At 35.3% G+C, this 144,179-nt stretch overlaps 2 protein-coding genes across 2 annotated transcripts; both read right to left on the reverse strand.

Annotated features, from left to right (window-relative positions):
- Positions 1-28,029: 28,029 nt before the first annotated feature.
- On the reverse strand, positions 28,030-68,091 carry LOC129003612 (tRNA dimethylallyltransferase-like). The gene is made up of 4 exons (XM_054431910.1): positions 67,948-68,091; positions 40,248-40,385; positions 29,640-29,944; positions 28,030-28,135 (listed from the first exon to the last, which is right to left on the reverse strand). Exons 1-4 carry the CDS (start codon positions 68,089-68,091, stop codon positions 28,030-28,032), a joined length of 693 nt encoding a protein of 230 aa, XP_054287885.1.
- Positions 68,092-96,861: 28,770 nt separating this feature from the next.
- Positions 96,862-110,912, reverse strand: LOC129003789 (transcriptional regulator Myc-2-like). The gene is made up of 3 exons (XM_054432091.1): positions 110,597-110,912; positions 107,504-108,300; positions 96,862-99,207 (listed from the first exon to the last, which is right to left on the reverse strand). The coding sequence occupies exons 2-3, from the start codon at positions 108,285-108,287 to the stop codon at positions 98,564-98,566; spliced, it is 1,428 nt and encodes a 475-aa protein (XP_054288066.1). The 5' UTR covers positions 108,288-108,300; positions 110,597-110,912; the 3' UTR covers positions 96,862-98,563.
- Between the last annotated feature and the right edge of the window lie 33,267 nt (positions 110,913-144,179).

Raw genomic sequence — 144,179 nt, forward strand, 5'->3', positions numbered from 1 at the left:
AGTTATTTTTGGTGCATTTCATTTGAATTACGGTTTTGCAATGATTATGATGATAAGGAGTTAGTTAACGAATGTTCAAATTTCATAGATATTACTTTGCTGAATTTAATTTAAAATATTATTGTTAACGTAAAAATGTTATAAGTCATTTGGTCCATGTATTGTTTAAACTTCATAGAAACTGAAAACAAGTTCCTATTAAACTGTCATAATTAGCTTAGTTGATGAAAATTTACAGTATTTTTGGTTTCATACTAAGATATTAACATTTCACTAAAATCACTCTATTACCTACCTTGTAGCAGCAAAGGTAAGAACTCCTTACACCTACTGTTATTTAAGTATGGGGAATATATACAAAGTGTTTAATTACTTTTTTTTTTAGTTCCAATCAAACAAATGATAATTCAAACTCATGTTTGTTTTTACAAGTGATATACACAAGTTATTTACATGAGTTATTTATATGAGGGTAAAGAATTAGTTAACGAGTATTCGTATTCTGTATGGGAAAACATGTATTTCGTGGCTAAGTTACGTTAAATTTAAATTTAATTAGGCATAATACACCATTTCAAGTTAAAAAATACATAAAATCCGAAAGTGTATTCGAACCCTATAAACTATAATATAAACTAAATACTAGTTACTGATAAACCGTTTCTATAGATTACTTTGTTGGTTGTTTTAGCATATATAATATATAATATAATATAACATAATAGTGTTACAATTGTCCAATACTAGTTGTCAGAGAAGTCTTATCTATAAGGGAATATCGATTCGTACTGTTAATCGACAGTATATTATTATCGACGAAGCCAATACTTAACTGTTCAGTCAGATGATCAGTACAAAATGGATGCATTGTACTTAACCATCAAGTGATCTTACGTACTGCAATGTAACAATAAACAAAACCGTACAAACTGTACCTGTAACATACAGTTGATTATGTGTCAATTTGCATAGTTAATTAGCAAAAAAATTAATTAGGAATTCCTATTATTTACGTTGGTTTATTTGTAATAGTAATCTTTCATATTTTTGAGGCCAACGAAAAGTAACAGATAAACGTAAGCTATTCTTACTTAGACTTTGTAGTAGTTTTATTTTTGATTAGTTTTAGGGTATTTTTGTTTTTACATTCCCATAACCAAAAACCTTCAAGGTATGTCTCTTGTGGAATTTAAACCTTGTCATGTAAAAATTACTGTAAGGTGTCAATAACAATACTTAATTCTGGTGATCTATTTTCTTCAAAAGGGGGCTTTGTATTTAAAAACTTTGAGCTGCCACCAAAATACTTCATTTTGGGGTCCCGGACAAAATTGTCATACTAACCAAAAATTAGTTTTTACTGTCTCGTTACAATAATAATGAGTTTAATTTCCCTGGTATAGCACGTTAAAACACTACTAGGAGATATTGGTGTATATGTTTACATGGGCTCCCTCAGGCTAATGCCGCCATTCTGTAATAGGAGATAAAGAGAGACCTCTGGCTTTCACCGATATTCTTTCTAATGACCCTTAAAATTATGTGCTACTTGATAGGGGTTGCTGTTTAAAAAATTTAAGTTACCCCAGCAACCCCTATTTGGGGGTAAGGGTGAATTTCAAAATGCCCCCTAAAGTACTTTACATTACCCTAGTAACGTGTATCGAAGCTCGTTTGAATATAATATGCAGCCGTTTGGAAATTAACCAGGGTAGGACTATTATGGGACACCCGGTATAGACATTAAGAAGGTTTTCACATAACCATACGACATAGTTACAATACGGATACGACATAGTTGTCGTATCGTTATGTGAAAACCTTCTTAATGTCTATACCGGGTGTCCCATAATAGTCCTACCCTGGTTATTAAACGGCTACATTATCGTTATAGTCAACGACAGTTGCTACGATTTGGCATAGTTTATACACGTTTAAAACGTGTCTTCCATTTCGTCAACAAAGGAGACTGGTCGCTATGATTTAAAGTACACTTATATTTTTGTACATTTCACAACCTTTAATCCCCCCCCCCCCAAAAAAAAGCGCAGCAAATTCTGCGTTGCGCAATCCGAGAACGCAACGCTATGTCGTTCAGTTTCATCGCACTTGCCACAGTGGACGATTGTAACAACCAATGACAATATTGCTAAGTAATCCATGCATCACGGAAACATACGACTTAAAATACTCACAAATCGCGGAAGTCGCGTACAAGATACAAGGCGGAAATTGCATGAGTCACTATAGACAATCGTGTAGTGTGGGGAACTTGCAAACTTTGATTGTAACCCGAGACACGACAGCAATACTGACAATTCACTTGTAAAGCGGCGTTTGGAACACAATTCCCCCTATTGATTATAATACAATAGGGGATAATAATAGGCAATAATTTCATACGTCTTCAACGCAGCAAAGTGCCTTAGGATTCGATATCAATATCAGTATATGATGAACTTTTAGAACACACTTTGAACGTAACATCAAACCATCGCATCCATTAAGCAACCTGAACGTCCTTTTTTGGATTGTCAGTTGATAATATGTAAGGTATAAGCAAGGTAAGGTATATGTAAGGTATGTAAGGTAAATGTAAGGCATGTAAGGTATATGTAAGGTGAATAAGCCTATAGTTATTCAATTAAATAAAAGTAGTTGTTAGTTTACGTCTTACTAAGGTAGGAGACAAAATTACCAATAAGTGAATGGGGTGCCTAAGATTGCTCCCAGTTCACAATGAACCAATTACATTACAACATTAGTGCCCTGAGGTAAGGTTTGTTGTATCAGCGTGGTGTTATATAAGGTCAGTTGCACGGTGTGGTGCAATATTATGTCTCGCCTGACCCCACAGAACCCCAGACACCGCCCTACGACAACCTATTGCACTTCAATATTTTCTACTTAGGTCTACTTCGTTTGCAAATATTGATCGAAACAGAGCTATTTCTCTCGAACCTACATAATTAACTTGCACCTATTCAATTATAATCAACTTATATCTGTTTTACCGATAGAACCGTCTATACCTTTACCTGTAAAGCTTTATTTCGCCTTTTTAATCTACTAAAAATATTGATTGCATGTGTTGAACAAAGAGGCATTTTTAAACATATTGAGCAAATCACACTTGAACTTAGCCACCAAATAAAAATATTCCACTTGGATATGTTCCGCCATTGGCTTGTATATACTGAAGAATACACCCCATCTATATAGGCCACATCTTTCTGTCACACATATCTGTCACATTTTTTTATTTTTAAAAACAAAGTTGCATTAGCCAGTCACGAGTGCGCTAGGGTCTAAAATTATTTTCTACCTTATATTATGTTGCTGAGGCAGTTGGTATGACATAAAATATGACATAGCTTGCAAGGTTAAAAGCCCCACGACGAAAATCTATAATTTGAATCAGCGCAATATGTCGTTCAATTATTGGGCCTATTCCATTTCAACTTAATGAGCCAATTGTATTTGTTGAGCCTATTCTAGTAGTACAGTACCTATTAAAAATATTGTACTCCAACCCTGACTCCAACCTCATGTCATTTTAACCAATTTTAACCTCATGTCAATCATGTTATTTTAACCCATCTGTTACAATTCGTTTACATATTTTAAGACATAACAGTATAAAAGGTTTTACGCGAAATTCTGTGCAGTTAGTATACGTTTGTTTTACTATACAATGCAACGATAATGCACTTTCCCTTTAGATTAGATACGGCTGTTTACAACTTCGGAGAGCTGTTTACAAAACACATTGTAAACGATATCCAGGAAATGTGTATTGCGAATTACTGCAAACAGTGATATACAGTTATCAGGCTGTAAATGAATTGCAGTGTTGTTGTTTGTACGGTAACAATTTTGGTAAACTTCGGTTTATTCATGCCAAAGATTTGTGGCAGAAGCATAACTAAATAATTTTTATTAGATTATTGTATTTGTAATGCATAAACTTTGAATCATAATAACATTTAGAGCCATTGATAGTGACTAACTTTGTTCAAAGCAAGTCATTATTTAAACATTCTGTTACATTGCATTGTTGGGCTATCGATCGAAAAACACTGTTACTGATATTATCAATGCAATTTATAATCCAGTTTTATCTTCTATATAATTTGTACTTTTTGTTATCTATTGTTTTTAAACTGTTACCTAACGATAGTCAACACTGTATTATCATCTAATGTATGTGATTATTAGCGAATTTCTCATAGGGAATAAGCCATTACCGTAGTACGCATGGTAAGACCTGGAGTTGGGACCGATTTACTTTTTCGTTTTGAGGTCCCTGTAGGCCAAAAACACCATCCGTTCAAATTCATATATATATATATATATAATTTATATATAATACATATAGAGTTTATGATCGATAACTCGAGCAAAAATGGTCTGATTTTGATAAAATTTGGTATAAACGTGTAAATCTTTTATTCAAAATATTTTTTTCCTATTCATTCGAACGAGTTCGCGAAGCAGCATGATCGTAGTATAGGAACAGGGTTTGTTGGGGGTTTTATGGGGTAAAAATTGGGTTTTCCCATTTTTCACCCAAAAAACATAAAATTTAGAAATTTTTTCCAAACGATTTTGTAGAGCTTGAAAAAAATAATTTAGTATATTGAAGCGTTGTTATGTGCCTAATGGTTACGGAGAAAATTCCTAAAAATTGTAAATTTAAAATTCTTATGTTATTCTTATGGAGAATAAATCAAGTGTTTGTAGTTTGCTTGTTTATGAACATATTTTGATTAAATTTGGAAAATGCATCTATTTTCTACTAAACTATTAAAATTTTACAAAAAAATTTCCCTCCCTGTCGCAGCAAACCTAAGTATTCTTTAAAATAATTCTATTTAAATAGGGAATAAATCTGATATTTTTAAAGAGTCATTATAGTGTAAATCCAATCAGGCAAATGGAAATTCGCTTAGTCTGCAGGTTTGCTGCGGCGGGGGTATTTTATTTTATTGTGGTAACTTTGTATTTAGTAGCTGTCTATCATTGATTCAAATAAATCTGTTATTCGGTAAAACATAAACTAATAAAATCAATTTTCAACGTACCGGTACATAAATATTCGAAATTTGAAATTTAGATTCCTCAATTCCAATTAATAGAAAGATAACATTTACACATCATGACGACTAGAAAAGGGTAGTTATTAAAAATATTGCGTAATATCTAGAATGATTTGAACTCAGTAATTCATAAGACGTTGTGCAATCGAGTTGCGACGAGACGGTAAACTAAAATTACATAATTAAGCACTCAAAGTTTGGGCGGCGACACTGAGCCAGCTTACTCCCGCTCTCACCTCCTCCTTGGTAAAACACTTCACTTATCACTGCCAAAACTGTTATGTAAGTGTCTCCGTTCTTGTCACTTGGTAATCATAATGTGAAAATTAGTGTCTGCCGTATGGGCAAACCAATGGTTGTTAGACCCTCGGTAGCAAGTGAGTCGCAACAAATAATTTTCAATTCCCTGTTTTGGCTGTCAAAAAACTGATAAACTAATAAATAAGGGAATATTTTTGATCAACGAAACAAGCTTGCAAAATATTGACGTTATGGTTGCAAAGCAACGACAAGTGCTGGTTGCTAAGCTACGCATCTGACGGTGATAACAACTGTTGTATGTTTACATGTTGAAAGTTGATGATTTTATTGGTAAATTTACGGCTAATTTCGCAAAACTCTGTAATGATTTGTCTAGTCTTCGAAACTTTTAATGTGTTATTTTAAGTTCCAAAAACACATATTCTGGCGTGGTGAAAATGTATGTACGAGAAAAAAACTGTAACCGCACCATAAAAACCGCTTTAGCCACAGTCTTAAAAAAAGACAAGATCGTCAACACATATATCAAAATTGCCCTTTTAATACCTAGCTATTATCATAATGTGTAAGAAGTGAATAAATGGAAGAATGCCAAATCTGTCTCTTTATGACCAGATGAACATACACAGCTTCAAAACTTAATTTTATCGAGGCCCTAATTTATTAATGAAAAAACATGAAAAAATTACAGTCTTGCTAAATTATTCTTAAAAATCAAACAGATAGCTGATCTTTTAACAATATAGTTTCTTTACCAACGATAAAGAAATCAATTAGAGGGCAATTTTGTTTCCAACAATACAATGATAACAAAATAAATAAATACGCAAACATATTAACAACATTATTTAAGCCTTGCTCTTTATTACCAATTGTTAAGACAATGAACGAATACAAGTTAGTTGATTAAGCAATTAGGTAGTTATTCGTCTTCAAGTAGAATGAATGAAGTGCAAGTCATCACTGTTGCACAACACTTCCACCAGATTTAGATTGTTACAATGTTCCCTAGCTTGGCCCCACTTACATAATAATTGGAATGCCACAAGTCTGTGAAACTAACTAAACTGTAACTGTCTAAAATCTACGTGTTACTGGTCGTCAGGAAAAATTAGTAAAATGGAATAAAAACTAGTGAAAGGATGCTAACTGGAGTATGGGACTTAAGAAACAGTGGACACGTTTTGCCTCATTTGAAAAAAAACGTTTTGCAAAATTGAATAAATTTAAATTTGAATGTTAAACTAGTTAATTCACTATTTAAACATTTTAAGAGAAGATTTCCCCTTTTACATATTTTAAAATCTTTTTAAAGTTGTTTTGTAGGATCACAGTGAAATTTGTTTAAAATTAATTGTGCTAAAACTATTTAATATTATAGTCAAATACTAAAAGATTGCATTTAACAGACTAAAATATCTATGGCCATTATCGTTAGTAAAATATTAGACATACACAATCCAGTTTTCTGAATCATGACAGATGTTTTGCAAAAATGTAGGTGTCAAATACAGTGCAATTTCGTAATATTGGGGCAGTATTTAACAAAATGACCCATACAACTAAACAGTATTACGTATTGTTTAGTATATTTATACCTACTTGGGATTTTTAAACCTCCTCACGCCAAATCACACAAAACACAATTTTCAATTTTTTTTATGACATGAAATATGAAAATTTTGTGTACTAATCGAGACGAAAAATGTATGCAATCCCTCATATCAAATAACTTGTAGCATATTGTTGCGGTATCCAGGTCAGTATACAGTGTTTGTAATCTTAATTACCGACTGCCCTCGCACACAGAGGCGCCATATGTAATCTGTTGCTAGTCTAGCGACCTTACTTAGTGTAGGCCTACACGTGTATGCGATCTTTGTAGGACACAGTGGAGAATAATACAACACAAAATATGCTAGTCAAAATATGGCTGTCAAAATATGCTAGATTAATAATATTAAAGGTGGTTATATTTTGTAGAGTCAGTGTAAAGCGTGGACAGAGAGTTGTATATAAGTTTATGATAGTCTATAAGTCTAAATCTGAATATTTTCATTGTGATGATTCTATTAATGGATTATTTTCATTCCTTTCTTTAAGAGATTGTTTTAAAAAATGTCCACAACATGTTTTCAAAATAATATACCATGACTTACCCATTAAAATAATACAGCACATATGATATTCGTACCTGAAACCAAAACAAAGAATTAATATTACTGCATGACGGACGGAGTATTTTTACTACTAACATACAGAGTGTTAGCTAATTATATACAGCTCCAGATAGTGTTAAAAATTCAAGACGTAGTTGAAATCAACGCGAGTATGCCGGCATGCCCGAGGAGAGAACGAGAACACATTTTTCATCAAAAAGTAAAATAATAAACCGATAAGAAACTACACATTGTTTCAATGTAAGGACATGGTTGCTGGGCATCGGAAACAATGCAGATAAGAAGCTTACCAAACTTCCTGTGGTTTAAACCTATTGAATATGAGTTACTTGATAATGTTTTAATTAAAATAACCCTAATTCAAAGAACCAGAAGAAATGTACTAAATTTTTTTCAAACAAAACATTATTATTTTAATCAGTAGAGAATAAATAGACTCTCTTCAGTACGATCACTTGTAGCGACCAAGGCAAAACTTGGATTGGAATAAAAGCGGGGTAACAGCATGTCTTCATCATACTCAGCGTTATGCCTATTACTGTACATGTATTACTTTTTACTTATTTGAACTGATTCGATGGTTTAAAAAAAGGTTAGATAAATCACATCTACAAACGCCCATACAGGCCCACTAACGCTACAAGATAATCAAAACCAATTTATCGAATATTTTAGCAATCGCGTAGGTCTAAATATCGTTAATGAGGTAATGGATAACACAATGATGATCACAAACTAACTCGAATAACGATACTATATTTTAATTCAGTCTTAAATGGCAACTATCTAGTATCCTAAATCAGCGGTTTGAGTTTACAAAGGGGGAATATATTACATTGTAATCTCAATACCAGTAGATTCGTTTCCACTTTAAAGTTAAATCTAAGTACAGTACTTACACCCCGCAACACATTAATGGAAACAGCCAAAAAAGTGTGACAAAAAATTACATGCAGAACCACGGAGTAAAGGGTATACTTTACCATGTAGCATTGCCGTCAATGTGAACCAATGTCTAAGACTATACGAAGGTGCTCATTTTTAAAAGGAAGTGACACATCAATAAAGGAAAAGGAAACACCACCACTTCCAGCTGATTTCGACCATCCAGCGACGACGGGCCGGAGGTGATAAGGTTTATCAGTCACCTTGGAATGAATGGGCTGCTATCAGGGTCCAGTGGGAACCAGACTCTTATCAACCGATAACTCGGGAGAGGAAGGTCAGCTGTTATCAAACTTGAGGCTCTGTTTGAATTGTTTGTAACTCCGTGAAAAAGGTTATATTTAAATATTTAATCATCGGTGATACTAAAAAAGTTAAGGTAAACTTTTAATGATAAAACATAAGTTGGCAGCTAATCTAATAAAATTAACTCTTTTTTAGGAATGAACGTATGAACATCGTTGAAGGCTGATGTATTTTATTTTGTAATTGTATTGATTTTATTTGACGACACTGATACATTGTGATGCGTACTTTAAGGCTGTGATCGGTGAATGATAAGTGATGCATGATTAAGATGACAGCTGTGTTACCGACTCTGATCATCCTGAAGTTTCTTCAGCCAGGACACGATATAAAACCGATGGGTCTAGTTTCAAACCATCAAAACTCACTTTTCACTTTTCACTTTTCAGGATTGAACCGGCGAGTTTCTGCTTACTAGGGAAGCACTGTAACTAGGCCAACTCGTTTGCCCATATATTTCATGTTTATTTTCAGGAACCGTTCTACGATTGATTTTTAATATTTACCTGGACTTTATATAAATTTCTTTCTCAGAAATGAAAAAGTTCAATAAGCCTTCCACAAGGTAGCTTGTGTGTCACTATTAATGTGTTTTCCATTTATTTCTCACCCCTCGGTTATTAAGGGGGTAAGAAATATCTAAATGTACACAATAATTAATTATTCCTTATAATTTGAGTTGAGTAGATCTTTCCGATAAGAAGTATAGAAGGAATTTTCACTATTAATTCATTCATTTTGGATCAATCTACGTTCTCGACGTTTACTCAACATAACATTTAAAACACTTTTAACATTTTTTCCGCACATTTTAACACATTGACGTCACTGCTATTTAACATATAAAGAAATATTTCCAAATTTGATACAGTATCGCGGTCGCCGATGCCCCCGCGCCCCGGTTTTTTGATTTGGGACTCAGATTGGGAAAGGTCAACCAGTTTAGATTTTGGATTAGGAGTTTTTCTTCCGTGGACTTTAGTCACAGCGAATTTGACATTTACGATGTTTTATACCATTTGATAGATTATTAATGTATTTGCAAAGATTGCTTTGTTGAAGTTGCATTATAAAGTTCATTTTGCATTTTTGTACATATTTAATTGGTAAAGACATAACTACTACATTGCATTTAAATACAGGTGGATCACTTCTTGAATATGCGTTTATCACCGAAGAACTATTCCATTACAGTAGGTACTTTTAAACTTTCAGTAGTCTAAAAAAATGAAGGAAAATCTATTGTAAATATCTAATGGTTTTATTTTTATTTAAATTTAATTAAATGATAATAGCAAATTTTGGCATTTACACGATTAAAGAGGTAACAGATAAGAAATTATGAAATTCGCGGGTACTGGCTTAAATAATCTTAGAACATAGATTACAGCCACACTCCCGTAAACTATACAATATATGTCAATGTTAATGTACTAACCCTGTTTGACATCAAACATGGTTTCTTGGGTCACCAACAGTGTGCTCATATAAATTACCTTTTACTTTGTTAATCACAAACTATTTAATCGTGCTAAGCTCTATGATAAAGTAAACTGTATCCGTCATGTCTCTGTCAACCATCATACTATGTAACATTGGAAGAGGAAGTTCTGAATGTTATTAAATTTGGTACAAACGTGTAATGATTGCTATGGGAACTGGGGTTTATGGGGGTTTTAGGGACTAAAAGTGGGTTTTTCCATTTTGATCCTTAAAAATATAAAAATTCGCATTTTTGCAAACTATTTAGTAGTTTTCAGAAAAATAAATCATTTACTAATTGAAGCTTTGTTGTACTTCAAACGGTTGTGGAGATAACTCAAATTTTTATTTTTTAAACCACAGGTTATTCTTTAGAAGAATAAATTAACTAATGTAATTTGTTTGTTTTCATATATTTTTATCATATTTGGCAACTTTGTGTATTTTATACTAAGCTATCAACATTTCAATCAAAAACACACCTCATTACCTTCCCTATAAGCAGCAAAATCGTTAAAATTAATGTTATTTAAATTGAAAAAATCTTACTATTTTAAAGGAATATTTTAGTAGAAATACTGCTAGATGGATTGGAAATTCGCTTGGTCTGCATGTTTGCTGCGGCGCGGGTATTATAACTACTTACAGCTATAGGTACTAATAGTTCTGATGACAAAATACAGTGGCCTCCTTCTTATTCGAACTCCTCCTGACCACACTCGACATAAGTGACATTTCTTTAGTCGGACAATTTTTGTCATTACATTGGTTCATCAAGAGGGAGCCTACCGTAGTTTTTAATATCAGTTTTAGTTCTCAAGAATACCAAAATGGCAGAATCTTAACGTGGCTGTACCACCTTGGTAAATCCGCCAACATACAAATCTAATTTATGATAATTTCTAATCAATTTGATAATGATTCAAAATCTCGAGGCACCACCTTCACCTTTACAAGGCGCCTCAGTGAGGGGCTCTTATCACAAGGTCATTGCGCCGCGGCCCCCGCTGATAACAGACGTACTTTGCCGCCAATTCTCGTCGCCTTTCTTATCACATATTGCGACGTTACGGTAGCATATGCTAAATACATGACACCGTTGAGATCGTTAAGCGATTAAAATAGTTGATAAAATAACATATGCGACAAAAAACCTGTAGACGAATTTAGATTATGGCGAATAAGTATGATATGTATAAGTTGCCATGAAGATTCAATAGCCCATGTGTTTGTAGTGTAATGATTTATATATGGTGAAAATATTCATCGCTTCATAGATAACATTTTTTTACTAGATAGATAAAAATATCTTACTGAATATTTTTCAAACTTCAATTGTATTTTAGGACGGCATGAAGAAGCTGTATGCCTTCTTTCAAAAATAGTATCGCACTAGTAAAGCCCCTAATAGTCGTGAGATTCGGACGATACTAACGAGTATTACTACCGAAATGAAATGGAAGGTGAGTGTAAAATGAGTGAGATACCTTGTTCAACTTTTTCAGCTGGTTCATTAGTCAGGACCATTTATATATTTTACCCAAGACAGCTCCAGTTTCAAAACCATAAAAGCCTACTAAGGGAGTATGTTTAATCTATGAGCCTACTTTACAGGGTAAACTAATACCCCCTACTTTTTTAGTATCCAAAGTTCTGCAGATCTCATCCAGCGACGCCAGAATTTCCGCTGCAGACGACGCCATTAGTACACAAACAATGACAATGACGTCAGTTGCACTTATGTCGCACATTGGTAGTGATAAGAGCTCGACCACCCATGTTATCACCATGTGATAGCACGTCCCCAGGCTGTCGGCGCCATCGCCATCGCCAGCTGCCAGAAGCACATGGGATAACCCTGGTTGTGCAATGCGCGACTTGGAGGGCGGTGGTACACAACGGGTAAAGTTTTTGTTGTTGTCGTAGGCATTTTAAAAGTCTTCAAAAAAGGATATATAATCAAAGGTTGGCACAAATAAGCATGATTAAACGTACAAACGAGGAATTTCGTGCAAATATGTATTCGGCACCCCATTTATATATAATGAAGTTAATTTAATATATTTGAATGTTAAGGTCATCAACAACATAGGAAAGTGAAAATGTTCAATCATAAGGGTCTACGGATCGATCCTGAAAAGTCATAGTCTATTGGTTATAAACTGGACCCAGATGAACTTGATCCTTGGGCTAAATCTTTACAAGATCCCTAAAACCCAAACATCCATTCAAATGCCCACAATTCGTCACAGAAAAGTACCTCATCCGATAACACTTGCGCTATCAACGCTCGTAGATGGGACGAGACGGTACGCGCTCCGGAGCTGCGCAGTTTATTGTATAATGCATGAGATGCTCATGTCATATGATCACGTGACCCGGGAATGCGGGAGTGCCAAAATCAGCTGTTGAAGGCCGGGTCGGCGACCGAGCAAGGTTGAGGACATAGCCATACCTGGCAACTAGCAACTGGGAAACCGGCGACCGCCAACCGCCAACCGGCTCTGAGCGAGGGGAAGGCTACAGTTCTCATAGTCCACCTGTCTGAGTATGGCAGTTTAGAATTTATTTACTAATTCATCTATAGAAACTAGAAGGTTTCTAAACCCATCTGATTGTTTTCGAGTGAACCCGGAAAAGTGCCTTCTTTTGTTCCGGGTCAACTTTATAAACTGTACGGCTGGCTAGCTAGATGAAGGATTTTTTAGATAACATATGTCTACCTGTCTGTGTGTGGCGATTTACAATAAACTAAATCTAAAATTTTTTTTACAACAGATTGTTTCAAAGCCCATTTTAATTTAAGATAAACCCGGAAACAGTGCCAAAATTGTACCCGGAAACAAAACCAAATATTATGCCTAAACGACTACAAGAAGGTGATCTGTGATGGAAACCGGGGAATAAATAATAATAATAATTAATATTATTTCTTAACCACTACGTTGGTGTAAATTACTGAATGTAAAGTACTGTACAGTTATAAATATACCCAATGTAGGTAACTGGTGTAACCCATGTAATGAAAAGGTGGTTTCGTCTAAGTCTGTGTGCAAGTTTTCTTCACAAAAACTACAAAATCGACGGGAAGGGATTTGACACAAAAGTAACTCATGAACACTAGCCAACATACTGTATATGTTTCTCCAATTACGACCAATTAAGAAAGGGACACTTTTCGGCGTATTTTTACCCAAATAATTTGGTTAGGAAAATATCCTTGAAATAAAAATATGTACCCATAACTGTTGCAAATCCCCCAAAACCCCAAAACCCCAAATGTCAAATCAAATATATCCATAATTCATAAAGGAATTTACCTAACCCGCCATGTTAAACTTCCCTATCCTAAGCGTGATGTATACAACTTCCTTACTTCTCGAGTGATGTAAAGTATCAAAAAACTCACTCGGTGATGTAATGAAACCCATTTAAATAACATTGAGTGGATAACTTAAAAATTATACCTCTATGGAGCCAACGACGTTCAACGCTAGAAATCAGCTGTGCGTTTGAATGTTATTGTTATGCTTTAAAGTATGTTCCTAACCTAGCTTTTGTTTGTAAAAGAACGTTACTCTTAGAAGATGAGTGAAATGGATAGTGAAAAATATTGTACGTAGCCCCGTGTATATTGTCGGGTCAGGTAAAATCTTGTACGTTACACGTTACGCAAGAGCGTGTTTACATCACTTAGGTGAATTATGCAACTCGCTTACGCTCGTTGCACAACATTCACTTGCGTGATGTAAAAACGCTCTTACTACACTTGTAATGTAAATAGCTATTACGTATCAAGAGTGCAAAGTACGTCATTGCCGCTCGATAACTGTAGATGGCCGCAAGAACCAGCTGAGTGCGGCCATACATTTCGAGTGCGGCAAATGACTGTTGTTTTTTTATAATCGTAATACCAATACAAACAATATTTTTCCTGAAGATGATTGTAGTATGGACCCCGTAGTACCTAGTAAGTCCCGTGACGATCTCAAAACAGATCTTCTGGGTGTATAGGAAGTAAAATATTCATTGAGATTCATGACAATCAAATGACAAAATTGGAAATCTTAATAAAGAATGTTTCTTTAGGTACAAAATTCCCCGATAAAAGGCCAACATAAGGCTATTTTTGGTCTATATAAAACAAAGGCTTGAACAATATAACTTACATTTGTATATTATTAAAATAAGAAATTGAACACCTGCGTAAATCTATTTAATTGATTACTTGATTTAAAGGATTAAACGGCACATACGGAGAAGATGTCCTGCATATCTTGTGTCAGATTTGTCCGATTGCATCGAGACTTGCAAAGCCATTAGTCAGATATCTCAGAGATTTCAGACTATCACAACAAATCTGGCTGTGATTTGTCATGGAGGCTTGTCACAATATTCCATGGAGAGATAACCGCCGAGCTCTACAAGGAATCGTCCACTCTAGCCGCTTGTTGAAAGATTCCATTAGTCAAAATAGACTCGTCTTGTCTACTATCTGCTAGCTCTGGCGGAGTCATTTGTTCTTATGCTGAATCATTTGTTCTCCTGGATTGTTTATAGCGTCTGGGAAATGGTTAGTTGTTCAAGTCTTGTAAAAAATAGGTCCGGATTTCTCTTGCTGCGGCGGATAGGATAGGTAAGTTTAGTTTATGATCATTATCTGTGGCTATTTCTCAAACCACACTAGGTCAGTTGCATGTACAAAGTTGTAAATAAACTAAAACTATTTAATTACTAAAACGGCACATTTTAAAGTTGAATAGTAAAGTTTGGAGTTTTGGAATGAAGTGAGATGATTACATATCAATAATAACAATCTCATGAGTCACCACAATCGTGAAAAGTTCTTAACTTGAGTTTCATAACACTTACATTTGGCTCCAGACGGCACATCTTCAGAATTGATTAGACATGAGCTTATGAGTGGCTTTCCCAGACTACAGTTTTATGTACTACTCAGAACCTTAATGATAAGCAGTAGGAAATCCCTTATCTCTTTCAGCAAACTATAATCTACTTTTAGATTCCAGTACTGAAAAATTCACACAAATTTTAGATGTTCAGCTTTATAATACGAATTTAATTACATTGGTCGGTTGAATAATATTTTGTGATCTTGCGGCAATTATACTTAACACCTTTTATCCATTATTGCAAGTTTATAAGAACCCCCCTTTTACTAACGAGCTTCTTTGCAGTCAATACTGGTTTTGAACAAATGTTGCTTTAGGTTTGAGTAATTAAATTATAAGCAGTGTACCAGGTATGTAACAGCCATTAATTTGTTACGTTTGCAGCTTCAAAACATGACTAAAAATATAGTATGAAAAACGTAAACTTTAAAATTTATAAGTAATGTTGGATTTTGAGTTAGACAAGTATTTTAACATTATAGCCATCAAACATAACATTACAACATGGTATCCCATGAAAATAACTAATCCAGTAAAATGACCAAATATTGCTTGGCCCCGGCCACACGAGGCGGTTTAACCGCGCGAAGATAAGCCGCGCGAAGTTAAGGGCTTCGACAACACATTGAATCAAATGAGAGTGGCCACACGAGGCGAAGTTTAGCCGCATGTGCGGTTGAGCCGCAACATGTCATCCCCCGACCGCGCGAAGTTAAGCCGCGTTGGAGGGGATGACACACGTAGTCTTATGAGAGTGGCCACACGATACGGTTCGACCGCGCGGCAGCCGCGCTTATTGGAGATATTCTTCGGACATTTCCAGTGGTTTTTGAGTTTGTTTTGTGTATTTTTTACCGGTTGTGTGGTGTTCAAACAATGTTTGATACATATGAACTCCGAACTATGGTTCCGCATGTGCTCGTAAAAGGTTTGGAACACAAAAAATTGTTTTCCGTTATGAAGGGATGGACTCAATGATTTATGTTAACGTTCCAGATCACCACACGCTTTTAATGCACAAACTAACATAGTGTTTCGCCCATGACTAAAAAGAGTGAACTGAACTATGTTTTAATAGAGTACTGATACTGTGAAAACCCAACAGGAAGCGGTTCATCCGCCCCGTGTGGCCAGGCACTTCGCGCGGCTTATCTTCGCGCGAAGATAAGCCGCGCGGCTTAAATTCGCCTCGTGTGGCCGGGGCCTGCTTAAGGTTAGTTAAAATAATTAATTCCAAAACTTATTGTTATAGATTCCATACCATGTTAACTGCACAATTAGCATGATGAACAATTAATGAGTAGGTTACAAAATATACTTGGTATTTACTTACTACTATTTGTAGTTACTTTGAAGTTATTTGTAAAATATATTAATGAAAGTTAATAATACAGTTTACAGAATACTCTTGAAGATTAGAGAGTCACTATTACTTGTTCTACTCTTAAGATTCACACACAAAATACTCGTAAAAGTTGTTTACACAAATTACAGAAGAGTTAAAAATAACATGCTGAAAGCTCTCGAGTAAAATTGTACAACAGGTCAACAGCTTTAGCGCCTGTCTTAACTATGTTGCTAGTGCTTGTAATTAACTAAGCCACGCGACTGACCAATGTGATTGTGTCAATGTAATTATTTCAATGACAAGAGAGGCAGTGGCTAAACCGTGAACTTATTGTGAAAATCCTTGATCCACTTAATTGCTAATTAGAGACCAATTGTTTGTCTCTTTAGGCCTATCATTTATTCAGCCGTTAATTCGTCGAATTCAAGTGCTTAAACGTATTCTATGGATCGAAATACCTGCCAAAAATTTGTTTCTGCAAATGCTGCAAATTTTAAAATAACTTAAATAATAATTTTTCTATCGTTTCGTTGAATATTTTAATCATTCGTTTGCATTCAAGTTCTATCAAAAACCCATCTGTGGTTGTATTCAGAAAAATGATTCTAAGCTCAATTCAATGTAGGCCTATGAATAAGTTTTGTGTCAATAATCAGCGTTTAATTTGGCAGGGTGAGATATTTAGAGTAGAGTATGCATCAAACATTATGACTTGTTATCTAGGTTTTGAACCACACCATCTAGGTTATGATCTATGAGTTAAAAAGAGGATCACTGCTGTAAGGAAATATACTGAAGATTCCTTTATTTTACACCTCAGTTGTTCATGTAAACCCCCATTATTTCCAAGCATAAAAGATTGTTCTTAACAACAAATAATGGTGATTTTATAGCATAATCTGATGTGATTGAGCCCTCTATATTGGCTGGAACCTGGAACTGCTCAACCACTGGGGCTTTATTGTTTGATAAATTAAATGCAATGTTCGATGTATTTCGAGATTTTTCACAACGGTCGGATATTAAGAACTTGGAATTCAAAAGCACCTAATCGACGTCATACATACATGTCTAATGTGACAATGTGTATGCACTTGCTATCGAGGTCCTGCTACACACCAGATATGTCTCGTGACCTGTATGTGTGGCTACTTCTGTACTCTGTGATGTCGCCGTCTGAGAGATGACGTATGTTTAGGACACGTGCCAGAGTGTATGTAGAGCGTAACGTCTGGCCAGCGCAGACACATCCGCACACGCACACGCGCACACGCTGTTTGAGGAGATTTAACACCCACCTGTATCCGTGAGTAGTGTTGATGATAAAAAAAGTAGGCCTAAATGGTCTAAAATTTAAGAGTGTTAACGACATATATTATCCATTAAACTAGATATATTGACTACTGTACTTCACACCAACTAGCCATTAAAAAGTTCAACAATAATTCTGCAGTATTTTGATTTATAAAGCTGCAACTGAGCAGCTAATGAATCCGACAAGACGGTTTACATTTCAAGCTAGACCATTTAAGGAAAATATATATTTTTATGCCTTTCGTTTTCAATCTTATCTCTGATTCAAATGGGTCAAAATGGATGTTTTAAGGGTAGGAATTGGTCTTGAAAATGATTTTTCATGTCCCGGTTTTAATAAAAAAGATAAAAAGGTAGAAAGGTTAAATCCTAGTTTAGATTTACACTAGAACCACCAGATACCCATTTACAAAGAACAAAAATTTAACACTTAGTAAAAACATTGCTTCAAAATATTAATACTGTAAAACAATGTTGTAATAGTATGCAAAACATGTTTCATCCAGGACTAAACTTTTGGAAATATTAAAGAAATTCAGGAACATACTATTTCAAAATGTATTGCTGATTTCGATTATATTATTTACGAACGACTTATTAAATTTTTGTGTTTTCAACGACATATTTAATTAAATAGGCCTACTTATTTAATTAATGAAGTAAAAAAAAGGATTGCAGCGTTTTCAAAAAATGCCTAAAAGAAAAAATTACGAAATGGTGTTTAATGTAGGTAGGTTTAAATTTTTATATTACAATTGCCATTTGAACTGTTAAAACTTACTAACGAAATGAGTCTTTGGCAAACAACTACAAGCAAATTCCTCAAGAAAATACTTTCAATTCCGAAGGTTGGCGATGTATCAAGGTTTGAGCCAGTGAACCACACGCCACGGGGTTAGGTCATCCAAAATAGTTATTGTCATTGAACAGTTAACTTTTACACTTTTTGTTTAAAAACTCAACAAATTGCCAAGAAGTACTAGAAGATAATAAATAGGATTAATTTTCTAATGTCCCGTGGATGACTGGATACTTGTGGTAGAGCTTTAGAAATTTAAAACTATTTGTGTTTATATTGTCATCATATAAATTTACTTTATTAAAACTAGGATGGAGGTATTAATTTTTTCTGCCACACAGCTAATTTAATTAAACCATAGGAAATTCAACAAATAAAAAAAAATTAATAAATTCTCACTATTTTGAAACACAATTTTCGATCAATTGAAGACATTGTAACGGTGCGATTTGTGATACGTGGCTGATAAGATTAACGTGTGATAAGCGACGACCTTGACCTGATAACGTAAGCACCAGTTGCGACCTTGGGTGACAAAGTTGCATTTATACATTCAACCACCATTGTTTGGAAACTCCATCATACTAAGGATTGTCTTTTACTATTGATACAACTGTTGACTATTGATTCAGTATCCAATAGTCAATGGTAGTATATAGTAAAGATCATATTGAGTTGCACTTGTTAAGCAAATTTGAAAATGTTTGTTTTACAGGAATATATACAGGAAAATGGCTTACAATGGGGCCAATGTGTTGCTGAATCTTAAAATATGGGGAAGTTTTTATACTATTGACAGTTTTCACCAGGAAGTATAGTAAAAAAAAAAAAACGCTTAAGCAAGTTGTGGCACCCTTTTTATTGATTTTTCTAAAAAAATTGTCAAGTCAAATTTACAAAGAAATAGATTTTACTGTAAAAACTATACTTTATTAAATAAAATATTTAGGCTAATGTAGATTCTTAAAAAGCCATCGCAAATTTCATGATGTTGGCCAAAAACCGAAAAAATAATATATTTATAGGAAATGTCGAGAAGATTTGAATAATGTAAAAATGGTTGATTCCAGAAGAAGTGACATGTAACTATCAACTGTGACTTTTAACGCAATTAGAGAGTTCATAATATGCCTTAAAATCTTTGACACTGACTACCAAACACTCGGTTATAGGAATTCAATTCACACTATATACCTTGAAAACTATCAATACATATACAGGGTGTCCGGTCATAAGTGTTAAATAAAATTTTGTATCAAACTACATGGTAATGGCGACATAATTACGCACATTTGAGGTTCCCAACCTCAACCGTTAGGGAATAACAAATAAAATAAGATTTTTCAAAAATTATTGTAGTTGTTATGAAAAAGGTTGTATTACTCTGTTAAAAATGCAATAATTGTTAGTTTAAATGTCATTTTCAGAATCCTCACAAACTTTTAAATAGATATAACACATAATCGCTAGGGTACGGAAAAATATTCTACTTAAATTTCTAAGTTAAACAATTATTTTTAATACCGACGAAAATTTAAATAACATTCAGCGATTTATTTCTCGGTTACCGAGATCCGCTGAGTTTAACAAATATCACTAAAAACTTCCTTATTTAAAGGGCTTTCCAATGGTGTATAATAGTTTTTACCAAGCTTAAAATTTCCTAATGTAATTAAATCATTGTTGTGAAAAAACATGGTAGGGCAAAGAAAAGCTATTGTGAAGAATAATACATTCAACTGCAGGCAACGAATAATTTGATATTTTACGTGAAAATAAGTAGAATATTTTTCCGTACCCCAGTGATTATGTGTTATATCTATTTAAAATTTTGTGAGGATTCTGAAAATGATATTTAAACTAACAATTATTGCATTTTTAACAGAGTAATATAACCTTTTTCATAACAACTACAATTTTTTTTGAAAAATCTTAATTTATTTGTTATTCCCTAACGGTTGAGGTTGGGAACCTCAAATGTGCGTCATTATGTCGCCATTACCATGTAGTTTGATGCAAAATTTTATTTAACACTTATGACCGGACACCCTGTATATGAAGACAATAATGAAACATAGTCAAATGTTTTCCACTACTAAGATTTCTTTAACTCGTGACCTTTAACTTCCAATAAAAAACAGTAAATTTTACATTCCATTTCCATGTTTCCATTAAATAAATCCTAAATAACTTATTTCCAGTACGATGTCGTAAAATTACATTTCCTTTCTTTTACAGCGACCGTTTAATCCCGCCAAATTAAAAAAAATATATTTCAGTCATATCCTATGGTAGAATGAAAGGTCACATGAAAAAAAAACATTTATCTACAGTAAAAAACCTGACTCTGCGATTAAAATCTACTAGGCTACAGTATCCACATCATTCGTCTGTAGACGGTACACAATACATTTAAACGATAGAGGAAAATGCATCATACAACGACATATATATCTAGAGTGTGAAGTGATACACGACCATATCATTTCTAAGTACACTCCCACCCAGTCCATATTAATGACCTTCGCAACAACTTGCACAGCATACAGGGCGGGGCGTTATGTATGATTGCAGGTCAAATACCTGTCAAGAAAGCTGATCTTAATTTTGCAACTGCATTCCCTTTACTTTCTCCCACACCGGCCGCTGAGTTCCATTCACCGATATCTCCGAAACTTTGAGAGAAATCTCCTACGACCCCACACGAACTAGCTGTTATCGGCGTAATTTGGGTAGGGAAAAGAGGGAAAGATGTTCTCCCAACTTTTGTAAGAGGTATTTACATTTTTGGGGAGATTTGCGGTCAAAAATTACAAAATCATGAATTTTAGAATTTTCCTTTTCCCAAATCAAATGCTCAAATTACGCTCGTAGTGGTAGACTGCTGTGCATCCACAATGGGAACACCAAACAATCTACCAGTTTGAAAAATTGATAACAGAAGAGATCTCGTTTGTGAGCAGTATTTAGTGTTACCATTGACTATGGACACTGCAAGTATACTTTTCACTCTATATCATCTGAGGTTTTAACGTACAGTATATCGTGATTCAAAATTTCCTCTCTCATTTTAGGGTAATTATAAGGTTGCACGTACTTCAAGTCATAAGCAAAAACAAATCTACAAATACCGAATATTTAAAGAATACTTTCATGAAAATCAAATAAATCAATTATATCAATTATTTAAGATAGGGACGTCACTACTAGGTGCATATTTTAATCCTAATATGTGTGAAGGATGAGTGTAGGATGAGTGGCGCGATCTTGTCGTCTTGTGAGTGACTAGGTGTATGTTCCCTAGACACATGAATTAATAGCCCATACAGCCAATGGCGACTAAGGGACCTTAAGTTTACATTGGAATCCGAACCACATTTTTGCTTTGTAATTAACGAACTGGTCTAATTATCAGGATAGTACTGCGGGTAATCGTAGTATTCACTAGTGCGGGCTTTGGCTTTAATCCACACCAAGAGTATCACATCCACAGTGCATGTCCATTAATATCCACAATTCATGACCTCCTAGTACAGTAGATGGATTACAGGACGACGTCACCGTCCCGGTCAATCCTATAAGGATTAGTATTGAATAGCCTACACACACTTAACCTGATTTAACCTAATTGGACTGCTTTTGCAAGAGGAGCGTGATTCCTATAGAGCCCAAATGTATACGGTTTATTTTCAGACAATAGTTAAACGTTATATTTTAAATTAGCTGCTTATTACTGAAAATTCAATACAGTAACAACCACATGATATACTTCTGTTCTAGGTTTGGTATCAAGAAACTTCTGCGCAAGTCAAAAAGGAGCCGCTTCACCAAACCTTGGAGTCTGTCGTAGTAATAACTCTACTGAGTCAAAGCGGACAATGCTGAATTGATTTCAAATATACCGCCAACGCAATTTGAATGCACCTACTGAAATTAAAATGTTTCCAATGTTTCCAGCAGTAATTAAGACACATCACTATTCAACTCCATTCATTAACAATTATGAATCACTCTAGCGCTGCGGGCGTGGATGATATAGTGTAACGCCTCTTTCACACGACGCGGCGCGCGCCGTGCGGCGCCCGCCGGATCCGGCGTAGGGCTATGGGAGTATATGAGTCCTTTCACACTATGTCCGGCGCGCGCCGCGCGGCGAATTCGCCGCACGGCGCGCGAGTTACCGCCGGATGCACCTTGAGCCGGACGACCGCGCCGCGCGGCGTCCACGCCGGACAACTCGGTGAAGGTGCATTGGTTCTTATGGGAGCTTTCACACGGTGCGGCGCGCGCCGCACGGCCCAACCCCTACGCTGCCTCATTTTAGGCAAACTACCTGACCAAGAGGGTACAACAGTTAATTAAGAAATTATATATCGTTGTATCGGAAAATAATATATTTAAAGTTATTACAAAACATACATTTTTATGTTAATCCCATGCAAATCGACCAACTTAAAGTATTAAAACAAAAATTTTCCTTTAATAACTAGAGGAGAATATTTAGTATTAAATTAATAATTTAGTAATTTATAAGTAATGAATCATTTTTTTAACTTCTAGAATACAATATTTTCAGATATGACGAATACTTATATATAATACGTGAAGGTGATTTCTACGAAATACTACTCCTCCGTTAATAATGAACCGATTTTTACAAACGATGTGTCAAAATTAAGTATTTGTTGTGTACACGCCCCCTTTCATCAATTCCTGTAGTAAAAGTCCTCGGGCTTTGCCCCTCAGGCCATCAAAATCCCAATGTATATCTTATGAAGACAAGATTTTGTTTAGTTAAACGGACGAATAATTTGTATTAATTACAGCTGTTCATAGTACACACATGATACACACAAGAGTTTTCGTTTTCAGTTTCGATAGATGGAGTGGAGTGATCGTTCGTTTTCAGAGTGAGTTCGTTTCCAGTTTCGATAACTGGAGTGGAGTGATTGGTTACATTATCTTTGAGTTGACTCTCACACGTCAACGGAAATAGTGACAGTTATTCGTAAAAAAAACTCCTTTAATATTTTGCAATTGCTCAAATTCGAGCAACAGGTGCACTAGTTTATTATATTTAAAATTATCCTATTCATTTAATTTGAACTTTTAAGTGGAGTATTCATTTAAAAGCCATAACTGAACAGAAAATAATAAATATTTAGGAGTGCCGTACGGCGCTCGCCGCACGAAACCGTACTAGTGTGAAGACACACGCTTGTCCGGCGCAGCGCCGCGCGACGGACGCCGTACGGCGCGCGCCGCTTCGTGTGAAAGAGGCGTAAGTTGGAGTCAGTGGCGCGGCAAGTAGCGCAACAGTTGTGCATACACATGTGTCGCTGTGTTGCGCACCTGAACATACATCCGTGGCGCCAGCGACATCTATTAACCGCCAAACTGTAACTGTCACGGAGCAATCAACCGTGCTCCTGATCGGCTCGTTTAGACGACTCTATTGAGAATTAATTAACAAACGTCAGTAGAGAAATGACAAGTATATAAGTGGTAAATGATCCTTCGCGAGTTTACCGAGTCAACATTGACAAGTCTTCGATGAGCTATAGGCGAGTGTTGTATGGGAAACTAATGAAAAGTCTGTCAAGAATATTCATTCGTCGAAAATCAATAGTTAATTAACATATGTCAGTAAAAAGACTTGACAGGTATATCAATTGAAGTGGTAAATAATCCGTTGGCGAGTTCTTAAAGTCTACATTGACAAGTCTATTAAGGAACTATAGTCGAGTGCATGGAGAACCGATGATAAAGCTTCAAGAACAATTGTTTGTTAAAAATCTATTAGGAAGTGACGGAATGGTTTTTTTGGAAACACTATGGTACATCTAGGAATTACAACGGACTCTAATCTTAAAACTGAAACATTTTGTCGATTAAGCTTTTGTGCGACGATATCGTGCCATTTTGAAATCAAATGACTTTGATTTTTATTAAGTTCATTAATTGATTGGACTCCCGCCCACTCAGAAGTTTTGGTTTTCTTGGGTTTTATTTATTCACAATTTAAAAGCAAATTGTTTTCGTTGATTAACAAATGTGATATAAGTCTTTATGTTCATTGTTTTAACTTGGAGATAATTTATATTTTAGAGTATGGTACATTGTGATTGATTGTATAACTTGTGGTGGGATAAAGATTTATTATTATTATTTATTTCATAATATACCATGTATCAGATCTCTGTTTTCATTCAATCAATCAATTTTCATTTACAAATTACTCCATTACTTCTTCTTAAAATACCTAATGAAATGTTGTTTTTTTAACGCATGCATCCACCATACCATTTTACCTTAAGAAAAAATTTTCAGTTGGTAATGAGAAGATAAGCTAAGACATGGTACATAAGAATCAGCAAGTGTAATCCAAAGTGAAGATATTTAGCGCAAAAAGTACATAGGAAAAACAATGACGTAAGAGGAACTCCAAGATTTGCATTTCTCACCCATCACACCTCTTTTGCGACGTCACTTAAGAAAATAAATATGAAACCACGATCGGATCTTCTACGGTTATGATAAGATATAAATTATACTCACGTTCACGAACGATGTTATGCTAATGCCAATATGTTCCACCAAATAGCCTATTGTTTGCAAAGGTTACTTTGGCAGATTTGATGTTTCAATCATGAAAACGAGCGAGAAGTTGACGAATCGCAAAAGAAATTAAGTGAAGTATTGGGGGGAGAGGGGAAAATTACGATTTTGTAAACCATTGTGTAGTTTGAGTTAAATATGAAAAACATACAAACCTTTCAACCGCTTAACGTATTTTTCCTGCTTGACTCTTTAGGCAACCTCCTACCATATATTGTTTAAGTATTTATGACCGTAGCCGTTTATCTTGTAAGTTGCGTGGACACTATCGTCAAACGCATTCCAGACTTACACATTCAGTTCCTAAATAAGCCACAAGACCTTGTCCCAGAGTACTTGTTGTAAAGCCTACCGTAAAGTGCACACGAGCAGTCAGGCCTTGTTGCCAGGAATAAATCAAACAAACTGCCGACCCATTTCACTACTGTCGCCGATCTGGAATATTTTCAAAGCGAAGCTAATGATCGTTTTTTAAACATCTAATGAAAACAAGAGTAGTATGTGGCTTGATTATCTGTGTTTCCTTGTTCTTGACATTACTGAAATTGTCTACAAGCTGTGATTGGATGAACACAAAGTCGACAATCAGATATAATTTGATTTTTTCAGCAGTAAATACAATAACTCAGTTGTGCGGCTCATAAGCCAGATGATGGTTCAAGATTGACCACCTCCACTAAAAGCCACTGCAGTTACCAGTCACCAATAGCCCCGCCCATATGCGGGTAATCGCTGTTTAGGTCACCGGGGATAGATCAGTGGCGATGGGTGGTTATGGTTAAAAAAAACATAATGAAAAAGTTGAAGGTTGTAAGCAACTGCAACAAGAGTAGGCTTCGAGAATGGTAATGAGTAGATTTTAAACTCATAGATTTGTATATCAAACTTCAATGGCCCTAAGTAAAATACAGTTCTCAGTGTTACCAATTTGCCCCAGATTGAACTACCAAAAAAAGCTGTACCGCTTCGAAGATAAAAATTGTTTACTTAAATTGTTTTCAGTTATTAAAAATATACATACAATTTATATTAGGAACGCCAACTGATTTAAATACTGAACGAATTGAGAATTGGATTTGAATATACATCCCCCTTAATATTTTTTAGCATACAGCCCTGTTTTAGGTCAAAATTGTTAACCATTTCCTTCTCCCGAGTTCTCCAAACTGACGATAGAGTAACATGAAACACGTGTAGTACGGATATTCATATCACTTTGACGCTTCCTCTTATTAACTGGTGTTGATCGTTCTAAGAGAAAATTATTAATTTCAGTGTGCTAATGACCGCCAAAAATGATTACGGGGGTTTAGAATGGCACACACAAGAGCAATGATTAACATAGGCTTTCACTGACTTTTCAGGCGAAACGAATCAAAAATTGTATTTCGTCGCCATGGCTAACTTTTTTTATACTTTTCTTATCTTTAAGAGCAGTTAATCCAATTATTCATATTTGGACACAGGAACCTCTTGACAATTTACTAATATGAATAAGCATGATATCAAATGCCGTTTAGCGTTTCCCCCACAAGTTTAGAAATATTTCCTCATTTTTAAACCTAGTTGAGGCCGCAGTATGTAAAATACATTAGAAAATGTTAAATGCGCATACAAGTATTGTTTCCTATCACTCGTTGGACTAAATCGTCAAAGTCATAAAACATTTAACAATACCATATAATTAATTTATTTTTATTTACTCATCGACACCCTTTCCACCTTTATATCTACAAGGTATATTGTGTTGGCGCAGTAGTTTATAATACTCCAAAAATGAAACGTATGCATAATCAGAGTTGAAATAGATCAAGATTAAAAATTCACAAACTGTTTCTGATGACTAAGCATTTCCAATCGTAAATTTAAGGGGAACCCCCCACACAATACAAATACCGTAAGTAGTGGATAAAATAAACTACTCATCATGAGATCACAAATCTAGTTCAAGACGCTAAGTACTCTTTGTTGAGCATAGCCAATTCCCACTTACGAACTACAACATGCAAAATGTGCATCTTTGACGGCGCGCCGACGATGAGGAATGAGACTCCACGTCTCGTTTTACGAGCCACAAGAACCGTCGTTAACGACGCCGCCTTCCAACGGCTCCTTGACTAACGAGCGGGTGGTGGTAGTTCCCAAGGGGTGATACCCTTATCTCACCCCTCGACCTCGCTATCAGTGACCTTGGCGGGTGTATCACTCTGGTGATAATCCCTGACAAAAACTGACCGCGGTTCTTGGAACGGTGGGAACTGAAGCGGGTAGCGGAAATGCGATTCATTAGGTTGCTGTGTGAATAGACAGGCACGAGCTGGGGTTTCGTAATTTTAAGGGTTGGAAAAGGGTTTGTTGATTAAAAGCACGCAAGTTGACTACGTCTTCAACCAAGTGAGGATCCAATCCAATCTCGGACGGCCTTAGTTCAGGAAGGTTAAGTTTCTTAATTTGACCTGAGGCTAAATCAGGACTGGGGTTTTTGTAGTCAAAAAATTTGCCAGCACATATTCGTGGGATAGCAAGGGTAGACAAAATGTCTTCAAATTTGTGTCCACAAATGAGAAAGGATTCGTAATTTATGATACAGCCGTTACCTTGCCATGCTATTATATCTGTTTGGCTTAAAAATGGAGCTACAACGTGAAGCAATTTCATCAAGAACAATCAAACTTTAGCAAGAATAATGAAAAGCTTTCATTCTTCTAAGGTTAGTTTACAGTAATGAATTCGTGGCTAAATGCTCCCAGTTCAAGTCGTGATGCTAAGGTGGAGCATCCAAGTTTCCCGAAAATTTATCTTTATAAGCAACCCAGTTCTTGTGACCTAAAGAGAGTTTGACTTCGTGTGACTGAAGCACACAGAAACCTCTGCGTTACCAATTGGATCACCTAACTCAACAAAATGCTCCAAACACTTTTGTAGAAGACACGATGATTCAAAGAAACCATCCAGGAAATTTCACCGTGTGCTCCCGCTATCTCCGCGTTCCGCCCCCTCCGAACCCAAATCTGTCCCGCCACCTCCGAATTCTTGAGTGCCCCTTATAATCCCGTCACTGCCTGCGTTGGTAGCTGTCATTGCATCCACGGCTGCGAAGCCCCGTGGATGGGAGGAAAATTTAACCCGTGGGTTAGGTTAGGTTAGGTGGGGTTGGGTTAGGTTAGGTTAGGTTAGGTTAGGTTAGGTTAGGACGGAAAGTCTTAACGCAGGTAGTAACCAAGGGGTCACTCTGAAATTCGGAGATGGCGGGACACGGAGGTGGCGGGACGCGGAGATAGCGGGAGGTAACCAAATTTCACAATCTCAACCCATTTTCCTAAATCAGCGTTGAAGAATATCCATACTTCCGAAAACAAATAAAGAACATACAATTATACAAATTCGACTATCAACCCAAACATTTCTCCAACCAAGTCCTTTCTGTAATCAGTGCGATACAATGTAACGAGAGCATGCAAAGTATCGCGCGATTAGTACAACCAGACGGGTTACTGGGGCGCCTCTTGGTTCATAGACCTGATAAGACTGATAACAACACCAAGGTCACGAGGGCAGCCGCCACCCGCTTATCACCAACATATGTAGTAACATTAATGTTATTACAGGCCACTCTTCAACTATTATTTACTTGTCTTATCGTAAGTTGTAAATTATGCTGTCTTACAACCAGTGGAATCTTTGGAACATTCTTTCAATTGATAGTTAAGTGGTTCTAGTCTCGGTTGGAAATGAAGTTTAGAATGTTCACTGGTGGATACAAGAGTAAATCAATATATTGTGAAATTAAATGTTTAAACAAACTTTTGAATTTAATATTTTATTTATATACTTCCACTTCCCAACCACATGAAGGTAACACTTGTGATCAAGAGACCACAAGAATTAACAATGAGACCGAAAATATTTGCTAAATCATCAGTCCGCTTTCTCAATGTAGGCCTAGGTTTACACTTTCGCTATTTGATTTGAGTTAATTATTCTTCAAAGAGATTGTGGGATTGAGCTTACCCAGTAGCAACGGTGATAGGCAACAACACTGCATGACTTTTAGTCTTGAGTTCTGCCCACATACATGTCTGATCGAGGCCTCTGAATCTCCAAGAGTACTATTTAAACCAAGGAAGGAGTCGCTTACATTTCTTAAATCTAAGACTGATCAAATGTTTCTGTTGTGATGTTTCTTCAATCAGAACGAAGACGTGGAAAGCAAAACAGAAGACATATTGGTACGGCAAAGCTGTTGAAGAGCAAGTTCTAACACCCTCAGTGAGCTCATCTACTAAAACGTTGCGGCAAAATAACGACACGTACAACAGACCCAACAGAAAGTTCCAAATTTACAATCCACCTCTGCTATTTTCTGATTCTTACCTGATAACTTTCCTGACGTTGTTCGGGTGCAACTCATTTGCTCTTGCAGGATCCACACTCTGCAGAGCTTGGTGGAGTTTCTCCTTGTCTCCTGCAGCCAGTTTCTCCACTGGGTCCACCATCACATTGTCCATTGTGTCGGCGATCAGGTAGCTCAGGTTCCCCAGACCGCTCACATCCAGGCGCGGCCGCTTCTGAGGAGGAGGAGACGCATCCATGAGGAAGTTCCACAGCAGGGACTCCACATAGTAGTAAGTTCCCCCGGCGATCACCGGAACTTTGCGGCGTTGTTGGAGATCGTCTATCTGGGAATGGTCAAGGAAAATTTCAACTTGATTTTGACAAAAGAAAAAAACATAATGAATTTGGCGATTTGAGAGCAATAGTCGGGTGTAACTGTAAAAGCATTTGGATTTACAAACTAAAAAGAATTTCAAACACATAGGAAGGATCACTGAAGAGGTGATGGAAAGCATTTGAAAATCCTTTCTAAAAAAAAAGGTTAAACATATTTTAATTATGGTATAACTGAAAGAGTCTTTAACATGTTTGATGGAGGCGAATTGAAGAAGAGGTATGCGAATTTTATAAACCCTTCGAGGCTGAGGTTAACTAATTAGTGGGTTTAAAGTAGCTCCAGGTCAAGGTATATTTCAAAATATTATACCAAACATTTTGATGTTGGTATGATTACTGATTGGGATATTTGGGAAAAGTATTTTGGTTAAAGAGCTAACTCAAGATGTAGTAAGAAAATGTTGGGGAAGGTAAAACTAAATAAAGGCGTAGAAAGTATTGTGATTGAAAGTCCCAACGAAAACATTTTGACACAAGGAATGGATCAACAGGTTGTTAAACTAGTTTAGGGTGTAAAACACAACCTAGAGGTCATTAAGGATATTTTGTTGCAAAGCCTAACTGATGAAGATGTAATGAGTTTTGATGGAAGTCCTGCTCAAGATATGTTGAGTAGTTTTGTTAATGCAATGTTAATAGATGCGGCTACAAACCCATAACTAACAGCCTCGATTCCTTAGTTTGGATAAAAATGCATATGCTTACAAAAATAACTAAAGCCTAAATTGCCTTTTCTCGTACTTATCAAGAGATTATCTCTGAGTCAATATTTCTTACCATCAATACTAGACTGATGTTTGCAATGCAATCTGGATCGATCAGATTTCAAGAGCGGGATTTCAAGTAGTTCAAAGGATGTTACAATCTCTCTCGCAAATGTCTCCGCGGAACAGTCATGGCCGCATGACTGATAACACAGACGTCATATCCTGGAGCTGTTATCACTAGGTCACACAGAAGGGAGTTGGGAGTTCCTGGACCATTGATAACGCTTCCGGCGGGAATGGTAGTAGCAATCTTGTGAAAGAGACGAATATCATTTTTAGATAGCTGTGCACAGTTTTTCAACGGGTTTAATATTTATTTTATTTGATACTATTCAGCGAACTCGGGTTTGTCGCGTTACATCGGAGAATGTTACATTACAGTAGTTTAATTTAAATTGAACAATCAAAATCCTAGTTTCTTGTTTAACGTTTTGTATCATTTGCTATACAGATATGTTGATTGTCAAAAGACAAACAAGAAAGACTATGAGACATTGACTATTGAAAGAACCAGACATCTCATCCCCATGGAGTTGTTGACATTTGTTTCGTCATAAAGGAAGTAGATGAATTGAGCCACAGACAGATTTGTGCTGAGATGTAAATTACTGCTTTCTGTACAATACCTATGCGATTATATTAGCCGAATGGAACTGATAGGACAACCTATTGCAAGCTATAGCATCGTTTGTGTCACGCCAAATAACCCAATTAAAAAATAGAAAAAATAGTTTATATACACCAGTGTAATAGTGTATGGTTGACTCATTTAAAAAAAAACTGGGAACGGCTGATCCATGGATGGAATGCCAACTTTAGTATCCAAAAGTAAATGGTAAACCATCACCATGTAAAATCAAAGTACCTATAACCTTGAGCGAAGGAACCAGGAAATAATTTTGTTTTTCATTTGATTTCGATTTTGGAAGATACCATTATCCAAACTTATATCTTAATTTAAGTGGAAGGTATTCCTCTACGGTATATTTTATAATCTTGATCTTCAATTGGCAACCAGGTCGACGAAATGGTCAATATTTTGATCGAAGTTTTAGATACGGTGCCGGAATCCTTCTTTGGAATAAGCTACAATTAACGTCCTTGCAAACAACCTGGATTGTTACACTCTTGATTAAGTTATCAAGTAACAACCAACGGTAAACAATAAAGAAAAGTAAAACATCTGATAATGTTTAACCAGATGTTTATGCAACCAGGTTGAGAAGCACTATTAAAATTGTAACTTAATGCCATGGATCTTGTAGAAACAGCTGTGGCGTAAATAAACAACACTCATTCATTACAAGGTGTGGAGGGAGAAGAAAGACATGTACATTATACATTTTTTGTATATAAAGAAGGCATTCTTAACAAGTGTTGAAAAAATATTATACAGTCAGGATCTTTTACAATCCGTCTGTTTAAAATATAGATGTCAGCCATTTTATTAGTTTAATTAAGAAAAGAACAATTTCATGTTAAAGGTAGAATTTTGAAATGCACTCCCCCCCCCCTATTTATAAATTGTGACTACAACCCAACTTTAACACTTTTTAAGAACGTTTTCAGCCAGTCTAGTACATAAATATATAACATAGCAGAAATCCAGTGGTTCAAAGAACACCTTGTACAGTAGACTCCCATACAGAGAGGGCAAGTTTCTGTATTAAAAACCCCCATACATTTTAAATCCTTACAACAATATGCATATTTTAAATCCAAGGAATGGATTAATTGACACCAAATACCATAAAACTCCTTGATTCCATAACCACTATCCCGGTTTGGATACTGCATAAAAACTATCCCACAGCCAAAACCCCCAAAAGTTCGAAGCCCATCACCAGCTGTATGTCAAAGTTACAAGTTAAATCCCTAATTTAGAGGAGAACTTCAAACTATACTACAGTACTACAGTAGAGTTTCGTTAAACCGCTCTATGGTTATCCGAGCTTCTGTGCTCTTATAATATAAGCAAGAGAGAAACTTAAATTCAATAACTTGCATGATGTTAAAGTTTTGCATATAATTTCCAGTTAATCAGATGTTTTCCGCTTATCCGACATTGCCGCAGCCAAAGACGGACAATCGATACTACTGCACTTTCAAATGGGGGTAGACCGGGATTGCACCAGTTATGTGAGGGTTCAAAAGGGTCAGCCTGGCACGCACCGGGATTGCGCCAACGCTACCTTGTAGTTCTATGACGATTCCCCAGGTAGTCTGGTAGCCGGAATAATCGGGCGGAAGATGGAATGTAACCTAAACCGATAATGAAGGGAGAAACTAATGTTGAACTTTAAGTATTTTCTAAACTTGAAGAAATGCCACATTGGCGCAAAGACGATGCGTTTTGGGGAGGGTTAGATTTGGCAGTGGCGCTTTGCCGGTGTCTACCTGACCCTAGTGGCGCAATCCCGGTGGACCGTCAAATGACATTTAACACCCACACTACACCAAGGCACGGTCCAGCTGCGACGCTAGGTATTCTCGCCTAGTGACGTCACAGTTGCGGAGACGCGCCGTGCTGTGTGGTGGGAAGATGAGGAGATAGACTGCACCAGAGATGCACCATGCACGGTCCGTGACTCATCAAGGCTAATTCCGTCACTGTGTCACCTAACACCAGCTGGAGCACGGCTACATGGCGGGGGAGATATTTAAACATACAGCTCTACAGGACATCCGTACTTCACATACATCGACGGTGTTTAGTATAGTAGCATAGAATCTTAACACACAAAGTATGCTGGATCTCCCTCACCACTGTTTCTGTTTGTTCCATTCACTTCAAAGTGTTTTATAATATAAACATACACTAGTTTGAAAAACATCAGTATGCCATTTTTAATACACCCCTACTACCTTAAGGAGTTAGTAAAAGTCAGAATCACAAATTTGTATCGATATTCATGTCATCATCTAAAAGATAGTCGCCCAAATGTTAAGTATTTTAAAGCTAGATATGAAATGAACGGTGAGTGAAGAATTGAGATGTGTGTATAACATTGACTCACTGTTTAAATATCAGCTTTTCTCTAGTCACGACCATTATTTATTAAAGACCAATGGTGACGGTCAGCTAGTCCTATGTCTAGTTGCAAACCATAAAAAAATACTGACTTCCCAGTATCGATTAACGCCTTTTGACTGTCGTGCGACACAACGAATATTAGAACAGAAACGGTATGGATTAACATTAAAAAATTACATCACTGGCCCGAATATCTAAACTAGTAGCCGCAGCTGGTTTGTTCCATAACATTTGTTGACAGTTCCAATTAAATATTAATAAAAACATGTTTATTTTCAAGTCCGTGACGTAATCTGTTTTTGTTTATGGTCAATACTGTTTCTGTTCTTAATATTCGCAGCGACTACTTCATTCACACAGCTATCCCCTGCCTTGTTCACAACTTGAACATTTTCATGGTTGAACAAAATATTTCATTATTCAAAAACTGGCAACAAAATCACGATCCCTTTATTTATAGTCAAAAGTATTAGCCATTTCGCTTTAGTGTTCAAAGTGATTTTGCGAAAGTTATTCAACACAAATATCTCTAGATAATATTTTTTGTAATCAATCAGCTGTCGTCACGTCCCAAGTCACCCTCCACTTAGAAGACGTCTACTGAAAACAGACTTAAGTAATTTTGAAATGACTAAGTGCCGTCATTCACTCACAATCTGTTAACACTGAATTCGTTTTACTCCCAGACACTCGCCCGTCAAAACACAACGGCGACTGGGAAATTAGAGACGAAGCTAGGTCGAATACACAACAAAGTACATACATTGTTTTATTAGCGAATTTCCCTATAGGGAAGTAGCTATTACCGTAGGTCTCATGGTAAGACCTAAGCCCGGGACCGATTTACTTTTTCATTTTGATGTCCCCAGAGGCCAAAAACACCATTCGTTCAAATTTTTATATATCTATATATAGAGATATATATATATATATATATATATATATATATATATATATATATATATATGTGTCCATCCGCACGATAACTTGAGTAATTTTTGTCCGATTTTCATAAAATTTGGTTTAAAGGTGTAAGGCGGGATAAACTTGAATGAGTTCGCGAACCAGCATGATCGGACTATGGGAACGGGTGTTTATGGGGGGTTTTATGGGGTAAAAATAGGTTTTTCCCATTTTTGACCATAAAAACACAAAATTTCACAATTTCTTTTTAAACCATTTTGTAGAGCTTAAAAAAACAAATAATTTAGTATATTGAAGCGTTATAATGCGCCTAACTGTTACGGAGAAAATTCAAAAAAATTGTAATTTTAAATTCCCATGTTATTCTTATGGAGAATAAGTCAACTGTTGTAGTTTGCTTGTTTATGAACATATTTTGATCAAATTTGGAAAATACATTTTGTACTAAACCACAGTACTTTTTAACATTTTACATTAAAAAAATTTTTTACCCTCCCTGTTGCAGCAAACCTAAGTACTCACTAAACTAATTCTGTTTAAATAGGGAATAAGTGTGATATTTTTAAGGAGACATTTTAGTTTAAATCCAATCAGGCAAATGGAAATTCGCTAAGTCTGCAGGTTTGCTGCGGCGGGGTATTTTATTTTTTATTTTTACTATCATAACCAGTGCACCGAATTTTAGAATAGTTATGTGTTTCAGTCAATAAAGAGCTAAAACATCTTCAATAAATTTTGGCCATGAAATATTCTTAAGAGTAGTTTTAGCGAATTTCCCATATAGGGAATAAGCTATTACCGTAGTACTCACGGTAAGACCTGGACCCGGGACCGATTTTTTTTTCCGTTTTGATGTCCCTAGAGGTCAAAAACACCATCCGTTCAAATTCATATATATATATATATATATGTGTGTGTCCGTTAGCGCGATAACTCGAGCAAAAATGATCCGATTTTGATGAAATTTTGTACAAACGTGTAAACCTACGTTCATTCGAACGAGTTCGCGAACCAGCATGATCGGACCATGGGAATGGGGGTTTTTATGGGGTAAAAATGGGTTTTTCCCATTTTTGACCCAAAAAACATAAAATTTTGCAATTTCTTTCAAAACTATTTTGTAGAGCTTAAAAAACAAATAATTTAGTATATTGAAGCGTTATAATGCGCCTAATGGTTACGGAGAAAATTCCAAAAAATTGTAAATTTAAAATTCCCATGTTATTCTTATGGAGAATAAGTAAACTGTTGTAGTTTGCTTGTTTATAAACATATTTTGCCAAAATTTGGAAAATGTTTTTATTTCTTACTAACTATTAACATTTTACATAAAAAACACTTTTACCCTCCCTGTTGCAGCAAACCTAAGTATGTTTTAAACTGATTCTATTTAAATAGGGAATAAATGTGATATTTTCAAGGAGACATTTTAGTGTAAATCCATTCAGGGAAATGGAAATTCGCTTAGTCTGCAGGTTTGCTGCGGCGGGGGTATTTATTTAATTACTAAGGAATCTTGCATTTTAAAAACCATAAATTTATCACTAGCCAAATTATGAGATGAATGATGGTAACAACGTATTGTAAAGTACACTTTTATCAATAAAACTACAGCTATTACATGGAATTGTGCAATTCAAGAGGACAATTCAAGAGTCAGATCCAATACGTTATCTAATATTTCACGATAAACCCAAAAATATATTTTTTGACATTATTGGACGATCAAACGGTTAATTACACCAAACATTTCAGTCACCACACAAATTACTAATGTAGTGCATTGTGTTCGTCGTTAGGATGGAATTACAAATTAAGTGACACAACTTAAGAAAGTGAGTTTTAAATAACCTAATACACGAATATTAAAAATCAATGCCTTTCTCGAAGATTTACAGAAATTTACAGTCAAATATATAAAACATTATTGTGTCAACCACTCAAACTACCCTTCCAGCTGCAAACCTGCCCTAATGGTGCATTACGTTAGCATAATATGGCTCCATAGAATTACAAATCAACTGACACCGCTAAATTCAAATAAGCAAATATTTAAAAAAAACTTCCAAAAATCATTTCCTTCCATAGTGTAAAGATGAATTACATCATTCAAACGCTTTTGTAAGTTCCTTAACCCTTTCAGCAGCAAACCTACACATCTCGACCAAAGTAAAACAGCTCGTATATCCACCGTTGTATCTGGGCACAAGAATAGACAAAGTTATAAGTTCCCTGTATCACAGCGGGGGGATTCCGTTCAGGCCATTTGTCGGAATTAACACTCCAAAAATAAAACCCACAAACTTCCGACTTAACGACAACTGTTAAAAAATGTCGCCTAGTCAAACAAAAGCGCGTTTTGGTGGGATACTTTAGGAACATACAGGGTGTAAATTTAGAGTGAAAGTAATAAGCTACGTCAAATTACGATATTTTATATAAACACGCTTTTATGTACTTGGAGGAATAATAAGTATTTGTTTTTTTTTTTCTTAAAAAAATATAAGAATGTGTCTATAACTTTCCAAGAGATAAATTTACTTTTAATTTCTACAATTAACTATATAAACCTTTCATGTTTCGGAAAGGCATGCACAACCTTGACTACATATTGCTGCTTTATGATAGAAAACAAAGAATTTCATATGTATTTGTTTTTAATCTATTCTATTATATTATTAAAGTGATACAATCAAATTTTATGTAAACGGTTAAGGTCATTTACCAAATAAAAATATAGGCATATGGCACATCAAAATGAAGCTTAGAGTGTGTAGATTTGCCGAAAAGTATTGATATGGACGAATTTCCTAAGGGCTCTGCCCCACAGGCTAATTTCCAAAGGGCTACCCCTGGCATATTTCCAAAGTTCAAAATGATATAATTCAATTTAGTTCATGAAACAGCTGGTCAGTGCAATGAATTGGTATTTGTTTATTTACTAGAAAAATGAAGATTGAGGAGGGTTATGTTTGGTTTTAAAGAAAGGTTGTATAAGTTTTGTTTAAGTATTGCTCAAAGTTTTCATTTTGTAATTTATATAGTAAGCTACATGGAAAGAGGCTTGACTAAAATTAAAGAATTATGGTAAAACATGTCATTCATGAAGCAGCAATATGAAGAAATTGAAGCTAAGGTATGTGTCCGTATGGAGGTATGTTCTTTTGGATCTATTAACATCAAAAGTAGGGGTTTGAAAGTAGGATTACACTTTTAAATCAGTTTATATTTTCAAACTAAATCATAGAGTTGCTGTATTTTAAAACACACATCAGCACCACTTGAATAGCTCTCTAGGTCACATTTTCTTCCCGTTGCAAAGCACGGGTATAGCAGCTTGTAAAGCATAAATAGCTATAACTGTTTATCGAGAGTAAACATGTTATTGGTAAAAGAAATCTTCTAAACCACTCAAACGTTGTTAAACTACGTAATAAATTTAGCAGTTTGTATGAATATCATAAGGATATTTCGTTTTATAAGATTTCAGGAGTGAGAAGAGAACACATCGTTTTTACGCTATCTAACCAATACCATTAGATTTATCATCCTCATGGATCAGCTAAAGACAAAAGTCTGTTTACCAAATGAACATTTTTCATAAACCGTTTCCGCCAAGGGGGCCTAAACATTAATATTAAATCTATCTTTCTCATATAACAATTTTGATAAAAACAAAATTTGACTATTTTATATTTTATATATATAATTTTTTATATAATATTTTATAATTTTATATTTTATCTTTCTCATATAAATATCCTCCATACAAATCATATACAAATCACATTCAATTTTTGAAAATTAACTATGTATTTTTTTATGTTTGTATTGTGATATTGTAATATTGCATAAGTAAATCTTAGCTCATTAGCAATGTAAAATTTTTAATCCGAGTAGAGATATCTACATTCTTTTTTTAATATGGCGTATTCAAAATACTGTACTGCAGTACCAATATTGTCACCTCATAACGATCCGCTATTTGTAAACAAAGAAATAGTCAAATTTTGAAACATTCACAAGAGCTTTAATATTATTTCTATTACTGCATAACATATGTGTGTATTTGACAATTGTGCGTTTATAAAAGGCGATTCTCTTGTTTTGGTACAACCTGTATTTAATAACAATTTAAATATTCGTAAGTTATTTTTTAGGGTTGGTTTAAAAGGGAAAATTCTTATATTTAATCATTGTGGGACGAACGGTTTGTCTTAAATCAATAGTGGACACCTTACGTGATTCACCCTGTATATACCACACAGTAAGGTAGGTGTATGTATTCAGTATGTAGAACACAAATGTGTCTACAGGTGATACAACACTATTATTTCAAGGCGACATTCAGCATTCCACTCCACGTGACTCGACTTCTTCACGTGGATCTGATACTACCGATACAGATATTGGCGGGAGAATATTCAATATTGCCGCGCAATTGTGTCTCCATCTCCATTCAATGTCGGTCGTTAGATGCCGAGTAAAAACGTATTGTTCGTAATCTAACACATAAGCCAATAGGACCACGTTATTTGACTATACATATGTATTTTGTCAAGTAGGCCTACTTGTATACATAGTGAACCTTAAAACTCTCGTTTAAAGTTAACTTTCCAATGATGTGCTTAAGAGCAGTACGTTTTCTGTGTTAAGATGTATCAATATTTTAAGAATAAAGTGGGAGTAGGCCTAACCTCTCAATTGTGCTACCCACAGAAAGTTACTCTAAAACGCAGAAATATAACGGTGAACAGTAACTAGGCCTATTCAACAATGTCACACTGAAAGAGCTACCTGTTGTTTCATATATATGTTTTTTTTTACGTATCCATTAGCCATAGTATAAAAAACTAAAATATAAAAGTAGAAATTATGTAGTAGCATACTATAGGAAAGATTCATTAGACTAGAGTATGGTTTTTAGAGTCAAAATGTATCTACTCCTTTTTGAATTTCAAAATCAATGGTTGGTCAAATCCAAATCGAATTCAAACGTAAACATAATATGGATTAATAAAATTCCATATGGATACCATCATAGATAAAACATAGTGACTATGTGACTATGATCTGTGATACTATTTACAGCTAAAACCTTCGAATAAGTATTTTTTAATCAAAAGAAACGCATAGGGGCTCATACTTTACCTACTAGACTAATATTCTTAGCATAAGTTAAAAAAACTTGTGCATTTTTAGTTATAAGTCAAATATAAAATTCATCCTTATGCATAGCTGGTAATTATTAAGACTAAGTGTAATTAAAGTCTTCACCTAATAATTAGGCCACCAATTGCATTCTTAAAAAAGTCACTGCTTTTTGGTGTATCATAATTGGGCCAAGCGGCTTTTAATCGATAATTGGCCCTGTTAAAGAAAAATAGTTTAGTATCAATGCTACACAAGTCCCTGCACTCCATTCTCACTCACTCCAAACTCACATTTGCTGTAATTTAAGCTTATAAGTAGGCCTACACAAAGTGCTTACTTAAGTGAAGCACGTACTATGTTTATAAAGGATACCACACGAAGCGCCTTATCCCTGAAGTCCACCACCTTTATAGGTTCCCCAGGCCCGAGGTAGTCTATCATATGGTGGGGAACCTCCTTCTGTTCCTCCTTTGTCACTTTGTTGGTCACTATATCCAATCCCTTGTACACCTGCAACAGAAGAAAAAAAGGTTCAGAAGTTGGAAGAGAAGCAAGTTTGGAAAGAAATTTATGTTTAAAGATATAGAAGAGGAAGAAATGCACTTTTGCCCAATAAAAACCTCGCTGGTCCGATCGTGCTGGTTTGCGAACTCGTTTATATAAACAACAGGTTTGTACCAAATTACTTAAAACTTGGATCATTCTTACTCGAGTTTTCGTGATAACGGATGTATATATAAATCCGGTTCATTGTATATGTACTGAACTAGTATAGTTGTAGAAAGGTTGTAGTATTTAGAGCTTTGAGTTTGCCACACAAGAAATCAACTTAATTTTTAAACATTACGGATAAAAAGAGTAACGACAATTTAAATAGAAAGATTTTGTAAATTTCTAACATATTCTGTAATTTTCGAAATAATCATAACGAACGATTTCAAGACTAAGTTTGTATCTTAAACCTACACTTTGGTTTTATTACGTAAAATCGGATAATATCCGATATGTAACATCAGATAAGTATTGGATGTTTGTAACAAGAAAATATTTTATCATTGAATTGCATAGTAGTACAGACATGTCATCAATAGCAAAAACTACAGCTAATAATCTGACCACATCAATATTTAACACTGACGCAAATTTATAAACAAATCTTCAACTCATAGTCTATTATTCAACCAATAACACAATTTTTAAACATCCCGCGTAAGATGCACGTTTTTCTACTGCAAGTTACAATGCAACATATGGTTGTAGGCGAGTAAACGTGCGTCGACATGCCACAGTTATGCAAGATGCATACACGTGAAGTCCGTAACAATCTGCAGGTGACAATCCATACCATGTGACCAGCTTCTTATATCAACACTTTTAAATTGCATTTTTTCAAAACGTGACTCATCTCGGGGTTTACTTATGTAAATTGAGTGATTGGATAGATTTTGTTTGAATTAAAGCCTTCCACCACACCACCTGTGAATAAAATAGGGAAATTCGCTTTAAACGATCTTTGCTATCATTACAGTACAGTATTTATCCAATATGTTGGACCATATTAGTTACAAACAACAGGTCAAATGAATACACTTTTACAGGCTGCTCATGTTATCAAGTACTTTTTAAACACCCTGTATTGTTAAAGCATTGACTAAGGAATCACTATATCGAAAAGGACAAGGAAAGGAAACGTGACAGAACGTTTCTGGGAAAGTAGGTATATAGGATACATGATGTTTCTAGATTGCCTTGTTCCAAACATGATGATTGAAACTAGTGTATCTTTTAACAACCATCCTCAAAATTTACTTCTAAACTAAGATTCCGATTGAATTTTATACATCCTCATCAACAAATTTATTTGAAAATCAAGTTTTTATATTCAACCATGAGGATGTATCAAACAACAATTTACATAAAAGAGTACAAGTACATCATTGTGGTTCAGAAAATAATCCTAGCAAACAAGGAGCATCTAAGAACTCAATATGTCGAACCATTGGATACACTCGAATTCCACGAAGTTAGTTGAATCATTTAATGCACTTTCCTAGGTATCGTAGCGCGTAAACATAGATACGAGTTCTACGAGAGTGTTTGCTTCAACAGCCATTATCAGCTATCAATGGGAGGAGCGGTGAGCGGTGCAGGCGCCGTATTTATACTGATATCTGTTATCACTATTTGCATTACTCGCCACTACCGAGAATTGGCGCTGATATCGTCCAATGATTCGCACCCACTTGTTGATTTTCGTATCGGTTGTGGGATGATGCGGGATTTTTCTTCACATTTTCAACCAAGATAGGAAATATGTAGTTTCGGGTTCGATAGTGTAAATTTGCCTGATTTCTGGTTACAAAATATATGACAAGAGATACCTCCCCTTTTAGTGTTTTTGAATGGTTGAACCAACACTGACCCCCCCCCCCCCCCCCCACCGATACATTTACAATTGTCTTTAGCAGGATTACAAATTATGTTTTCTAGGACATAGGTCCTGCGTTATAATCACTATACTAGCCACGCTCCAAAACTAATTGTTAAATAATAAAATAAGGAATGGTTTCTCGAGTGAGGCAATTGTACTTTAAACTCGAGTTGCACATTATACTTTTCCTACAGTTACCATAAAACAAATAAATTGGTGAAGAAACATAACCTATTTTTACACAGAAGTGATCTTTTAATGTAACATTTAATGTGAAGTGACAAATACAACAGTACAACAGTTAACCAGCTGATTTACAGCCAGTGCTGCCAACGTACTTCGCGCGCATATGACGTTGCCTGCATGTTACGCGCTCACTATTTCGTGCCTTCACGTTGCAAATCTGGAGTGAGACAAAGTAATTAGAGTGAGACAATGTTAACATTGTCTCACTGATGAGCGAATTGGCCACTTTGCTTTCTCAAATCAGCGAGAGAACATGTACATTGTTAGGTAACTGTAGGAAAAGGCATTTTACCACAGTGACATACATTAGATATAGCTCAGTAAATGATGAAATAATAAATATTTAAAAACATGTAGGCCTAAAGGTTTTTTGTCCCAGGACGCTTGACTCTAACAAAGGTCGTTTTTCGCGTAACTTCAGACACTTAGGGTTGCAGCATCACGGCTTCGATCAAATCCATTGATGTTATTAGGGATTTGAACCCTTGTCTTCAAAGACCAAAGTGTCGTACTCAACCATCAGCTTGCTCCCCCACGTAGGGTTAAAATGTATAAATTCACGTTGCATACTTTTATACTTTTGTTCACAATTGAGCACCTCTAAAAATTATCTCTACAAACACTTCACATTAAAAAATCTTTCAAAAGTACGATACAACATTTAACAATACTGTATGCAAATCGGGATTTCTCACCAGCTTTAGGGATAAACAGGGTATTTTTTCTCTTCGCGCGGGATACGATTTGAACGCTATGCAAACACAAAGTCTCGCCTATTTGCACAGACAGCGGCCGTCACAGGCGCCTGTCAACGATTGCAAACACTTGGAGTCAAGAGCAAACCATTTAGTTGACAACTCTACTAAGATGGCTGGAAAAACCTGAGTGATTGAAAATGTATACGAAGAATAAGAGTAGAGAAGAGAAGTAAATTATTACTAGTGTTATTTGCATGTGTTCATGTGTCTATTATTAACTGTAGGTTAGTAATGATGTCTGGAAAAGTTTCATTTTTCAATGTGTAATACGAATAATATTACTTTGATCGATTTAATTAATTGTTGCTTTGTTATAATTTTTTATTTACTTACTTTATATTCTATTATTTATTTTTTTTAGACAGGTAACTTAGGGAAAAACATTGATTGACAAACAATCTTAGATAAAACTTAAGATTTTTCGGTTGTATAGTAATTTTCAAATGCGTACAAGAACAGATTTTTTCGCAAATATCCATAAGTTTTCAGAGGGAAGCCATAATTTCCCAAACCCCCTCCCCTGGATTTTTGGCTGCACATAATTATTCAATCAACCTAACAACAATACATTGTCATTGATAAAGTTGAAAGGGGATATTGCAAGCAGTTTAAACATGTTCTCCCATTACAAAGGCCTACAGAACAGATCAATGGAATAATAAAACCACATCAATTTTGAAACAATAGAACTTATTGTTCTAGAAACCTGCATTCAACAATTATATTTCTACCTTCCAATTCTGAACCAGCAATAATCCAACCAAAACGTCAACTACGCAAAACACAAATAACAGAATAACCAATAAAAACACCACGACGCAAACAGGTTATGTTACAATAGCAAAGACGCTGCACCAGCCAGAATTTCACCAAAACGCAATTGCAGAAAGAGCAAATGCAGAGTCAATAATTACGAAAGAATTCGCCTCATTTGACCTCCGCCAGCCGATGAACCTTCGGGATACAAAGTTGGAGTTTGGCACAAAAATGCGCGCGCGGCAGCCAGGTCAGAGGTCGCTGGATTAAATTACACGCTGTCAGCGAATCAACTAACTTTGTGTTAATGGAAGTTGATTTCATTAATAAAAATGCCACGCGAACGTCTGGGTTTCAAGTGCACAGTGTATCTGTTGGGAAATCGTGTTTACTAACATTTAAGTGCTTTTGTGCCAGATACAATGTACCAAATTACAAAGGTGCATTGCATTACGCAAACTAGATTGAAATAATGACAGTCAAGTTTATAAATCTACACAATTCTTAGGAGTAAATGTCTCCAATAAAACATGATAAATACAAAGCAGGGTTTAACGAGAAGAGCTGTATTTCACAAAAAATGGCTCCATCGTTGAACAGGGAGCAATAGAAAAATGTTAGTGCAAATGTTATATATTCAATTTTGTATTTTATAAGATACCGGATGTTTGACTAGTGTTCAGAAGGACACTCGACCATCAAACAAAATGATAGGCTTTTGTTTTTTTTTCAATCTGAGAACTTTTTTTATTATCCTCGATAAAGAAACAGCTACTCTTAAATGCAGGAACAAAACCATCACATCATTCATTTGTCGGCTACCCTTACTCGAATTAGATTTTTTTTAACGGGGATACATTATTTTTAGTAGTAGTGGTGAATCTCATTTTTGTATATACATCAAAAGGGCATATGAATTTTGTGAACAACAAAATTAAATCGTGCGCCTTAGAAAATAAAGCGTAGTATTTTTTCAACCAGAACAAAAAATAGAAAAGTTATTTTAGGGATGTAAAACGTTCCATAATGATCCCTATCCTATGATCAAGATATCCGGGTCGCAAACTAGTTTAAATACATATATGTACACGTTTAACCCAAATTTCGCAAAAAATATGAGAGCAAATATACCTTAGATTGACAATCTTTTGGTTTCTAGAAAACCCTAAAGATGGAATACTGTATATGGTTTTCTGTACTCAGTGCTTCCCTTGAAGTGATAACCCTATAATAGACCAATTCGCTAAAGCAATATTTCTTAAACATATCAATTTCAATAAAAAATTCAATCACAACATCTGCGTCGTTACAAAACAATAATATATTTCGACGCAATAAAAACTCACAACACTATCCAAGCAACGTCAGCAACAGCGTAAAAACATGACATTAACCGTTTGAACTTTTTACGCTAAGATAACTTTGTATAAAAAGTTTGCAGAAAAATTGTCACGAGCAACACGTGCAGTGAAAACAGCAAACTCATCAAAACTACTTGACGTAATGCACTTGATAAGAACGTATGCAGTTATTGGAAATTCTTCAAGAAAAATGGCCACGCGCGGCTACAAAGTGTTCAAAGTGTTAGTAACGGGGCGAACTCTGAGATAACCTAGATAGCCCGGGATGTTGTATTGCAAATGACGCTAGAGCACCACGTAGCGACCGTGTGAACTGGGAAACAAAGTAAAACAATATGTTTACGCCATACTACATTATTTTGACGAACTTCCCACGCAAGGATTTAGTCCAGAAAACAGCTGTTTGCCGCCAGCTTATTCAAATGGGGTTTCATTGCGTACTACTGTACTGCAATGAGTTTTACCGGACACCAATCAGCTGATTATACTGTATTTAGGTGGCAATGAGTGGTTATAAACAAAAACATAACCCCTAAGAGAGGTTATGACTAGTGATTTTTAGTCCTTTAGTTGGTAGAAATATATAAGGATTTGTACGGATTTAGTAGTATGGCGTAAACTATCGTACGTAACTCGTCCAAAATGTGTGTACCGGACTCGTATGGTAATCCCGTACTCGACTTCGTCTCGCACGGGAACGACCATACTCGTCCGGTAAACACTTATTTTCAGGACTAGTAACGTAATATACTATTACGCCACACTACACTATTTTGACGAACTTCCCACGCAAGGATTTAGTCCAGAAAACAGCTGTTTGCCGCCAGCTTATTCAAATGGGGTTTCATTGCGTGGTAATACTGTTCTGCAATGAGTTTTACCGGACACCAATCAGCTGATTATACTGTATTTGCGTGGCAATGATTGGTTATAAACAAAAACATAACCTCTCTTGGAGGTTATGACTGGTGATGTTTAGTCCTTTAGTTGGTGGAAATATATAAGGATCTGGACGAATTAAGTAGTATGGCGTAAACTATCGTACGTAACTCGTCCAAAATGTGTGTACCGGACTCGTATGGTAATCCCGTACTCGACTTCGTCTCGCACGGGAACGACCACACTCGTCCGGTAAACATTTATTTTCAGGACTAGTAACGTAATATACTATTACAATAGTAAATTGGAAATATAAGCGGAATAACATACTTGCTTACCACCATTTCATACAAAGTCAAACCTTGTTAATATTTTCTTCACCAATTCACATATTGTAACTCTAGCTGTGAATGATATGATAAATGATGTCTACAACGCTCAAAGAAGTATTTCTTTGGGATTTTGATATTTTTTGTCATATTAAGTGTTTTATAACGAATCAAAAATATAACAACTGAGTACAATGTCTGATATTACAAATTCAAGATTACGTTGTTAAGTGATAGAAAATCGGTTGCCAAAAAAAATTTAAGTTGGCTTCAGCTCTATAGCAGAATATATTTTGAGGAGCAGTGCATCTTTCACCGTGCATGTCACATCGGAGTACCTACACCATATATTACAAGGCTTTTTTTTGGTGCATTGCATTTCGCGTGATTGTCGTCTCCGATAGTCGTATTGGGATAGTAACATAAAATGATAATACTGTTCGTGTTAAAAAGGTATTGGTTGAATTGTAGTGAAGTAGTAGTTTTTTCATTAGTGACAGAATAGACTAATAGTGCTCTAGAATTTCAGTCGCAGTAGTGGTAGTAATGGTAATTAAGAATTGTAGTCGCATTAGTGTAAGCGATGAAATAGTACTAAAGAGTCATAGTAGTTTATAGTAATGACTATCTGTGTACCCGTTCTACGCACGGGGATCTTATAGTATTCAGTTTAAAGCAGTTGGATTGCATATTTTCAGATATGCTGGCCAAGCTATTATACATAACTTTGTTTTAGCCTATGTTGTTTGTTGTTGTTCCGGATCGGTATGACAATCAATAAAAGGTTAAATTACCTGTGTCCGCCGGTCGATCCTAATGTATCCTATTACAGGAGATGCATTTCGGCGAAATTATATCGCCATCAGTCCTAATATAAGGTCTTAAGCTTCCCCATTAGGTGCGTCTAGAAGTTTTTGAAACACATACACGAACTGTACACTTATACACATGACGAATAAAACATAAATACACGGTGGGCCTGCTTTTATTTTTATGGACATGGGGCGCGTCGGTCGTGTGCCGAGTCTCAACTGAAAACGCTCATTTAAAAAATTTAAGTTTTTCAGCCATATACAACACTGATTCAAGGTCTTTTCCCCGGTTATCAAAACTCAACAACAATTTTATACACAAAGAATCTCTATTTTCATTTACGGTTACCCTACAAATTATTGCACTTGCGATTAATTAAATCAGTTATGTAAGGGAAAACGTGTTTAATCTTACATGGTTTGGATTTGCTTTAAAAACGTGGTCGGAATGGGTTACTGTATTTGTAAACAACATTCAATGTAAACATATCCGTGACAGCTAGAATAAATAATCTTGATTCGAACAGCTGTTCTTTATTTCATCCTACTATCTTACTAATCCTACTAATAATATTATAAATGAGAAAGTTTGGATGTATGGATGTATGGATGTATGGATGTATGTTTGTGACAAGTGAACGCGAAAAATACTGGTCGGATTGGGCTGAAATTTGGCATGATGATAGCTCACATTCCCGATTAACATATAGGCATATTCTTATTTCAAAAATCCTTTCGGGCTCCGCCCCAGTGGCTCTGGAGTTTCCCATGTTAACCTTATGAGAAATGGAATTATTGAATCTTAACAGCTGTTTCAATTAAACAAGTTGGTTCTGTTCTATGATGTTCAATAGCATTAAAGTTACAAGGATTACCAACAGGTTGCAGCACTATTATTTCTTTTACATTTATGACAACAGCTAATTTGCAACCAAAAGGTGAGTGAGTGTAGCGAACAAGCTCCAACCTAAAGGTGAGTGAGCGTAGCGAACAAACTTCAACCAGGACGTGATTGAGCCATGCGAACGAGATAATCTTGAAAATTAAGAAGTTAAACGGGGCAAAGCCCGCGGGTTTCAGCTAGTAATATTATAAATCTGAAAGTTTGTGAGTTTGTGTGTGTGTTTGTGTGTGTGTTTGTTGCTCAATCACGCATAAACTACTGGACGGATTGGGCTGAAATTTGGCATGATGATAGCTCACATTCCCGATTAACATTAAAGCATATTCTTATCCCAAAAATCCTTTCGGGCTCCGCCCCAGTGGCTCTGTAGTTCCCCATGTTAACCTTATGATTTTTCATATTTAAAAGGAATTAATGAATCTTAACAGTTGTTTCAATTAAACAAGTTGGTTCTGTTCTATGATGTTCAATAGCATAAAAGTTACAAGGATTACCAACAGGGTGCAGCACTATTATTTTTTTTAAATTTATGACAACAGCTAATTTCTAACCTAAAGGTGAGTGAGCGTAGCGAACGAACTTCAACCTGGAGGTGAGTTAGCGTAGCGAACGAGCTAACCTGAAGGCAAGTGAGCGCAGCGAACGAGCTCCAACCTAAAGGTGAGTGAGCGTAGCGAACGAACTTCAACCAGGACGTGAATGAGCCATGCGAATACTTATGAAGTTAAACGGGGCAAAGCCCGCGGGTACAGCTAGTAATATTATAAATGAGAAAGTTTGGATGTATGTATGGATGTATGTTTGTGACAAGTGAACGCGAAAAATACTGGTCGGATTGGGCTGAAATTTGGCATGATGATAGCTCACATTCCTGATTAACATATAGGCATATTCTTATTTCAAAAATCCTTTCGGGCTCCGCCCAAGCGGCTCTGGAGTTCCCCATGTTAACCTTATGAGAAATGGAATTATTGAATCTTAACAAATGTTTTATTACTCTCTGCAATCGTAGTATTGGTAGTAGTGGAATTGGCTCAAAGGAGTTAAGTCGTAGTAGTTGTATTTAATGGAATACTACTTGCAGTGATTGTATTGATAGTACTATACTCTATCGACCTTGAGGTGTTATTGCAGCTGATGCGATGCACCGCAAAGATAATGATGCATTCTACTGATGTTGATACAGCCACAGCCTGCATTTGTCCTCAACTGATTGCAATTGCCTCGTTTTATATTCATTATTCACTTCTTCATTTACATCTCTCAACTTCCTAGTGCATCAATGAATTGCTAGTGTGATTCATTTTCGTATTTGCAAATAAGATATTGTCTATTGTGTTTTTTTAATAACTATGTACATGGTCGATTTGTCAAATTTTAATTTTACAGAGCGTGCAAAATATGTTTATTGATTTTCTTTCTATACTTTAGATGATTTCGTCATTGATCTGAAATTTAAAGTTTAAATATAATATATTTTGATGGTATATGATTTAACAGCGCACTTTCATAGGCGATGAAGACTGTGTATCATCAAACTCCTACCTAAGTAAGAACCTTTCTACGTAAGTAACCCTGTCAGTGTGGATGGTTCGTCTGAATATTTTTATTGCTTTAAACGCAATTTATATAGTTCTTATGTTAACCACCAAACTGGAAAAACTATACGGACTTAAATGTTGCAACCACTTGTTCCTAGCTTGGATTCTGTTGGATTTTACGTGTTACGTAAACAGTGTTGTATATACATCGATGGTAAAAAATATTTTATACCTAAATATATATATTTATTTCATGCATCTTTTCTGAACAGTACAATTATTACACGATATTGCACTAAACCTATAATTGTCGTGTTCCTTTTTTCACAAAAAACTGGATGAGATTCAAAATCCAAAAACTACTTGAAACTTCTGATTTACAAGTGAACGATTGTCCACAACCATCCTTTAAACATACAATTACACTCACTCATAATTAATTGTTTGAATATACAGATAAAACATACAAGTTTTACGCCCTATACTGTATCGACAACCTGTATTTCTAGTTTTATAACCATCACTATCTAACGATCGCTACATAGGACTTATCACCATCAGGTGTAAGATTCACGATGCGGAAGTGTTGTTCAAGGCCATTTTAACTGCGCGAGTATCACAATAAAATTGCAATACTGATAACCAAGCTGTGATAACAAGTGCTGCCGATAAAGATATTAGTTTAACGCCGTGTTAAGTGCTGCTAACGAAGTAAAAAGTTGTCGTATTTGTTAAACACAGCTGCATGTGTTAACTGTGTTTTTAAATTAAGACAACTTGTTAAGATTTAACATGCTTCTCATTGTGTTTTGAGTTTTTCAAAAATAAAAACTTAAAAAATAGCGTGGCAAAATTTACTGTGGAAAGATATTGATTTACTTTGGTAAATTATTGATGCACATGTTATGGACGTTAAAGTTTTACCATCGCAAACGTAATGTTTATATTATGAGGGTTTAACATAATTCTTGTGAATATTCGAAAGTGCTGTTATAAGAACCTCATGTGCATATTTTAGTGAAATGCATTTACTTAATCAATGCATTAGGCCTATAATAATAATCATTCATTCTAAAACAATATTTAATGAAGTAATACCAATATTCGAATTATTTTTGTAATTTATTTAACTAATTCTGGGGCCAAGCTAGACCTACTTGTGTGGATTAATAACAACACACTTTCGTTAAAAATTGATTTATTATTAATTACATTCCAGTAGACTTATGATGTATTAAACCATCTAAATGTTCGAAAACGTTCATCAGCTTCGGATTTTAAACGAAAATTCATCAATTTCAGTGTAAATTGTACACACTCAAATTAAAGTTGATAAATAATCTTGTAGAAATATTCTCTACCTAATGCAATCAAAATAGCTGAAACTGTATTCAGGTCACACGTGAAGCACCTTTGAATCCACACAATAAACGCCAACTGTGTCGAGATACAATAATAGCAATGTGGATTAAATGTAATTAGCCACGGGAGATACACACGAGTCGATATCAAACACTAACGCTTTATAAATCCAGTTATCGGAATTATATAGGTATTACTTTATCAATTTCCGTTCTTTGATCTTGCCGTGTGATAATGGTTTTGTATTTTTGAGTAGTACTAAATAGGAACTTTTCTTGAAAAACAGAATTGATCTAACTGTTGATGGTGATTTTTATGTTAAGTCAGGTTGGATGCAAAGAAGTAAAAATCCTAACTTTTATTGTGAAGATGTGACTAATCTACTGAGCAAACAATTCTAAAATTTTAGAAACATTTAAAGTTTATAATGAACGTATGTAAGTTATGATGTACTGGTTAGTAGTGTGTAATTTGAAAGTTTTTTTTTTTAAAATTTCAAATAGACTTTTACAGCAAGAGTGGATTTTTACAGCAATTGAAATTTCAAAGATAATACAATTTATAAAACATTTGTTGGCAGAATAATACGATTTTATGTTTGACATTCTAGGTTTGGACGAATAAACTTTAATATGATTAGGTACATTAACTTCTAAATTTATCCATGTTTTGCCTCCTGGATTGATAAAGAGTATTAACAATAATAGGTTAAATACCTTATTTACGTCTTCAATCCAAGTCGTCGTATTTGATCAAATAAGACGACTTGGATTGAAGGAAGACGTAAATAAGGTATTTAACTTATTATTCTTATAAGTTCTAAAATGTTGAACACTAACACTGTAAAAATTCTTATTCTTAAACGTTAAAACACAATTTACAATCCATTTACAAAGCATTGTTAGGTTTAGAAACAGCCGAGACAGCAAAGTATCAAGGATAGTTTCTTTTTATAGTAATCTTTCATAAGAGGTCAAAATCGTCCAAAAAGTTGCAGGTCAAAGGTCACTTATCTCGCGAGATACGCTGCACTTGACCTCGTTGGACGGTCTGCTGAGCTCAGCCACAGGCGAATGTGATAACTTTGGACCCATAGCGCTACTATCGTGTGACTCAAAAATTTTGAAAAAACTCAAAACGCGCAGTAAGTTGTAGTACAAAATGGTGATTTATGGCGATACTTAAACTAGCAGCTAGTTTGTTTGGTATTTGTTGACAGTTAATTTTGGAGCTTGATGCTATGTTTCAACTCATACAATTGTTTTGCAAATTTGAAATTTAGAAGTGACTGAAAAAAAGGGGTGATATTTAACAACGTCGACTAAAAGTTTTGGTATAGAACACAAAATTACGATTCGGGTACATACTCAAGTACACAGAAGTACTTTAAAGGTTTACAATTATTTTAAACAAATTTTTAATGTGGGTAAGCTAGGTGAAAGTAGACCAAATTTATTTTTGAAATTCTTTCAATTTCTTTTAAAATTTGTGAAACTGAAACCAAATAAACAAACTTGTGTGGTTATACAGAAAAGTTAACAAATAGATTAAAAAGGGAGAAATTTTTGGGTAATGCTAACTTTATATTTTCTGAATATATCTGTTTCATGGAGGGCGGACTTTCATAGATGTGTTTATACACATGTTGTATCACATGCAAATACGAGTTGCTGTATTTCAGTTACGAATAACAAATTTTGGGGTTCAGGTGCAAGAAATATGTTTTGTACCTAGTGTAATGTTTACTGTAAATATGTCATCTTCCTTAGGATTATGAATGAATAATAGATATAAGTTTAATATTTCTAATTGACAATCCAAATCAGCAAACTGTATGACTTTGGGTGTCATATAAAGAATTAGTCAGTCGATAAAAAATCTTACATGTTCACTATTAATACATTTTAATCCATATCAACTGCGGCGCTTCACGAAAACATTGATTCCAGTCAGGCAAAAAGCGCGTGACCAAATACTCAAACAGGCCACTGGGAACCGCCAAAACGAAATTGGCGAACCATAGCAACTTTCCCAACTGTGCAGACACTAGCTTCCTCAAGCGCTGTTATGGATGTGGGAAAGTGAACTCAATAAGGTCGATTGTCGCCCGCCACTTTCCCCCAATTCTGGGACCGGTCCGGCCTGTTTCCGCGACAGGTGGCAAGCGATACTGAACCTTTTCGGCGCCCCCGCAGACAAGGTCGGCGATTATTCGCCCATATCTAGCCTCAGATTAGATACCGACCGTGGGAAGACGAGGTCAAGGATCCAGAGGATGCAGCCCTTTAAACCTCCGGTGTAGGGTTAGCAGTTTTGAATGGGCTGGGTATCAGAGTTTTTTACTGGCGTACCGTGAAGAGATGATTATTTGTGTTTTGATCAATTGAAAAGGTCTTTGAAATTGGATCGGTTTGATCGTCTTCAAATCTGCTAGGATTCAAGATTCCCATTACCTTTACACGTTTAGATGGTTTACAGTGTTTTATGTATGGAAGCATGTTCCTCGTAAGACTGCAATTTCTGGCGTAAGGAAGCTCCCCGTCTTTACGACTCCAGTATGTTCTCACATCAGAAACTAATCATATAAAGTAAATTAATTCACAGTCAATACAATGACACACAATTAAAAAAATAAGACTAAGCATCTTAGGTATTAAAAGGCAAAGTAAGCTCCTAACCTAGGCTTTGCTAACAAACATTATCAGAATAAACGCGAAAACAAATCTTAAAACCAATTTCATTGAAACGGTTCTACTCAATAGTTAGCCAACTCAACTTTGCCATTCATAATTAAAAGATCTGTTGGTCGTGAAATCCGTTTATTCGGTTACATTTCGACTCTATGGAGCTTCGCTTTGTCCCGCTCAATTATACAGATTATTTTAACGTTTCCGAATTCTGACCTTTGGCTGGTTGCAAGATGGTTGCATGTGCTTTAATACAATTGTACCTAAAATAGCTAAAACGACTCATTCAATGAAGGAATATCGAGTCTACAACACACCACTTGAAGCCGATTGAGCACTTGGAAAACAGCACTCAAGGGGTAGTACGGGGGTAAGTTGTTCGGAGGGCTTCACGGAACTTCAAAGTTGTTGAGACGTCTCAATTAAAGATTCCGTTAAATTATCGCACAACTCTGGGAACTACTACTGTGACATCATTCAATTTATCCAATTTACCTTCGACTTTGAATACTGAAGAGGACATCCTATGTATATCGATAAACAAGCTAAAGTATAACCAGTTAGGACACAGTTCAAGGAATCTTTGAAAGTATTTAGCCTTGCTGAAATTCAAATTCTTTCAATTTTCAACTAGGTCTGTACAAGTTGATGGGTACCTAATTATTTATCTGACGAAAAAAATGCTCCTTATCAACAACGTGACTCGGTATACCGCTTTTGAAGACTAATGTACCGAACTTGCTTTCCACAGTTGAGGTGACTCTGTTGCAGTTCGGCTCGGCATTGACCTAGGCACGTGCCAATACAAGGCTACACATACAGTCACCTGGTACCGGATGTTTACTGTTTACACTAATGTCATGGCGGAAATGGCGAACAACACAACAAACAAATAGCGAAAGTGAAAATAGCGTTTCGAACAACGTAACGGAAGTAACACATGAAAGAAGAGTTTTCGCATTATGGCTTAAACAAGCACTTGTGAGAACATGTAACATAACATATAATATGTTACATGTTCTCACAGTGTTTGTTATGTAGTTTTCAAAGAGGCACATGCATATAATAGTGCAAACGCACCACTTGGCTTGGTTGGGAATTTCTTAAAAATATTGTCAACTATTTTCATCCCTTGACATTCATCCCAAAAAACTTCCAGTTGTTTCCCACATGTCTGTAGCTTTATTAGTTAGTTTAAACCTAGTCCAAGGAACCCCCCAAAGAGTGTACTTCTATGAAATTTCCATTTCTCTTTTGCTTGGTTAAAAGTGTAGTGTAACAAACTGTAGGCCTATAAATAAACGAAACGTTTTTTAGTTGCATTTAGTTGTAAATAAATGTTTTTGTAAAACTGGTTAAAACGTCAACATGGAAATATTACTTCACTGTATCTTTACTGTATGTAGTAAAATTGCAATGGTAACTTATTAAATCCATGGTTCTACATAAATGCAATTAGTGTTATTTCTTTGATTTAAAAATTATACAAATAAACGAGTAATCAAAACTGCCATAACTCGGAGCAATAGGCAAAACTGTGCGTGCTATAGAGTTATTTACCATTCATTACTGTGTTAGGGGTTTTAAGAAGCTCAAATTCGATCGACACGTAGGGAATCAGTTTGATTATTTACTTAAAATAAATGAAACTACTGAAGTAAAAAACGTTACTTGGTAGGAAAACCGACTAGAAAGAAAGTAAAGACAACAGTCGCTCCATCAATTTTACTTTGCTTAGTAAAGACGAGTACACATTCAATACAGTACAAAAAATAAATAAATAAACTATTCTCCAAAAATTACAGTTAAACTCATATACTTATTTCATCAAATAAAATGACAATTTATAACACAGTTATTTTTAATTTTAAAATGAGCAGCCTTAATATTCTTAGTTTTCAATTTTATGGAATTTACATAAGTAGATCGTCCTCTCATAATTGACGATTATTAAGTAAAATTTTAAAATCACTGTGTAAGTTTGGCTACAAATTATTGAAATGAATCTCAAGAGAGTTGTTTTATCAGCACAAAAAGTTAATCACTAGCTATTTTGAGACAGCTCAAATGGCAAACCAGGATATGAAATCAAATAGGTTAAAAGGCCCCCGATAACAACCTTGTTAATGAGCTGGAAATATAAAAGTTCCCCTAAATAACAAAATTAAAATGTTTATTTTATACTGTATGTTATTTAGTATAGCTAGTTTGTGATATCGGATCGAACACAACTTAAGCTCATCAATAACCACTTTCAATACATCATCACAGGTGGCTATGACGAAATCGAAGCTGAAATTAACATCTGACACATTTGTATAATAATGACCTTGTACTAACTCGCAGTTTCAATTTTCTGTTTAATATCATTTAATCTTTCAAACGAACAACCATATATTCAAAAACTCATTTTCTGATTCGTTGTAAATAAGTTTTGGCAAACGTACCAGTGGGAAATCTATATTGAACCCAATAAAAATAAACGCAAGAGGTGATGAATTAAGTGAAAGATCAAGAAAATGTCAAGCGATCCAAGGTAGGCCAGCGACCTTTTTCTACAAAAGACGTGTAACAGATAACTCTCATTGTATTACAGTATCGTAAAACACAAACCCGTTTCATCCCTTGACGGACATTTATATACAACACTTTCACAGGCGGGAAAAAGATATTTTCAGCGTGTTTTCAAGAAGTGGGGCATGTCAAACATGCCACGGTTACTTCTAAAATAATGCTTAAGGGTGCTGAATAGTGGTTATAGGATTTCATGTGATTTCACAAATAAACCCAAGATAAAATTTATTAGAACGTACTACGACATACGAGTTAACAAAAATTAACAACTAAAAAGGTAACTCAAGAAATAAAGTTCTTCCCACTGGGAAAATGAGAATAACCAGGTTACATCCCACATCCTTTAAGGTATAAATTTGAGTTGTACTACTGGCTAAAAAGTTCTATCGTACCTTTTGACTATTGCTAGTAGGCCTACTAGAAATTCAATCTTCAGGTTAAAGTTGTCGCCAGTTTTAGAATCAAAATGGACTTGGTTGAATTGAGCTACCGACAGACGTAAATTACATCTGTTGAATATGCGGCATAAAAAACCAACTGAAACTGATACGACGACTTATTGTAAGATATAGCATCTTTTATGTCACATCAACTATCTTAGTAACAAAATCTAAGGCAGAAAGTAGTATTTTAGACAGTAGCATGTTGTGTGAGTGGCTCAACTATGACCTTTTTTTAACAAAACATTGGCTACAGCTGGTCCATATAGATGGGGCTACCAATGCGTGTACCATGTTCGGATGGTCGTACAAGTAGTGTTTGGTCGGAATGTTGGTGTGTTTGCCATCCACGTGTGAACAACTGAACGAGAAGTGACAGACGAACAGACAGACCGACATGTTTGTCTGGAGATCCCGTGTGTCGTCGTTATCAGGCAAACACTCGGTGATAACGATTATCTGCTTGATTTACCACCGGCAGTCGCACCTCTCGTCAGCTGATTTAAATACGGCCCGCATCCGGCGCGGAGGACCACTATTTAAATATGGTTGGTGAGATTTGGTGTTGGTGTTCAACCACCAGTGAAGTACATACCTATTGGTAATGAGAACCGGGTAAATACCTATTGGGTAGGGTATATTCCCTAGTCCTGGGTAAGGACACATTGGGTTAGGTATTTTGGGTATATTCCTTTGGCCTGGGTAAAGACCCATTGTGTAGGGTATTTAGAGCCGGTTTCCGAGCCCGGGATTTACCTTAAGTTCTAGACTTAAACCACCTTAGAGTATATTAGTCAATGATTTTACCTAGGCCTGGGTTAAGAGAGACCCATCAGTTAAGGTATATTCAAAAGGTCTCTGTAAATACCCAAAAATGTGGGTATAGAAAGTAATAACATTATAGTATTTTATTTGAGTGGTTAATTGAAGTACACAACATACAACATGTTAATATTGCATATTCAGTGTGTCATTGATTTAGGTATAGGTCCTTACTTTAGGAATAGGTGTGGGTTTACATTCTAAATCACTAACTTTTTCAAAACATAATGTAAGGTGACTTAAGATTGATCTCGTTGTCTTCAGTTTGTTAAACCAGCACTAACATCCATGCACACTAAGTAAGTTTCACTAGAATATAGGATGCAAATGATTTATATGTATTCTATTACATACTGCAAAAAATATTATACAAAATAAAGTTCCCTTGTATATAGGAAAGATAAAATCAAAAACATACCCTATGGTAAAATAGCTCCTCCCCATCAAAACTGCAGACTAAGCAAATTTCCATTTGTCTCAATGGGTTTTGATCTAGGAGGATTAAACATTAAGGAGAGGACACGCTGTAGTTTCGTTGAAGCCATTATACTGGGGAGGGGGGGGGGGAGGCAGCGCTACTCTCCCGCCCCCTCTCATACTGCGTTGTATGCGTTACTGGAAGATTTCGTAACAGAAATATAATTATTTAAAAATTAGACTTCATCATGCTACGAAAATTAAAAAGTTAAATTCTAACCGTAATATTAGGAACCTGTTAAGAGGAAAGTCATATTTATGAACCAATAGTACGTTCAAAGGTGAGTAATTTACACAAGGATGACTTATTTTTTGGAATTCGTTGTCCTTGTTTTTATTTTTTGCCATACTTGTATTGTGCATTATTTATAATACTCTAACCAGAGCGCGGGACTCCGGTACAAGGGGTCCCGGATTCAAATCCCGCCATATCACCAATGGATTTCACTGTTCATAAATTAAAACTGAAATAATGAGTAGTACTGTATGTGTATTTGAACATTTTCTTAAAGAGAAATAAAATAAGTTTTAATCCTTTAAAAGAATGATAAACGCACTTTGGCGGTCAGAAGACGCGATGATTGTTGAACATTTACACTTTTTACTCGAAGTTTCTTTAGGTAAACAGATCAAATATAGTTCAATATGATAATTAAAAAATCAAGAATTTGATTGCCAAGAAATTGTTTTACTTTTTATGATTGTAATTTAATAGTAACGGCTGTTGGTGTAAAAAAGTTAGAGCGGCTTTGCATTTTTTCTTAACTTCGGCTATTTAAATTCACCTGCCTAGCAGATAAATGACTTAAAACTAGTAAAAAATGATATTAACAAATCGAGAAAACTATGAAAAATGCAAATTTAAAATGTATTTCATCACCCGAATTAAAATTTTCATTTTAACCTATTATTAGTAAGATTGTTTTATAAACTGGAAAAATTAAAAAAAAACGTTATTGTAATTATTTTTCTAAATACCACTTTTAAATATAGGTAAATATATATTTTTTATTTCAAGAAACTCTTAAGGAACACGAATAAATTGTTAATTTGTGTAGATACATAATATTTTTTTCAAAAAGGTAATTAAAGTAATCGTATGTTCAAAGTCCAGGTCAATTCTTTCAACTTTGATCTTCAATAATAAATAATAAATAATATTTTTTATAGGAATGATTGACACTGTTCGATAGGAAATTTAATTTACTTTAAGAATGCCATCGGTGAATAACACAGGTGTTTTAGTCTAGCGGCAATTTTAATTCGAAACAGCGCGCGTCGCGTTTTTCCCTATCTCTCCCATGTTATAGCCGAGGCTTTTTGCCACTCTACGGCTCCGCGTGCCCCTCTAGTGTTCTGCTAAAGCTGGCTTCACCGCAACACGTGTATTCCTATTTGCGTGCCCTCTCCTTAATGTTTAATCCTCCTAGGTTTTGATCAATTTATTTTCTTTAAGATTAACATGTAAGATTAATTCCCGATTCAAACAATATTTTGTTTAATGATTTCTCAGGTCTGCTGCTACCGAAGCTCCCAAAGTCCGTTTAGGTTGGTTCGCGAACTCGTTCGAATAATGTAGGCTTAAAATTTCATTAAACTCTGATTTTTCACTCGAATTATAGTGCTAATGGACACATGTCATGTAGTCTACATCAGCCTACACGAATTTGAACGGATGGTATTTTTGGCCTCTTACATAAAAAAAAGGAAACTGGAGCTGTATCCAAGCGAGACCTACAGTAATAGCATATTACCTATGGGAAATTAGCTAAACAAGTTAAGCCTACTGAAAGGTACTAGAACTGTGTTGCCAAATGAACAAGTGTAAAAAGATTACCAAAAATACAACAAAAAAACTGACTTTGCCATCCAGTACTTCTACGTTAAGTGAGGTTAAGGTCCAATTCCTATCCTGCGACTGTTACGACTCTAGTCGCGCGGCCGCAGCCGCGTGTCTAGGGCCGTACGGCTCGAACACACCTCATACACCGTATATATAAACTTTAAATATGTTCCAGTCGCAATCCTACCTGTAGACGCTCGATAGGAATGGTTTGCATTTACTTTGCATTGGAGCAGTCAATTTTTTCAGCCGCAGCTAGAGCCGCGTGACTAGAGTCATAACAGTCGCAGAATAGGAATTGGACCTTTAGGCTTCAATGATGATATCAATACACAAGCAATCGATTCCATGTATGACCATGAATGGTAGAAACAAAACTCTGAAGGTACAAAATCATGCAGTCTTTCGAGCAGAGGAACACCAAAATGTTTTTGTTGACTACGGTACTGATTTAATGGTTAAATTTCACTCTTTTTGACTGTACCTGTCACATAACATTATTAATATGCTCAGAGAGTTTCTTACAAGGCCATAGGATGTGGAGACACCCAAAAATCTAATGCTTGTTTGAGGTTTTTTAACTTTTTCAAACAAATCTACTTCATCATAAAAAATAACTATTACAGATTACTAAGTGTTTTGGTATGTAGGCTAAGTTTTGAGTTACAGTACCTATTTATTACAACATAAAACCAAATTGCTCTGTGTGAAACTCCTGACCTCCAGTTCCCTGTCCCAGTCATCAGTTTTGGTTTATTTTGCTTTGCAAGCTTTTTCTGTATATATACTATGTAAAATGGTGCATGCCGTGTAACAAATAAATAAATAGATCAGATAGAATTCCCTTTTCTTCAACGGCTGCAATGCCCTTGTCCACCATCATGGCACCCTTTTTCATATCATTCACCCTCCATGCCAGAGTCCCAGAGGGTCTGCAATCAACCCTCTCCTCTACATCTTTAACATCCGGGACCTTCCGTCCATCCCAAACATCCCTATAACACATTCTGTGGTCTCGCTCGGTTCATTGGCGACACTGCATTCTGGACCTCTAACCGACGTTATGACACCTTCATCTGCCTAACAAAAATTATCCTCTAAAACTACCTTTCCTACTGCCTCTGGTGTCGTATCACCTTTAAGGCTGCAAATACCCAACTCTTTTATTTTTAATTTCAACTCCAGAATATTCCGCAGAACAAAATCAGATTCCATCCATTTCAACATAGTCCGTCACACCCTAAAGTCCTGCACCTACCTCGGAGACAAGCTTGACTTCAAACTTTCCTTTGGTCCCCACCATAGACTCCAAGAAAAGAGCCACCACCCGCCTCCGTGCAACATCCTCAACGACAGTCGCTGTCCGTGTTCCTTCTCATCCCGTGATTCGTGACCCTTGAACATCTTAAACTCCTCGGTAAAACATCCCGTCCTCACCTACGCCCTGTCTTTACCTACGCCCCGCCCCGTCCTCACCTACGTCCTCACCTGTCTTCACCTATGCCCGTCCTCACCTACACCCATCCCCTCTTATCGACAGCCCCTAAACCGCATCTCCAGCCTGCAATAGAGAGAGCAACAGAGGAGAGCCTTGAGGTTGGCATCTCACCTGGGCCCTGGACTGTGCCCACCATTCCGAGATGCTTCAGCAATTCTACCAACCCTACTTTACCAAGCGCCTAAGCATCAATAATGTTCCATACCAACACCCAATCAACAACAACCATGGGTGGTGAACCACTCCACAACCAGACAAACGGGTTCAATTTTTGATTCTCTTTAAAATAATTTAGCTGTATGAAGTGCTTTACCTACCAAACGTTTCTGCTTTTTAGCGAATTTCCCTATAGGGAAGTAGCTATTACCGTAGGTCTCATGGTAAGACTTAGGCCCGGGACCGATTTACTTTTTCATTTTGATGTCCCCAGAGGCCAAAAACACCATTCGTTCAAATTTTTATATATGTATATATATAGATTTATATATATATGTGTCCGTGAACACGATAACTTGAGTAATTTTTATCTGATTTTGATGAAATTTGGTTTGAAGGTGTAAGGCGGGATAAACTTGAATGAGTTCGCGATCCAGCATGATCGGACCATGGCAACAGGGTTTTATGGGGGGTTTTATGGGGTAAAAATTGGTTTTTCTCACTTTTGACCCTCAAAACACAAAATTTCCCAATTTTTCTCTAAACCTTCTTAAAGAGCTTAAAAAAACAAACAATTCAGTAAATCAAAGTGTTTTTGTACGGTTATTGGTTACGGAGAAAACTAAAAAAATTGTAAATTTAAAATTCCCATGTTATTCTTATGGAGAATATTGTAAAATGTTGTAGTTTGCTTGTTTATGGATATCTTTTGATCAAACTTGGCAAATATATTCATTTTCTACTAAGAAATAATTATTTTACTTAAAACACACACTTTATTAGTTTCCTTGTAGCAGCAAACCTAGGTACTCGTTAAACCTGATGTTATTTAAATAGATCGATTGAAAATCAATTCAGCCAAATGGAAATTCGCTTAGACGGCAGGTTTGCTGCGGCGGGAGTATTTCATTTAAAACACCTCTGACATGTTTTATACATCAACAAGGATGTGATATTACTCGAATCTTTCATCAGAGTGAGGGTACGAACTGCAGAAATTGTGGATATTTTTAGGCATGCACTGTGGATGCGATACTCCCTGGTGTGGACTAACGTCTGCACTAATGTGTACTGCGACTATCCGCAAAACTATTCTGATGATTAGACCAATTCGTTAATTACTAGGCAGAAAAGTGGTTCGGATTCCACCATAAACGTAGGTTCCGTAGTTGCCATTCGCTGTATGGACTATTAATTAATCAGCTGAGTCTAAGGAATATGTCGGCCTTAGTCAGTAACAAGAGAAGAACAGTAAAAGATCGCGCCACTCATCCTACACTCATCTCCATACATACTTGCCTTAAAATACCAGCATTTGTATAGTCGCCATTTCGGAATAAAGTATTAAAGTAAAGCAGTAACAGCAGTAAAAAGCAAAAAAATCAAGATCTAAATTTATCCGGAACATTTACATTGATAATTCAAACTGGTCTGATGAGTCAAGTAGAGCATAAAAAATGTCTCGGACTGATATTGGATCAAAACTTAAATTGGGATAAACATGTTAAGCTTGTAGCCTAATTGGTAAAATTTCAAAAGGCTGATGCACCCTGCGACAAATGTCAAGGATGTGAGATATTGGTACCGTACCTTAGAAATCATCTATTTTGTATTAATAAATTCTCACATGTCTTGTGAGATAGCAATTTATGGAGGGGAAACTAAGAAAATCTTACACAAAAATCTTCATCAACAAAAATAAAGTACTCCGAATTATTTACAACATTAAAGATAATCACCAATCGGTGAACAATTTTTTTTCTAAATTAGGTGTTATAACAGTCTATGACTTGTATATTTATGAAACGACATAAAATGTAAAAAAAAAATTGCCTCCAAACTAAATAGTACAAACATTTAACACTATAAATTAAGGTATACTGTAGGCATGTTGAACAGGCCATGTAGGCATGTTGAACATGCCATACAATGTTTTGCATCAAATTTGTATTTAGTTTATGTTAAGTTACCTAAAATAATTATTTTGCAATAAGTAAGGTAAGATTCATCTTTATATTTATTTGACGATAATCATTGTATAACTTGTACTGTAATTGAACAAAGAGAATTAGAAAATTGAAAGCCAAGAACGCACTGGGTCGGGACGGCCCAACTGACAGTACTTAAACGGTATTTTACAAAGATTTTTAGCATTGATTTACCTATGTGTGCACTAGGTCGCCAAAGTCGGGACAGGACCATCCACACCTTCCGTTGTCTGAAAGAAAGTTTGAAATAAGAGTTCTAGGATATCCTGATGTGCCTACCTGAGTCATCAGCCGTTTTGATGCCGTCTGCAGAGCACGCAAGTGTTTCGGTTCGGACGGAACGGACCTTCCGCCTTTTCAGATGCTTGGAGTGGCACGAAATGCTAGGAGGGACTGTAGAGGTAGGCCTAGGCTATCTAAAGTCCATCCGTCCCGTACCGACTGATCCAGTGAATAGGGCCTACACTCAATGCAGAACACCGATATATGGGGTTTGACTGGTCGCCTGAACAAATTAGGGCAATAGGTTTAGATTATCAGTTGACTCCTTACTCAAAAAAGTATTAAAACCCCTTCTGACTGAGAGCGTAGAGTAGGTCTAAATTTAGGACTAGCAGGCTTCTCGGAAAAGAACACAAGGAACTCATTTTTTGGAAACTCGAATAACAGTTGTGCATGCTTTAGCTTGAAGACCAAATTGAAAAATCCACAAATTGTTCTGCATGTAATTTATTGACTTTATAGGCTTACCTCCGTCAGTAGTCCAAAATTGTGTCTTAATTCAACTAATGTTGATCAAAGCTGACATGTTTCGTTGCATTGCAACATCGTCGGAGCTTTACGTCAAAAACCTAAAATAATTTAAACAAAAAATACAACACGGGACACGGAACATTTAAACACAAAATAACACTAAGCGCTATCATGACACGGCACGGCAGCGGTTGTAGGTAGCCAGTCTACCGTAAGCTGACCGTAAGCCTATAAAGTCATTATTCGTAGTCCAGGGGCTATCAGAATGAATAATATGTAATTTATTGCAAAAATGTCGATTTTGCCGTAAACAAACAAATATAAATAAAAGACAATTTGGGATCTGTTTGCTCCCTTTGGTCTAGCCAAAGCCATAGGCCTGGCGCACACGGTCGATTTTTCGATCGGCCAATAAAAAAATCGGCCAAAAATAAATCGCCCTTGATTTATGTCTAGGCGCACACGTGGCGATTTTTTAGTCGAGGAATGGATTTTTTTAGTGCGTTTAAGCTATACTAAAATGTTACTTTGTTGAATTAACCTGTGTTTGTGCTCTTCTAATTAGACCAAAGAAAAAAAGAAGACAACTTAAATATTGGGTTCATCCGATAGTAAGTCAGAGACTTTTAAATCGACAGTTTTATAAACTATACACTTTACGTGATGACAGTAAAAAGTTCTTTAAGAATGTCTGTTGAAAGTTTCAGTTTTTATTATAACAGCTGTGGCCTTTTTTAGCAAAGAAAACAACACAGCTCACACTGAAGTACTGAAGTTCAGTGACTCCTGTGGAGAACAACAAGCGACTGGCCGATTTTTTAGTCGACCGTGTGCGCGGACTGATAACAACCTGTACGTTACAGATTTTCGGGCGACAATCGCCTCGCCTACAAATCTGTGGCAAAACCCAGATTTTAAAATTGGCGCAATTCTCGATCGCCTGTGTGCGCGCTTCCATTCAAATATATGATGTACAGGTCGGCCGATGAAATAGTCGCCTCAAAATAATCGCTCGTGTGCGCCTAGCCATAGTCAACACTTATATCCATGATAAAGGGAAAGTATTCTATTACCAGTGAAATGCCAAGTTTTAAATACGTTAGACTTATTTTACTCAGATAAATAGTTTACCCTGGTCATTTAGCTTGTCAGTAACGGAAATGTAGCCAATTAAAATACTTGATTAGGGATCACCTGCTTCAAGTAATGCAATTCCCCGTTTGCATGTGACGTGCTATGGGCCTGAGAGATACTTTTGGCCCCCGTTGGAGTCGGGGAATTTTTCTCTTTGCACCCTTAAACAAAGCTAAAACCTCTTGCGCTTTTGAACCCAGGCCAAAAGGGCACATTTACTGCAGCAGCCCTGTCAAGATGTAATGGGCTAATGGAACACTACCAGCAAAAGGTTGTAGCCAACGTTAAATTAAAGGTGATGCAAAAAAGAGAATATCACATGGTGAAGCCTGACCTAGAATAAAAACTCAAAACTCCATGAGGTAGGGGTATCCAGCCAATTCAATGCAATGCTACGGACAAAATGTTGGAAAGAACATGGGTTGCTATCGCTAATCTACAACATGGAATGGAACGATTTGCCCATGGAAGTATAGCTATGCAAAAATATTTCTACACTCTACATGATAGGTAGCCTATGTAGGATACCATTAAGTTACATTGAATCAAATATTTCAATTTGATATTTAATTTAAACCTATATCGAATGAAGATTTCATCTGATAATATATTGTAGGGTTTCTGCGGAACTGTACCCGCTGTTGCATTCAATGAGCACATATGAGGCTAATATGTAGGCCTACACTGAGTAGGGTATCATATAGAATATTTGTAATCAAAAAATCATCTATATGGTAGGCTAATCAAAAATTTAAGGATTTTTTTTGCCTAAATGTTAAGCATTGTGTCTTAATGCAAGTTATGTACAAGCTGCAGTCTAAAGTGTTCCAATATTTTTTAGAGGATGCATTACGCTATACCGTACCTAATAGTTCAAAACCGTACTTGAATCCAATCAAAAACACAGTGCCGAGGGCATGTAATAGGCCTAGATTAAGCTAAACAATGTAATATAAAACTTTCACAATTGGCCAAAATGCTCCTATTAACCCTTAAGGTTCTGAATTGTCAACAAGTGATTTGACAACATTCTTGATCAAATCTAAGATGACAACTCATCCCGTCTAAGTTAGGTAGGTAGTTGAAATTCAATCTGTGATTATTGAGTAGGTAGCCTAGTTAATCAATCAATAGTTATAATTAACGCCTGACTGAAATGGGTTATAGTCTAATTTAATAGATGTTCCGCAAACAGATGGATTAAAAGTAAACTAGGTAACTTATTACGGTATTGCTACGATGTGCTTTATTTAGGCCGAATGTATTTATTTATTTATCCTACAGTATTTCAATTGACATCTTTATTTTACATAGCCTAACACATAAAAAAAGTACAACTCATAGTGATAAATGCAGTGCTCGATTTGCGGAGGAACGCGGCAAAAAGGAGTTCCAGTAGGCCTACCTCTCTTACGAATATGGTACCGGTAGATAAAAATATAAGCATAAATAAGTACCAAATCACATTAAGTTAAATAGTTTATAGTTCCGGCACATCATTTATTACAAATCGATCACTGGATAAATGTATAAGTAGTACTAAGGGTGGCCTATTGCAAGGATCAGGTGGACTGATAAAATATGTAAACAATGTTAAGTCAGGATGATTTAAGCCTACTAAAGAACTGATTCATTCCCTGATTTTTTTTAATAACTTACTTTCGTATTATACGTTGGCTACCCTTATACTACAGCGTGCTGTGGCGGTTATGTTAAGTTGGATTGTCATAGGCCTAAACCTTTTAAGACTCATCTGGTATCGTTCGATTCATAACAAAACGAGGAAAGTCCTACAATCCTACAAACATATTTATGGGTGACCGGTTCCTAACATAACTGAAGCAGTGCGCAGTAAAATAAGTGGCCTTCGTATAGTACGAAAGCACCATTGTTTTTAACACTCATTTTGTTTTATTTCCAGGTAGGGTAAGTGAATACGGTAGCCTACATCTAAGATGAAGTTAACTTAAACTTAGGCTAGTCCTTTAAAAATTGAAAAATAACAGCATTTTATTTTTATGTTTAGATTGATACCATTGCATCAAATAATTTAATACTTTATAATCAAAAACAAGAAACTTGTTTTGAAATCACATGTTCCCTAGGTGGAACAAATTCATTTTGTACGTAGGATTGTAAAATGTTCACTCAATAATAGGTTCGTAACATCAAGTTCACATTGTGTTTATTCCATTACAAATGCAACTTATTCTTAACAATCATATAAATTCATATTATAAAGCATTAAATTACTTTTAGGTTAAAAGTGAGGTTATGTTTAGGTGGTAAGACACGAGATAGAGCTTATTTGAAATAAATACCTGCATTGCGTCCGCACTAATGATTTCACCATTGAACTGCTTTGCAACTTCCAAAGCCAATTTGGATTTTCCTGTACCAGTCGCACCCAAAATCACAATAATTGGTAACTTATTTAATAACCCGTCTTTCGCGATCGCGGCCATGACGAGACTACTAACTGACGTCACGAAAAAACAGAACGACTTTAGTCGGCTGCACTCGTTTTTGCTTACTCCATTCGTACTAGACTGCTTGCGCTTTCAGTCCCGCTGGAATTGGATTGAAGCTTAACGTTATCAGGTTTATTGTCTTGTACAAAATACTTAAACAATGTAAATATTATGTAGAATACCTACATTCTTGATTAAAAGATGCAATTGACAATCAATAATTTCTATTATTACATACAGAGAAAACAAGTCTGTATTAATCTTCCCACATATGTATGATAACTTTTTTATTTACCTCATACTATTCGCCCATTTCGAGTCGGAGAGAAGCTAAAGTTAATGCTTGGGAAAAATTTATGTACTTTATATTTATACTAATTCCCTTTATTTGCAAAATAACTCTTTTGCAGATTTATTTTTGTCTAAATTTACTTTACATTCATTTCTATTTAACTTACATTGTAGAAATTTTACGTTAGTACATCTAAAAGAATTAATTACTCTTACTCTTACTTTTGCTCACTAACACTGTGTCTATACAAATCCCAAGTGATTTTTGGTCCACCTAAAGGAACGTTTATTAAATATGTTCTGTTGAATGTGTATACTTCGCTGTTAAGTTTTTAATATATAGTTTCGGTAGAAAAGAAAGTTTTGAATGCATTATTTTATTTTATTAAGGAATAAGCAATATGCACAGATTTATGTGTCTAATTTAAACGTCTTCAATGTTTCAATATAATTGTTAAAAGCTTTACAATGTGTTTTTCATTATTTTCCGTGTTATCCGACCTTACTGTGCCCGATGATGTTAGATAATCCAGACTCAACTGTACACTAAATAGTTTTTTTTGCGCTATTAAAGTAAAGTTAAACTTCGGAGCTGGTTTTAAGTGTGGATATAGGTACTACTTCCTCGGATTCAGCTGTCGGTATACCATGACATTAAACTTTAGTAGGTAGCTTAAAACGACTTGTAACGTAAATACTTATATACTAATGTGGATCGATCCCGTCCCTCCTTTGTAGATAAGTCACCAACCCCTAATACTAAGTGTTGTCTTTGCTAAGGACTCATATTGTATTGGTAGCAAATATACACAATGTATTAAATCTATACTTATTGAAATCCGGCAAAACTGCTGTACCCTCTTGTTTTATAAAATCATAAACCCACTGCAGTGAAAGCACAGAAAATGAAAATATATTAACTAGAACGAAATTTAGGAGTGCTTACATAAAATATGGGAAAAACAAATCCGCATTAGCTGCTCCGAAAACAGAAAATAAGCTTATTAACATATATATTTACAGCTTCTAACAGTTAAACTAGAACATAAAATGCGATGTTCCCAAACCCGAAATAGCACAATTTACAGTTAACCCCCTCTTGGCTAATAAAGCACCGATCCATCTCCACCGCCGGTGATTGCCATCCAAGGCGGGTCCCATGTATTTAGCCTGATTGTGACAAGTCCCTTTAATTTCGACCGGGACGGTTTCGGGGTACATATATCACCCATATCTGTTTCGCGACCCGAAAACCCCGATAGTATCTTTGTATGGGGGCTAATGACGCCCCAAAATGTGGTCCGCCAGCTGCCTCGGGGCGGTTGAATCGGATTTGGGGCGAAAAAGAAAAAAGGTCGTTATAGGGGCTGGTAATTCAAAGTCCTAAGTGTTTTTGAATTTATGTGGGGCATGGTAGTTTTGTACGTGAATCGCAAAGGAGTGAGAAAGTAACAGGGAATTGAGTAGTTTGACGAAGTGTGGATAAAAATAAATACACTCACTTTCCTGTAGTAGTTGAGCCCAAATCAAAAATCATATAGAATATTAAGTCTCTAGCACAATTAACTAGTTTGGTACAGTTTACCTGTATTGTCCACAGGAGGAACAGGAGTGGGAAAATACGTAAAGGGGTGACGGGACTAAAAAAATACTGTATCACCACCAAATTAAAAAATATAAATGTTATCGTAAGTTAATATAGAAAATGTTCTCCTTATCTTTAATCAACCCAATAAAATGTATAATTTTACATTTTATAGTCAATGAAAATTTAGGAAATACAATCTTTGTAATACTGCCTCTTATCTTGGAAACATAAGTTTAAAATAATTAATTAAAATAATTAAAATCATTAAAATATACTACAGCTTGAATTAGAGAACAGTTAATATTTTCTTTTCATAGATAAGGAGACTTATAAATATTTAGGAAGCGTGTTATTATTTAGACAGAAATGGTCACACATACAAATTATTTAACGATAGGTATTTATTTAACGATAATTATTTAAGCGATGTAAGTCAAGCTTTTTACACGTTCTATTCCCTAACAACTATTTTTGATCAAAAAATGTACGTATTTGGTAATTAGAATAGTTCTAAAAATAGTCTTTCTAAAATTCCCAGAGCACAGTCGAAAAATATCACGCAACAATGGGTCTGAATGACAACAATGTCATGTTTGGACCAGAAGTTACAACTTTGTCATGCAAACTCTAGCGACACGTTGGCCTAGATTTGTGATCATTCAAATAACTTACATTCGGTTGACTTTAAAATGGTCAACCCGATTTTATTTAGTGTTAGATTATAAAATTAGCTGTTGATGTTCGAAGTAGATTCATGATCTTATTGTAGATTTGAATTATGATCCTTCTTATTTCATGTCGGTTATGCTTGAGTACGTTGATATTAACTAAATGTTTTATTTTAAGTAAACTTTATAATGTGTTCTTTAAATTATTGTAAAATAAACTTTTGTTGTGTTCAATGTTTGGTTATACTTATAAGTTTGACAATGGTAACAAAATATTTTGTTTTCTTATTTTTGTACTTGATTATTTTTAAATAGATTTTATGTCTTAATCCATCGTAAAAATTGAATACTGTATTATATGTGTTTCGCGTTTTCCTTTATTTTTGTTTTGTTTTGGTTAGGATTTCTACAGTTTTAGTATTACTCGTAGGTGTTAGTATCCGTGATTGTTTTTTATGATTTTATAATTGGTGAAATAAAAATAAATAAATTGTAAACATGACTGGGCCTGCTTGTGAGTCGAAGGTAAAGAGTTACTCATTCGTTAGACAAGAACTCGTTGTTACTTATAAAGGGGGGGTTCTATTTTGATCTGCTATTTATTTCCATGGGGGTTCTCACCTATAAACAGTTGTATTGAGCTTGGGGGAGCCAACCAGATGCATATTCAAAATAATTGTAGCTTTTGTATCAGTATGTAGGTAGTACTAAATAGAATCAAGACAATTTAAACAACCTGCTAGGTCTTTGCAACACATGAATATCTGAGCATAAGATAAGGAGAAGATTCTAGAAAACTGTGTGTTTTAAGTGATTCAAAATTAATGGGTTTTCTTGAATTACGTAAAGAAAAATAATTGGATCAATGAAACTCACTGTTTAGTGAATAAAACATAAGTGTATATTGCATTAAAACTGATAAAATAAAACATTAAAAAATAATGCCATGAGTTGAACAAAATGTGAAGACAAAGTTGGCGGTCCCAGGATTTAATTTTTGGGGGATGACCACCGGGGGGCCTGGGGGGTATGGAATGTCCCCCAGATAAAAAGGGGGGGCTAAAAAAGATTGTATACGTATTTCAGCTCTAAAATATGCTCAAGTTAAAGTATTTACGTCAGCAAATAAAATATAAAATATTTAGGGGGGATATATCCCTCCCATCCCCCCCTGGGACCGACACTGAATAACAAAGGGAAAATGTTGATGCAACCAAAGGGAAAATACCAACCGCTTATAACTCGTTATAAACATTGACTTGGAGGCTAGAGTAGACATCTTTATGTAGCCTACAATGTTATTGCGGATATTCTCCATCACGCAGTAGGATAGAAGTTGTACAAAGTTTTAGGATATATTAATGTGTATGCATGTCTCAATTTTTAGGCTGTTCTTTTGTTATATGCATTTACTATCAAAGAACACAATATTGTATAAAATCTGTTACAGTTTATGCTACTATTGAATTTTGGGTGTTAATTTTTAAACTATAATAGTTTTCATGATGAGAAACAAAAACACGCTTTTTCCAACACTAATAAAAATCCGCAATTTCTGTTTTATTATTATTTATGTGGCATGATTAAATAGTTGTCGTATAAAACCACGTATTTTTACAATAGCACGCTATTTTCGTCCTGAATTGAAAATTTTTTGCTTAAACTTTAAATGTGAAATTTGACAACACCACTTTACGATAATGTATTTTCGGCAAATTTTAACACAAATCAATAAACTGTACGATTTCTTGACCGGACGACACTAAACGTAACCTGATGTTGATAAGCGTTATCGACCGTCGACCCGTACAAACTTGAGTGTTGTCTTATCTTTATGTACTGTAGGTAGATTCACGAAATGGGTTTTTTAAGTGCACAGAATAGGTAAGGTCTGTGAAGACCGTGTACCCATCATAGCGTATCTACCATTTTAATTAGGTACCTCACTTTTACATTGTAAGATTCAGCTAGTATTGTAAGACGAAAGTCTACGCTTTTAAAAGTCCTAGTGTGATGAAATGGGTTAGGAATTATTTCCAAGTTTATGAATATAATTGTATGTGTTATATCCTTGTAAATATTCATAACTATGTGTACGGTAATTATTTGTTTTATGTTTTCATTGTTGCAAAGCTTTTACAATGTTGCGCTTGCAACGAAAGTAGTCAACAGCAATTCGTTGAGGAAATGTTTAACTACTGTCAGAATAAGGCCTATTTTGTAGTTTCAAAGTCTATGGACTGTAAAAGGGATCGTTAGAATTTATTCATTAGGTAGTTATTAAAATGTGGTACGTCTATTTATGTAGGATCCTAGTGGAAATGAGGAACGTTTGTTGTAACTTCATTCTTAGATTCACAACTGTGAAGATCAACCCACATTCACATCTTAGTTATTCCATGTTGTAGATTCTTTAAATTCCCATAAATGCTGCAGAAGAGAATATATCTTGAGTAAATCATAGTCTGTGAGAAGCCCTAGGGGCGCGAGCTCGTATAGTGATACAGCGCGAAACTTCCGTCCTCGTTATAAACCCTATGATCTATTTAACTTTTTACTGTACCTAAGTGATGATAGCACAGCTCTATCATCACTACATTACACCCCTACGCTGAAGTAACGTGTAAATCGATACCAGGCTAGAGCCTACGTCCTACGTCCTCTGCCTACGTCTCCTGTAGCTCGGTTTGAAATTACTAAATACAGCAGGCCCTTTAAGATGTTAAGTCTGAACTGTCCACTATAAATAGTTATACAATTTATCGATTCCAACATTTGCACATTATATACGATCGCGCCGAGCTCATTGCAGATAAAATGTAAATGTGGAGATTGCGGGGAGCTTAGCGGTATCGGATGTTGGTTTGTTATTCAGCAGGTTTTACCACTCTATATTCCAGACACCCTTCACGCCTCCGCCATCCACGCCAATCACATGTTTGTTATTGTTGCGACTGATTCCGCAGTTATCGGTGGAAAAGTATTTTCGAAAGTAGTTGGGGGAACAAAATTCGCGTTCGATAGAGCGATAGAGCGCGCTTCGCATTAAAAGTTGAGATGTTGGTATCACTGTTGATAAAAAGGTAAAGGTATGATATAGTCTACAGTTATATAAGTAAAGTTTTGGTGAATTCGAGAAGGGTGTTGGTGTTAAAGGAATATGCTAATTTGCGGCGTTCATTGTCATCGTCGTACACATTGATACCATTCGCCAAACTATCACAAGGATTTGACATGTTAAAAAAGTTAAAATGGTCATAAAAGAGCTATTTAAGTCCTAACCTCACCATGCAGCTAACGCGATTTGATTAACAATTTGTATATGTAAAGAACAAACCTTTGTTCAAACATAACTTTCATTCTCCTTTCTATTGGCTCGTAAAACAAAGAGAACAAATCGCCGATATTATATTTCTGCCTAACTCAATAATTTCTTCAATCATGAAATCATATACAAGAAACAAAGAAGGGCAGTAGTAGCAACCTAACCAAACGTAATGTGTATTGGATTTGAAAAGAAACAATCACTTTCAAATGAACGATGATTTGGGGAATCAGTCAAAGGAATCGCCCGACCGTAAGAACATCAGTATTCCGTTCACAAAATCCCAAAATGGTGAAAAATCGGATCACCAAATAGACTGTGGAGCACCCTAAAGTTTTGAATCACAACGTAACACAGATGTTTTGTAAAATTTTAAAACTTTACGAGTCTCAAAATATTCAGTAGCATTGTTTTTGCTGCTCTGATTTGTCGTATAATTACAAAACTGGGGACTAACAATGGAAATTGTTATTTACTCTAAAATTAAAGTAGGTATTTTCTTCTACATGTTATGAGAAAAAAATAATTTAAAGAAATCCATTGTAAGCTATCACCATAGATTAACCAAACGAATCGGTTTATTTATATTCTTAAAGACGGGTAAAATATACATTTCTCTCCTGTATATAGACTAAGTGTTGGTGTTTAATAGCCATTTCATGTCCCAAGTCAATTAGGTCATCCTTATGAATAAAGTAAAGGTGATCTAGCCAAAGATTTGTATATTACAGTACCAAATACTGTAATGTTCAAATCGATTGTTTGAGTTATTTATAAAGGAACAATTATACATTCATCGATTTTCTATAACGTTTTCTTGTTAGTATCTAGAAGTTACGATCATGTATAATGCTCGTTGTTCCCTAGTGAGTTTACAGTATAAAGTTGTCGAACACAATTTACCTGAAATAAAAGAGCGAGCGACAGTGCGCAAGTAGTTGAAAACGTTAAAATGAAACAAACAATCTGCCACCTTAGTCTAGTCTTGTAAAGTGCTTTAAATGGGGTTTGGAATTAAGTGTCACTGTTACTATGTGAGCGAATGCCATGATCAGATTTAGCACACCAAGATGTATACTTAAAAAATCAAAAACATTTAATAGTTTACTTCTTAAAGAACTACGTATATCGTAAAGTATGTTACTAACCTTCTTTAAATTTCAACATTCTCAACTACTTGAACACTCACTTTCATTAGTGAATAATAGTAATGTACATTCAATTTGTTTTGCTAGCAAACCTGCGACTGGTTCAAATCACTCTAGCATTCTCAATGGGGCTAATTTACATGGCAATTTACTGAACTAATCGTTGCCAACCAAAATGCCAACGAAGTTATAGGAAAGAAGAACTAATTTAAATGATCATCTGTTTGTGGTTATGGTCAGCTGGTACTATGATTACAAGTTCATCATGATGGATCAGCTGTTACAAATAAGTGGTTATTATTTCACTGTACGTGCTGATCTATTGCATCACTTCTGTGTCTTGTATTTCTCCAGTCCACGATTTAACTTCCCACACACTGCACAAAGTCAAAACGTAATTTTACTTTACAAGAATACAGTAAAATAGACATGTATCATCTCTGCTTCCTAGAAGGTAAGTCACCTAAGTAAGACTAAATTACGAAATATATGAACTAAAAGTACTTTGACTAATATTCTACAACATTGTGTTTTTGTTAGGTCCAAACATTTTTTTGTTTGTTTAGTGATCACGAAAAAGCTGTTCCCCTATAGATTCTTCGCCTGGAGGAAATCACTTCAGTTGGTGAAACGACTAATTACGAACAACCCTTCCCTTGAACATACAACATCGTTTGAACTAGGTTCTTCTTTATCTGATCGTACCATCATTTTGCTTAACTAAGATTCGATTTTAAATTGATCATGATTAGAAGAGAGTTCGGTTCAGAAATATGCAAGGAGTTGAATTCACAAGGGAAGTGAGAAAAATACTGATAGATATTTTATGTGAACTTATTCACATAAGGAAATGCACTATTAAGAACTTTAACGAAAGAGACGCAACCCTACGAGATGGATGGGGAATTAGATAAGTTAAAATGAACAGATAAATACTTTCAACATGTTTGACTAAATTAAGAAAAAATCATCATTTAAATATCGGTTCATGTACTAACCTACATGATAGATGTGGTTTATAATAGTGCATAATCTTAAATGCAGCCTTCACAAAAGAGGAATTCCAGAATAAAGACCTATATATGCAACAAGAAACAGAAAAGTCGTAATTATTATTTTTTTCTAATGGAAGTATTGTTACTGAATAAATTCAACTACCTATAGCAAAAAATTTGCTCTATATAAAAATACCCATATGATCAAGGCCAGCTGGGTTAAACCGTCAAAAAGCTCTTGATCGGTCCTGGCTTTTCTGGACTAAAGAAGCCATCCAGGAATACATGGAGCTTTCCTTTAGAAAAAATTTCACTTTAGAAAGAATTCCTTAAACAATTAATCAATTAAAACAAACCTTTTTTACATTAACCACCCACAACTTTAACCGACTGACTTATTCAACTACTATATCTATCTATCTGCTGTTACTTTTCCAAATGGCACCTGACATCGTCGCCCTTTTCACCCAAGGCGGCTGCCAAACGGCCCCCAAGTTTAAATTGGGTCAGAGTGGGTTCGATGTACCGAGGCTGGCAGGGCGTCTAGGGCTCAAAATACCCCCAGGTGAGGGCCCAAAATACGCGCGGCGCTTCACTCGCGCCAAAATAACCCCGATCTGGACGTCGCCGGTGGATTAACACCTCCGAATTGTTCAATTAGGATTCAGGCTGGCGGGAATTCACGTTTCTAGTAATATCTGATGCCAAGTTTTTTCAGTGCTACGGGAAATATTTCGCTTCAGTGCATGTTGTGGTGCTAAATAACTTCTTCTACTGGGTAAAGAAGAATCAGCTGGAATCAGAGACAGTGGTTGTACATTTTCTTTGTACGTTTTGTCTTAATTATTAAAAATCATATTCGAAAAAGGTCTAATTACTAGCTCTTTGGAGTACGGAAGTATGGGAACGATCAATTCTCGATCGGTAAACACCAATTTTCCGGACTAGTAACGTAATCTACTACTTGCAAACTAAAATAATGTTCGATTTCTCTTAGCATCTAATGAATCATTCGTACATTATAATGGTCATCCACACATTTAAAAATTATTTAAGCCTGTATATAGAGACGCACTATTCAATACATCCTAGCAATATTAATGGTAAAGATCTGGTTATCGTTATAATTTTCTTTCAGGTTGTATCTTTGCTTTAATGCAAAAATCTACCACGATTTCAAATGGAGAAAATAAAAATTCGTAAGTAGTTCACTCTGTTTATTCTGTGAAAATTCTTGATCTATCACATCTTTTCGTTTTTGTATAAAGACTGTTATGAAAATTCATTTAAAAAATATAAAATACTAGCCTATACTTAAATAATATTATTAAATGTTTAATGTAAACCCCGAACTCTTCTTCTCCATTCTTAAATTAAGACCTTCACTCAGCAGGAATAGACCGTTTGACGAACAGGTTTCAACCAAACTGGAATACCAGATTTTTTATCTTCTCTGATAGAGAAGTTTGGCGATAAAGCAAACTGATTCAAGGACATCTTGTACAGAACTTGAAACTGTCTTCAGGTGTTTCAAGGTTAAGCGAGAAGAAAAAATTTAAGAGCCAGAATTTGTTAGTTGGTTTGGGAATATGGACCAATATTGTAAAATCCCCACTTGTTAAGAATGAGTAGACGAGCTAGGTAATATATTTTGTTAGACGTATAATAAAAATGGCCCTGATTTTATAAACTGTTTGTTCGAACTTACAACACTATACAGTTGTATTTTTTTGCATCCACACTCTAAAGATTATTGAAATTAACAATTTTGAATTACAGACGCCCTCAGGAGGGGCCGGGGGCATGAATTCCCCTGATTAAAAATTTTACCAAATTTGCTTTATACTTTTGTACAAAGTTCATTTAAACCTCTGAATATATTTGGCTTCACCGTCAATGCTTTAAGAATTTCCACTTTCTAATGTTATTGAAGTGTAGTGCTACGATTATCGTTTAAACTTAAATCCTCCCGTAAAAATTGTACAAGAGGTTTTATTCCATCTAGATTTCTCGGATAGACTTCCTTCCTTTTCTGAGAGTCTTTGGTTTTTTGGCATTTTTTAAAGAATCACTGAGATGGTTGTTCAACAATGAATTTTTATTTTGGGGTTCAATTAACCCTTTACTTTATGGCATTAAGAAACTAAATTGATTATAAATAGCTACTAACAAATAAACAGATTATGATTGTCTGCGAAGGCAAAAGTGCATATAATGCTAACTTTCAAACCTGAAAGTTGCTGGTCCAATCCCAATCGGTGGCGATTTAAGACGCAAATTTCACTTGTTGACCAGGGTTTGGACCGTTCCCTTACGAAAAACAACAAAAAACTCAAAACGCAAAAAAAATAAAAAAAATTTTAAAAGTTATAATTTCGGCATTTTTTTACCGTTGTTTCCAAAAACATGTAGGCCAAGTTCAAGTGTTTTTTGGCGGCTAAATGATCTTGTATGAACTGAGTGGGAGTAAATACAACTGTTTAGTCTGGGAATGTTTGGAGGCTTGCCCGGCTCTTCTTCATTTCGAGACATGGGAAGATCTCGTTTTTATTTTAATGAGGTTGGGCGCTTTATTGTGTCTGTAAGCGCCAGCGCCAACTATTTTATTGCCTTTCTATTTTTATTACAACGTTCAGACTACTTTTTCTTTCTCAAGTCATTGAAACGTCTGAATTATTGTTTTATTGTTCTTGTTGGTGGTTTATTTATAGTTGTTGTTTCGTGTTGTTTAAACAACAATACGTACAGTAACACAATTACCAGATGTTTTTACCTGATTGAGGTAAGTAATTCACTCTTTTTGGTATGCATCTACTATGAACAAATTTAATTTATTATAAATTATTATTCACCTAATCTGGAATAGTATTACAAATACCTAATCTACTCGTAGTAGAAAATCTAACCAAGTTCCAAGCTAAATCATTTAAGAACTCGAGGTTAACCCCTTTATGATTCAGGGCGGAACTGCGACGACTGATAAAATTTTCAATTATTGCCCCTTCGTCTGCTAGGGGGGGATGGGGGGGGGTCAAATATTGACTTTGGTCGTGGCTTATCTCAGATCTGACGTTCACTTGCGTTCATACGTGCTTAAACCAACCCCAACCCCAACCCCTAGGCAAACATACCCTCTAGCTGAGGTGGCATGTGGTTATAAGAAAACCTGTTCAATATGGAGTTGGCTTAATTGCTTAATTTCATACTTGCCTTTTTAGATTTTGAGTTTTTTCAATATCTAAGGTCACAAAAATTTCCTAGTCTAAATTCTTTATTAATTTGTCGTTTGGTAGTTAACATCATTCTGAGGTTCTGGATTTTATTATAAAAAGACCACGGCCTCTTAAACTTGCTCGACATAAATTTGCACGATTTCGAAAATACTTGGCTTTGTACAGGTATTCACGTTTGGGAAATTTACTACAGTCTACTCTCCGTTGACGAAGAATGCCCATGGGCAACCATTGACTGAAACACTACTGGTAAAATTCCAAAAATACATGTATATTTTATATGTATATCCAACAGATATTTATCACTTGCAGGATGTTGAAATCTGCACTAAACACATATTTCACATCTAATATAAAAAATAATAAATATAATAATTCAAAAATGTCATATAATAGTTATAATATAACAGTTTAATAGTTAAAAATATAATAACTACAATAAGATTGTAAAGAATTGTTATTCAGAGTTTAGCCTTTCAACGAACAAATTATTACAGGAAACACTGCTGTCTAGGATATCAAAGATCATGCGCACTGATTGTACAAAATCGTAGTACTGTACTAATAAATTGAATTTAGTAAAACAGCTGTGAAACGAACACAGCTGTTTATAAGACACCCGCACTGGAATTGTAATGGAATCGTCATCCAGAATATTGAAAACTGTTAAATAAATTATTTGAATGTAGCAAAAGTGCATGTAAACATATGTAAAACATACTGTAACGCAATTATCACTATGCGATTTTCATGAATCGTTGTCTAGAATGTTCAACTATGTATTACAAAAACAATTAAATAAAAATTATACCATATATTATTCTTAGAGATTAAATAGAATCCTTACACAGCCCCGCACTGGAATTGTAATGGAATCGTCATCCAGAATATTGAAAACTGTTAAATAAATTATTTGAATGCAGCAAAAGTGCATGTAAACATATGTAAAACATACTGTAACGCAATATTCACTATGCGATTTTCATGAATCGTTGTCTAGAATGTTCAACTATGTTTTACAAAAACAGTTAAATAAAAATTATACCATAAATTATTCTTAGAGATTAAATAGAATCCTTACACAGAACCAGCTACAGACGCAAATTTCACACCATGTCAAATTTCTAATACTTTTTAAAGTACATTTAAAATTCATTAAAAAAGTAAAAACCAGTAACTAAGTGAAATTAAATCAAGTGCACCCGAAACCGACTTAAACACTACTTCAACAGCAATGTTTTAAGATAAATTTGTAAAGCGTAAATAAACTATTTCAACACGGAAACGAGTTAAGATCGTGAAACAATGTAACTCTAAACACTAGAGGTATGAAGCTAGTGATAACCTCGATATCATCTCTCGATGAGTATTATCAATGGCCTCTTATCAGGAATTTAAGCTATTTATGTAACGTTTAAAATCCAAAGCCAATCGAAATCAATTGCTTGAATTTATCGACAGGTTGGAGTAGAGATTAGGCATTACATTGTTGCGGTGTATAGTGAGGGAATGTGTGTTTTTTTTTGTTTTTTGTTTTTTTTTTTTTGCTGCTGGTAGGGCTACCTAACGCTTAGTCTAATCTGTTGGATACGTAAAATAATTGTTTCTACCCTGATTTTAACAAAATCATATTTTCCACAAAATCTCACTATATTTATATTTTGACACTAAAATTATATTTTCCAATATAATTAATTGGTATATATTTAATATCTGGTTCGACGTATGATCACCACAAGTAATGTTCTTTTGAAGTTGCACTAACAAGCAGTTTCGTTCTCTTAAATTTTTCAAATAAATTTAAAATTAGCCCACAATACTATAAACTGTTTAGATCAGTACAAAAAACAATTGAATTTTAGTCTTGTCTTTTAATATTTTAGGTACCGGTATTATAAACTGAGGTAATTTGATTTCTCCCGCACTTATGATTTATGTTTTTCCGAATACAGTACTAGATTAAAATTAAACATTTTTCGTAATATAGACTATGACTCAAATTGCCCACCCTATTTATAAGAACTTTTATATGTTTTCGTAAACTAATAATTATTTTTGTTACAGAAAAGTAGGCCAAATAACAACTCAAATACTTTAACTCATACTGCAATCTGTATTTGTAAGATAGCTTTACTCGTTGCAGTTATATGTAAGATTTGACACACATTTGGGTGATATAACAACCGAAACTCTGAACTAATGCAATGCATGTTTTTATATAGTGTATATTACTGTACTTAAATATATTGAGTTTTAGACTAAACAAACCTCCCAGACTTACAACACATATTGTAATTCTACAAACCACTTACAAAATACAAACCCCAGGACGAGTTTGTTAATTATTTTTTAACCACTTTTTAATGGGGGTTTGTGACAACCCTACCGGTTCCCCTCAGAGGGAAGACCAGTCGGTATTTCAAGGACCTCTAGTTGAGCAATGAGTGTGGGAGCTCGTTGTCAAAGACGTTTAAAATATTCGTCCACTGATGAGCACCGAAATGTGCCTTTTTCAGATGCAAATTCAAGGCGACAAATAAGATGCTAATGATTTAGGGGTAAATAGGCTACCCCTGACTAACTTGACATCGGTGGCTTGGATGCTAGATGGTGATTTTTATTCAGGGACGAATAGGGGTGGATTCGCTTAATGTAATTTATGTGGTTCGAAATTCGGATTAATGTTGTTTCGTGTTTATCCATCAATCTATCCAACCACAAATGAGGGTTGTACCCCGTGTAGTGTCATTTAGTTTGAATCCAAGTCATTTAACGTCATATTTTGTTGAATGTTTTGTGTAAGTTGTAGAGCGTTTTTCCATTATAAAGGTTGTTGACAAGATAATGGGAGAAAGTATGTGTCAGATTGCTGATACAGTCTATTATTTGTTTATTTTGATTATTTGTTGTCAATTTGTTGCATGATTAAACATTATCAGTGACTAATTCAAATATATTAATTCTTGTGAAAACGTACTCAATTACATCATTGATATAGGAGGCTAAAAAGCGTTTGATTATTTATAGTTAACATATAAATATCAAACAATAATTGTTTGAATAAATCATCGATAAGGTAGGTGAATTAATATCATTATTTTATTAGCAAAACATATTATGTTAACATTAAATAAAATAGAGTAATCAAATCATTATTAAAATTACTTTATTGTCAATTTATTATCAAATATTGGAAAGTCAAGGCGGATGTTGATTTATAACACAAATCTTCGTCAGCTGTCAACATCAATGCCTGTTTATCGCGGCTAAATCGGCGGAAAATTGGTCTGAAATTGACGGATGACTTTAAAGGGGTTGTCACTCGACGATAGCAAACTCCCAGGATGCCTTACGTTAAATGAAAATTACAAGGGAGTTTTACAAAGTGTTAACAAACTGTGAAAGATGAGCATTATAAGTATAATTTAGATCAAGGATAGAGGAAACATCTGTTTACAAATTTTTGACCGAATCTTTGCTTAGTAAAACTTAAAATATCACCTCATGTAGTTTGGCTATACTTTGCCTTTATGATAATTATAAGAAGTAAAAAATTAGTTTACAATCGAAATTAAAAAGGACTACTGTATATTATAAAATTTGCACAATTTGTACTTCTGGCTGAGCAAAATCTAGAAAATCCATCTGAATGTGTATCATCCTTTTCTTAAACCTTTTATAAATGAAAAATACAAAAAAAATAGTTGTGCAAGTCAAAAGTAAATATGAATATCTTTTACAATCAGTGGCGGAGATTGGGCTTGAGTGGTGGTTGGGAGGGGGGGCGAATTCTAGATTTATTGTTGATATAATTCTATTTTATAATTTTGATATGTATTCCTTATGAAAGTGGGGGGGCGGCGGCCCCCCCCCTAAACGCCGCCTCTGTTTACAATATACAGTCCTGGCAGTACAAATTCCAAAAACATCGATTAAAATATGTATTCCCTGTACATTAATTGTGTTCTAAAATAAATTTGCACTACGAACGAAATTGAGTATTTTGTACATGATTTTAAGAAATTGTAGTCATATAATGAACAATCTTAAAATATATGATTTCCTGTTATGAAAAGATGGGATTTAACGCCTCTATTTTAGATCTCTATTTAGCACCTCTAAAAAAAAAATAAAAAAAAAAAAAAAACTAATGACTTGGTAACATAAAAACAGTACTTAAGTTTAAGACCCAAAGAGCAGATATGTAGGGTGATTTGATTAATTTTGATTCTGCATTATCAATTTTAACAAAACACAATAAGTTTAAGAATTTTCATTCTTGATCATATTTTTAATGTTTCATTAATTTTGTTTTGATTTAAAATCCGTGCTAAATGAAATTTTAAATCTACTATCGAGCCAAAAATGTGCTATTACAATGATCCTAACTACACCAATTATTACTTTCATCTGATAATAATCACAAAGGTAACGTTCTGAGATGTCTTCTCCTCTCCCTCTTGAAGCGTCCTCAAGGAATATTCACCCAAGAATGTTATTCCTGAAGATCGTTTGTGACAATGCATTCCACAGGTTCGTTTGAACTAAGGCTTCCAAGTTTGACAAAGATGCGTTTGAAACCAAAGCAACATTGTTGCAATGAGTTAAAATTGTATATTTCTTCCTGAGACTTAACATTTTGTTGGATATCTTGGTTAATATCAGGTATATTAATTTTTATCAATTTCATCTATGTGTCGACGTTATGGTTTTCATATATGTTCAAATGGAATTCGGTTTTGTTCGAAATATAGGAGGATAAGTCCGAATGACAGGACATGCTCGAATAGTCGGATATGTTCCAATTATTATCATTGTAGGATATGCTATGTTCGTAAATTAGGAGGATTTGTTTGATTGATATTATGATATGTTCGAATACTATGTTCGAATGATAGGAGTATATATTCGAATGATATAGGAGGATATGTTCAAATGATAGGAGGATATTTTCGAATGATAAGAGTATATATTCGAATGATAGGAGTATATATTCGAATGATAGGAGGATATGTTCAAATGATAGGAGAATATGTCCATATGATAGGAGGATATGTTCGAATGATAGAAGAATATGTTCCAACGATAGGAGGATATGTTCAAATGATAGGAGTATATATTTAAATAATAAGAGGATACGTACGAATGTTAGGAGAATATGCTGAAATGAGTCGGATAGTTTGTTCAAATAATATTCGGATATGTTCCAATGCTAGTTTAAAGCAACACGAATGCTGAATGGAGTGTGGGCGTAACCGTGAAACAAAAACTCACCCTCTTTCCTTCACAGCTCAAAAAAACATAACCGGAACAAACCTCAAGGGTTGATAAGAAACTCAAACTTGCACCCTCTTGCATATCTTGGTGGGTGGGCGGGGATGTTTGTGTTTGCATTTACTGAATGAAATGTGAATATGACAATGTAGTACTGTATAAAATCCTTTGCAAAGATTTAGAAAATTCTGATTATATCAAGACTGCACCGTAGCACTTGACTTGGTTAAAATATACGTGATTAAATATATATGGTTTAATATGTGGCCTATAAAGCACAGGTAAAACTTGTATACAAACAAACGTCTCGAACAAATACTGCAATAAGAAGTATACTACTATACGTATTCAATGATTTAAAAAGTGTATGAAGATGATTGGCAGTTTCGTGTAGGAGCAGTATTGTTGGTGTCATGGCTAAATTCAATGAATATTCTTGGCCGTACAACACATTTTTGGTTAGATTCTGTGTTATAAAATGCTTTAAAATTTTTATTTTTTTTAATAAAAGGATTAAATTTATAATTTTTTTATTTTTTAGATGTTGTATTTGTATTTTATTTATGATTTTGTAATGGATCTTTTATTTTTATTTTTGTTATTTTCCACATTGGCCTACTGCTAGACTTTTGGTTGGTATCACCTTAAATTTGTTATTTTTTAAACTGTCTTGGTAGAGAAGTGTGTTGCTTGCACAAAGTCATTATTCACCAATAATCTATCTATATATTAATAGGCAAGCACGTTTCTTTAAAACCTTTTTTCTCAGCTTGTGTGCATCGTGGGGTAAATCTACGCATACCGTTAGAAAGCTATTTTCCTGTAGGTGTGCAGAATCCCTTTATAAATTTAAATAGGCTCAAAGATAAGCACAAAAAATGAGTTTAAAAATTTTCAAAAATTAACATGGATCTTATGCGTTGCCATGCTGGTGACGAAATAACAACGAAATATAAACAGAAAATCAAAACAAATGGAAGAAACTCCAATCACATGTTTTATTTACAGTGTGGGGTGAAAATAGAGAAGTGAGTACGTTTACATTACATATTTTTGGTCGAGTTTCGACCACTGGACGACCTCTCGTATATTTTACTTTGCATTTTCAGTGAACTATGTTTTTACACTTTTACATCTTAGTGCTACATGTTTTTGCATTTCCAATGCGTGTATCCGAAGGGTTAAAATGCACCTTGTTTGCATCTCATGACAACAATGCACTTAGCCGCAGCGCATCCTGTGGGAACGGTGCAGCGGCGAGTATGCAGGCTGCTGCGGTGAGGTAAGGGGACACTCCCCCGGCTTCAGTTACCCCCCTTGAGGTGTCTTGTGTCACTCGCCAAATTCTGCACTCCTCAACACACTCTGAGGTGTCGGACACCATGTAGTTTGTCACCAGCTAGGGTGGCTAAGGTGCTATCCAGTATCCATATAGAGGAATGTGCTGATTCGGTATCATAATCCATATATCTTTGGTTGGGATTTACCACAAGGATTATTATGCTTAGCTACGGAAATCCTGCGCATCTTCAGTTAGATTTGAATAATCCATTTTCACTTGGGTTTTGATATGTCATAATCTTAGATTTTCTCGGTATCACTTATAGATCTACCATCATTGTTGATAATCCTAAGCTGTCTATATCTGTGCTATCCGTGGATAGCTATGGATAACATAACGTTGATTTGATTGACATTTATCATAATTGTGGATCCTTAGCTTATTTTGATATAGTCTTATATCGCTTTGGTTGGGATGGTTGGGATTTATATGTGGACGATTCCTTGCCTCTACAGCTTTAGATGGCATCTATATTACCTAAGCTGTGATTATAATACTGAGGTTATCTACAATGTTTCCTTGTTTGTCATAGCTTTGATTTGTGCAACCCAATATTAGTTGGGTTGAAATCAGTTTATATCACGTACAAAGGAACCAATATTTCAATTCGTATTCCAAAGAGTGACTTCATTTTTTTTATATCAAGTCTAAAAGGTGTATAATTAGGGTCAGTACGACCAAAAATATTCTACTGATATCCAACGTGTTAAAAGGAGCTAAAGATGTTTACACTTAGTCCTTTAGTAAATGCATAACTTCCTTTTAAACAACCATATTTCGAACACGAGTATTGAAATGCCAGGCTCATTCGCCGGTCTTTATAAATTCTTATCAGAAACTAAAAGCAAACTTTAAATACCAGGATCAATTTCCAATCTTAATTTAATCAAAAATAATATAAGTAACGAACTCTTAAAACTCTAAACGTGCTACTGTATGCTAAATTCGGCAATCATGGTTATACCATAGATAAAAGGAGTATACTCCTTTTATCTATGGTTATACCTTCGGGGTCATGGTTGACCTTTGTCCCCGCAGCCTCTTATCATTCGCGCTGCTACCACCAGGATCTTGGTAAACTGATATAAACATTATAAAATAGGGTCAGTCAATATTTAGAGCAGTTACAATTACAAAACTTGACATATACATATCGCAGATTTATTTTAAATAGGAACCATTGAAGTCTCTAGTAATAATAATGTCTTATATTAACATAAGAACATACTTCCCCCAAGTGCCTAAACCTTTTCTTTTGAACATTCTACAATCTTACATTCTCCACGGTTGTTTAAACGTATTCAATTCTAATAAAATAAAATCATTATCAAATCGAATGGAGTAGTACAACTAAAATAATAATCACTCATTATAAATTATGATGATGAATATTGTAAAACGTTTTCCCTCTAAAAGTGAAAAAGTTACTTTCCCCATTTGTTTTAAGATTTAGGTCACACACGCCTACTCTATTCCAGTTCACTGGCTTCGACGTCTATGCAAATCAAGTAACAATTAGTTTGGTTTAGTCAAACCGACGTCAGTGGTTTCTAACTTTGCTTACTTCCAATTAACTCTGAACACCAAAAATACACCCAGCAACCAGGTAATCTATATGCAATATGCATGGCTTATATTTATGACGAAACGTGAAACAATGTAGTATATTTCGTATAGGGCAGAAAATGAGGTTTTGCCGGCTCAAGAGAGTTTTTTAAGTTCGAGGCGAAGTAGAATCAGCAAAAATAATAATAAATAATTGCTAGGGAGCGTTGACAGTAAAACAATTCTATTGCTATGTTTATTTAATATGTATTAATGACTAAGATAAGAAGACTCGTCATCCCATTGTAAAACCTGAATCTTGTTTTTTATGTGTAGTTCATGTTGGCGACACTGGGCGCTAGTGTCGACCAAATGTTTTTAAACTTATTTTAGGGTACATTTTTTAATTTGTGTTTTACTTTTTGGTTATAAAACAAAAGGGCAAGCTATTGTTTATAATTGGATTGTTTTACAGTTGAAATAACTAGAAACAAATGTTGCAAACAAAAACACGACTCTAGCGGCAGTAGACAGAACTAACTTTTTTGTTTTGTGGTTAAAGACTCGACCAAAATTATGTAATGTACAGGCATCTCTATTTTCACCCCGAGCTGTATATAAATTATGTGATTGAAATTACTTCAATTGTTATGATTTTCTCTTTATATTTCGTTGTTATTTTGTCACCAGCATAGCAACCCACAAGGCCCATGTTAATTTTTGTTTAATTTCAAATTAATTTTAATCCTTTTTGGGTCAATTTTAATTTTCAAAGGGATTCTGCACACCTTCTCAAAAATATCTTTCTAACAGTGTGCGTAGATTTTTCCTGCTATGCACACGAGCTGAGAAAAAAGGTTTTAAAGAAACATGCTTGCCTATTAATATATAGATGGCATACCTAATAAGGAAGTATATTTTAATCTATGTAACTGCTTTCCATATATTTAGTAGGCCTATTACAGCATTAAGAAAGAGAAAACCATAAATAATTAACTTAAAATAAAAATAAACACTGACAAGATTTATAATATTCGAACATCAAGAGTGTCGTTATAATGAGAAGACTACTCGAAATATCTAAAGTCAATTCAATAACAATGTCAAGCTATGACCCTATGACCTACTCGAGTCATCCGTAGTCAATTGCAGTAGACTTTACGAAAAAAAGGAATATGAACGAATCTCTGTAATACATTTTTCTTACTCTATGTATCCCGCACCAAAACAGCTGATGAACTAACCTGAAAATTTTGCACCGCACGGTTGACAGTTCGCACGTGGTTCTTGTATTCACTCGTGTGTTGGTGTTCTGTGGTGTGGTGTGTATACATATTTCTTGTGTGTTAATGTGCATAATTTGCAAATGTGTTTAAGTGTAAATGGATTAACTTGTTTGCTGGTGAGTTTCTAAAATAGTTTTCGACTACTGTATTTTTATACGTGTATTTACTATGTAATAATGAACTAACTTAAAAACTAACCTAAATAACCTAAAAAAGTAAACGCATCAAAAGCGCGTAAAAAGTAAGTGCGCTGTTTGACGCGTTTGAAAATCTATAGGTGATTTTTTTGTCTCGTAACCCTCTTTTGTTTTCTGACTAGTGGATAGTCTGTTCACTCGAAGTTACATTGTTTTTAACCACAGACAGTAAACTTAAAACAATAGTGAATCTAGAAATTTGTTGAGGAGGTATTTATATTTTTACACATTGTGTAGACGAATGTTTGCCATACATAGATAATTAGATGGATAGATTTGATCATTAAACATTATACATAAAATGCAATAGATCATGTCAATAAATAGTAAAGCAAGGTAGGTAATCAGAGAGATCGCCTACATGGAATCAAGCTACATCAATTAAAGGTTTACATGCTTGATAAATAAGTACCTATAAGATAATTATAAATAATACATACAGGCTTACTAAATAATATATGTACTAGTAATTATAAAATAAGTCAAATCGCAGTAGGTGGCATACTTGAAAAAATAATACAGGCAAGCAAGCTAGCAATAAAAGTTTTACATGCTGAAAGCTTACATTAAGATAAATAAAGGTATAAACTACGGTTGGGCTCATCATTATAAGGGTTCAAAATAAGCCTGTTTTAAAAGTTGGGTTTGGTTTATTGGTTTTTATATATAAAAATCTAAACAGAGAATTTGTGAAAAATATTGGTTCTACTGTAGGTTATTGGATGCTAGACAATTATTTCAACGTGATCATAGAAGACGAAAATGATGTCAACGCGATCGCACGGGACGTGAAACATTTTTAACGTGATCGCGGGAACACGAATATCCTCGCAACGCAACCATACAACTTGGAACTTGATAACTAAACTGTAATCTTGAGACATGCTATGGAATATATGTTTAAATCCTGGATCAATGACTCTTAAACATGATTTAATAGGGAAAATATTATGCATATTCAATGTAAAAATACCCACATGATATAGAGCTTGAATGGTTGTTTTCAAAGAGGTAATTATATCGATCACGGACGTCTCGCTAAAATTATATTATTTTCACTAATCTTATGCTAAATAACGTCCTGAATTTAAAAATGATTGTCATTTTCCCTGGAAATCACCGTCTCCCCGGAAAAGCGGAAAACAACATTTTTGCGGTAATGGGTCATGGAGGGTACTCAGATTAACCGATAGAGTGAGCTGAAAGAGAAAATGCAAGAATTTTCAAGATCCGATGGATATTAACGGGGATACGGCCGGAAAAGCGTAAGAAAATCGAGTTAGCACCAAAAATCTAACTAACTAACTTGCTTTCACACACTTTCAGCTTTAAAATATAACTATAATAACTGTTGCCCACGGGCTTCACCCCGTTTGACTTCATAAGTGTTAATAAAACTATAACATAAAACTATTGATTGGTTAAGTTAAGATGGAATAAACAAAACAGAATACAGTAATACAAACAAATTTTAATAAGGTAATACCATTGACTATATATACCTAGGTATATATAGTTAATGGTAATACATTGAAAGAATGCCATACAAATAAGTATGGTATGTAGCTACAGCTGGGGTATTTCATTATGTAGGTATATGGAAAGTTCACTTTAGAAAGGAATTGCGACCTTAAAGGGCAATTTATGAAATAATGGATAGTTTTGCGCAAGGTTTCTCGTCTTGAAGAACATTTTAAGTATATGGTTCATGGGGGTGTGACTTGTAGTTTTCTCAAAGGTTCATGGGTACCGTACTTTGGGCTTTGTATATGGATACTGTATATATTGTGATGATCGGTTTTTTTTAATTATTAATTAGCAAACAGTTGTTTGGTTACTTCAACCATAGACAAAAGAATGTTTAATTCTTTTTGTCTATGCTTCAACAAAGTTTTTTTTTTTAATTTAAGACGAAATTAAAATTGATGTTAACATATCGGTGATGGTCTCTTTAATTGAATTCATTCCTTTTTTTCTGTCTTTTCACGTGTAAAATGTAGAGAATCAAGAGGTATCTACAGTACTTAACATTGTGTCGTTTTAATCAATAGTTCAACTAAAACTAACCCTCTTTACGTAAATATTCTTTTGACGTTATATTCAGTCGTTTATACCTTTGTTCTTGAAAACGTGTAATAATATTTAATAATCTGTTAAACGTTTCTTCACAATATTTTATTCATTATTTCTTTCTTTACTAGAACAATACATTAATTCAATTACTACGTAAATTAAATAACCTAACCCATTAGAATAGTAAACAGTTCAACGAAATAAATTTCAAAAACAATAAACACCGTATTTCACGAAAATGTATTTTACAACATCTAATTATACACTTTATGGTGACCCACGGGATATTTGCTTATTTTCCATTAAAAACATAAGTTAAAAAAAAAAACTATGGAAAGGAGGAAACTAATTTAAAACTGCGACAATTTCCGTCAACAGTTGCTACTACTGGTCTTGCGCAAGACATGATGTCATTGTTGATAGACCGGGAAAGCGGAAGCGGAAATGGGGCGTGACCGAGAGATAGCGCGAGTATTCTCCATTCATGGAATCGTTACTACAGATTTACAAATCATTCATGGCAATCATCATAAGTGCTATCTACGACTACATAAACATTAGACTAATCATGGGGGCGCAACGAGGTGTTAAGGATGAATACAGGGTGTGCCACGATTATAGTATCTCAGACACTATTAAGCCGCGTTTACACCGGAGTTTCAAACAAAAAGTTGCAAACTTTTATTGCAAACAGCAGTTGCAAACAGTAGTTTCAAATAAATGTTTGCAATTTTTATTTAATGATTTGTTTCCATGTTTCATAAAATTGTTTGAAATAATTTTGACCTTGATTATGACTTGCCTCGTTCTGGTTCCTTGGATCAGTCCTTCCGAGGATGTTAAGTGTCGAGGATGTTATTTTAGCCGCGGCGGCGTGTGTCGGGTTGTCAAAGCAACGTAGGCCGAGACGATGCTGGGTGAACATCGGTGATTGTATAAATCATCAAATTAAAATTATTTTTAATTTTTTAAGATTACAAGGACTTAATTTTAACCCTTTTAATTCACATGAGACGTTATTGTTATATTTAAATTAGACGACCTTGTCATTTGAGATTAGTGTTAATTCATTGACAGTCAAACAACATTTTTCCGAATAATTTATCACTGAGTCGAGACACAGGGTCGCAGTGATCACGTGAGTGAGAGTGGATGTGGCAGCGTAGGGGATGGCGGAGAAATGTTTCTGTTTCGTGTTTCAACGGCTCATATTGACCGAAACTAGTGTTGCAAACAGAGAGTTTGCAACTCCCTTTGATCTTTACCGACTTCAAGTGGAAACAAAAATTTCTGTTGCAAACACTGAAAAACTGTTTGCAACAGCGAAATGTTTCGTCTAAAAATGTGCGTTTTTAGAAATGTTTGCAATTTCTGTTTGCAACTCGTGTTTCAAACTCCGGTGTAAACGCGGCTTTAGATTTAGAGATAACAATTGAATGGAGATATTCGACAATTTTCTTTTAACATAAAATAATATGAATTCCACTATTCAAAAAGTGACTGCTAAGCGGCTGATTTTAACATTTAATTAGGATAGGCCCTAACCGTATTTTTTGTCACGTCCATTTTAAAGCACTAGAATTAAGTGAGTTGTTATTGTAGGCTCATTCTCATCATTGACATACCAGGCTGAGAGTTGTGAATGAGAAGTCGACTTTGTTACCGTACCGACCGAGATCAGACTAGATATCAACTATGATTTTGAAATTTTTGAAATGAATAATTATGATTTAAAATCTTTCTCTGTAGCCTGCTCATTAAAAACGTTAAATTTGAATAGAAAATTACCTACAGTCGATAAAAATAGAATGTCTATCCTAGAAAATTGGCTACAGCTTATAAAGATAGAATGTCTATTCTAGAATCCTTAAGACACTGCTAAATACAGTACCAATGAATTCATTGAAAATACTAGCTAAAACAGCTGATTTGTCACTGTGAATTGGAGCACAAAAATTGACAAAAATCTAGAATAGCTGGATCTCATTTTATCACCATGGCGAGAAAATTCAAATTGTGTATTTTTCATCACGGGTAACTGTTTTAATCACTAACTGTATAACTGAATTGACACTACTAATATATTAACTAAAGTAGTTTCCCTTTGTCACAAAATAACATGGATCTATTCGAGAAACAAAAGGAAGGTTTCTGGCGTAAATTGTATGTACCGGTAGTGTAAAAAATTACTAAAATTTCACTTGTTCAAATAAACAAAATGTAAATGCAGTATAGATAAAACTGTTTAGTTTAATTACAGGATGAAGCAAATAAATGTATTGCTTTATTATGTAATCTTTATTGCACTATTTTGAATAATCCAAAACTGTTTTGTTTTATCTACAAATCGTCGTCCTTCTTTTACTCAGCACTGGCGCCGCCGCGGCCGGCTGAAATTTTGTCGGTTTCCATCCAGCTGAGAACTTCCGGTAAGAATTTTCACCGTGGGAACATCAACTTCCTGTCCAGGAATCCCTCAACATTCTGTATGAATGTATCCAGTTCCAGTTCCTGTTCTATGATCAGAATATTTTGTTTAGTTGAACATAGTATGCTACAGTTACTGTTTTGTACAGTACTGTATGTTGGTTTTAGTCGTGAGATCCAAGCTTTGGCTGTGGTTGAAATGTTGATTGTCGAATAAAATGTTCCCGCCGTAGCAAACCTACAGACTTATTAGGGTCTACCCATCGAAGTATGTGTTATAGTGTGTTATATACTTCGATGGGTCTACCATTTGCCAATAATTGACATTGATTTCCTCAAGACATTTACTTAAAAGTGTTAGATTTACTCCCTATACAGTATTTTAATAATATTAGGCGAGTTCTTAGGTATGCTGATACAGGGAAGGTAGCAAAGGGTGTTTTTTTTTGTGAAATCTGAGTCCAAGTACAGGGTTCATAATTATTATTGTATATAAGAAAACATAATTCCAATATTAGTATTGTAAGGCCCCGGCCACACGAGGCGGTTTAACCGCGCGAAGTTAAGCCGCGCGAAGTTAAGGGCTTCGACAACACATTGAATCAAATGAGAGTGGCCACACGAGGCGAAGTTTAGCCGCATGTGCGGTTGAGCCGCAACATGTCGTCCCCCGACCGCGCGAAGTTAAGCCGCGTTGGAGGGGATGACACACGTAGTCTTATGAGAGTGGCCACACGATACGGTTCGACCGCGCGGCAGCCGCGCTTATTGGAGATATTCTTCGGACATTTCCAGTGGTTTTTGAGTTTGTTTTGTGTATTTTTTACCGGTTGTGTGGTGTTCAAACAATGTTTGATACATATGAACTCCGAACTATGGTTTCGCATGTGCTCGTAAAAGGTTTGGAACACAAAAAATTGTTTTTCCGTTATGAAGGGATGGACCCAATGATTTATGTTAACGTTCCAGATCACCACACGCTTTTAATGCAAAAACTAACATAAGTGTTTCGCCCATGACTAAAAAGAGTGAACTGAACTATGTTTTAATAGAGTACTGATACTGGGAAAACCCAACAGGAAGCGGTTCATCCGCCCCGTGTGGCCAGGCACTTCGCGCGGCTTAACTTCGCGCGAAGATAAGCCGCGCGGCTTAAATTCGCCTCGTGTGGCCGGGGCCTAATATAACTCCCTCACTTAGTAGTTTTCTCATCCTTGAAGGAACAGCTAAAGCAAATTTTTTGTTGGTTCTGTCCGGTGCACTTCAGGTCATCTTTTGTTTACAATTGTTTTTTTGTTTTTTTTGTGTTCTCAGCCATTTAAATCCTCGTTTAACCAAATAAAACGATCTAATCATAAACATCAACTCATCTCCTAGTTGTAATCAAGCAGCAAAGCACAAATCATACAATTTTAAACGATTCATACAAAACCAGATTATAAATCCTAACGATATGGATAAGTCATCGATTACACCCAACCAGGATTTGGTTCATGGTTGGGGGTAAGGTTGCTGATATTTGCGATCCAGATCAGGTTTTTGTCTGCGAATCCAGCAACTTTCTACAGTAAGAAAGCGGCAATCACTCTCTCCCTTGTAAAAACCACTTACGAAACCTCGCGAACTGCTAGGCGCCGAGCCATGTACCATGCAACTGTCCAGAATAAATAGGTGAGGCATTGATTTTGTATACTGAACGAGCGCCACGTCTACTTGGAAGGCCTGATACCAGATGTCAAGCAATACAATTCACTGTTGAAGTCCGTTTAATGGTTTTAAATAACAAGAAAACATTTAAAAAATGTCAAAACACCTGTACATAACAACCGGACACTACATTAAAAATTAAAATCGTCTATCGTCGCTAGCTTTTTTGATCTTTCAGAAGTCACTTACTCCCTTATAGACTTGACATACCAATGTACTTTTGGATCAGCTGAAGACAATATTAACGCAAGTCCGGGATTTTTATGTAGTTTAACTTAAAACTTTTGTAAGTGAAAAATGGACACACTGTTGCTTGTCCGTATGCATCTAGCTTAATACCAAATTCCACCCTAAAATAAGAACAAATATAGAAATCAGCACACTTCAAGGTCACCGACATGTAATAACTCATAAAATCAGCCGATTTTGCAAAAGGATGAGTTCCTACTCTACTTGCACTTTTCAGTCGATGCTAAAAACGAGCAAGACTGTCAATGAGTGAGTTACTACAGATTTATAAAATTATTTTCAGTATTTGATATGGATTTTACACTAAAATACTACATTATATGCAGTGTTACCATAACAATCCTGCAGGTCTCAAAAAGGTTTATATGATATGTTTTATATGTCTACAATATCACTCATCCTACACTTACCTCATCTCCATTCTACTTGGCATAAAATACCTACATTCGTATGGTCGCAATTTCAGAATAAAGTATTAAATTTCTATATCAGATAGTAAACCCATACACTATTTTAAAACTGATTCTTCTATATGAAAATCTAATAAAAGATTCAATATTATGTATTTGTGTTTATTGTGGTGTTATTATCATGTGTTGATGTTTGTCAATAATATTTATTCAGTTGTAAGTGTTTTTATAATGTTAACTGCAAACTGTTATTATAATCATACTATTATTGAGGATCCTTGGATTTTAATACACTTGATACAGTATCAAGAAACACTCCAATTGTTTCCATTGGGGACCCTATTGTAATGAAAACCTTTATACAGAAATTTCTAATAGGCCTAGTATTTTCTGAATTTAAAATCTATATATATATTATGAAACCCACATAACTACTGTAACCTGTCTGATTGTAGTCTCGTTCTATTGTTAGACCTTCCTTCATCTAAGCAATAAAACATTTTTATTTTATTCCCTGTTCGCAATCACAGACTTTAGTTTCCCATCTCAGTACTAGGGGTTAATGTAGACTACTTCAAGAACTTGTGGTGAGGTATATTTGGATAAAATGCTCTAACCACATTCTGGCTATGCAAGGAATTAATATCTACATCCTTCAGAATAAAAAATAAACCAATTAACCAACTATTTAAAGATTGGTTTGATTATTCTTTGATCAATCTTATCAATAGATATATCTCAACAAACAGCTCAAAATGATAAAAGATTCTAGATTAGAAAGGCAAGTAAACCTCTTGGTAAGCTTTGTACCATAAGAAGCTTAAAGTAGGCTAACTCAATATTGCAATCAACATTGAAGCCTATTTTAAAATTCAATATTTGCCAACAAATTTAAACCATTTGCGTATATGAAAAGGTAAACTCTTTACAATATAGATTTAAACAGATTTATCAGCTTAAACTAATAAAAGGGTGATAAACATAAAGACAAAGGATAGTTTTTGTTTTTGTTGTGTAATATTTTATAAATGTCTGGCTACAAAGGAACTTAACATAACATCAACATATCAATGATAACTTATGGGCTATTGTACATCATATTAGATATAATTATTAACACAGCTTCAAGTAAGTATAAAACTGAATAAGACAATATGTGCCTATGCCATTCCTATCCTAAAAAACAAAATGGGCGGACAATGTTAAACTGATTTTTTCTTGGTCCTTAAAAAATTAACTCTTTTAAAACATTAAAAACATAAAAACTTATAAGTGATCTGTAGTTTAGTGCTGATTGTGTAAAAATGTAAAACAATTGTAAAAAGCTAGACAGGAAGGCACATACTGAGGCACTCATGTAAGCTTTGGAAGACAAATAAAAAATTTGATCAATAAAAAATAATTTTTAGCGCTGATCGATTTAAAAAAGTGACCTGACTATTTTCAGTTCCTAACACTAAATCCCTGTAGGCTCACCTAACCTAACTGTCAAATACTGTCTATCGATCCCTGGTCAGCATGGAAACACCTTGAACTCTGCTATGATAGGTAAAATGTTATACAAATTATAAAAACTCCGTAACAAAACTTACAATTTATCATCAACTACTACAAAAAAACATAACGAACAACATGAATAACAACCAAATACATTAATGCTACTTCCAGATAACTGAAAAATCCTGCGCAATGATTACAGTGAAAACAGAAAAGTACTTAATGGTAACCAAAAACAAAAAAATAACTCGATGTAATGAAAGAATAAAAAAGTACGAGTCCAACTCGAGACAAAAAATGTACAAGGCATGAAAGTATTGCCATTTAAAAATGTACAGACAAGTAACAAATTAGAAAATATAAACTTGTGTATTCAATGTATTGCTAAAAACTACAAAACTCAACCATCTACAGCTAGAGCGTAAGATACTTTATACAATAATATATAAACAACTAACCTATTGAACACTCACTTGCATTGCATTGTTTGACTTTAGAGGAGGTACAAATTAACCGGCTGAACCAAGAAATCTGACTATAAATAAATAGATTATGATAATATGCGTGGACTCTAGTCTAGGCTTTTGTACTTTAAAGATCTTTCTAGGAAATATAAATATGCTATATGTAGTTACGTTATTTGTGTAAACAATAAATAACATTTTATGAAAACTATTCAATATTGAAAGTCTACATCTACAGAATCTAGGGAGAGGGAGTTTGAAAACAGTCTTAATTTGGAAAACACAGTAAATCGACTACAATTGCACCAACATTTTCAAAATCACTGATGATTGTACTGATAAATATCGTTAATACAAAATAATCACATTAAAATAGAACCGTCTAAATGGTCTACATATATCTAACTGTAACAATACTTCTTTAAAACTCTTAAAGAAAACTGCGATAAACCAACTATAAAAGTACAAAAGTTACAAAAATGAACAATGATCTGATATCCGAAATGATCTACATTAAAATTACTCCAAATCAAAATTTGATTGAGCAAAACAGAAGAATCACAAAATGAAATCATCAGCCTTGACCGTTGCATTCTATTGTCTTTCCAGTTATACTTTGGCATATAGCATCGTTAGCAAGTAGATGTACATCTTAAACCTAAGCACAGCATTGTTGAAAAGCATAAGTTACAAAAAAGAACACTTACTAGCTCATATAAAAACTATATACAGCTATACAGTATGGCTTCAGCGGTTCTTGATGGTTGCTGCCGCTCTGGCCTTGCGAAGACTCGAGACCATTGCTCTCAATCTTTCTTGTTCCTTCCTGAGGGCTTGAACTTGCATGTACTTTGACTGACTCTCGGCGCTCAGCTCTTGACAGTAACTAGCTGCATCTCTCAGAATCACTACTTTGGCAGCTCTGTCCTTGCCAACCAAACTAGGAACCAATGTCTTCAACTCCTCAAAGCTGTTCCTCAAGTCTATTCTTCTCATCCTCTCCATGTTGTTGTGCAAGTCCCTTTTCTCCTGATCCTCTTCTTCGCCGAACCTCGGGTTCTTTTTTCTCCTAGTCGGAGTACTCTTCTGTCGTTTGGTCTGACGGGAGTACTTGTATACTGGCTCGTCATAGTCACTGTCAGAATCGCTGCTTTCGCTGATGTACTTCTTCCTCTTGTGTTGATGATGCTGACGCACTACTTGGTGTGACGCCTTCAGTTTCCTACTGACAGCCTCCGACGCAGACAGCAGCGACGTCGTGATCTCCTCTAGGTGTCGCTGGTCGCGGCGGGTTGGTCTATTTGGCAGATTACCTCCGCAGGACGACGATCTACTCGAGGACGATGATGACCTCTCACTCAAGGACACCACGTCGATCTCTTCGTCTTCCTCTGCAAATACAGAACACCGTTAATGTCACTCAGTACCATACTAAACTATCTAGGCAATACATGTGGTAAGTAATTTTAAGAGCGCAGGTCTTTGATATACATAATCCCGGCTTCAAATCCTACCAATCACCAATCAATTCTATCAAGTGATGAAGCCGCAATCTCAAAACCTAGCCTGAAGTTGCAGTAGGAGCGCCACGACGGCAAGGGCGTGGTAGAGGGTCGATAAGTGTTATCAGAGGGTGGGGGAGGCGACGCATTCCGACGCTCTGCATCGTGGCGCAACTGTGGCACGACAGACGATATTGCGCCAAACCTACCCTACTCCGTGGTTTATAATATAAATACCTCAAACATCAAAAATCAATTTAAACATTGAATTTCAGTAAAAGATACAAGGTCCTGTGACATTTACAGGTGATTGTTAAAACATTTAAGAGCTGTATAGTATTTTTCTTCAATTTGCGTACTCGTTAATTTCTCGATAAAATGTATAATTTAGTCAAAGAAAAAAAACTTCCCCGAAAAATCAAGCCAACTTTCCTTTGATGACTTTCCCCGCAAAACTACGTCGAGTGAATGAGAAAAAGGGCGATAAAAATAGCTAATTGAGAGGCTAGTCGCATTGCGTGCAGCATGAACGGATTGCCTGCTCTAGTACATGCAGTAGTACGCCGTGCCACGCTACACGCTATTGTATACAGCTATAGCCCAGCCAAGCTACGTCTACGTCAATGCTCAGACCTTGACCGCAGACATTATCGCTGAATTTTTATCAGAGGCGCCGTTTGGGGGCCGCGCCATTCAGCCTATTTTCGCTTTCGATAACCTGACACAGTATATGCGAAGGTTATTTAAACGTGATAAAGTATTGTGTGCTATTTGGTTTAAAATAAACATCTAGTGCACGGTAGTGATACTAGCAGTAAAATTATACGAAGTAGGCGTTTCATAATAGTTTTCCCAACCACATCTCGGTCCCCAAGTGTAGGCCTACAAGTAAAGTAAAAAATACGCATTTCGTTAAGGTATGAGCGATACTTAAAACGGCATAAAATTTACTGTAACCTAATCAATTAGCGAATAAATGTTTTTGGTGAAAAGATTTACAATAAAAATGTCCACATGATTATTTTATAAATATTCCACAAGATAAAGTTCCTACCGTGAAAAAAACTCGAGAAAAAATCAAAATATTGTAAATTAAAAAGGAAGAAACAACGTTATTAAAAACCTAAAGACAAGAATCTCGAGTAAAAAAAAACATATTTTAAAACACGATTTTTAAATAGACTGAATGAATGACATATTTGCGCGCGAAAACCCCCTTACGATGTATAAGCCGACGTAAATGTTTGTGTTGAAAACGAAAATAAATCTCGATTGTCAAAAACAATCAAAAACCTATAATTTCCACAAAATATTTCCAAGATAACGAAACTAAGCATACAATAGATTCCCCCACATGTAAAAACGCCTAACGTCCTGTTAACGACTGTAAGGTGAATGGGCACGTGTGAAGACACGCCTAAGTTCAAGGACGGGTTGTCGACCTCGGTGTACTACGGCGTCCATTGCGCAGGACCAGTCGATAAGGGCAGACGTGACGTCAGGGAACCGCCCTAGCGCCCTTACCTCCCCCTACACAGCCACCGCTACGTCACCTTCCCTAGTGTTGCGCAATCAGCAATACTACCCGGCCACTACATACAGGGTTGAGATTAGCGGAGGGATCAATGTTGTAGACACTGTTGAATTGTGACTTGATTTGGCGGGAATTGTAGGATCGTTTCGTTGGTGTAGGATCGAATCTGTGCTTTGCACAACTCACAAGTATGAGACTAACAATGCTCAAGAAAACTTCCGACAATAGACTGTTAAAAATAACGCTAATTGCCAATAATGTCTAAATGAACTGTATGGCTCAATTATTTCATATGTTTTAGTAACAATTCAAGACGAGGACTAAATATTCTGTGCAATCTCATTTTTAGACTAGTAGGCCTACTCCGCAAAAAATAATCCCTTAAAAATCTTAACAGACATTCAAATACAATATCAAGCACCCGAACCCTTCATCAGTCAATCAAAATTGATTAACGTCTAGAATCGTGAAAATTCTTCGAAGCACAAGCGTAGGCCTAAAAAATTATCTTTATTTCCAAATATTATAAAAATATTGATACAGCTGGTACAAACTAAATCTGTTAACGACCAACTAAACGTGAATCATACAACGGAAACGACTGGTCCCACGAGACAACTGAATGTAGAGCACAAAGTAATCGCAATCCATGAATGAACGGACGGAGGAAGCGACCAAGTGAAACTTCCGCAGGCAAATTGAAGAACCGCGCCTTCGTCTTGTCCGCATTCTTTTCTCACGCTGGGAAAATTGAAAATTCTGCAACGAGATGGATTTGAAAACGATTCATTTCACAAATACATCGTTTCTGAAGAAGATGTTTATATAGACATTACCAATTATTTATTGTTACACCTTACAATATAAGAGAGCTATGTATCTACATAAACGAAATAAAACGTAATAGTGAATAAAATGATCGAAAACGGTTTATTGGTGATGATCATTTGTTTAAAATTAAAAATTCGTTAGTCATTGTTGCATTCTCAGCAATCACAGTTATGTTATCAACTTAGCTTATCTTGACCCTTGACGCATACCAATTTCGTAACTGAGTACACACAAAATCTTGCGTACATGGAAATATATCATTTTATAAGAGTACTAAACTACTGTTTTCTGTTCACATACACGACAGCTATTTCAGAGATTTTCGAGTGTAACAGCCTATTTGAACCACCCGAAATCCTACGTAGTAAAAAATCACACAACTTCACACCGTCCTGCTCAAATTTTGAATCGCAGGGGCGCGGCGGGGCTGAGCCAAGCTACGATTCCCGATATTGATCGCAAGGGTAGTACTCCAACAGGTTGCCCCCCCCCCCTGCGTCTAGACTTCCCCAACAGCCCCGTCTACGTCAAATCGCACGTCAAAAACACATGTCGTTGCCGCAACGATAGGCTATATATTACAACCCCAGTCGGTCCTTACATCCCTCCCAGTGACATATTGGAACCATCCCGGCCTTCTAGCGAAATGAGCATTCATTTCAAGGAGTTTGTATGCTTCATTGAACGGTGATACGTTTTTGCTGCCACGATTCTTTTGGAGAAACCGCACAAAGCCCACAATATAACGGTTAAGTCGAGGAAACATGCTTTCTAGACAATTTCTGGAAAAATATGCAGAAAACAATATTTGGGGATTTTAAAATAAATTTTGAACCAAAACCGTGAAATATTGGGCTGTCACAAGGAAATTGTATTCTTTGAGATACGATTTATATGCGTCATTGAGTGGAAAAATAAGTTTTCCCTCGCAGTTTTGGTGACAGAGTACCAGCATTTGAAATCACATTCAGGGCTTTAACGAAAGACAATTCCCCACAACCTAATAAGAGCCAGATTTACAATATTTTAGTTCGTCTTTAGATTTCTACGAGCCATTTAAACTTTAAGTTATTTCAAATTTACTCAGAACTAGCTGTGTACCCGTTCTACGCACGGGGATCTTATAATATTCAGTTGAAACCTTCTTATATAAAGAACAGCAGTTGGTTTGCATATTTTAAGATATGCTGGCCAAACTATTATACATAGCTTCATTTTATGTTGTTTTTTGTTGTTCCGGATCGGTATGACAATCAATAAAAGGTTAAATTACCTCTGTGTCTGCCGGTCGATCCTATAACGGTAGGCTTACTTTTATTTTTACTATCTGATCTCGTTTGCATGGCTCAATCACGTCCTGGTTGAAGTTCGTTCGCTACGCTCACTCACCTGTATGTTGGAGCTCGTTCGCTGCGCTCACTTTCCTTCAGGTTAGCTCGTTCGCTACGCTCACTTGCCTTCAGGTTAGCTCGTTCGCTACGCTCACTCGCCTCCAGGTTGCAAATTAGCTGTTGTCATAAATGTAAAAGAAATAATAGTGCTAGTGCTGCACCCTGTTGGTAATCCTTGTAACTTTAATGCTATTGAACATCACAGAACAGAACCAACTTGTTTAATTGAAACAGCTGTTAAGATTCAATAATTTCATTTCTCATAAGGTTAACATGGGCTTCCAGAAATTCCACGTCAAAAATCGACAAAAACTTGATTTTCAAGGGTTTACTGTTAAATATCTAACTGTCTCATATTCGATGAAATACGTCTAAAACCATCTCATATATGTATAGTATTTGGAAAATAAGTTTCAGGCGGGACAGTGCTATAGTTATTGAGGAGTAGTTGTAATAAAGTGCGTATTTTAGCGTTACCAAGAGATAGACAGACAGACAGACAGACAGACAGACAGACAGAAATTGAGATAAGGTTTGATTCGGTTTCTCTGACCTATGAAATGTAAAAATAACCAAAAAGTTCATTATTCTAAGCAATGTACAGACAAAACTCTAATTTTATTTATATAGAAGATACTAGGAAGCTTCCCATATATTTATTCCAAAGCAAACATTTAGCCATGAACTGTGTATTAATCAAGCACGAAGAGTAATTCCTCACTAAGCCTCACAGGAATCACTAGTAACCTGTCTACAGTCCACACAAGGCAGCATTTTAACATTCCAGGTACATTCCTACTGAGGACTGAGGTGACTAACCTGGGAGTTACGTAAGCTTCCCCTCCCAACGTTGGATCATTCATTGGGAACGAGCGCTAACTTAAGCCGATTACCTTATCTGTGATTGGTTGACAGCTACAGGTATTGGGCTAACTCGTAAAGGGTTGGGTACTAAACTTTGGCTGTGCGAGTGGTTTTCCATAGGCCAGTAGAATGTAAAAAAAGTTTGGGTTTCTTTTATGTTCGGTTTGAGACGTGATTTTAAATTTAAATTTTTGCGACTTTCAAATAAACTATTCAAAAGGGTTTTCATAAAAAAAGTTTAACCTTAATGGGATCAAACCAGCGACCTTCAGACTGTCATGCGAGCACTATATCACTCATTAGAAATTATCACTCATTAGAAATATATCCAAGATGAGTAATAACTCATCTCTCAACCACCTGCCTCCATCACAACTTCTTTATCCAGGAACAGGTGGACCACGAGGCACTAGCACCTGCCCAGGTAGGCGTTACAAGATGTAAAAGTAATGACAGTTGTGAGACAGGTGCCACCAGAGCACCTAGCTCCTCTCCTGTGGCACCTGCCGTGGTTGTCGACCTACTGTCCCAAGGCCATGGTCTGGCTGTCTGTCAAGGTCAGAGAGACCTTGGAGTTGTGACTGTCTAATACAAGCTGTCAACCCATTATGTTGCCGCGGAGGTTTAATCGCATGAAAATCACACTAGTAAAATGTCATATAATATCGAAAGCCTGACTTTGTTCTAGAATTTCGAAGCTAGGGGATTTGATTAACACATTGGGTGCGGCGGTATCCATATGGATACCTGGAGTCCATCACGTAGAGGCGGCGGTATCCATATGGATACTTGGGTCCTCCTGAACTTCAATATTTTCCTGTGGCTCAGCCGTTTGATATTTCGAACTAATACTTTGTAGCCACCTGCGTTGACACAGTTGAATGACCGTGGTGACCTTGTTTTCTATTTTTGTCGCGTTATCAGTAGGGGGGGCGGGATGGGGGTGGGCGAGCGCGCCACGTGCGTTTGTTTACGACCCTTTGCAGAATGTTTCCACGTTAGCGTGTAGTGGGTGACTTGCTTTTTGTTGTGTTGTAGGTTGGTAGTAAAATTTCCCCAGAAAATCCCCGTCTGGCAAACTTAAAAATCAACTTTTTGTCCCGTCTTTCTCCCTCCAATTGTTAATACGATGGGACCGGCTACGTTCCAAGCAGTGCTGCTATATGTGAGTGTTTAGCGAACTACGTCGACTCTTGTTATAAAACAGGACATCACCGCACGTTATTTGCTATTCGTCATACCGAAATATGAGAGCCAATCACCCGGCAATCGGGTTCGTTCGACGCTGCGGGCTGCGCCGCACTGGGGCTACGCCTGCTGTTTGATGGCCCGCAGCGAACGTGTTAAGTATAAGATATACGGTACTGTAGGGATCCTGATGTAGGCCTAAACATCTTATATCATAGTAGCCTAAATTCATGTTGTAGTTGTAGGCTATGAGATATTCTAAGTAAAAACCACAAACAAAATGTGAATTAAGCTTTTAGTTTAATTTAATGAATCAGTCCGCATTTAGTGCAAACAGTCTTGTATTTGTAACGGTTCAGTTCTATTTGTGATGTCGCTCGAAGGCCGCGCATTCCATTTCTAATCTAGAGACAAATATTTTGCTGTTCATTTGTTAGACTATGGAATTCCATAGCTAGATACTGTAGTTCTTTACCCTTCGTGCTCCAAATGAGCTTTTTATCAGAAGTTGGTTGAAAATAGCTTAATTTATTAGATAAGATTAAAATCAGCTGTTTTCGATGTACAGCATTTCGTGCTGTAATGTTGTTAGTGTCCATAACCTATTTAAGTTCGCCAAGGTTGGCGCACCTGTACCCCACACTCTATGGGAGGTAACTTCTAATTGCCCCCTAGGCAAGTTTATGCTCCCTCCCCCCCTGGCGCTACCCCTGCCCGCGTCCCACCCTTCTTATCTTCCTACAGATTCTTTACGACCGACAATTCACGTCCCGCCCTGTAATCTTGGGTGATACAGACGCCATTTTCAACTAAACGAACCGTCTTAAGTTATTTCGTCTGGATCTTTTGAGCTAACTATAAATATTTAATTCTTACAGCTTTTGTCGGTAGATACCTCAAACGTTTGCCCTTATGTTATAACTCTTATGAATTCTGCATTGATGGGTTTTCTATCGAATTAGGCTTACATAACAGGTTGTTAAAAGTTTATTTGTTTTACGTTACAAGGCTTAGCCTACTGTCTTGTAATTATTAATGTATGAGACCCATAAAAATTACTCCAAGATATAGGATTCTAAAATTTTGACGTCGTCACACGCAAAGATAGAATGAATACACACATAATGAAACTCAGAATTATACATAGATTGGATGGCAGCTATGAGTAAAAAAATCAAATAAACTCCTGTATTCAGTACTTATGATGGATAGACAGTAAAACCCGCAGATAAAAACACAAATCAAAATTCAAAATCGATGCACACGTTTTAATCGTGGTAGAAAACCAAATATCCAGCTTCCAATATCACTGATTCTCCGGTGTTCAAAAACATAAACCACCATAAAACGACGACAATTAAATTCAACAAGGTACAACAACGCCAAGATTACGCGCAAGTACATTCCCATCAAAATTAAATGTCCGCAGCGGAGCCGGATTTCAAGAACAGTGATTTAAACATTAAATGCCCGGCGAGCGAGAGCGAGAGAGACAGAGAGGAATGCAAGGTGACCTTGTATAGGCCAATGTTTCCCGCGCTTTTCCCCCTCCACAGCCGCCGCCCGCCGTCTGACCCGGCCGCAACATTGTGCAATCTACCCGCGAAACCCCGCAACTGGTATGGTACTCGACCTGTCTGGCGTCTGACTGTCAAAATCATGTGACGAGTGTAGCTTAACAGCTGATCGTTCTGTCACTATCAACTAAACTGGGCTTATCCATACATAAATCCCAAAGTACCCATGAACTTATGACAAAACTTTAAGTCACACCCCCTTAAACCAGGTACTTAAAATGTTGGTCATGACGAGAAACCTTGCTCTAAACTATCCATTATTTCATAAAATGCCCTTTAAGGTCGTAATTCCTTTCCATAGGAAACTTCCCATGTACCCAATGTTAAAAATACCTCAGATGTACTTATTTGTTTGTTATTTTTTTCAAGTAATCACCTTATTAAATCAGGTGTGATTAGGCTATTTGTTTGTACAGTATTATTCTGTTTTTTTTTTTTTTTATTTCAGCTTAACCTAACAAGTCAATTATTTTATTAATAGTACTTATGAAGTCAACCGGGTTGAAGCCCTTGGGTAACAGCTAGTCTAAATTGTCTTGTTTACCTTTTGTATAGCTTGGTTTATCAATAAAAACAAAATGTCAATTTCTAGTAAACTAAATAACACGACACATAACGCTTTCATAAAATAGGCTACTTCATTATCTGATACGATAAAGGCATTCTACTGATGATTTAAGATTTTGACATCCAACTCTAGTCCAATGTATCGTTGCCTATATTAGGTAGGCCTACATTATTCTCCCACTTCTGAAACATTTCCAGTACATACTACTAACAAGACAGTTTCTAGAACTCACCAGAATCTGAAGGTGTGACGACTCCCAACTCCTCCGGTCTGATGTTCTTCTTGCTAGAGACGTCGTAGTTGTGGTCGGTCTGTGGCGGTACCTCGGGCTCCCAGGCCTTGGGTGTGGTGATGGCCTCGAGGGCGCTGCGGAACACACTGGTCGTGTTATGGGGGTCTATAGGGATGGGTGCAAGATCGTCATCCTCTGACTGCGGCGTGTCTGGTCGCGAGTTCTGAGGGGTGGGTAGCTCGCGCTTCACAGGGGTAGTGTTAGTGTACGCGGGGGTGTGAGTGGGAACAGAGGGTTTCGGCGGAGTCACTGTAGTCCTATTGAGAAGCAGACTTCTGCTCTCAGGCTTTACCGTTCTTACTTCTGTCCTCTCACTCGCGGGCACTATGGTAACCACTTTGTTGGCACTGTGGGTGATCAACACCCCGGGTGTGGTTACGGGTTTGGGTATGGGTGTCGGTACTACGGGTGCGGGTGGTGGTGGCTGAGGTTTGGGCACAGGCCCCACTGTAGTCCTTTGGAACTCTTTGTTACAACACTGTCCTCCCCACATACAATCGTGGTTTCTGCTCTCCCGGAACTTCTTGGAATTCAAGCACTCGCCGTCGCTGTCATCCTCACTGTCATAGCTGCTGTCGAACACACTGGGGTCGACATCGTCCAGGTCGAAGCTCATGAGGTCGATGCGGTTGAAGAGTTCCTCATCGCTGCCAAAGAGCGACTCCAGGTCATCTTTGGAGTATTGTCCCCACGGGTCGCAGGGGTCGAGTTTGCAGACCGGCATCTTACTAGGTGAACTGAAACAAAACAGAGCTGTCAATCACCGGTTTTTACGATTCTTGAATCCTGTGAGCAACATAGGCCTACCATACCACTAGAACAGGCAAAATACAAATTATTTCAAGTAAGTTAAGTTAGGTACTTTAAATCGTTAGGCCTAAGAATACGATCTGTCCATCATCAATTCATCAAAACATTTTTCACTCGACTCTGTCCGTTATGATTATATTTTAGCCTTCAAAATAACTGGCCTTAAGTTACTTGAAAAGGATTATAAAGCTTTACTAATCACTTTCATAAGACCCAATTTAGCCTATCTGCAATTTGATCCATTATCCTTCTAAATTAAAATATTATTTCTATTTTAAGCTCCTGCAGAAACAAATTCATTCTAGTTGCAGTGCAATTTTTACTTAAACGCAAATGACTGTTAAGTTACTGCAAAACAAAATTTGTAATAAGGATGTTTTGTAGATGTAAAATAAGAAGAACAAATTGGCCTAACTAATCTTCAACATTGTTTTGCGGAAATACGATTGTCACACCAATTAAGCCTACTGCAGCCTATTTACTTAGGAAAATCGTTTAGGGCCTATTACAATATATCCAATCCTCTCACTAAATTTAACGTATTTATTTAGGAAATCCTTTCCTTAAATATTAAACCTAAACCATTTTTAGAGGACAATATAACCCTACACACAGTAGGAGGCTAAGTTATAGGTAGGCTACTGATTTCTTGCAATTCATTATAACTTAAGACAAAAATGGATTAACTTAGCCGAATCGATTGGGCTAAGTTATTTTACTCATGACAGTAATATCTTATTTGATCGCACTCTAATAATTTACCACGCTTAATATATTACAAAATACTGTATGCACGTTACCTAAGGTAAAGAACACTATTTTAAGTTTTTTAAGGAATTACTTTACTTACTAAGCTATTAAGTTTTAAAGTAGGCCTAGACCTAACTTAAATTTTCAACAAATTGGAACACCAATAAGTTTAGCCTATATACTTATTATTGTTTAATAATGTAGTACGTTTATCGCAATAAATAAATAGGCTAAGTTTCTTAAGCCTTAGTAATTTAAAATGGCGAATAGAAAAAAGATATGACTCAGTTAACTTCAAATAGCTCCCATAGCTACCTAAACCGTTGAGCTAGGCTTTATATTTTTTAAGTGTCATGCAACTTAAAATAAACAAAATGATATTCAGGCCTAGGACTAACTTATTATATGCTTAAAACTTCTTTCAGCTTCTTTAATATACTAGGATGACATTACACGAATTTGCGCATTTAAGTTAACTTTGAAAGAATCTAATTTGTTCGAACATCTGACTAAAGTGGGCCAACTTATCAAATAATAAGAACACAAAAACCCTAATATTGAATTCTTTCACCCTACCTAACTTATTTAGCCTAATAAATTTAATGAAAACAGAAATTCAAATTTACTATCCCAACTAACAGCTTAAGTTGATCACTTAAACTAAACGAGAAGACCATAAACTAGTCATGATCATAACTTAATGATTATTATGATGGCATCGAACCTCGAAACCATCAAAATGTAAATGCAGTTGTAGCTTTAGCTTCTCAGCTTCTCTCACGAATAATTCTCTAGATGTTGGTAAACGCGAATCTTCGACATGACAGAAGAAATGACAGATGTCAGTTATGTTATTGGGAGTATGTTTTATCTATGTTAATAGTAACTGCCTTCTTCTCTTCTACTACGAATAAAATTCGGACTAGAGTACTTAGTACATGGGCTCTTAGTTAAAAACTATGTAAAAAGTTAAACAATTTGTTAAATGCGTTAAACTCACCTCATTTTCACTCAAAATTATCAATCAATTTAATAGGCCTAAATTCTTGGTAACGCCACGACAATAATAGCAATGGAATGGGTATTTTTAAGTAAATCACAGAAAAGAGCAAAAGCAACAATGGATTATTAATATTTGCTTTAATTAAATACCAGCTGTTGGTTTGACATCAGTATCCGGCGCGGCGTGAGTTTGACAGCTGGCCACCGCCCACAAAATTCCGGCGAAAGGACAAAATGTCGTACTATAATTAATGAACATAGTTATTTGAAATTGTAAATGTAAATAATTAACAATAACACATAAGCTTATAATATATTAACAACAATAAATAAGTAAAATCCGCCACGACAATTTGATGACGTGGGAGTTCAAGTGCCACGTTCACTTCTTACTGGGTTATCAAAATCTTGTCTTCAATCTATAACATGTTAGTATAATGAATAATTCCTAATATATATTATCGTACTAACCTGGTAATGGATATCCTTAAGTGTAACACGAAGTCAATCACAAAATATCACAAGTCCAAAAAAGCCGGCCGGCACTGACGAACACCACTAAATTTATTTAGGAATAAATAGCAATTCGCAAAGAAACGTCAATCGAAAAACAAACTGAACAGTACTTTGCGAAAATTCACTAAACATTATCCCACAGTAAGAAAAGATAAATAGTCAAAGTCAGACTTTGACAGGAGAAAAGCCGGCAGTGAACGGATGACGTTTAGCGAGACCACTGCCACTACGACTGAGACTGAGTCGCTGCCGAACGAACGGAGTGATCAGCTCTATGCGACGGACTGACACTTCGGCTACGCCCGGGCCGGTTCGTATCCCTCCGCCGGCCTTGGCGCGCTGGCGGGAACTCGCGTAAATGGGTCATATCGTCTATCAATTTCTGTCTGTTACAGATTTTTAAGCAACTAAACTATCTACGAGTTGGTACATTAACTGTATCAATAAATCGTACTCAAACGATGTGTTCTAGTAGTATCCCTTCAATTGACACGTCGTACTGTCATATGTAACTCGATTTTATTGACGGACTATTTTGCTGCGCGCGCCGGCCGGTGGGGGGAGTGCTCGCCGGTACTTCCCGCCATGCCGCGCTCTCCTTCAACAATTTAAGTCTGCTCTGTTTTCTGAATCATCATGTATTTAAAGTCGATTCATTTGCCCTTTGAGAGTACTCCTTTGGACGGGAGCAGATGTTTTTTGGATGACTCAGCCATTCATTCAAACGATAAGGGCGTTCCAGTTAGTCGACTGTTTGGCCGTTTTATCTTTGGAGTACGTAGTTCAACTCAAGGATTGTTTTAATCAATAGGAAGAGAGCTGTGTTTTTCGAACAATGTCAATTTTCTGGAAATTTACTTTTAAATTAGAAAAATATGTTAAGAAACTACGTTGAGATATTTAAATAGTTTTTAACTCTTTTCAGAGAAACGGTTAGATAGTTTTTAGAAGCAATAGCGATTACTTAAAATAATATACATAATATAATAAAATATAATATGATTGTTAATATAATAAACAATTTATTCTTTTTAACTAAACTATGACACGTATGATTATGAAAACGAATTGTTGTGTATTTGCTTACAGTGTTACAAAAACGTTTTATAAAGTAATAAAATAACAACATAACCATATTTTTAAGATTTTAGCTAAAATTACAGAAAAATTTCACTCTGTATACTTTTACTGAATTAAAAAACGCCTTCAGTGTCTTATCGTAAGTAACGATGATGTTATATCATTTCTGATCAACATTTATTCAATTAAAATAAGATATACAATAAATCATAATTTTTTTTACATTATCTCTTGGTCGACGACACAACATAAATAATTTTCTGGTGAAATGTACGTTCTTCCTAGAATTAGACAATCATCAACCTTGGTAACAATTATAAAAACCGTTGGTAGGATCAACATTATGACAGGAAAGGAACTCGTTTTAGCCTAACATTGACCTCATGATAAGAATCAACTTTACATTTTGTCTACTTCTGCACTTTCTTTGACCAAAAAACTTTGGCGTAAGTAAGTTTAAGATTATTTATGAAAGGAACTTGTTCGATCCTTGACCTAAAGATAAGAATTACATTTCGTTTAATTGTAAACTTTAGATGTAAGACATACAAAGATACACTTATGGCCTTCATAGTATAATAATCTCTGAGACGAAATAAAAATCAAGTTATCCTCAAGGCACTTGAACTTTGGCTACAAAAAGCTGATAACAGGTCATTAATTCATTAGACTGTTGCAAAATCTCTTATACAATGAGAAAAATTACTCCGTATTAAATATTCGATGCTACTGTTTTGTAGTGAATTGTAAATTTGTGCATTGACATTTAACTTTTAATTTGTTACGAATCAATTTTTACAGTGCAGTATTTATATATCTTACTAAAAATGTATTTTAATTATAAACCATGAATTTTTGTTATTATACTTGACTTAATGTGACTGTTAAAACTGTTTAATGTCCGGTCTTTAGATTTTTTGTCAAGTTATTATCTTTAAAATAACCAAATTGTAACTTTTTCTACAATGAAAAAAATTACTCCGTATTAAATATTCGATGGTACTGGCATTTGTAACTGGCTGTATGAAATTCTTGATTGTCGTTTCTACTGGAATTCGTGATGTTTACCTATTTTTGTTCGAACAACAATATGTATGTTGTATATGTACAATGTATGTATGTATGTATTGTCGGAACAACAATATGTATAATGTTGAGATTGTAGCACAACGGATTGAGTTATCAAACAATTAATTAACAATATGCATGTTGTATATGTACAATGTATGTATGTAAAATAGTCGAATATTCTTGTAAAATGTTGTAAAAATAACAAACAACAAAATATAATTAACTATTCATTCTCTTGTTGTGCTTTAAAATAACCGAATTTGTTATTTATGTACTGCATGTTGATGAAACAACATAGAAGTTAACATTAGGCATTTCAACGGTTATAATTTGTCTATTTTTCATCAATGTACATTGAAATTGTTTTATCAAGTAGGCAGTGGATTTTTGCTGTGTGAAAAATGCTGTTTAACCATGTTACAAAGAGCTTGAAATGTTTAGTTAATATTCATAACCACACATGCTTACTCATAGAGGAAATTTAGTACCTTAAATTTCAGTGTGGTGCAATAGTTCGAGTGTACACTGTACAGGTTCGCTGCAACGAGGGTTTTGGCAATATCCACAACCATGCAGCCATACTCATGTGGAAGTGCAACAACGCTGGTTTTTGTTTGTAAATATCCGTTTGTCTCGGAAGTCAGAGGAGTAACGGGACTTTTGTTGACTCAGATGTGAACGTCAGAAGCGTGAGCAAAAACTAAACAAAAGTTTGACACCTGTAGCTACCTCCCCCCCTCCCCCGAAAACTACAAGAACAGAATATCTGTGAAATGTACTAAAATAAACTGGGCATTCAACAAACTCCAAATTGCCTGTTTGGGTTGTTAAAAAAGAATTTGGTATTTTTGGAAAGTGATGATGTTTAAACTTTTTTTATTTACTTTTAGAGGAATATCATAAAAAATATGTTGGGTATCCTACTAATACAAAAATTGTTCTTTTAGAGGTTTTTAAATCCAATTTATTTGTTCACTGTGGTATAAATTTTAAAAACAGATACAGTTCTTTAACTCGCTCATCTATCCATAGGATTGTATCTTGAAATTTCGGAAACGTGTTGAGTTATATAATACTGCTTTATCTGCACGGACGTTTTGATATAAAGCTCTAAAACCACAGATGCGTACGCTTTTTAACTATCATCCATTACTTCCAGTCACAAATTTCACATTTGTACTCATTGTTTTATTTAAATCTTGAAGTCCCATCATCAACTTCCTTGAATAAATCGAATATTCTCCAAATACAGCTATCCAGAAATCACCCGACTTGCCCAAGGGGAGTAAACATTTATATCTCATCGCTGTATCCCTTTAATTAAGTATACAACTTTAATACTTTTTTTATAAAATGGCGACCATTAACAGTACTGTTGTGCCTTATAACAGCACTTATGTTGCTCAAAGTTGAGGTTCGAAAACCTATAGTACGACAAACTCCTCGTTCTTCACTCGTCTTCAGGTTTCAGGTCTCGGTGCTTTACAATCTCCATACGTTAAAGTTCCCTCAACAGCCTAAAGAACCTCTACAAAACATAACTCAATATTTACTTCAAATTCAAGAAATCCCTCAGGTTTCTATTACATACTAAAGTAGTTCCTCACACCGTTATATACCCATCTTCGAATGTTACTCTGATATAATTGTCTAGCTGGCCGAAAGGTTATAGCGCTCGTTTTGAAATCTGGAGGTTTCTGGTTAAATCTCAAACGAGAACGTCTCATCTCCAGATCTCAATTCTATATTATGTTACACAGTTCTTTACTCTTCTCTCCAGAGCTCAGTTCCACAAGTACCCTATACCTAAAGATCGTTAAAAAGTCAGAAGAACTCTTCTGGGACCCTTTTGTTACAGTGTTTCTGCACACAGTTCTTCACTCTTCTCCAGATATCAGTTCCATTAGTACCCTATACCTTAAATTCATTAAAAAGTCAGTAGAACTCTTCCAGAACACTTTTGTTACAGTGTTTCTGTGCACAGTTCTTCACTCTTCTCCAGATCTCAGTGTCATAAGTACCCTATACCTAAAGTCGCTTTAAAAAGTCCGAAGATCTTTTCAAAAGCACTTTTGTTAGAGTGTTCCCTTACACAGTTCTTTACTATCTCCAGATCTCAGTTCCACAAGTATCCCATAGCTTTAAAGCTACTTTTAATGCCCGGAAAACTCTTCCAGAACACTTTTGTTTATGTAATCCAAAGCTCATTTCCATAAGTAACCTATACCTAAGTCCTTTAAAAAGCCCGATTCCGGAATCCTTTTGTTAGAGTGTTTCTGCATACAGTTCTTCACTCTTCTCCAGAGCTCAGTTTCATAAGTACCCTATACATAAAGTTTCTTTAAAACAGTTTTGCTATAGTGTTTCACTATATTCTTCACCATTCTTCTCCCAGCTCCACGTCTGTACCCACTCCGGTTCTGAGACATCCGTTCCCCGCTGTTCCCATGTCTCGGGTATCCCTTGGTCAGCGTTCCAAGCAGACACGAGTTTCTTCGACCACTGACCCGGCAACCTGCTGATCTTTCTGCTAAGGTAGACCATGGAGTCGGCGGATTATACAAACTCCGCCTTCCGGCTTCGATCCGTGTTTGCATTTGTTTGATTTCCTGTCTCGAATTACACGACGAGTAAATTCTTTATATGTCTTATTCGTCATTATGATAAACATATTGGAAAATTTTGTCTTCGACCTGTAATTTGATGTTGCTGACCGAAAATGAGTTTGTTGTTTAGTCTTTTTTGTAAACGTAAGACTAACGTTCGTGTAAGAGACGTTAATAATGGACAAAGTATAATTTTACGGTGCTATGGAATCAAAAAACTAACAAGATAAAATTATTTTGTTTGTCCGTCCTGTCAATCATTAGGAATATGAATAAATTGATAAGGTGTGTTTTTAACCGGTGGCATTTGATCTCAAAGTTTAGTTTGACATAGCTAACGTTTGATGTTTAGCCCCAAAACATAAAAAATCCCAAATTTTGTGTTAAGCCATCATCTACAGCCAAGCGTTGTTGTGGGATAAAAGGTTACGGAGAAAAAAAGAAAAAAAAACTAATAATTTAAATTCCTACTTATGGACAAATATATTGTTGTTTTCTTGTTTATGAATATACTGTATAATTATCAAATTCGACAAAATCTATTTAATTTATACCTGTTATAAATATATTAATATACCACCAAAAATAACATTTTTTCAATTTTAGCAACTAACCTAAGTTGTAGAGAAATATAATTTTATTTGAATTCCAAATATATCAAGTTTCCAAATATATTTTATACGGGGGTAGTTTACTTTACTGTAGAGAACTTAACTCATAAGTCACTTTCAGCCTTGGGCTGTCGCCTAGGTCATCAGCCCGAACACCAAACATACCAGGCACTTTCACCCTCACGTGACCTAGGGTTTGGACGGTTTCTTGGAACCAGGCAGTCTGCATAAGAGGATTAGCACAGGGAAGTCTGGCCTAACTGTCACTGATACTGAGAAAAGGCTTGAGGAAATAGTCAGAACAATAGCTTATAACAATCACCAGCTAGAATCGCAATTATCTGGCTTATTATGTAAAGCAGCAAAACGGATTAAGGGTGTTAGAACGAGGAAGAGTGTACACGTTCGACCAAAATAAGTTAACTGGGATAATTTTCGTAATTATGTAAGCCTAGCTATGTAGGGACATCGGTATTTCGAATTAGTAAGTCGCCAGGATCAGTACAGGAAAGGCTTACTTATTTTAAACTTTAATCTTAAATAGTCGAGCAACTTATTTAGTTTTTCAAAGGTTTTACGAAAGTGTGTACATCGAAAAAGCTTTTCGTTAGTATACAAGCCAATACAGTATTGGACCAAACTTCTCTAAGATTAGGCTGAGGATTTATCATTAGCATTCCAATATGATAGGCTACAGTAAAATATTTACTTTATCTTTAACTCATTAGTTAAGTTTAAAATCTACAGAAATGTAATTAAAGTTTATCTGCGTACCACCATTGACTATACACCTACCACGTAGAATCATACAGTTTTTTGGTTCTTAGTGGATTTCCCTATAGGGAAGTAGCTATTGCCGTAGGTGGCATGGTAAGACGTAGGCCCGGGACCGACTTGATTTTTAATTTTGATGTCACCAGAGGAAACACCATTCGTTCAAATGGTTATATATGTGTCCGTGAACACGATAACTTGAGTAATTTTTGTCCGATTTTGATGAAATTTGGTTTAAATGTGTAAGGCGGGATAAACTTGAATGAGTTCGCGAACCAGCATGATCGGACCATTTGAACGGGGTTTTACGGTGGGTTTTATGAGGTAAAAATTGTTTTTTTCCATTTTTGACACTCTAAACACAAAATTTCCCAATTTCTCTCTAGACCTTTTGAAAGAGCTTAGAAAACAAATAATTTAGTATATCAAAGTGTTTTTGTATGGTTATTGGTAACGGAGAAAATTTAAAAAATTGTAAATTCCCATGTTATTCTTATGGAGAATATTGTAAAATGTTGTAGTTTGCTTATTTATGGATATATTTTGATCAAACTTGGAAAATTTATTTATTTTATACAGTACTAAGCTATTAATATTTTACCAAAAAACACACCCTCTCTCTAGACCTTTTTAAAGAGCTTAGAAAACAAATAATTTAGTATATCAAAGTGTTTTTGTATGGTTATTGGTAACGGAGAAAATTAAAAAAATTGTAAATTCCCATGTTATTCTTACGGAGAATATTGTAAAATGTTGTAGTTTGCTTATTTATGGATATATTTTGATCAAACTTGGAAAATTTATTTATTTTATACAGTACTAAGCTATTAATATTTTACCAAAAAACACACTTTATTAGTTTCCTTGTAGCAGCAAACCTAAGTACTCGTTAAACCTAATGCTATTTAAATAGATTTAATTGAAAATGAATTCAGACAAATGGAAATTCGCTTAGTTGACAGGTTTGCTGCGGCGAGGGTATTTTTACGTTTTATAACCGGGACGATTCTTATTTTAATTTATGTTTGTCCGTTCGTCTGTGACCATAAAAACACCAATCTACCAAGCCGATACCAATAAATAGAGTACAAAAAAATAGATACCAGCATGACATGGATACATTGGATAGAATACATTACCATATCGACCAACCACTCGTTCAAACCTTTAACATTCTCAAAAACTATTTAATTTTACTTAAACAATTATTGTTATAAACTGTATCCTCTATCGTTAACCAATAAACAACTATGTAAACTGCTAGAAAATTACGTTGTTAATACAGTAATGCGTTCAATGAGCTAAAATTGAAACTTAGTTACATAAATTAAAACAATGTCCCAATTAAAAACCAATCAAACACTAGTTACATCATTCATAAATTACCTGAGATATAAGTCAACATGAAATCGGAAACTAGCTAACCTTTACAGGTTTTAGCATCTCAAAGAACCCATAAAACCCCATGGCATTTGCCTACATTGTGTGTCAGGTTAAGGATCGTTATCAGTTCCAAGGTCAAGTCGGTGATAAGGTAACCATAAAGTTCCAAGGTCGCGATCCAAACCGGTCTTAACTAGCGTGACACGTGCCGTACTTGTAAAGTTACATGTTAAAGGTCATCGCTGGTCTTGTTAACATAAAGTTTATCGGTGGTTTCATAGCTTTAAACGATTCCTAGGTATTAAAAAGATTAAGCTTATTTGTAATGCTCTTGACATATTCGTGTTCTGAGTTGTTTAGAGGATTTTTTGTGTTTTTCAACCACTGAGGAATTGAAGTCAAGTCGACGTTTCGCGATTTGAAATCTGATCGCGTCTTCAGGTTGTAGAAACCCAGACAATATACACAACCCGTGCTAAGCTTACACATAGCCTGCAAAACTGTTTAGAGCAGTCACATCTTAATCAAATGTACCTATTAACATTGCCGAACTAAAACAAGGACTGACATAACCTAAAAAAAACGAACACAACCTATAACGAAATTTTTCATTACATTTATTTAAAATATTTTGTCAAATCTTAATCAAATATACCAATTAACACTATAAAACAAAACTCAAAAGATACATATTAATTTATAACGAAATTATAGGTAACATTTATTTTTAATACTTTTTTTATAAGTTAACAATTATAAGAAATAAGTTTCTTTTAATAATCGAGGATAAACTACTTTCAGTATGGGCTTAAATTAGATTAAGAAAAGCTATAAAAACGACCAATAATCTTTTACTTGATTTTATTTCATGTTTAATCTAGTTATGCTACATTCACAGACACTATGAACAAAGTCAAATTCCTAAAAGGAACGTTTATTTTCCGTACCAAGCAAATCTTTAAAAAAGTGTAGTGACTGTTTTCATGAAGGGTTTAAGCGAAATAGTTATATACCATAAGCGAATTTCTTATTAAATGGAACGTTATTATTTGCACGAATTCATTTTTTTAGACAATCAAAATTTCACTACATTTGACGAAAAAAATTAGAAAAATATTTAGTAAATCTCCAAAACATAATAAGTGTAATTTTAAATTTTGTAAAACAAAAAACAGAAAACCTAGAGATAATTATTCGCACAACCCTTTGTATAATCAAGTTTTTGCCACCAACAAAACCACACTCGTGAGTCGTGAGAACTGGCGGTAGTTGATTAATTGTTGACAGTTTCGATTGTAGATAATTCTAATTGTTGTAATTGATAGTTGTAATTAGGCGGAAACAATTACCTAATCTAAGTTGCGTGAGATATAACTGGCTTGTCCCCTCAATGGCAGGGTAATATCAGGGTGGCTTTACCGCACATAAGTCAAACAATCAGCTGTTCAGAAGGACCAGCTGATATCCAGCTGATATAATTGAGTAGTGATAGAATCCAAGCATTGTTGTAAAACTAATGGATTACATTGTTTATCAAATCAATGTAGAACTTCTGAAATATTTCCAGTTCCAAATTGTACGTATAAATCATTAAATCAAAAAAGAAGATGTCATTTGGCAATGTTTAGCGGATTTTTTGAAATAAGTTGAACGCCAAAGTGAAACAATTGGGTGAAATTATTGAGTTGATATTGAATCACCATTGTTGTAGAGTTGGAATTTCGAATTTTGTCCATACATAATAGTGATAATTTTGAAAAATGTCTCATGTAAAATTAGACGAAAGGGTCAAAAGATTAGGTAGGATCATTGAGCAGTGTAAATTCATTAGAGTCCGCAAACACTATTGTGAGACTACTTGTGTTTGCTTACAATATTCGTAAATATTTTGTTGTTTATGTAATAGTGGAAAATAATATTTTCTTATGCTAGACATGTTCAAATAGGTACTATATATGATAGTGGACTGTATATTCTCTTTTTAATTTGTTATTTTTAAGGTTAGCTTCTTTTGAATGATCAAATACGATTTAATTGGCAAGTCATGTGACTAATAGATAGATGGATTGGATAACTCTACAAAGGTTACGAAATAGGCTACATGTGCAATAAATAAAATATTTATAATGCACGTTGACAGAATATTACGAATTCACTTTCTGAAACTATGCAAAAAGTTCATAACTTAAAAGATTTACAACCTATTCCTTACACCCAATCCTTGTGATTTTCCAAAAATACGCATAAGGTTCATAAACCTCCAACCTTAAAAAAACCCAAACAAAAGGCGTCGCGAAATAAGCATTCCAAGATTTATTTCGTGTCCTACTTTTCGTAGGCAAAAACCTCTGGCATTCCCGAATATACCGAAAAGGTTCAAAAGCCCGGGACAATAAGGGCCAAGACGTGCGAAAGGGCGCTGGGATTTCGCAAAACTAAACACCGACCTGCGAAACCAATTTCGGGGAGAAAGCTGCCCCAACCCCCCTGGCAATTGGAGATGAAAAGGAGGTATTCTGCGGGTCCAGTGAAGCATAGCATGGCGCCGAGTGTCTGGGACATAACAGGTAAAGAACACATCAGTCAGTGAACTGGTGTGACAGCCTGTAAACATGTAGAAATGTCGTTGTGTTGTATTTAAATTTGGGGACATATTTATCTGATTGAACCACAGGATTGAACACTCAAACTCGACAGGATTGAAATCGATGCAACTTTACATATTAAATTTTACATTCTAAAAAAAGCTTTTGTGATTGAAAACTCAAAAAAACAGATGAAATTGTACATAGAACGTTTGGATCATGATGTTGAAAGACACAAATGCGTGTGTTTTCACATCTGTGTCCTATGGATGGAAAACAAGCATACAGATGTGTAATTGTAAAGTGTTTTCTTACTTTCAACGCCAGAGGCATTTACGAGACACTATGTAGTGTGTACTGAGATAACGCTTTTAGGGAAAGCGGACCAAACCCGCTTGGGGATGTGTCAGGGAACGAACCACTAGGCTAGCAACACGCTCGATTTTAATGTGGTATTTTTGAAAAAAATTGTATCACAAACACACCACTAGATTAATTAATATGAAATTTGACAAAGAAAAGTTGTGGATCTCGAAGTTTAAATACCGAATACTAACCACAACATGTCAAAATGCGTGTCACATGGACTGCCTGTAAACATCTAGAAATGTTATTGTCGTGATAAAGTATTCTAAATGTGGTTTGAGTGAGTTTGATTATACAACACTACAAGATGGCATTTGTTTTTATACATCTTAGGTCAAAGTTTAAAGTCAAATCAGCTTAAAGTCAAATCAGCTATTTAAAGACATATCAGTGTGTAAGTATAGAGGTATATTTGTGTCATTTAGTGTAGGAAAACACTATTAATATAGGATAAACCAATGTTTGAAAAAGTGCCAATATTACAATATGAAATAAAATCATTAACCCTATAGAGTACAACAACAACTACAAATGGATTACATGATTAATAAAACCGAAGAAGAAGAACTGCTAAAATACTGCACAAGAAACTATAAATATACACTAAATTATAAATAAATTTTAAAATATATAGGTATGTTAATGCTCAATTCTAAACTCTATATTACTTTAACTGATTTTTTTATTGCAAAGTTTGACTACACAAACCGGATTTGACAGGAAGTAGATAAAAACAAAATCAATAGTAGACCATTGACTATATATATATACACTGTTAGTATATTGTATTATAATAGTGTTTATATAGTCAATGTTGGAACTGTTGCTTACGGTTTCTGACTTCCTTTGTCAGATTATAACTTGTTGGATATCTAGTCCTATTTTTCCTAGTTCGGATAAGATGATATTTTACATGGGGCACTTTTAGGGGAATACAGTAAAAAGTATTAAAATTACCAAAATTACCAGCAAACCTGCAGTCAATGGAAATTTCTATATTGTGTATTCTATAATGCTTGAATAATTACTTCCAGTTACTGACCGCCTTCAAAAAAGTAGTTCAGAGACCAAATATAACCATAACGTGTACTGTTTTTAGGTTTGATCATTTTAGCTTTCTAAATGAATAACTAAACATAGAAAACCTGTAATACTAATCTCAACGCTCACGTGCCAGAAAGACAGTGAAGAAATTTCAGTTTGTTCCTAGCCGCCAAAACAGCTGATTTAGAAATATTTGGTACAATTCCATGCCTACTAAGAACTAAATGCCTAACCGGATCGGAGTAGTTTGCATTAATGGACTATAATGTGTAGCTGGGAGAAACGTGAACAGTTGTAAACAATAACAGCTGATTTGGACATCTGATCCACAGCTGATTAAGTTTGGAGTACATTAAAGTTGGTTGATGAGGGGTATTTTAATCGTTCTTCACAATAATACGCCTGTTAAACAATAACAGCTGATTTTGACAACTGATCTACAGCTGATTAGGATTGGATAAGTTAAACATTTGTGGCTGAGAAATATTTTAATCACTGAACACGTGATCTGCTGTCAGTAGTAACAGCTGATTTTTAAAAGTATGTATGATTTGAATAGTTTCGGAACTATTAGAAACTCTAGTTTGAATATTTCAATAGTTATGTTATTTGTTATCTAAAAGAATTACTAATTGTTATTTCAAATTGTTAAATGTCATGATAAAATGATTACCTGCTTACGCTGTTGGACATTAATTGGACACCATGTACGAGACGAAGAAATCAATTTTGCCATTGGAACATCCTGAATTTAATTACATCAACTGAAATACTGATTCGTACAATATGTTACAAATTAAAATAATTATCATCCCTTGAATGAATAAAATGTTCAAATAATGTTTGGCTCATCGCTGTACAAAACGTTAGGTAGTATATAATTCTTATTTAAAACCGTTACCAAAATGGTAACATGGATATTTTTTATGGTTGTTCGATAAAACCTATGTAAAATTCTGCGCCAAAATTGGTTATGAATGAGGAAACTAAACATTTATTAGAGTCGGAACTCAACTTAATTATGTCCGCATAGACTATCCACATTTTTTAGGCAGTTTCAGGAAAGAATTTCTAAATGTTTTTCTTTGTCCTCAAAAGACCAGTTTATAAAATGGCAATTTGTAGTCTCATGTTTACGATCTTTGTAAGTCCAACGAGGTAAAATCTTTTTTATTACTGAATCGAATGAGTGGATTTTTATATTTTTGACCTTGTGAAGGGGAAAATTAATTCAATCTTTTCCTGAATTGTACATTGCATATGAGAACACATTTATTGATTTTTGTATACCTGATTTGAATAAGTTTCGGAGACTTTTAAAACCACTCGGTGATATTAAAAATGACGACTTAAACAAAAATTGTCGCCTTGGCTAGTAACAAACCATGAATAATCATTTAAATCAACGTTCAGGTGCCATCGTCATATAAAACCTATATAGTCTATAATCTCTTTAATGCATCAAAAGCCAAACAATTCACTGACAAAAAGTAGAAGTTTAGAAATAAACAATAAGAGTACAATGGGGTTTTGGTTTTATATAGTAAGCAGCGCGTCATTTAAAGTAATTAGTAGTTCTTTTTCAGTATTGTAAAAGTCACATAGGCATAGGCTTAAAAAAACTGTATACGTAAATTACAAATGCGCTATGATTACAAAATGAAAACAAAGTTGTCGTTACTGCAAATTCCCATACATTATAGATCAAACACATAATTCACACACAATACACAGGTATTTATCTTGTTAAATGCCTTTAGAGACAGGTCCTCCCAAAATAGTACTGTACTACATAAAATCTAACACGTTTTTCAAGGTATTTCCAAAGTTCTCTACGAATCCCAACCGCTTAAATATACAGTATCATTCAGATTGAAACAGTTAAAAACAACAGTTAAAAAAAACTAACTTGAAACCAAAATTTGCCCACCTCAACAATTATTGAGCTCTAGACTAACGAACCTAAAACATTTCCCCAATTTCAAGTTTAGCAAACATTCTTTACAAATCCTAGCCACTCAAAAGTATTCTTGGGCTAAATGAAACAGTTTAAAGAAACACATTATTCAAAAGCCAACTTCAAACACGAATTTCCTTCTCAATTAGTCTTCAGACAAACCAATCCATCCTATTTTTTGAAAACGAGCCAAACTCTTTTCATCCAACCACTCAAACCTTACAAGCTAGTTAAATTTAAAGCAACAGTATGCAAAAGCGAACCTGAAACCCATATACCCCTCAATTAAGTGCCAGACAAACCAAACCCTTTACAGGTCACCCTCTTTTCGTCGCCAGCCAGTTTTATTTCAACACCGAGCCTGGCCAGACGGACTTGGGTTGCGCAAGGATCCTGGTTTTTGTGTTGCTCGACACAAAAGAGCCGAGTTGCCAAACATTTATGGAGATCGTCTGTAGTGGAGGTCAGTACAGTCTTGGGACAGGAAGTTCGCAGCGGACTTGCCAAGAGATGTCAAAAGAAGTCTGGGCTCGCGGTATATGGGGTCTGGGGGTCCTTGAAGCCCCCAGAATTTGAAGTAGGCTTGACACATTTGGCCTAGGATAGAATTTCTGAATGGCTTCTGGTTACCGAGTAGATGTTGGAATGAAATTGTATTTTTTGAAGGATGTTGAAGAATTTTAGTAGAAATAATTGGTTAAATTTGTTTAAAAGTCTTTACTGATTAATTTAGGATAAGACAGAGATTTTTGTACCGTTTTGTACAGGCTGTTGGAGCATCAGTCCTACGGCAACATAGCTCTTGCCAATAAATACGAAAGTAGCTTACCATCTTAAGTAGTTTGGAAATTGTTAAACGAGTTGATGAGCAATTAAAACGCTTCCTTTTAATAAATAGAACATTTCCAGTACTCCTAGATATATATATTTTTTTTTAATTTCTCCTTAACCGTTACGGGAACTGATTGTAACCTCCTAGGACCCTACTCCCATCCTGACCCTATATTGTGGGTCTTTTATTAGCATGAATATGCCAAGGACGATTCCTTATCCTTTTACATCCTCTGAACTCCGAAATCGCTGCTTTGAATCACACGCCATTCGTAAAATAATTCTTGTAATTGTATCATTATTATTGTTTACTTGCAATGAAATACTTCTGAAAGTTTTACTCGTAGTTTTTAGTATCTTCTTCATTTTCTACATGACCCCAACCCATCCTCCTGAAACTTGCTTCCATGATCTTTTTACTTTTTTCCTAGGCGAAAAGTACATTAACGTGTGCTCACACGACCTTAAACCATCCTGAACTGTATACCTTCAACTCTTTAGGACCAATATTTTTTCTCTTTTCATCCATTCTTTTTGAAATTACACTTTTCCCCTCGTCCAATCTTTACATCTTGGGACGCTAGACTCTAGCCCGAAACTGTACACATTCAGACTAGCCCTAGAAGCTCATGGCATTATCCACATAGATGAAATCCATTGCTGATTGGCGGGATTTGAACTCGGGAATTCGGGTGCCGAACCCCCGCGGTCCACCACTAGACCAGCTCGTTCCCCATATATTTGAAAATACACCATACACGAACTTGTGCCCTACCATTAACCATAATTTCTTTATGTTCTCTACTACTTTCTTTGTCATCTCCTGGGCTAAAATACATCTATCTATGCTCACAAAACCTACTATTAAAATTGGTGTTTTAGATTATTTTATCTTCTTGTTTTGTTTCATAGTTGAATATACACGTATATATTATGTTAACCTCGATAAATACAATTAAATCGTCCTTCTCAGTCATAAATCTAGAGTATTATACGTTCCCGACTCTTCTCTACTTCTAGTTGAAAATACTGGAACATCTAATAAAATTACTCAAATTCATCCTTATGTAACCTACACCCATGGTTTTTAGGCTTACTTTTCTCACAACCCGGTTCTTAAGTGAAAATACATTTGATATCACAAGACCATAACCCATAGGGGTGTGAATTCTGATCTAATTTTCTCACGAAATACTCATGATACCTACACCCGTGGTTTTTAGGCTTACTTTTCTCACCACCCTCTTAGGTGAAAATACCCACGAGCTCACATGACCTTAACCCATATAGGGTTGTGCATTCTCATCTCGTCTTCTCACGAAATCCTCAGAAGGCTGAATGGGATGACGACGGTTAGTTCTATGAATGAACGTGTGAATGGTCCAACACATGTGTGCGGCAAAAAATGTCATCAAAATAGGCGCCTCCTGCCGTGGTGGAATGTACTGCGGTTTTTGTGTTGCGGGGGTGGCAACGCTGCACCGTCCATCATCGGTTGGTACCACTGGCCGGTTGTATTCTTGTAATCAGCTGATCGAATTATAATTAACTTTCCACACGCGGTGATATGGAGATTCTACCCGGGAGTGGTTGGCAGACAAACAAAACAGTTTTAGTATAGCGTAGCTTTGGAATTTGTATATCGGAATATAACTTTGAAATAATTGAGCATTAAAAATAAAAAGTATCGGAAAACTTGCTCTCACTTTATTCTATTAGCTTGCCAACAATCCTTATATTGAGTGTTGTTAAGTATGGGTAAAATCACAAATATTACGAAAAATGTTAATCATAATTTTACATCATTCGATAGTCCCATTTTTTTTAGAGTTCAAAGAGCCATAACATTTGAAATAACGTAGTTAAAATTGTATGAGTCCTATTTCCCGTTATTTAAATCAAAATTTCAAAAAATGAAAAAAACCTGGAGCTACTTTAGATTAGTAGCCACATACCAAATTTTCTCTAATTTGGATTACATGTGTTATAATAGTTCTGTACACATCTACACACACACCACTTCCGAAACTTCTTTTTGCGGTAGTTTCAGGGAGACCCAAAATGGATATTTCCACCCAAAACTCAAACTCAAAAATTTTGGTAAAAACAATACTTTCTCCACATACTATGGTAAAGGGGGAGAAAGTAAAAGGACCTTCTCCAACATAGGAAAAGTAATGGAATTTCTAATGTGATTCTGATGGTCTTTAGCCCTACCTTTGCCAAAAGAATATAAAATTGTATATTACTTGAATTTCTTAATACGGAAAATGACGAAAACGTAAAGTATTGTCAATTTTCAAACTCACTATTTTTATTTTTATCTTACCTACTTTACGCGGTCTCTAAAAGAGTAAAGCTAGTAAAGAATTCCCAGACTTTTTATTTTAGGTAAAAGCTTTCATATTTTCCAGTTACTGTAAAACAATATATCTTATCTTTGAAGATATTTTTCAACGGAGAAAAACGTGTATGTAACGTTCGTTAAATATTTGAAATTATTTAGCTGGAACATGTGAGAAAGTGCTGTCGCCAAAGGTCTTTTGATTTAAAAATGCAAAGAAAGTTTCAGTTTGCAGTAAATCTTCACGTTACACATATTCCGTACAAGCTATTTGGTCAAAATCATTTGATTTTCACTGCCCGGTATTGCCAATGATCCTACATAATATAGAGAATTTCTGGCCTAGTGGTTAGAGTGCAGGACCGCTGTCTTGAAGGCGTGGGTTAAATTCTGGCAGTGATCAACAATTTTTTACGAGTGAAAATTTCATTACTTTTGGTTGAAAACCCCCAAATAGAATCTTCTCACACGGAAACGTTTTTCTGCATCGAACAACGCTATACCAAAACCCCATGATAGCCATCCTCAGTGACCCTACACACCCCTGTCCGGTGGTTCGGGTGCCTCGACATGTCGGGACGGCTTGACAGGTGATAAGCGCAGGTCGTCGCCGGAAACGGTCCCTTATCTGACCGGAAGTATCCCAGAGTCCTTGGTCGGTGTCAGAGGCCTAACCTTGGTCTTGCAGGTGTTCTGCGACCTGTAGAGTGTAAACTACATTAATTAGTGATAACCTGTTGTTTACACTACTAACAAGTTGTAAATTTTCATTGTTTGCCCAGTTGCCAAATTGTACTTTGTAAATTTACTTGCTATTTTCTTAAATATTGCGCAAATTTGGAATATTTTAAATTTTGGATTTTAAATTTGTTTTATATTTTATATAATTTTACCGGAGATATTTTATTGTAAAAGTAAGATTGTTTTTAAAACTTGGTCGCAACGACGACCAAAAGTACATAGAAAAACAATGTTAAACTCTTACATATTTTAAATTATTTTAAAATTTAAAAAAATGTTTAGTACCGTTCTGAAAATAATTAACCTAGTTTATGTAGTTAGGTTTTGGCCACAACTGCTTTGATAGGATTTTCTAACTTTGCAACAAGAGCAAAGTAAAATAACGATATCTTTCATCTTCGCTAATCTTTCATTTTTTAATTTATTGACATTGAATTGAATTGTATTGAAAGGCATTTTTCATAACGCTCTAAAAACAACACTCTTGATACATTCCCGTTTGTTGGTAAGGACATACAAGAATATTTGTACGCTTCGGCCTATTATCATGATGACAGACTGGAGTACAATTCTTGTTTCTAACGCGTAGATGCTCCAATTTTTAACAAATTATTATATCAATGTGTTTAAGCTTAAAAAATACTTGTGATTTTATAGAGGTATGACCTTCTCTTTAAAAAAAAATATTTTATATCAAGAAATATTTTATGTTAGATTGATTCCTACGGTCAGAAATTCCAAACCATCATATACCACTTCCTTGAGGAAGGAAGTTTTACAATATACGCACATTGCTATCTGTTATCAACAATTTGGCGAAGGACAAGATTATAGCATCCATATCAAAGATGTCGTCAATTCACTTCCTTTATTCGCATAATATTGATAATAAATTACGATATCGAGTAGAATTACGACTACATTTATTTTTCTAAATATTGTTACACAGAAAGTCTAGTGACAACTAAAGCAAAACTTAACTTCATACTTTGTTGAGTGATAGTAGGTCAGAGAACTTAAAATATATCCAAACTCTAACAAAGGAAATGGAACAATAATTAACTACGTACCAGCTTATGACATTTTTATCCTAGTAAACCTGTGACTACGAAGATTGTGATATTAATCAAATTGTTATCAAATCAAATCAAGTTATCCTTTATTCATTTTCTACACAGTATACCTGAATAGTGTCAATACAATAATCAATACAAAACAAATAATCTTAAAAGTACTGTAAAGAGTCAGTGGAAAAAAATCAAATACCTTATAACAGCATTTATTGCATAAAAACTTAAATAACAGATTTTTAAACGATTTAAGGGATGCTGCAGATTTAAACGAATCAGGCTGGCGATCATACAACTTAACACCAGAATAGTGGGGAGAACATTCTAAAGTTAAAGATTTGTGTTTCGGAATTATGATTGTCCGAATAAACAGAAAATTTATAAATGTTTTGTTTAATATATTAACAAATTAAGTATAGGATAAACATATCCATAGTATACCATCATAAGAGTGGAAACACCAACTGATCTAGAAAGAATGAGAGTTGCAAAATATGCTTTATTTATCTTTTTGATGACGTCTGTTATGTGAGTTTTCCAGGTTAATTTATGATCTACTGTTCAATTTGGAATTTTAGGTCATGAGCAAGTCATAGACATAAACCAAGAAGAGTAAGGGTACAAAAATGGTCCCTTGAGGTACACCATTAATTTGTGATTAATCTATAATCAGACTTAAACCCCAGTGACTGCAAATATGTATACACTGTTTTCTGTTGTATGGAAACTAAACCAACCATTTAATTGTCCTGCCCGATATACCACAAAACCGCAACTTCCGAATCAGTATATCATGGTTTACACAGTCGAACGCTCTTGACAGGTCACAGAAGAGACCAGATGCATTCTGCGACCTGTCAGGAGCATCCGCAACCTCAGATACAAAGCTGAATATGGCATCTACAGTGCTTTTACCCTTTCTAAACCCATACTGATTCATGTTAAAGAGTTGGCATTATCAAAGTAGTCATACAACCTATTAAAAACAATATTTCTTTTAAATTTTGGATAATGTCGGCAGTAATGAAATGGGCCTATAATTAGTTCCTTTGGATTGCCTTTTTTATAACTTGTATATGAGTTTTAAGATTATATTTTAAAGGCTTCTTGGTAATAACATAATATACAGTAGCATACAAATAAAGTTAATATTTCAGTGATAATAGGTGATGAATAAGAAGTCCTAAAGAATCGCTAACATTTTTTATCTTTCTATCTTTAAATAGTATAAGATTGCGAGCTATGTCCTATTTTTGTGTGATAATAATGTAAAAGACAAATCTTAAATACTTATGATAGAGCATACTAAACGATGATTACGAACAAAACTTAAATACCATCGCAAATTCTTAATGAAATATACACAAGTTGACTGTTACACCTTTTCGAAATGGAATTTCTGATAGTACAATAAACTTATATAGAATTTGAAATTCACTTCAACATTAGCAGTCTAGATTGCCATAGCTTGATATGCTGAAGAGGACAAACTTGTATATCACCCCTAGTGGACTCACTGAAAAAACACAATCACTTCCTATGCAGTTTTAGGGTGTCGCCGCACCGTTTCGCCCCAGTTCGCGATTTTTGGCGGCGTTCCTACCTTAGGGTCTTAGACTTTGGGTGAGGGTGTCAACAATGGAGGCACGTGGTCCTAGTCTTTAAGCCCAGGGCTTTTGTTAAAGCGGCAGCTGTACCTCTTTTCAGGACAAAAGACGACGCAAGAAAGGCTCCAGAAGACGTAAGAATTGGGCTCAAAATTCGAAGGGCAGAGACCACGTGAGCTGACACCTGGTTATTAGGGGGAGGGGGTAATTAGAAAACAATACTTGTTGGGGATGTAAATAAAGTTGTAATGAAAGGGTTTTGCGTTGTGTTTGTGTGTAAAGGCATATCGCTCATTGATGAAATGACACAAATACTCAAGGATGGTGAGACGATTCTGAAAAGTATGAAATCATCTCGATTTAATAAAATTATTTTCTTTGACGTATAAAGATATAATACTATTGGTTTTCTGACTTGATATCTGATCTGATTTGTATTGTTTTAGGGGTGTAAGAAAAAACGTGGAATATTAATAACTCTGTATAATAATATTCGAAGTTTTCTTTGAAAATGTAAAATGGCACAACACTATACAATCATTTATTCTTGATTATCAATTCAATCATCAATCAACAATGATTTCAGATAAGGACGCCACTATGTGCGTATTTTAACCCAAATATGTGTGAAGGTTGAGTGTAGGACGTAAAGAAGGATTTTAGTGTTTAAGATTTTAGCTTGATCTCCTAAATTAGAAGTAAATTGTTCGAGTGTACAATAGAAACCCGTATTCTATCGTGATATCGTGATGCGATTTTATCATGAATTAATTGAATTATTGATACAAATCTTTTGCTAAAAATACGAGTCTAGCATTTCGCGTCTTATCCATATGATGTCGACTACACAACTATGCCAAATATGACCAATGTTAGAATGATTTGTCGGAATTGTCATTGATTGTTTAAAAAATTACACATAAGCTAAGTTTGGAGTTTACTATCTTTCCTCTTATCCATTGGATGTCTGCTTCACAACTATGCCAAATGAAAAATACCCAATATTAAAATGTTGCAATTGGCTTTATTTTTTTTACAAACTCGCAGATTAGTAAAGCCTGGAACGTGCATCCTCTGTACACGGAGTGGTTTATTGTGACTTTTACTGTTTATTTTGACACCCCCATGTGGCGGCCCCTACAATCCCATTACAAACGGGACAGGAGCCGAAGCGAGTGCTCGAACCCCAAAACACCTCATCCGATACGGCTAGAGACAAAGAATGTGATAAATGTACTTCAAACAGACTCCCTTCAGTTGACCAAGGATTAGGGAAGGGGAGAAAGGAATCTTTTGTCCAACTGGTCTTAAATTTTCAAGCTGATCTGTGCTGAATGGTGTACAGTTGTTGGGATAGATTTATGTCATACGGTAAACAAGGGATAGACCTTCGGGATGAAGTTTTTGCACATTGGGATCCATTGAGGATACGAGACACGTAACATTATGATATTTTTTCATTGTCTTTCAAACGGTATAAAACTTTAGTAATTTCATGGTAGATGTCAAATGGATTGTTAAGGATAAATTTATATGGTTTATACAACTGGAGAAAAGACATCGGGGCCCGTTTAAGATTTATTATAAGCAATATAGGATTTTTTTAGTTTTTTATTTTGTCCAACGCATCTTAACACTTCAAAGAGGTCATGTGGAATGATATAAAATTGTAAAGGAACGATTTATTTATATGATCAAGTTAAACAGAAAAGGACAAATTGGGTGGAGGTTTTTGAGCATTTGATCCATTAGAGATATATTAAGGGCACAGTAGAATTTTTACTAAATTCATTTGCTACTACTAAGATTTATAGATTGGCAGTGACAAATAATATACCATTTTTGATTCTATACGTGTAACTTCTAAACTTAATTCGTGTAAAAGCCATAGATGGCTAGTGAAACTTAAATTTTAATTTTTTACAAGTGCAGTTCTTTATTTGCTTGGTTTCATTATTGATTCTTAGATATGTCATTGTCCGACAACAAATTGTGCAAGATTAATGTTTTACGTTACTCTACACCTAACTACTGTACATCATATTTAAGCAGTATGACATTACTTAACGAGGTACTTTGTACGGGTTGTATAACCACTCTATTTGACATAAGATATCTCATTACGGTCGTTGCTCTTGGAAACAAACAACAAACGTTAAATTGAAGTACCACACTATTTTACGTAATGGTAAAATAATTTATGTACAATATAACATTGAAAACTAAATTTATCACTTACATAGAATCAAAACACTACAAATCGAATTTGAATGCAAGTATTCAGCCCCCAAAAAGCCAATCAAGAAACCGTCAGGATTCCTATAACATTTGTATATGACTGTCAATGTTTTAGGTCCTTCTACTTTAATTTAGGTTTCTTTAGATTTATAATGTCAGGGTTTCCATCGATTGTAACGAGGAAAAGACCGCGTAAAGTAGTGGTTTATCTATTAAATTGTCGGCTAAGAATATACCCGAAAGAATATATCACTCCTAAATTTTTGCTTGGAATATCCCTTTAAGATACCAATGTTTTATTCGAACCTACCTGAAAATAGCGAACAATATTCAAGCAATGGCTTTTCTTGGAACTCTTGTTATCAAGAGTAAAATATTTGGTTGAACCACACACGAGTAAGATTTACTTGTGTGCAAAAACCTACAGGCATATGAATAATCTCAATAAAATATTTATTCGTATGGCTACTGAGTCGTAAAGCACACTTATTCTTATTCATATTCATTTTTTCCAGTTGATCCGAAGACCTTGAGAAATTCTCGTGAAGGCCTTTTGTTAATGGAGACGCAGTCGAGTGTACTATCGCGATGATCGCAGACACCGACAGAGATATCGGATGAGGATATCGGGTAGCAAACTCCGACAAGACTACTGGGCCACTGTTGGGTAAGTGGAAGGTGGAAGTTTGGAGAAAACGCGGTGATGTTGGCGCAAATACCTCTAAAAATACAAACTGGCTTGCGTGGAAGTCGGAGGCGAAGAAAGTCTATGGAACTGGAAGAAATGTGTCCTCAGTATGGTGCAAAAGCCTAAGTAACTTGGTTCACACGAATTCTTCATTTAACCCTCTCAACTTATTTAGGAAAGAGCAATGGTCCTATAACCTGTCCTTGAGGCAGGCCTTTACACGCCATTGGCCCAATAAGCTTTCACCAAAGACAATACCAATGAACAGGTGTGGAACACAGGATGGGGCTCAATAGCCCATTATGCTCTACATAAGAAATGTTGAGTACTTGGACGAACGAGCCGTAATTTGATCCCCAGACTCAAGACTTTAGAGTCTCAGTCTGGTTAGTGAGGTTGTCTGCAAAGAACTTGTAAATAAATTCCGTGGAATAAGGATTGGTGCGATTGACCAATTACCAAGTCTTGAGGTACTCTGTAAAGAATTAAGCTCCAGTCAACCATCATAGTATTAAAACCTTAAAGATAAAATAGAACGCAAATAGTATAGAACACCACAGAGAATCTCTGAGAGTACACTAAATGAGAGGTTCGTAAACTACTTTCAGTATCAGTGCACAACACTGAATACTGTTGTTCAATGATGAGATGTAGACGAGATGTAATATTTTCATCTAAATTCAATGATAATTGTAAGTTCTAAAGATCAACTAGATAATTACGCGGGTTTCTGATCCCTCCCAACACTGAAAAATATTTTCTCATGTGCTTTAAACATGTTGTAGGAAGATTTTTAACAAAGTTGGCATTATTTCAAAAGAAAAGTAAGGGAACACACAGATCCGAAGAAAATATTTACGTTCTTATCCGAATATACAACAATAAATTCACGTTTACGTGGTACTTCCATTTTAATCCAAAACAATCAAGCAACATCCAGTGCTATAAAAATAACTTTTAAAAATTCAATAAAACGGCACAGCTTGAAACGCCAGCCTTAGAAAAATACTCATCCATAAACCAATAACTTCAATTTCACCAGTTGAGGGGAGGTTGCAATAATGGTAAGATACTGTATTGGATCCAACGGGGGAGAGACTCTGTTTACATTCGAATAGCCTTACTCACACAGACGCACTTGGAGATTCTCACACTCCAGATCGCGCACCCGCGCATCTGTCTACCTGACCTAAGGGATGAACATTGAACAATGCTTGGGAAAGGTGATTCAGATCCGTGATTTAGATGCCTGCAAGATCCAACATGTACGATCTGGTGTGTGGGTGGTTCCACAGGTAGGTAAAAAGAAATTCAGTAAAAACTTTTGCATTTTGATGTATTTTCAAATTTACATGACCAAAATTAATGAGAAGAGAGGAAAAAGATTGCTACAATCAACGCTTGCGAAAAGTTGTTCTGATTCTTGAATTAGAAGCCTGTACGATTTAACATGCACATTCTAGTCTATATGGTACCACAGGCGTTAAGCTTGAGAGCTTCGGACCAATTCTAATGCCCAAGAATTTATACTTATTTTATCTGATTTTAACGAGCTTTCTGACTGGTCAAGGGATAAACAATTCTTAGGAAATGTGAATCTGATTCGTGATTTAGATGCCTGTAAAATCTAACATGACGATCTAATCTGTGTGTTATGCCACTTTTTTTTTAGAAAAAGCAAAACACCTTAATATAATCAATTTTGACATGGAAAAATAATAAAACATTTGCTATTTAAATTAATAAATAACTGTTACTCCAGCCCCATCTTCAAACTCTCTAAGGGTCCTCCACTTCTTCCTTGTCCTCCTTAGACACATGCTGCTGGCCCTTAACGTCGCACAGATGGTTTTTACCCTTATCCAGTTCATCACTAAACTGTAAGTGTTTAAACATGTTAAAAATGTTAAAAATGTTTCTTCCATTTTTCTGTTAGGCGTTCTGCCATTGCTCTGAGCAAGGTCTGAAACTCTTTGCCCAGCATTCCGTCCACAGACGTGACTAGTGGGGTAAAAGATGCATTTCTGGTTTCTGTTATTGTTAAATATTTCCTCTTCTTCTCTCTTTCTGCATTCTCCAACACTTTTTCGTATGGGAGGTTCAAGAACGACGGAGCATCAGTGTCAACGACACGTACATCGAATAATGCTTCCGCCTGAACCTCCCATACACCCCTACAAGCCAAGTCTGCTTTCAGTGCTGCAGTATCAAACGACCCTTGCTCAGAGATCATTGGTTCTCGAACACAGTTTCCCCATGTTAGCTCCATCAAGCTTCCAAGGGTATCCCTTACCTCATTATGTCTTCTTATTATCAAACCACCTGTGCAACAGTTAAGGGCATGTTCCATATTGAAGTTTTTGCCACAGCCATCACATGAAGAGGGGAGGTGTATAGGAGTTTTCCCATATCTTAATGCAATAGCATCTCTTAACTCCAGTGGAGAAAGATCTAAGTTAAGTTTTTTCAGAGGAATGCATGACAGCCAACCACTGTGTTTCGCTTTAGTATTTGCTCCTCGCAAGATAATCTTTTGTTGAATTAAAGGATTGCCACTTAAAGATAAATTTGATCTGTATTAAGTTTCCTTGGTCAAACTTACTGACGTGTTAAGGGATGAGGAAGACAAGAGATGAGGATTTTTTAGGAAGTGTGATTCTAATCGGTGGTTTAAATTGCTGGACTACCACGTTCTTGTCTGTGCTTGGTGCCACAGACGTTGAACATTAGATCAGTTCAAAAGTCTACATATGTTTACATGTTGACATATTTACTAAGATTTTGGAGTTAAATAAATGTACTAACCTTGGGGAAGAAGTATGCTTGATAATGTTGGTACTTAATTTTGATATTTACTTCTTTACTGAGTTCACCAGGCGTACAGTATTGACCCTCTAAAGGAGGAACTATCCTTGGGAAAGGTGCTTATGATCCGTGATTTCTATGCCTGCACAATCTAATAAGTAGAATCGTACCTGTTAAAGGTACCACTGAAGTTTAACACAAGCCAAGTTTTGCTTGCAAATGTATTCATTTTCTAATTGTTTATTGTTAATTTAACCTGCTATGAAAATATCTGAACGAGAGTGATTTTGTTTCTTTATTTAGGTACTTACAAGATCTATTGAGTACAAGATCCACTCATCCTACACTCATTTCCATTCATACTTGACTTAAAATATCTACCTTTCTATGGACCCTTTGAAAGGGTCATTACATTACATTACATTCTTAATGCTTTCAAGTTTACTTTATCAAACTGACTTGTAAAATCAACAATCCTTGGGTTAAGGTTAGATGATTCTGATTCGTCATTAGATGCCTGCAAGATCTACAAAGCCTAATCTATAAATAAGTTTACTGTGTTTGATAAATGTTTGGTAAAAAAGACAACAATTTTCTTAATGAAACAATTCACGTACGTTCTATGTCTTTAAACCCTGTTTGAACATTTCTGTCCATGAAACACAGGTTTAGGTTGTATTCCAAATTGTTCCCTTGCAGATTTTACAATATTATATTTCATATGGCTAACGCCTTCTATCCAAGAATCCTAAGTTCAATTCTGACAAGCTCTAATTTAGTAATTTCCCAGTTATATTGCTGTGACCAAGTAGTTCGGACCTAAATGTTAGCATCATACACCATAAACAAATTGTAATGTCTTACATGTGAGTCATACGCTGGTAACCCCCTCCACAAAAACGTGTACGATGATGGAAATTTATTATGTCTGCTAATAACTTTATTATTTACACTACCATCGCTCCCCCCTAACTTACCCCCCTCCAATTACTGATGTTTGCTCGTCTAATCTGCAGCTCATTTTGGAAGGAATCTTCCAAATTAAACAGGACCACTTTTTGTGCAGTTTTTACTTTTGAAGGAGACTGTAACCCCCTGGGGTTTCTCACGATCGCCTTTCTATTGTAGTAATTCTTTGAATGCCCCCTCCCCTCCCCGGGTTTCACCCCTCCATACAACACACCTGAAGCTCACAAAAACCGCCCCTCTACAGCGCCCATCGCCGCAGCGCGGATTTCAAGATTTGGGTTTTATTTTGTAAATAAGAAATTCTGGATGGATTTGGAATTTTAGTTTCTTGAAATGGATTGTGCTTCTGTTTTACGCTTATCCTTAAAATATTTCGAAATAGATTTGGGTTATATATAAATTTTTAATAAAAACCCTTGATAGACAAGAAATTTGAATTAATTGCAATAGAATAGAGAAACACCTATCATACTTTCAGATTTCAAATAATTCTGGACATATATTGAATTTAAGCAAGTGCAACATATACTTAACATATATTTTTAAATGTTTTGTATGTTTTATGTTTTTTTAACGTAAGTGTTTATTCTTTAAATTTAATACTACCCCTTGAATACTATTTCTTTCACATAATTTAAAATAGATTTCTTAACAATAACATTATATGGTAAGTTTTAATACAAAATTATAAAGTTTTACCTTTTTTAAGGAAAAACTTAGCTTTTTAAGGCCAAAAGGTACTGCTCCTCACTCGTAATTGGATTTTTGGTAATTATGAGTAGCTGTAGAATATTTGCTACGGACGGCATCAACATAGACACCTTAAACCTCAATTCCTTTAAATATCGTTGTAAAATCTGATATCCGTACCAACAACAAAAATAAATATGGTAATCTTAACTCAGAGACTAGCTCAAGATTCATAAAAAAATTAAACTCTCCAAGATTCGTTGAGTAAATTAAATTTAAGTCGTAAAGGTTGCAGCCTAATGTACGTCTCGAACCACTATAAAATATACACCGTACACTAATTTAAAAAGTTTAACAATGTTTAAGGACACATGTTACTCGAACTTTTGTTAAACAAATAGAAAAATGCACAAAGCAACAAACAAAATTAAAACTAGTTCAGATTAACAATGTTTAAGGACACATGTTACTCGAACTTTTGTTAAACAAATAGAAAAATGCACAAAGCAACAAACAAAATTCAAACTAGTTCAGATTTCTTGGGAAAATTCATTATAAATCGCACCTTATAATATGCCAATTCGAAAGTGTTAAAACGATTTTGAAGAATGTTGACGTCATTTAAGGTTTTTTCACACTAAATTGTAATAAACAAAAATATACACATCAAATCCTACAAAAGTATCATTATCGGTGCTATTTGTAAATTTGTAGTTATCACACAAACATTTCCTTCACCGAATCGAACAGAAAACCAATAAATAAAATAAACAACGACCAGAGTCCCCTCTTAACATACTGACAGTTATTTTTATTTGAATCCAACCCAAGAAACCCCAACGATACTGGGTGTCACCCCAAGCTAGTCCCAAGCAGCTGAGATTGAAAATTAAAAGTAGACCGTTGGGCACGCGACTGACTAGGGATAACATGCAACCTTTTTGGATCCGAGAGGGATGAAAACTCAGACTTACCCTCGGTAACTGATAACGGCCGCTCGCACCTGCCTGTCTGTCTGTGTGTCTGTAACACACATGTTTATAGATAAAAAAACGTTGACATTTTTTGTTATTTTTTGGTTTTAGGGGCTTTAGGTTTGTTTAACTGGTTTAATATAAATAAGTATTAACATTTTGTTTGTTTTGAATTCGAGATGTTTCAGTTATCTTTGCGCTTGGCCTTGATTATTTAGTACGATTTGTTCTGAGCTGGTTTTAAATAAATAAAAAAACATGAACATTTATATTAGTTCAATACGGCTAGAAGTCCATGTTTTCCCCAAATTTTACTTGTTTGTTATTTATTAAGTCACTGAAACAGCCAGTCGTACCTGTCTGTTTGTTTGATTGTAAAAAACAATCTTATAAACTTCAATTCTTTAACAAATTCTTGAAAATTTATGTTTATCTGAAGTTTTAAATAGTTTCCAACAAATTATTTCAGACTGGTTAAAAAAAACTTTTTTTGTGAAATTCCTAGATATATATGCCATCTCTGTTTTTCACTAGTTCTATATGGGAAAATAACATTTATTTACTCAATTATTCTTCTTAATATTTGTGAATTTCTATATGTTAAAATTTAGTTAATAGTTACACATTTTAGCGAATTTCCCTATAGGGAAGTAGCTATTACCGTAGGTGGCACGGTAAGACCTAGACCCGGGACCGATTTACTTTTTCATTTTGATGTCCCCAGAGGCCAAAAACACCATTCGTTCAAATTTTTATATATGTATATATATATAGACATATATATATATATATATATACGTCCGTGAACGCGATAACTTGAGTAATTTTTGGCCGATTTTGATGAAATTTGGTTTAGAGCTGTAAAGCGGGATAAACTTGAATGAGTTCGCGAACCAGCACGATCGGACCATGGGAACGGGGCTTTACGGGGGGTTTTATGGGGTAAAAATTGGTTTTTTTCATTTTTGACCCTCAAAACACAAAATTTCCCAATTTCTCTTTAGACCTTTTTAAAGAGCTTAAAAAAACAAATAATTTAGTATATAAAAGTATTTTTGTTCAATTATTAGTAACGAAGAAAATTAAAAAAATTGTAAATTTAAAATTCCCATGTTATTCTTATGGAGAATATTGTCAAATGTTGTAGTTTGCTTGTTTATGGATATATTTTGATCAAACTTGCCAAATTTATTTATTTTTTACTAAGCTATCAATATTTTACTCAAAAACACACTTTATTAGTTTCCTCCTTGTAGCAGCAAACCTAGGTACTCGTTAAACCTAATGTTATTAAAAAATATTTAACTGAAAATCAATTCAGACAAATGGAAATTCGCTTAGTCGGCAGGTTTGCTGCGGCGGGGGTATTATTTTTTATAGATTGGTAAACCTACATGTATATCTTAAATTTTGGAAATTTTTTATTTAATCACGGTTTTATTTTCGTTATACATATTTATAAACAAAGCGCCAATTATTTGCACCTACCTCTACTTGCCAGTAAGGGTATTTTCCTTATATTAAAAACAACTAAAGTTATCAAAAACTTTGTTATAAAATAATAATGTCAATTAAAATACACAATGTATATAGGTGCATTATTTAAATCAAAACATAGAAAATTACCTCGAAATGCAGATATTTGTATTTAGAATGTTAGTATTTAAATATTTAAATACTACGATGATCCCTGTAGCCTTCAGGGCGATAACACATGATCTCCTGTGTAAAACGAAACAGATCGTGTAAGATAATTTTATTACATTGATTCACAAATAAAAGTGCCTTAAAAGTGAAATAATCTCAATATTTTTGAATACAGAATGAACTGACACTTACAAAAGCCTCCGTAGCCTACAGGGATTTAACACATCATTCCCATAGCAACACATAATAGATCGTGTAAGATAATTTTATTACGTTGTACAAAGAGTAAAAACTACCCGGCCCGCCTCAAAACTATAAAGCACCCTTCGGTTTTATGGGCGAAGAACACTGTTAGCTTAATTAAAATAACACAAAATTATACAGCCCGCTCCACAAAACTATAGCTCACAAAACTACTTTGAAATTTAACCAGTTTTTTATTCACCCTAATTTCATCCCCGGCCACAAATATGTCCCATAAACATCTAAGGGCTGCCCTTTGCCGCTCCCCCCTCAAACTGACGCTACGCCCATTCTGTACCCGATAAAAATGTCAAATTTGAGTTGCCCCCGGGTTGATTGAGCAGAAGCAGTTTGAGTGACTTTTACGATTTGTTTATGTCTACCTGGAGGGTGACGAGGACCAGGAACTGCATTATGTCTCTATCAAGTGGGCATTGAAGATTCAGCTTTGAGAACAGATTTGAAATTGAGTGAATTTGAAAATTGGATTTTCAAAAATGATTTAGTCACATCATCCTATAGATTTTGATGGATTTTGTGTGGAGCAAGGTAACATAAATGTAATAAATTAACAAAGTATGGAACAGAAGGGAGTTAACTCCCACGATTCTTCAATTTTTTGTCCCAACAAGTATAGTACTGTATTGTCATATGAACACAAACCTGGAATTATACCATATAAAAAATATATTTGAAAAATTCTTCCCCGACATGTTAGTCATACTAGAAAAAACTTATTTTTACTTCTTCTATTAACATTAATTTTACATTTCTTACCATCTAGATCTAAAAAAATCTAACCAAAAATGAATGAATTTGAATCACGACTAATTATTGAGCAATTGAAAACCATTTTTGGCAATATTTATATGTTAGTTAGAGAAAAACAATAACAACAAACATATACCACGAAAGAACAAATGTTTTTTAACAAGTAACACTACAAATCGTATTTGACTACTAAATTTACAACAGAAATACAATTGCTACAGCAAATCAAATCCCAAAACCGAATCAAAACTGTCGGCTGGCAAAAAGTAAACGAACGAGTTCAGAAACGATTGCTTTCCCTTTCTTACACAAAAAACTCATCTTTCAGGGAGAGGGTAAAAGTGAAAACGGCCTATAAATTGGAGGAGCCGATTTGAGGTCTGTGTCACCGACAATACTTCAATTACTCGATTGATTTACAGTTCAGAGGGAGGGGGTGGCCACCTGTTAACACCCTCAGGTTGTTTGTCAAAGAAATTTATCTTCTCATACGCAATAATATATCTCGTATAACCAGTTTGAGATATAGGGAGAAGGGGAGAAGGCTGTGTACATTTTGTATTACTTCAAAATCCTTTTTTACCACTGCGCTCAATTCATGCTGACTGATTAACAAAAATTCACCTTTCGGAAAAGCAGCGGAAATTTGTAAAACTGTGCAAAAATTTCGAACTATATGTATACTATCTCACAAATTTAGAGAAAAAACCCCTAAAAGGGATAATTTTGTAATACTTAAGATAAAGGGACTGATTACCACCTTAACAATTTTCAAATTTTCTTAGAATGGCATTATACATTTTGTAATGCCGTACTTTTTTTAAACTTTCACTCTTTGACCCCCTATTCTGGGTATACAAATTTAAAAAAATCTCACAGAAAGTCAGCGAAAATTTTGTAGTACTGGGGACCTAAATACTAAACGTCCGTTTGCTCCAGTAAGGTGGTAAATTTAAAAAATTTCCTTCATTAGGGGTATGAAAATGTTGCAATAATCTCTCTTAGGAAGTACACCAATCAAGGCCTCCCACTAAATTAGTACAGTACACACTTTTAATACCGATGCATATACAAATTTATCGATGTGTCCACGTGAGATTCACCGATTACAATAGTTATTTTTGTAACTAGTGGTGAAAGTGGCACTTTGCTGCACACGAGAGCAATGTTTCGAGGAATGATCTCGAGTGCAGCAAAGGCCTTTTTCACTCGTGTTACACATTATATTTTTCCTACAGTTACTATAAAGCATATAAATAATTAGTCTTTCATACACTATACAACACGTTTTTAGGTTCAGCTGGCAACACAAATGGTGCCCTAGAGAAAGTAGTACCCGCGGTCCGTATCACTCCGCTATTTTTCCTCGGCAAGAAATGTACTCCGCGTTTTGAGAATATAGTTCCGTATGTTTTTGTAATTTGAAGTGGTTTCTGCGCCTAAAAAAATGCTTTAAAGGTATTTTCTTGTTTATTAAGATCGTAGGAATGTTTTAAAAACGTTTAAAAGAAAAGTCTAGAAAGTTCAGAAATACCGAAACTATAAACACGAAATGACAGGTTAAATCGTAGTTATAATAGTCAATCAGCTGCTTATAGTAATATTATCTTTAAGTGTTGCCAACCTATTTCCAAGCGTACACGGATTACGTGCATAATAGAACCGTACTGTTTTGTGTTGTTTCGTTGGAATCCTGATGTGCGGCAAAGTATAAACCGTACAGCAAAGTATAAACCGTACGGCAAAGTATAAATATGCAGCAATTAGCAGCTTTCTGTACTATAAACAGTACAAGGAAGCCAACTTTGTCGGGTGACTGTAGGAAAAAATTATTGCAGAGAGTAATATTGCACATTTTGTAATACTGTGCCGAAAATCTAAATGTTCCCCGCTGTGGCCAGCATGCTGGTATACCAATTTCCAAATATCCTCTAAGGGAACAGTGAAGTGCCCGGTTCCCACGCCTCCTGATGCTAGGTACCACCATGAGGGTAGTGCGATTTTGTCAATATTGGGACAAATAGTGCAGAACTAATTCCGCATTGTAGGTTTCAGGCACCCTCATTTTGTCTAAATTAAACCCCAAACGAGGGGGGTGTAATTCAGTAAGGTTGTTGAGTTTTGATTTTGGTTTAGTTCACAATGCGTGGTCTACAACATTTGTTGCGGTTGAGACATGCTTTCCTAACTGTCCTTAGGCTTTCAATGAAAATTGTTAGACTAAATAGACGGCTGATCTTGGTCAGTAACTAAGTTAATTACACTGGTCATCTAACCACATTGTACTTTCACGTTTCATTTATGTTCAGCTAAAAAATACGCACCTATAATTGATGCAAGTTGGTTACTAGAAAAAGAATAATTGAACATTTCTATCAAGTTTTAGCAGATCAAATTACCCACTCCTTCTTTCGGAGTTCGAGGTTGTACTCATGTACATTGT

Source organism: Macrosteles quadrilineatus, unplaced genomic scaffold (genome assembly GCF_028750875.1).
Source record: "Macrosteles quadrilineatus isolate MER2022 unplaced genomic scaffold, UCM_ALF_1.0 Scaffold_9__3_contigs__length_116548681, whole genome shotgun sequence".
In the NCBI taxonomy this organism is placed as follows: domain Eukaryota; kingdom Metazoa; phylum Arthropoda; class Insecta; order Hemiptera; family Cicadellidae; genus Macrosteles; species Macrosteles quadrilineatus.

Excerpts from the sequence above, each read along its gene's own strand:
- LOC129003612 (XM_054431910.1), bottom strand. The coding sequence starts at position 68,091 with ATGGCCGCGATCGCGAAAGACGGGTTATTAAATAAGTTACCAATTATT. Across the intron at positions 40,386-67,947 it reads TTAGTGCGGACGCAATGCAG|GTGTACAAGGGATTGGATAT; the intron begins GTATTTATTTCA and ends CTTCTGTTGCAG. Across the intron at positions 28,136-29,639 it reads AACGTCAGGAAAGTTATCAG|AGGTTTCTGTGTGCTTCAGT; the intron begins GTAAGAATCAGA and ends TTGGTAACGCAG.
- LOC129003789 (XM_054432091.1), bottom strand. The coding sequence starts at position 108,287 with ATGCCGGTCTGCAAACTCGACCCCTGCGACCCGTGGGGACAATACTCC. Across the intron at positions 99,208-107,503 it reads CGTCACACCTTCAGATTCTG|AGGAAGACGAAGAGATCGAC; the intron begins GTGAGTTCTAGA and ends CTGTATTTGCAG.